The sequence below is a fragment of the Uloborus diversus genome, chromosome 3 (genome assembly GCF_026930045.1).
Source record: "Uloborus diversus isolate 005 chromosome 3, Udiv.v.3.1, whole genome shotgun sequence".
In the NCBI taxonomy this organism is placed as follows: Eukaryota; Metazoa; Arthropoda; class Arachnida; order Araneae; family Uloboridae; genus Uloborus; species Uloborus diversus.
In genome coordinates this window covers 207,615,535-207,759,713 of record NC_072733.1, presented here as the reverse complement: position 1 = coordinate 207,759,713, position 144,179 = coordinate 207,615,535, and the positions used below count along the sequence as shown (strand labels likewise).

The window sequence follows — 144,179 nt, the reverse complement described above, 5'->3', positions numbered from 1 at the left end:
ACGGGCGGTTTTTGAAATGTAATGACAACTGCAAATACCCATACGTAAGGAACGCCAGACAAGCTTTTAGTTCAATATTTTCTACCTCAGCGTAGAATCGGAGTCAAGATTTAACCAAAGCAAAACTATATGCCGTGCATTTTCATACACAGTGGCGTACCGGGGGGTTGGCGGGGATGAATTTTGCCGGGAGCGCAGCAGCAATTTGCCAAGATCATTATTATAAAATGGTGATTTCAAGGCAAAATGTTTTCATGTTTATCTTAGTAAAAAAGATTTATCTCAGAAAAATTGTTAAGATTAGAGCTATAGGGCAAAAAGAATCGATGCTTAATTCTTCCAAAAAGCAGAATTTTGCAAGTGTGGCGTATTCACTGGGTTAACTTAAGACTTCCACGTACTAGGATGATACCTTTCTTTTCTGGGAAGGGGACGGAATTTTAACTTTCGATGGCGAAGGAAATATTTAAAAGCAATTTTCAAATAAGAGAATTATGTACATTATTTTCTTTTTTATTTAAAAGAGGAGAAAACCTATAGTCTAAATGTGAGGGCTTGGCTGATGATAAATCTAACCAACCCGATACATTTTCCCCCTTATGGGGGAAAATCCCCCCAACCCCCCGGGAAAATTTTTGCTTTTAGCTCACATTGCATTACAAACTGAAAAACGAGAAAGTGACAGAGCACCTTGGACTACTAGAATCACCTCCCGCCACCCTATCTACAAACCAAGTTTAATGGGGAATTAGTTCTGTTGGATATTAGTTCGATCTACTGGTGTGAGCTAAGACAGCGCCAGCTAAGACCAGTAATTTAGGCAGAATCTATGATAATAAATATGCGTCGTTACATTTTAAAAAAAGTTCACTGATATTTTGTTTTCAAGAACAGAAATATTTTTCTCAAAAAGTGAAATCTCAACTCTACCTTACTGAAATTTTCACATTTGCTCAGGTAGTCAAAATGTAAAATATAGTACTATTTCGATTGCGATTATTAGTGCTGAAACACAAAGTCGAATCAACAAACAACTATCAATGTATAGGTGGATTTATGCTGTTGATCAGTTTCGGTATATTGATTACGGTACTAACTACACTGTTAAAAAATTTCCGGAAAATTTACAGTAATTCTTACTGGCATCCATGTTGCCAGTAACTATTACCGTAAAAATCAAATGTTACTGTAAAATTTTACGGTTTCCTTGGTAGGCCGCAGCAACCAATTGGCGCTGGGATCGCTTATTTCTCCGGTGAAAATTACCATAAAAATCAGCGATGCGTTAGCCCGCCATTTTACAGTAACAATTATCAGAAAATCTTCCTGAATTTTTAACAGTGTACGTTAAAAATATATACAAAGTGAAAAAAACGGCAAATTTTCAAAAATAAATAAATAAATAAATAAATAATGTTCGATGTTGCTATGCATTTTTACTTTTAAACGCAACGGTCTTAAGGTCTTAAGTTATTTCTTCGGGGGAGGGGGAGGGGGGAGAAGTGTATATTAGCTGCGTTGGGTGTATACCCCTCAAGCTCTTGTTTTTAATTCATATTGCTGGTCTCAGTATGGGACTTTCTATATGCATTTAAAGACTTACGAAAAAACCCTGACATTAGGAACAGGCTGGATTTCTGGAAACGTTTTTATTTGAGAAACAGCAAACTACATCTCTTATATTTCTCAAAGCTAGAAGGGGAAAATGCCTAGCCTGTTTCCCAAATTGATAACATTACCAATATATAGCAATAAAACTTTTCCGTTCAAAAGATCTTCCCTGCAATCCTCCGCCCCCCCCCCCCCCCGTCCGAACTCATGTTGGAACTTATGTCTTGAACTGTCAAAAAAAATCGCTACAATATTTAAAACGATTCTCAAACATTTGATATATTTTTTTATCACTTGTATGTTCACATTTACATGTAATTCATAAATCTCTTGTGTTGCCAGCGCGCATAAGTTTGGAAAAAGGTTTCGCTTTTAGTTTTGACTTCATAGGTAGCATGTTTCAATTTAAATATACAGCTGAAAATAAGTTGACAAACATTTAAAGAGGTCATTAATAACATATTAAGGAAACACTTGGATATTAAATTGTTCAGATGTTAATTTCAGAAATTTTACACCATATGAAACATTAAGTATTGTTTTAAAACAAACTAATTAGGTTAATCATTGTAATAAAAGCCCAGTAATGGTAAATTATGGTGCAGGAACATTGTTCAGCATTTATGCATAACATGTTTCCATTTTTATTAGATTTCAAAGAAAAGGGGAAGGAATTAATAAATCTATGTTTACCGAATTGCAGATAAACATAAAGAAAATTAATCATGTACTATATTACTTTGATTGTGGAATTATTCATTTTATTTTAGATTATTGTTAAATTAATACCGTATTACACCGCACTAGCTGGCATGTCGCAAAATTCGGGGGTCGCCAGATTTTCAATTACACTTGCCTGGTCCTTTCCGACATGCCGGATAATCGAGGTTTGGAAAAAAATACTGTAAAAAATATATGTTCAACTTACAAATTAATAGAAGTTGAACACATATCTTATTAGTATTAATAAACAGTTTAATTTTGTAAAAAATATTAACTAACAATGTCATTTGTCATTTCAACAAGAAAAATGTTATAAAATAACGAATAATTTTATAAAAATTAACTTAAAACTAAGCAAACATTTAAGCAGTAAGTTAACGCTTCTAAGTCATTGTTAAAGAATTTACCATAGCTATTCAATAAATAAAAATTAATCTCACCTCTCTAAAAGCAACCTAAAATAATTTATTTAAAAAAATTATGACCGAATGATTGCTTCTGAATTGATTACTTTATGGGTATGTAATTGAATCCGTTAATAATGATCTACCATAAATAACAAGCACATATAATATGCAATACACAATTGGAACTGAATGGGGAAATTTGCTTTTGCTTTGTTGCAAAAATAAACCTCGAATTATTCGGCATGCCGAAAAATTCGAATTTCCCGGCATGCTGATCAACCTCGCATTTTTCCGGCATGCCAGCTAATGCGGGGTAATAGGGTAATTTATACTGAGTGAAGATAAATTTAGGATATTAAATGAAAATTCATTAGCATTTGAGAATAGACGACACAAAACATTTTTTATTTTGTATAGGCATCCGAATATTTGGTATTCAGTATTCGGTTCATCCCTATATATATTCATATATATGCATAAATATATGTATTTACTCAGTGAATCAAAACCAAATCATTGTAATATATATAACTGCATGGTGAATATTATCGTTGTGATACTACGTTCAAGTTTTCACAACACTATATAAATTTGCAATAATATATTCTTAGAAACTTTAAAATTACAACAAAATTGTCCGATAGTTCATTTCTTCTTCCTGGACTCTTTTGAGCTTACATTCCGGCATTTAATCTGGAGGCATTTTTTAACTAAATGTATCCTTAAATATTTTCGATTTTTCAATGAGAGCATCTCTGCGTGAAATCAAATTATATTAACCTTAATTTACTTATCTGTATTTTAAGATTGAATGAAATTTCATTGATATCCATAGAAGACAAAAATAAATTATTTGTTGCACGCGACGAAGGAATTCTACAATTTCGTAAAGCTTCTAATAACAAATTCAAAACTTACCACTGTTTCAAAACCTTGACGTATCCAGAAGAAAATTCAATGAAATTAATCCTGTTTTCTTGTCATATATCCTTCGTAGGAAGACATTGAAGAACATGCTATAGAAGAAATTGTTGGTTACAGTTTGAGTTTACCATTATGAGTTTCAGACCACTCCACGCATTGTAAAGCAGCTAGACATTAAAAATTCCATTAAAATACAAATCAATGTTTCTTTTAAATACACAATCGAATCTAATTCACGTTTTAGAAAAAGCTAGCCGCTAGGTGATAAGTTCAAATGTTTACACGAAATGTAATCGTTATTTCGCTTCAGTTCTTACTGAAGTTTCTGACACTATTAAATATCAATAGAATGCAAAAATACTTCAATGCTTTATTTCCGCTGTTTCTGATCTGAAGTTGATTTTGTAAGTAAAGAAATCGTTTTTTCTACTTCCGGGCTCGGGGTTTCTGTAGTTAAGCGGTAGAAAGCAATCGTTCTGACTGCTGCCTGCGCGCAGTTAAAGAGATCGTGGACTCGATTCCGTTGTTATTTCCTTCTCAATGTGATGTAAATTTCATTCTGACTTGTGCTATCTGTGACGCCTAATAATGATTGCGGAGCCTGTATGTTGCCTGTATTAATGAGGAAAAAAAATCCAATTTTTGACCAGCATGTAGTTTTTGGAGTCTAATTATGTATCATTTTGTAATGAAACAGTGTATAAATATCTCTACAAAATTTTTTGATTGTATTTCTAAAGGGTGTCCCAAAATTAACGCAAGATTTGAATTTGCCGCCATTTTTGCAATAAATGGTTGGCAGCCCTGAAAAAAGAACAATTTGACAGGTGAGAGTTTAGGGTAATCAAAAATGGAGCGTTATACGATACAATAACGCGCTTTCATTATTGAACAATTGTTTCAAAAATAATGAAAGTTGAGGCTGGTCAAGCAGTTACTGTTATTGTCGCTCGGTATCGCAACACGGTAATGCACGGGTGGTTGTGAGCTTGTTGACATAGACCTTTGAATTCAAATAACCCCATAAGAAGAAATTTAAAAATGTTAAATCACACGATCTAGGGTGCCAATTCTGATGACCGAAATGAGAGAGTACGCGACTAGGAAATGCCTTATGCAATAATTGAAATGTTTCACTCTCTCTAGCTGTATGGTACAATAACACCCCCATTTTTACTAACCCTAAACTCTCGTCAAATTGTTCTTTTTTCATGGCTGCCAACAATTTATGGAAAAAATGGTGGCAAATTCAAATCTTGCGTTAATTTTGGGACACCCTTTAGATAAAAGTGATATCAGTTTTGTTTTTAAGTGCTATTTCTGCATTTTGTGTCTTTTAAACTGAGATATCCTCATAACAGTGTTTACTTACAATATGTTCCTGAAGGTTTGAACTTACTCCGAAAGGAGGTTTTAAGATTGTGCTGTTATTCCTAACTCCATTGCAATAACTTTGCTGATAAGTAACATACAATTAATAAAATAAAATTTTGCAATAGATTTGTATTTTTTGAAGTTAAAAAAAAAGTTTAATCAGTTTTACAACCTATTGCACATAGCGGGCCGTATAAGATCTGTAAATGAGCTGCAACTGTATCTAAGACCTTAGTTTGCTCATCACATTGAACATCGGATTCAGATCACAAAAACTGATCTAGAACAGTCACAAGAACTAATACTAAATCAAAAATTTAGATATATTAAAAAACCGACCTTGCTTGCAGATCTCGAATTTATATGAGGGTGCGTCAGAGAATTATAAGTTTTTTTATGAATTTTAACTTTTTCTTTAAAAAATGGGAATCCCGAAAAAGAAGGATAATCACAACTATTAAACTTTACTAGAGTAAAAATCAAAACTAAGAGAGAGATTTAACACCCCAGGTAAAAAATTTAAATCATTGACATCTCTTTCCTTGTCCGCCAATAATGCAATCATTGCTAATTGTGTGAATATAATCATAGATATGTATTTAAAATCTACTTAAAAAAAAGGTTATAATTCGAGCTCTTGGAAGTTTCAAGCTAATTCTTTCAGACACAGAAAATTTATTTCTTTAGAATGGTACTGCATATATTTTCAATGTTCGAGTAAGTTTTATTTTCCGAATTGCGAAAGATGCTAACTTTTATGGTTTAAAAATAATATCTCTGATAGTTAAAGTACTACATAAATAAGACCGAGCTCTCGATGAAGTCGCCCTTCGAACAAAAAAAAAAAAATCATCAAAATTAATTTATTTGTTTAGAAACTACGGTGTCACAGACAAAGGCACAAATACAAACACACACACAGACACGTAAAACTGATAACCCCTTTCTTTTTTTGCGTCGGGGATTGCAAATTCAGGGTCTTTTATGGTCAATATTTCGGGTAAGTAAAACATATCAAAGTAAGAAAATTCACTTAAAAAATCATACCCATTTGGCATTGCGAATTTCGCTCGATTTCGCAAACGTTTAAAACTGAGCTCCTAGTTAAATTCAAAACTACGTATTGCATAAATGAACTTCTAGTTAAATTCTAAACTACGTTTTGCATAACTGAGCTTCTAGTTAATTTCTAAACTACGTTTTGCATAACTGAGCTTCTAATAGTTAATTTCTAAACTACGTTTTGCATATCCAAACACTGGTACAACGTTTTAAACTACCCTTTTTTCCACTAAAGGCAATCTTCCGGCATTGAAACATAATTGTGTTTTTTTATTTCGACGTCACGAAATTTGCTCCCTAAAATATTCCTACCTGCAGTGACACAGGTCGCCTATCCGATTGACTGTGGTGTAAAGTATTACAAGCCACTTGTAAAACTTTCCACTTTCAGCTTTCAATTTATGGCCATGCATGCCAACAAATATGTATTGAAAAAAATTAAACGATTTTAGTTCAAGAGATTAAATAAGCGTTTCCAAAACAATCTTTTTCGGATTTTCTGCTTGGATTTCCATAAACAGTTTTTGATCAAAGCACTAGCTTTTATTCATTGCATCGCGTAAGTGTTGTACCTATAGGATTGAACATTATGTGAAAGGATATGGGGCATTCCACGGTATTTTTGACATTATGTAGAGTCCGTAACGTGATCTTTTTTTGCCATAACTTTTTAATTTACCGTTTGATTTGCAAATTATTTTAATATTAACTGGTGTGTTGGTAGGAAAAGATCAAAATAAAATAATATGATAATCAAACAGTAAGTTAACAAATTATGGCAAAAAAGGTCACGTTACGGACTCTACATAAATGTCAAAAATACCGTGGAATGCCCCATATCTATAATTTTATACTGTATCTCTAAGAAGATTATTATTGTTCAGACAGTAAAAGAACATTTCTGACCGGGGAACCACGCGAATAGTGTAATGATAGTAAACGTTGAAATAGGTAGCAATAGAAAGAGCATATCGAGATATTTTTTAACTCAAAAATTATACTTGCCCTCGTGCCCCTGCTATCGCAATATAAGATCTTAAAATCTGCCGAAAGTTTAAAGAGAAGCGTCGAATTTAAAGACTTGGCGAGAATTTGAATATACAAATTTCCCGCCGACGATTTCACCGTCTGTATGTGGTGTTAAATCCATTTGCAAAACGTGTGAAAGATATCTCCCATTATTCACCGAAAAATGCTAAGTCTGGCGACTTTTCTTAGAACTTCGGCAAACTTTAAGATTGCATATTTCGATAACGGTGACACGGGGGCAAATAATTTATGCATCCAGAAACACATTTTACTATGCTCCTTCAAATGCTATTAATTTAGTTTTTTTTTCTTACTTTTCCATTATTACATTATCGTATGTTTTCCTGGTATGATTACATTTCGATGATTTCCTGGAAGGTATTAAACCCTGCAATGGACTAATTTTTGATAATGAATTATTTGTTATTTTTTAATTAACGCAATCGATTCACTTAAATTTAATTAAGATTAAATAAAAGTTTACGAGTAAATTTTCCAAAAAATATTAAAGAATGGATAAATGAATTGATTGCATGACTAACAGTTTGATGTTCCATCAGAAGCAAATTGAAACTATTTCGATCATTGAAATGTTTTGACATTTTAATTAACTATATGTTTTTACTTTATTTTATTTATTAATTTATTTTTCTGTTTGTTATGATGAATATTTATAATCTTTTTATTTCTATTCCTATTTCAAGCCTAATGTTTCAGATTTTTCAATCCCTAATTTATATTTATAATTGTTTTCACTTAAAAAAAATCATTAATTGAAGGTTTTAAACTTAATAAAAGTCTCATTGTTTCTGCATCTAATTTGTTTTAATTTTCCAATTACCAAAAAAGTATTGTTAATTCAATTTTTTATTCAAAATTTGAAAATATAGAAAAAAAATATATAAAATTTTTGTTCTAAAATTAATTTAAAATGGTTACATTTCAAGAATATTAAGTTCAATTTTTCATATAAAACGTAATAGTTTGTATTGTATAATCAAAGGTTAGAAAATTGCAACTGAAGTTTATAGTATTGAACATTCTTCCCCTCCCCCAATTCCTTCAATTTTTTAAAAACTGTTCTTGACTTCGGGAAAAGTTGAAACCTTTAATAAATTACTAGTGTAACATCAATTCATACTTGAATACACTCAATTAAATGGAGTAATTAATTAAAAATATGATTACGTAATTGGTGGTAATTATTAAAATTGATTAAAAAAATCAAAGTCTTCGACATGATGAGCACTATTTTCACGAGAATAACTCATTATCATTTCTGTGTTTTCAATTTTCAAAAAATCTGAAGCAAAAAATTTCGTTTGCATTCTTTGACATATGAAATTTATTTGAACGTTCGTTACAGAATTGCTTCACATCCTAAATCATCAACAATGCTTCTTTTTAATATTCCGCACAGTTGTACTTGCTATTAAATTTGGTTTCAGTTGTTAATATCGAGTGCATTACACACACTCTTAATGTTTTCACATTATTACAATTTAAAAAGCTTGGTTTTTCCTCCAGAAAAATGGAGTTCTTCACTCAAAACATCTATATCTGGCGAGAATAACTTTAATAGTCTTACACTGTTAAAAAATTTCCGGAAAATTTATGGTAATTGTTACTGGCATCCATGTTGCCAGTAACTATTACCGTAAAAATCAAATGTTACTGTAAAATTTCACGGTTTCCTCGGTAGGCCACAGCAACCAATTGGCGCTGGGATCGCTTATTTTTCCGGTATAAATTACCGTAAAAATCAGCGATGCGTTAGGTCCGCCATTTTACAGTAACAATTACCAGAAAATCTTCCTGAATTTTTAACAGTGTAGCGTTCCATTAATTTAATGATTCAAGCAAGTTTATTACTTTTAATAATTCGCTGTGAAAGACATCAATCCTATTCAAAAGTAAGAAAAATGTCCTCAATTTTTATTCCAGGTATGGTTCCAAAACAGAAGAGCCAAATTTCGGAAACAAGAAAGATTAAATCAACAGAAACAAGCACAACAGTCGAATCAGAAGTCCAGTAACAACAATAATACATCCAGTAATAACCAATCCACGACCAACAGCAACAACAATCTCCTCATCAACAGTAACGGATCGTCCAAAGATTCAAATGCTGACAGTTCGAAAGTGGTATCATCTATGATGCCTCCACCTCCTCCTCCAAGTTCAAAGTCCATCAATGGTAAGTACAGTCAAAAAAAAAAGAAAATTAATTTGAATTCTGAAATTTTGAATCCAAATTATGTTTTTCGCAATCACGAACTGAGACAGTACCCTACTCATTGGAGTTATTGTTTCTAGAAATGGCTCCTGTCCCCCCCCCCCAAGCCTGCCTCTCCTCCTACGTGTGCATAGTTGTGTGTGCTCGGCGTAGACCTGTGTGTATGCACGTAGGCATGTGTGAGTGTATGTGTGTGAAGTCGTGTGTGTGTATGTGTGTGAACGTGCGTGTGTGTAGGACATGGAAGCCTCCGACCAAGAGATCGGATAGCTCAAAACCGGAGCAGCCGCGCCGCTAGCAGAGGACGGTGGGCGGTGGCGCTGGTGTCCCTGGTCCAAGTTGAAAAAGGCACGGACACCAAAAACGGTCAAATGAGAACAATAAGCAATCGTGATTGCTCAAAAAAAAAGTTTAAAAAGATAACAAAAACTAAAAATATAGGCAATTTTAAAACTTCAAAGGAACGTTATTTCATACAAACGAATAACGCTGTAAAAATTGCTTTGCAGACGACGTACTGGGATAGAGGGGGGGGAAAAAAACTACACGTGCGAGTCAAGTGCAAACGGTTTATTTTCTATTAATTTTATTAACACGACATGAATGGATGTTTAAAAAAAATAAACGAATAAATAAACAACTTGAATTCTTTTGACAATGTCAAATTTCATTTTCCATATAGGAACCTATCAAAGTAGCAAAAACATTTTAAAAAATACATTTCGAGAAGGAATAAAAATGCACCCAACCGATTTCAACTTCACCCCCCCCCCCCCTGCAGCTGTACTTAAATAAACATCACAAAGTAGCGTAACCAGTGGCGCACACAGAAATTTTGCAAGGAGAGGGTCCATAGTTAAAAGTCCCATTTTCATATCATACTCTAATATGCCGTCAAACACATTGACTTGATTTTATTGATTCTTGAGAACAAAAACAGTAAAAAATAAATTATATTGAATAAATAATTAGCACTAATTAATAAAAAAAATTTAATAACAGATACTTAAATTACCAGAAAGCAAATGAATTTATGCAATGTGTTTACTTTTATCATTGTTCATAAATGGAAACAGATGCCCAAATTCAAGTATAAGAAGCATCAAGTCTAAAGAACAAGAAAAATCTCATTTTAACCTGTAATTACAAAACTAAAAACATTATTATTACTCTGTTTTCATTTACAGTCACCCTTAGTCTGCCTCTATAGGTTTATAAAACATCGTAGAATAAAATTTAGTTTTCTAGTTCATTTTTCGATTTTATTTATAACTTCCTCAGTGTGTGATGGTGACATTGCTTGAATTCAGCAGTACAAGAACACATTAAACGTTCATTATACATAGTACTATTTAAGTATGTTTTTAGCCTTCTCAAGGTCGAGAAAGATTTCTCGCTTGTGCAATTCTTTACAAGAAATGTACACATTTTCTAAAAAATCTTTTAACAAGAGGATTTTTTTCCCTATTATTAGAACTGAAATTCTTGTTTTCTTTGTTTGGAAATATTTTGTGTATCAAGTACATAAAATCATAATCAGTTGAAATAAGAAAAATGCAAGAGCTATGGGAGGGGTCCGGACCCCCTGGACCCCTCCCTTGTGTGCGCCACTGAGCGTAACTAACGCTTTCAAAAGAAATAAAAAAAAACAACAATCTTAAAAGATTTCATTGAAAATTGTTTTTCAGACCAAAAAAAAAAAAAAAAAAAATCACAGCTTTTTATTTACTTGTTTGTAGTATCCGTACATTTTCAGCGATGGAAAATTGAAAAAACAGTTAGTTCTCTTCGATATATATGCAGATAACATTTTGTTGTATGAACAGTAATATTACTTTTTAAATATTTACATAACCTTCGCATAATAGGAAAATTTTCACCAACGACAGCCAGCCCATATCGGGTCAATTGGGGGTTAAAAAAAATAAATAAAAAAAAAACATGAGGTAAACGTATATTGTGAATATTCGTTTTACAATATAGTAATTGTATAAACTATCATCTTTTACGTTTTGCACAATTATTCCTTATAATAAAACATAGTAAAAAATTATAGATAGTTTAAAATTTAATGCAAATTGAACCCTTGAGACCAGAAACTATCCTATAATAGTATATTCTATTCAACTTGAAAATTACGAAGAAAGAAATCACATTACATTACATGTAGTTTATTAGTCATATTAAAACACGTGGAGTGTTGCATAATATTACATGCATTTTATTGGTGGGAAAAGACACAATATGTACAGCTGCCGAAGCTTCGGCCATTAGTTGACCAAAGCTTCGGTCAAATTGCGCTTCGTTCGCCTATACTGTTAACACACTTGTGGTATTTTTTTCAATTAAACTGTTAGTGAGTGAAGACTAGATAATATGTAGAACATAGTCTAAGAGTTCCGCCTGTTACTAAGTATATGTGTAGGCTTCATCATTTTTTAAAGTTAACACTGTGGAAAAAGTTTTTTTTTTTTTTTGAGCAATCACATTGCTTATTGTTCTCACTTGACTGTCTTTGGCGTTACGCTGATTTTATTTTCCTCCCGCCTCCCTCTGCAGCACCACTCTCGACCGACTCCTCCCGATGCTGCTCCTCTAGCGAAAACGGTCTCCAGGTCGCGTTCATATCCTACACACACCCCTACATATACACACATACACACACCCACAAACTCATGAAGTACAGACACAAACACACGCCTACACATACATACACACACATACCCACACAAACACAACACACACATACCCACACAAACACACACGCCTACATATATACACTCGTGATTGCGAAAAACATAATTTGAATTCAAAATGTCAAAATTCAATTTTTTTTTCTTAAGTTTAGTGATCTTACATTTTCCTCTCCACTCTCCAGCAAGTTTTACAAATGCGAAGTAACATTTTTCAGCTAGTTTTAGGTTGTTATGTGGAAGGAAAACATTTATTTATGAATGTCACCTTTCCAGCTTTTTTAAGTGCAATTTAGGGTGTTTTCCATTTACCCCCTAAGTCCTATACTCTGGGATAAATGGAAACAGCAAAGCTTTTCATTCTCCCAATTTTTCTGAAAGAAAGACACCTTTGCGTGTATTTTACATCAGTTCAGCGCGTTATCAAATTTTTATACCATTTTTATTTTTAAATGATGTCATATTGCATTTGGACGGTTCCGCTGGTCACTTGCGACCGATTGATCACAGATTGAGAACTGTTTGGTATAGAAATTAAGCTTCTAACCTGATTGTGTATAGCACGACTACAGTAGCTACCTGCATCAACCTCATGGGGGAAATAAATGTGCTGTTTCTATTTAACAGTCCTCTGGGGTAAACGGAAATAGGCTTTCATTCGCTGACAAGCAATCATAAAGTCAAATTTTTTCGTACCTAGTGTTACAATGCACAAAGTTTTATATCTCAGTTCATCAAGAGGAAAGGGAAGGACCTAAAAATGAAACATTGCAATTCTAGTCCCTTTTATCCCAACTGATGAGCCCTAATTCATTTAAAACTAAATCAAATGCCTAAATCCTATTTACATCATTTCTTTTCAATAGCATGTTATGCTTCAGAAAAAAAAAACGTAATTATTTCAAACGAGAAGTTATTTCATACCAGTTCTTGAACAGTTTAAAACCCATCGTCGCATTGCATTGCAAACTTTAAGATGAAATCTACTGCTATTTGTGCAGTAGCTTTGGCTCCCTCGTGCTCATAAAAAAAACCTTGTTTATTATTTTGAAGCACATGCTGGAAAATTCTGCGTGAAAAATGTCAAGATAAACGCAAAACTAAAAATTTGTCGACCGCTGAAGTCATTCATTTAGAAATAACTAATTACACTAACGCTCTGAAGAGGTAAAAACAGCAGTTCTACGTGTGACGTCAGGCATAGGACTGGTGAGGTAATGAATCATTCCAAGAACAGTCATTAAGTTTCCCCAATGTGGTTCTGCAGAGGTATCACAGCTTTAAATGCTTGCATTCATCTACTTTCAGCCTATTTTCAGACTTATTGCATTTTTCAATTTTTTTTTTCTCCCTCAATGTATCTTAACCTCTCTTTATACTTTCTTTCGGATAAAAACTCACAACCATTATTTGCACACGTAATGAGCTTGGTAGTTTTTAATTCGCTTGTTTTGTTCTTCCACTGAATTAAAAGACTCTACGTATCTCTTCATTGCAACTTATATAATCTCTTTTTGAAATAATTTACTTTTATGTTCGAATAGCTATGACATTTTTTTCCTCCTTGTTTGGTGAATGTCGACTAATCACAAGGAAATGTCATGAATTACTAAATTAAGGTTTCACACGAGACAGTGAGACGCAAACGAATGAAAGTGAACATTTTCAAGTATTGAGTAAAGCGTATTTAAAGTTGTAGTCATAGCTAGGCTTTCAGTGATTAGTTTTTCTGAATCACGCTGTATAGCAGCACCTACTAGGACTACTACTACTATTTCTTGCACCAAAGCAGAGCAGAAGTTCACCTCCCATTTGTACTGGGCTGTCATTCCAAGCTCGTCAGCTTGCGAGATCGAGATTCTCGCTCACGTGATCGGTTGTGGCGTAGAAATGTCGCAAAGTAATATTCTAATCTACTCGAACCTATTCGCAAGCTAAGTTCCAGTAGATTAAAATGCTACTTTGTGACATTCCTACGTCACAACCGATCACGTGAGCGAAAATCTCGATCTCGCAAGCTGACGAGCTTGGAATGACCGCCCTGGTTATGTCCAAATTTTATATTTTGGCGCTTACATCCCTTTGCTTCTCACTACCTCAAATGATCTCCAGCTTCGATAGTTTTAATATAATCGTAGTTTATTACTAAAAGAAAAAAAAACGTACGAAAAGTTGTGGAGTGAAATTTCAATATACCTGTATGCATATTCGTTCTCAATAAATAAATAAAAGAAAAAGTTGAAAATGAAATCAAACTTGTCAATAATGAATTTAAAAAATAAAATACTTAGCGCTGATCACAAGGAGCTACACAAAATAAATAAATAAATAAATAAGAGTTCGATAATATAGTTGTGTCGTTAATACAATAAACTAACTGCTCATTTTATCTGTATATGATTTGTTTTTGTCTTGAAGCAGTGTTTTGACAGACATTTATTATGAAATCTTCAAAGTTAAACATAATTAAACATGATAGTGCTGTATTTATTCGCTATAGTTTTGTACTAGATTATGTAATTATGTAGGGGAATGTCGAGCAAACTACAATAGTTAACTTACCTTTTTCAAAAGGAACAAATTAGAAATTTGTTTTGAAAATTACAGTACATAAAGAAAGAACAATGTATGTTATAAAAAGAAACTTGCATTGAAACATTATTTTTCGTTTTCGACAGTAAATTGGACGTTCAGAAAAAAGTGAAAAATTCAAACTTCTTTTTTTCTATGGGACAAAGTGAAATATTAAATATTTTTCTAAGAAATATTTTCTATCAGATTATTAAAATTATTTTTAATCAATGCAGAGGGAAGCATTAAACGAATTAAAAAGTAAATTGGTTGATAAAGATATAGGAATTAATAAATTGGTGAATAAAGTAGTTAATAAATAAGAAAATAGGGGCATTAATGAACAAATAAGTAAATTTTTAAGTGAAGGAATGCAAATGAATTAATTTGTAAATGAATGCAGAAGTAAATTATTTAATTAATGATTAAATAGGTAAATGAAATGAACTTTTTCACTTTGCCCCGTGTGCGCTTGAACAATTGACAAAATATTTAAAATAAAAATAAGCGTAATATTAATTAAATAAATACCGCACTGAATATTAGTAGGTCTCAATTAATATTAAAAATGATAATATTTAAAACTTAATCATTTTATAATAACGAAAATAATTTTGGACTGAGAACAAAATATTACAATATGTGTATCACTTTTTGGAAATGGTTTGTATTATCATATGCTTTGATCTTCGGAGATAACTTTTTCCTGACTGGAGTAGCCTGCATGTGTTAGAAAATATTATCAAATAGGTGGTGCTAAAAACAGGTTAACTATTTCACTATTTCACTTTATCCCGCTATTTTACTTTGTCCGCTATTTCACTTTGCCTCATATTCCCTTACTGGAGAAGTTTAAAACATAATACCGCTTTATGATTTTCCGTAAGTTGAACAGAAATCGCGCACCTAATACAACACCGTCATAAGTCAAAAATTGTCGATTTTGAATTACATACACGTCCTGGTGCATTTTTATTAGTTCGATTACAATGCAAGACAGCCCCAACAGAAAAAAAATTTATTATTTTTGAGATGTGTCAGTGTGTTACTACAAGAATTTAAGCTAAGGTGTATTACATTTAAATTGGTTTTTCTCGAAAAATAGTTTTTGGAGATGAGGCAGTGTTGTGCTAGGTGTGTGAAATGTTGAAATTAATTCTGTCTTTTTTTCGAAAATCGTATGTCTTTAATAATAACGCGTAAAATACTCAATGACAAAGTTTTCTTTGTTTACCTACATTTAAGAAGATATGTTTTAATGTATTACATAAGACATAACTATTACAATCTCGGATTACACTGTATAATGCAAAAAAATCGAAGCATAGATTTAGATATATAGCAAGATTTTTTTTATCTTGCCATATATCGAACTGAGATATGGGAAGATTTACTGATTTTAGCGACTTTAACTGATCGAAAAGATTAATTTCTCCCCAATGTGTACTAGCAGCTTGTGATCAATAATTTACTTGGGTAAAAACTACATTGTAAGGACAAAAAAATTAAAATACCATTACATCTTTGGGCAAAAAAACATAAAAATAAAAGTAATAAAAATTCAATCCTGCCACCTCTTTTTAAATTTCATCTCTTCGATAGAGTATATAGTAAGTAAAAATACTTGATACGCAGGAAAAAAAACCTACGAATTGTTTTTCATTTTAAAAAAATTAATTTAAAACATATCGATATCACTTCATTGAATACCAGTGGTCCGTCTTCTCCACAGAATAGTTTTCGTTTTTTTCCCTTTTACGGCGATATTGAAGAAGAAGTAAGATAGTTAAAGCAAAATAAAAATCCTCCCCCCACCCTCGAAAACCTAAGAAATTAATTTAAAATAAGCGTTGCAAAATTAATTTAATTAAATAACGCATTTTCTCAAATTCAAAAAAAAAAAAAAAAAAAAAACTTAAAATTCTTCTCCTTCTGAACAAAAATAATCTACGAGTAGTTAAAATACACATTATTAAGTAGAGTGGAAATAAAATGCTCCTCCTCCGGAAAAGAGATTACATATGCACATAAAAAATATACGCAACAGAATTCAGTCCTTTTTGAAGTCTTTCAATCACATAAAATTTGGACATCTTTCTTACATTTGGGATACACAACCATAGGTCCGGCGGACCGCGGTCGATTCAGTTCGTGAAAAATCTGACCGGTCCTACAGTTAAAAAAAAAAAAAAAAAAAACTTACTCAATAAATAAATAAGTAAAATAAATTATTATACTTTTTTTCAATGGGGGTGGAGCTCTTTCCTCAGAAGCTTGAGTATGTTGACACTATTCTATCCCTGATTTTTACTTTTTTTTTAATGCAATGACATCGTTTCGATTGCGTCAAAATGCTCCACAATGTGTTCAGTCTTGATCTCTTTGGCCTATTTCATCAAATTTCTGAAGTTTAAATGAATGAAAGAGGCGTCTTTTTCTTTTTGGGAGGGGTTGGGAAAAGTTTCTTAAGAGTTAAGTAATTTGAACCAAAGTACAATTTAGATATAACGTGGAGAGTTGGGCACAATAATTTCCCACAAGGTACCAAATATTCTGGAGCAGGCCTTGTCTTATTGCCCTTCACCTCTTCCGCAAAGAGCAATGAAACTCCCCTTTGTAACATCTTTACGTGAAAATTGTCATCATGAATGGTAGTAAGAAATAAGAATTTCAGAAATGGAGGGTTTTGTTCGATTCATTGCTTCGACTCAATTTGACTAATTTAGCACAAACAGTGAGAAATTTATTTGACAAAGTGTAGTTGCACTCTTTTTATTAGCATTATGTGCCGCATGAACAAAAAGACCAAATTATGTAGCAAAGCGTGGACTGATTTTTTCATGCAAAAAAAAAAAAAGTTATCATCGATCGATCTACTTTTTTTTTGCTTTTTATAAATTGTACCAGTTAGTAGACCAAAAAAGGTTGAGAAAGGTTGTCTTACACAAATGTTTCATTTAATTTGCTCCTCAATCACACAAAGTTGGTCGTCCTTGCCTGATACTATTTTCCCACTCAAGTTTTATTGCATTGTCTGAATTGAAGTGTTAAGTAACCCTGATGTTTTCACTATATTAACAACATTCTAGAGCCTCTTTTTTCATTGGTAAACTCAATGTAACATTCAACAACGACCAAAAGCGATAGACTCGACACTCGGAGAGATAAAAAAAATATGAGGGTGTTTTAGACTAAACCACGTGATTTGCAAGGATATCGGCAATTACTACATAGGACTACATACTTCAAAATCGACATAGTCCAAAATTGGGCAGTTTTGGGGTTTATTGCTATTATTATTATTATAAAGGTCGAAAACAGATTGAAGTCACTTGGTGCGAGATCAGTACTGTATGGCGGATGGTGTAGACGCTCCCAACCAAGAGTTGCAATATGACTTTGCGGTGCCGTCGCTGAATGTTGTCTCGCATTGTCATTCAACATCAGAATGCCAGATCTGAGAAAGTCTGACAGCGCTTTTCCCAATTCGCCTCTTTCGCCCTTAACCGTTCAACGCTTCTTCCGTATGCAAAGCCTTGATGGTTTCTTGGAGAGCTTTTTAAAGCTTACTAAGCGGTAGGGCAAATGTCTCAACGTTCTTGAAACTTATGTTGACAAATTAAGTTGTGTCGTATCTTTCATATCTCCTTATAATGTTTGACTTTCATACACACGTCTGTCCACAGTTGTCAGTGGAAACTTATTTTCCAACTCACCCTCGTACATACTTTCGGTTATAAAAACTGTTCAAAATAAGGTACAGAGTTAAAATAACAAAAGTTTGAAGCGAAAAAGAAAATTAGCAAAAATGTACAAAATCTAACTTTTTATACGATCCTTAGGACCTAATAACTATATTTAAGGAAATACAGTAGCACTTGATTATAACGATCCCTGATTTAACGAGAACCCGGATTTAACGAGGAAATCAGAATTACTTGGTTCGTACCATGTTAAGGTTATGAGAGCATAACTCCCTTTTAACAAGCAAACCTCGCTTAAAGCGAGCAATATTTGATTCATAAAATTTCAATTGACTTCCAGCTTAGTTTATCCTTTCTTGGAAAAATTACGTTAACTTTCCGAAGTTAACCGAAAGTTAGTGATGAGTCAGAAATCCCGAGAACACTTACTCTTTACAACTTACGAGTACTTTACTTAGTACTTGTAAGTTGTAGCAGTACTTTCAAGTAATACTGCACTTTGATTAAAGTGAAAAAACAACGTAAATAAAGCACAAATATTGTAGAAGATACAGCATATAGCTATTTCAAGGCTACAATGGAGCCTCTTCATCAGTGCAGAAAGCTCACCAACACAACCAAAAGTTGCGAGAGAACCAACTTTTGGTTGTGTTGGTGAGCTTTCTGCACTGATGAAGAGGCTCCATTGTAGCCTTGAAATAGCTATATGCTGTATCTTCTCCAATATTTGTGCTTTATTTACGTTGTTTTTTCACTTTAATCATATTGTAGCACAAAGTTTATATGATAATTTTTCATATAATACTGCACTTTAATTTGTGGAATAGAAGAGCTTTTTTTGAAAAATATTTGTTGTTTAGTACTGCCAAAATTTTCACTTCTGACATGCTTCCGAGGTTATTGTAGCTCTAATTCATCTAAAATGAATGCTTTTCATACAGTCAGATATACATGAGGGGAAAGTTAAGAGCTTGTAAGCGTTAGTTAGCGCAGAATATTTCCAAGAAAGAGGTTAATTTTGAGCTCATTAAATAAGGAAGCAAGGCAAAAGAATGCTAAAAATTTATACACCCTATTTTCAGCACCTAAAAGGTATGAAAATGAAATTATTTGTCGAAATTAAATGCGCTTCAAGGAATTAATCTTTTAAAAGGGATAAATGATGAGACATTAAGCGTCTGACAGACCCAGATGGCAGGAGAAATTTGGACATTAGCGGCAACAATTTTGCTCGTACATAATATTTTAAATGATCGGAGTGAAAATTAAATCAAATGAACGGAACAATTCTTCTTCTATAATATGAACTAAATGTTATCATGCTCTTGATTTTCTCAAGTGTATGACATAAATTTGTATTGGATAGAAAATAGATTATTTCATTTCTGGAGGCATCAGCATCAGGTAAGTTTCAAATTGTTTTCCACTTTAAGCAGTCGTTTTGATGCTCGAAGATGATAGGTAAGTCGATATCATTAACCAGATTCGAAAATAGAGTTGAAATCACAGCTTTAATGCACGACGAGATTGTAAAAGTCCTAAATCAGAATGAAAAATAGATGGACTGCATTCAATAGAAAGTACTTTCAGAAGGATTTTTGATCGTCTACATTCAACAAATACATCGGATTGCTGTTGAATATTTTGTATTGCTTTTAATGAAACACCAGCAGACTGCTATCAGATACTTTGCTGTTAGATGAATGAGTTGTCATCTATGTGGCATTGAAGCAACTGAAGAGTGATTATTTTCTATTCTTTTTCTATAATCTTTAAGCTTGACAGCTCCATTGTTTCAATTCCTGTGTTTAATTTTTAAATTCATTCTCAGTCAAGATGTTTTTTATTGCATTATCTGATCATTTGAAGAACTGGAATATAGCAATCTATAACAAATTAGGTAACGAAGTCAAAGAGGAAGAGACTTTCTTGAAAAAAAAAAAAAAAAAAAAACACCGATTTATCAAACCGATTGATGAATAGTTTGGCTTTTTTCATTGAAATTCCAATTCCAGTTCAAGCAAACGTTTTATGCGTGTGAGAAGATTATCAAATGCTGACGCGAAACCAATTGTGCCAAATACTACATAAAACTGGTACACTTGAAGAAAAAGAACACCGTTTTGACGACGAAAATGGACATTGACAGCTAAGATTCCCATCTAACATTTGAATTCTGTCACAAAATGCTTCACCTAGAACACAAGACTTTTCAAGAATACGGAACATATTTATTTAAACTGGCAAGAACTTGAGTATTTAAAGAACTTAGTCATGTCTTCTCAGTACTGATGAAACCGTACTGTTTCAGGAAATTCATAAGAAACGAATATAGTTATCACCAATCATAAAGATTCCTAAGGTAAGTTGAAATGGTGTGAAACAAGAAAGCAGTACAAATGATCTATTTAAAACAACTGAAATCTTCATTCAAGGTACTGTGCAACATTTTAGAATCATTTCCTAATTCGATACAGGATAAAATAAAGAACGGTATCCTTAAGAAATCGCCATTTCTTTGGACTCCCTGCAAAAGCTGTTCAAGTCAGTGCATTCCAGATATTTATAGAAAATAAAATAAAAGTTTATTGCATATAAATGTTGTTATTCACGTTACAAGTGAAGATGTATATAAATATTTCCTTTTTTAGAGATTCCTGCAATGATTTTCATCTAACTAATTATTTTGTGGTAATGAACGAAATTGCAGGTCACCTGAAATATGAATATGCTTGAGGAGACGACTGTAGAAGAATGACTGCATTCATTCACTCATCAATGCCATTCAAGCAAGTGACTTTTAAGACAAATGAACAATCATGAAAGAAGAATCCAATCTGCAGGAACTCACAATTACGTCATACGTTTTCAAGAATACTTTTTGAGATGTAGTCAAAAGTGGTACTGGATTCTATAACAGCAGTAAGTCCGTCGTATATAATAATAATGGCTCACCCATTAGTGGGAATTTTAGCGAAATCAGGTATTTATTCTGTTTCTAAAACATTTGAAACTTATTCATCCTACAGAAACCATAAAAGAAATTATAAGGAGTCAAGCGTTTCGGAACTATCAACAGATGGTACTGGTACGCAGCTTGTTCCGGTCGAGTGAAATTGAGCAAGTTTATAAAGAAACAGTTCGCTCATTTTCCGCATTTCTAAAAAACTGTTTTGCTAAGAATTTATCACTCATATAGCTTATATTGACTGTTTATCACAATGTCATTTAACGAAGCAATGTGATGATTGACTTTATTTTATTATAAGTCTAGCACGAGATTTTTCGTGAGTGAAGGTCAAATTTTAATGCTGAAACCATATTATCTTTATCGATAAAAAATCGAATTCAGCGTCAAATAGTTTTATACCCCTTTTTACAACCGTTATTCACAAAAAAGAATGAGCTTGCAATAATTACTAATCTCATTGTGTCACTTGAATTTCACCTCTTATTTATCCATTCCGAGATCCAATCGTTTCCCTTGATAAGACATCAATCCTTTTCACTTGATTAGATTTCAACAATTGTTACTTGACACTTCGCTTCTATCCGATTTAAGGCCTTCATAGGATCAAGCTAAACCAGAAATTTCACTTTAACAAATTATGCAAATAAGTATTTATAAATTAGGATGTATGTCATTCTCAGATATATATAATAGCGAATGATCGAGTAACGCTCCTGACGTCACCAACAATAAAACTCGCGTTACGGCCTGATATAAATTGATAATAGTTTTTGGTAATGATTTACGTGCAGGGAAATGCTTTATTTTGACGAGGATGGTGTGGGTCCGGTAACTTAACTGTTTTACTGGTGAAACTATCATTTTAGGAGAATGAAACGAGCTGATGTGTGCATCACATGACTTCCTTTTACACCAATTTAATGCTATTTCCCTATTATTGCAATTTTAATGGGATTCTCTCTCTAACTCTTTAAATATCACTAGCAATGGCCACATTGAAAGCAGATTTAAAAAAAAAAAAAAATCGCCAAATTTTTCGCCAAGTTGGCGACAAAACTTGGCAACCAAAAGACTGGCGATATATCGCCAAGTGACCGCCAAATTATAACACCACTTGAGTTTGCATCGAAATTAACAATGATTTCCCCCCAAAAAGGTGCAAAAGACCCCTTTAGAAACACCCGAATGCAACCAAAATAGGAGGTGCACAACTAGACCCCACTACGAGTCTATGTACCAAATTTCAACTTTCTAGGACATACCATTTTTGAGTTATGCGAGATACATACGCACATACGCACATACGCACATACGCACATACATACAGACGTCACGAGAAAAGTCGTTGTAATTACCTCGGTGATGGTCAAAATGGATATTTCGCGTGTCTATACATTCTTAGGCACTTTTCCGCATGTGGTCGAATCGGAAAAAAAAACTCAACATTCATTTGGGGGTGAGCAAAATGGAAATTAAGGGCGATTTTTGAGTGAAAATTTTTTCGCGAATACAATACTTCCTTTTTTGTAAAAGGAAGTAAAAACAAAAAGTGATCAACAATGAACGATATCTACTGGAGTTTAGGGTTGATCCACTGGAGTTAGGGTTAAAATTTCAACTATCATCAAACAGGCAATTGCTTCGTTCAAATGTAGAATCAATTTTCACCCTTCATACCTTGACGGGCAATTTTCTGGTTTAAGGGGGTCCAGGACACATTTTGAAATTTTTTTTTATTATACACTTTAGAGTTTTGAAATTTTTTGCACTGATTCACCATTTATTTAATAAGCAAAATCATGACATAAATATGAAAAAAAAATTTTTTTATTTAAATTTAATTAGTTTTTTTTTAAAAAATGGGGTTGCTTTAAATTGCTATAACTCAAAATATTCTTGATCAATTTTCATTTTTTTAAAAAATAAATTACGCACAAATATCTAAGCTTTAATTTTTATTCGGCGATTTTAAAAATAATAATTCAATAAAAAATAAAAAGTATTTGAAGAAAAATTTCGAAAAATTCGAAGATACTTTTTTTTTTAAAAGTCATAATTTTTGCAGTAAACGTTTTTTTTCAAATTCGCCGAATAAAATTTAAAGTAAACTGTTTGAAAAAGACATGCTCCAAGTTTCATTACTTTATCTTTATCGGCTCCTGACTTATAAGAGTTTGAATGCAAGAAATCGGGAAAAATTGCATCATGGAGAAAAACGCGTTTAAAGTTTTAAAGTTAAGTACACATTAGCTATGTGCATGAAACAAAAATAATTATATCTTTCGTTCTATTTAAGATAGAAACAAGATTCAAACGTCCTCTTAAGCAGAAAAACACGGAGTAATTTTTCACATAATAAAAAAAAATTGCAAAATTTGACGATTTTTCTGTCCCGGACCCCCTTAACTACAGTTTCCATTTAGAACAAGGTTTAAAAATAAAGAAAGAAAATATGTAAAAATGGCTGATTTAAAATAAATAATCTACACGTTAACTTTTTTAGCTCGTTATCTTTAAATTTTGAAAAAGGATCCATTTCCAATATGCGCGTTAAAATTTTTCATGTGATTTAAAAATATGAAACAGTAATAATACAATAAATAGGGCATATGGCGTGGAGTTTTAATCAAATAAAACAAGAAACATCGCAAATAATTTTCGGGTTTTATTGAGCGTGTCAACTTTCTTGAAAGAATGAAGTCTCTCTTCTGCAGTGAAATAAAAATATGATCGTCAGTAAAATTCTAATCTTTTACGATCTACAACGATAACACAGGGGAACAAAATATGTTTTTTCTTTAGTGCCCAGAATTTGAGAACTGATTTTAGATACGTTTGAGGATTTTAATCGAAATATGAAATTAATTATTTCTCTAGCAGCTCTACTTTTTCAGATAAGTGTTGCTGTTTTACCGAAAATGTGCAGTTTTAACTCCATTTTGTGCGTTTCTAAAGCAAACATAAGCTTCTGAAACAATGATTGCTTCCAGCATATTTGCTCTATTGTCAGTCTGCAGTTCAGTTACGTTCAGGAAAATTCACTACATGGAGTAAATATCTGTCAAGTTTAGTAACAACGCTTCAACGAATTGGGGGTCCGGGACACATTTTGAAAATTTTTTTATTATGTACTTTAGAGTTTTGAAATTTTTTGAACTGATATATCATTTATTTAATAAGCAAAATCATAACATAAATATGAAAAAAATTATTTTTTTATTTAAATTTAATTAGTTTTTTTTCAAAAAAATGGGGTTGCTTTAAATTACTATAACTCAAAATATTGTTGGTCAATTTTCAATTTTTTTTCAAAAAAGTATGCACAAATATCTAAGCTTTAATTTTTATTCGGCGATTTTAAAAATATTGATTCAATAAAAAATAAAAAATATTTGAAGAAAAATTTCGAAAAATTCGAAGATACTTTTTTTTAAAAAAATCATAATTTTTGCAGTAAACGTTTTTTTCAAATCCGCCGAATAAAAATTAAAGTAAATTGCTTGAAAAAGATATGCTCCAAGTCTCATTACTTTATCTCTATCGGTTCCTGACTTATAAGAGTTTGAATGCAAGAAATCGGGAAAAATTGCATCATGGAGAAAAACGCGTTTAAAGTTTTAAAGTTATGTACACATTCGTTAGATGGATGAAACAAAAATAACTATAGCTTTTGTTCTATTTGAGGTAGAAACAAGATTCAAACGTCCTCTTAAGCAGAAAAAAAGGAGCAATTTTTCAAATTATAAAAAAAAAATTGCAAAATTTGAGGATTTTTGTGTCCCGGACCCCCTTAAGGTCAATTTGCAAGTTCTGGTCTTGCATATATTCGCTTCGAGTGATCTGTGACGAATTGGACCTTCGTATATAATATTTTCAGGGTCCTATTTAATATAGGGGTGATCCTAAAGAAACGTTTTTTTTTTTTGAGGTCCTCTGCAGTCAAACCTTATAAACATAAAAGTTAATGGAGAACCAGGAGTGGTGATTTCATGGGTGTTGAGGTGTTGAACCAATCATTCGAAATATTTGTTGGGAAGCAGAGCATCCCACATTTACAAAAAATGTGTAAATAAATAAAGGAAAATGCCTGAATTGCCTTGCCTTTTTTTCAAAAAATATAGTTTTAATTATTTTGACGCCCTTTAAAATCGGGGACCCATGGCCAGCAGCCTAATTGGTCTGTTTGGTAATTGAGTTCTGATTGTTTGTATAATACAATAGGAATGAAATTTCTACGTTTTGTTTTTTATTTGATCTGTTTTTAGTTTATCTGTGGATGGAACTTGAACCCGTGTCAAGTATGATACTTTGGTATATCTTACAAATGTGAGCTCCTGGGCTAATATTGATGTCATGTTTGAACATAGGGCACCAAATACATACGAAATCAGTTCCAAATACCCGGGCACCAAATTGACTGTTCCCCTGTGTAATAAAAGCCTGAATAATGGTACAAACACATTACATTCATCTTTTTTCTCCCAGACAATTCAAATAGCCACTATAAAAAAAACTGCATCCCCAGAGATTTTTTTCTTTAAGACACATTACTAACATACTTTTACGCTGAGTCAAAAAGATGAAGTTTAAGTCCTTTTATCAACGAGAAAAATACTCAGCAAAAAGGAATTTCTCTTTTATACGAGAATATTAAATGATACGTTTGTGAAACGAAACAAGTCAGTGGTCAGTGGTGGATTATGATTTTGCGAGACTTCAAGCAAAACGTGATATGGATGTCCTTCTATTGACCTTAATAAATATGGAATCATTCATCACAATGCAGGAAGTCGTGCTTTTTTCTAGAATATAAGCACAAAAGTTGGGATATTAACGTCATGTAATATATAAATGTATATATAAAAAGAGAATTAGCAGTTTCAATCTAGACATAAATGTAATATTCGAGTAGAAATAGGGAAGTCCAGAAGTTCTTTCCCTACAATGTTTCGAAATTGCAGTCCTAAAAACCCTATTTTGGACGATCTATAGTGGTACAAGCTTATACCGACAGCCCGATCACGACATCCGGAGACTGAAGTTCCTCGCCTGTTTAGGACTCATCAGTCTGGAATAGCCACAACCGAGTTGGAGGCAGAAATCCTCTCATTGAAGCTCAGATTACCTTCACACCAGTAGCTAATATTAATTTAGCTCCCCAGGGTCTTTCCATTTCATATCAACAAGGCATTCAACCTGACCATATCTGATTTTCATGAAACTTAAAGGAAACTTACTCCTTGACATCATAAATTTAGATATAATTTCTTTAAGAAATCAATGATTCATAATTGATGAGCAATTAATTTTTGAAAATCGTTAAAAAGCACTTTTTTTACTGGCCGGCTATGCTTTAAATTCTAAAACTCAAGTTTTATGGGAAATACAGAGTTGTATAATAATTTATTTTAAAAATAATTATTTGCACTTTAATATGATGCAACTTAAAGAGCAACTTCGAGAAATTTTTGTTTCATAACATTTTAAATTCTTAAATTTTAAACATTGAGATAGTATCTTTTGAAAATTTTGAAAAACAATATATATATATATATATATATATATATATATATATATATATATATATATATATATATATATATATATATATATACAGGGTGTTCCGTTTTGTTTTGACCTTTATTTTCGCAACCGTTTGTCCTAGATGCATACTTCCAATTGCAAAAATATTCAAAATCAGATGTAGAGTTAAGATATTGAAAGTTTGAGCTGTAAATAAAAATGAGTCAAAAAATACAAAATTTAACTTTTTATACGGGCCCCCGGTCTCCTAACTTATATGTAGGGAAATAATCTCCATTGAAAGAAAAAAACGACACAAAAAATTTGACATTTGTGCTACCAAAATTCAAGGAGATATTGGAGTTTAAAGTTTTAAGGGACCATCTAGAAGATGAGATTAGAACTTATCGATCTTTCGGAAGAATGACAGGTTCTCGAAGCAAAAAAACAAAGTAATTTATATTTTTCATTGCTATTCAAAAATAAATGCAAATGGTATGCCACGACACGCAAAAACACACTACAAAACCTCGAATAATTTGAAAAACCACACTCTATGCACACATTTTATTTTAAACACTTGATAACCACTATATTTTCCCCCAAAAGGTGTTATTGACGGCGAGTGAATAGTGGTGTAAATATTTATTAAAATAGGATATATTCATTAAAAGATTAAAATTAATATATTTTTTGAAAAAATTCAAAAGGCACTATCTCAAAAATATTTGATTTTTTAAGTTTTAAAATTTTGTGTAAAAGAATTTTTCCGAAAAAATATTTAAGTTACATATTACATTAAAGTGCGTTCAATTCTCTTTAAAATGAGCTATGAATGTTACTACTCAGTATCACCTATAAAACTTGAGTTATAACATTTTTTAAAAACATTTAGCATAAATGGCAAAATTTTCCCTCCATTATTTGCTGTAACCATATTACTTGCCTACTTACTAACCTTGTAGTCCTAATTTCAATTTTTAGAAAACCAAACTAACTTTATTTGACAATTGTTCTTTTTACCACGTGTGTGAAACATACTTACAACGTGCGGCAAAAAGAAAAAAAAAAGAAAAAGAAATTAATTTGAATTTTGACATTTTGAATTCAAATTATGTTTTTCGCAATCACGAGTGTGTGTATGTAGGCGTGTGTGTTTGTGTGGGGGGATATGTGTGTTTGTGTGTAGGGGGTATGTGTATGTGTGTAGGCATGTGTGTTTGTGTCTGTGTGCTGGCATAAGTGTGTGGGTAGTTGTGTGTACGAATGTGTGTGTGGGGGGGTATGTGTATGTAGGCATATGTGTTTGTGTATGTATGTGTGTGTGTATATTTTTGTGTGTGTATGTGTAGGTGTTTGTATGTATGCGTGTGTGTATGTGTATGTGTTTGTGTATGTGTGTGTATGTGTATGTGTTTGTGTATGTGTGTGTATGTGTTTGTGTATGTGTGTAGGTGTATGTGTGTATGTTTGTGTGTGTGTGTGTTTAGTTGTGTATGTATGCGCGTGTGTGTAGGACATGAATGCAACCTGGAGACGGCTTTCAGCTATAGGAGCAGCATCGTGAGGAGCCGGTCGACGGTGATGGTGCGGACGGTGGCGGTGGGAAAATAAAATGATAGGACGCCAAAAACAGTCAAGTGAGAACAATAAGCAATCGTGTTTGCTCAAAAAAAAAACCTTAAAAATGCTTCTGACATAATTCGTGCTGATTCTTATGTAAAATGACCCCCTGAGTCAAAATATGACCATCGTTTTTCCCCTACACGCCCCACTTTTTGGGAATGGCAGCCCCCCCCCCCCTTTTTTTTCAGTTTTGACAGTTTTACAGCCATTATTTTTATTTGTAATGGAAGGGAGCGTTATATTACCCGTTAACACTCTTCTGAGCGGCTAGAGAGATGCAGAGTTCAAAAGCATGAACATTTGGAGCAAGTTGGGAGATTCATGGGATTTCCCCCCCCCCCCCCTAAAATATTTTTTAAATCATCAACACCGCTCTTTTTTTTTCTCTAGGGATTTATTTTACAATTTTTTTCTCTTATATTTCGGCATAAAACCAGAGTATGGGACTCAATCCTATGATTTCCATACCCGAAAAAAATTTCACGTTGTAAAAAAAATAAAAAAATTATTGAAAACAACGTATTTTGCATAATCAGAGTCGCATCGCATATCTTCAATAAAGAGCCTTCTCGTATTATTCAACTTGCTTTGCCACCATAATAATGATAAAAAATGAACTTAAATATGCTTATAAAGTAGCATTAATGTATTGTCCGTTTTTCACAAGAAGGCACTTGACTCCTCCCTCGTCACGTGGTATCCGATGATTCCATTTCGCTGTTTTCGGCAGAAGGTATATTCGGATCACAGCATTTTGTTGTAAAAGCAGCAGTTTTAAAATGTAAGACTAACTAAAATGACAACAGATAAGTGAAGCTAGTGATGTAAAGGACACTAATACTTTTTTGCACCTTAAAATGCATGCCCAAGTTAAGGCGGTCTGGTTGTCTCCTTTAGAAGCGTGTGGCTTGCGTACCGATCACCACCGCGTAAAATGGAACTTTGCGTTCGAAGAGGTGTGGCGAAGTGCCTTCTCGTGAAAAACAGACAATAAATATTGATATTTCTTGGGGATTCACCAGCTCCATCGTTTATTACTTCTTAACTGTTATCAGAGAAAACTAATGGGGGCAGTGCATCACCAGAAATATAAATATTCATTAATGCTATACTGTAAGCATAGTATCCTGGTTTACACCAGGATGAGAAAGTGTTGGCAGTTTCAATTCCGGTCCAAAGCGTTGGCACATGTAGTTTCTACTCTTGTATTGCAAATTCATTGTATACTATAGCTGATCTGAGAGTTGAAGCATGCAATTTTTATGCGGAATATGAAACCAAATAAAACAACTTATTATTAGGAGTACGGTACATTTTATTTTGTTGAGCGTTTCCTTAAATAGATAAACAATTAAAAACTACTTAATTTGGTTCCAACCGTGGATAAGAATCAAAGAAGTTTTGATCATTTACTACCATTTTGCGCACATATAGTAATTTATGGCTGACAGAAAGACTAATAGAATTTTGCTAGAATTCAATGTCAACAAGATTACTGGATATGACATTTACTATCTAAGGCTTTCACTGATAGTACACGCACATCACATAAGAAATTAAGCAACCTATTAACAAATAAAGAGCTTCCAATTTTCGAAATTTAAATGCTCAATCACGGTTAGATTTTACAATAAAAATCACCATTACTGTGTACCCCCACCCCCCATCTTTCTGCATATCACCGTGCATATATTATATTTAAGAGGATAATAAACATTGAAAATTTATTAATTAGATTATTTGTGGTTCTCCTAAAAATCTTGATAAGTATGTATTACTATACTCGGATCTAGGCCAAGGATTCTGGGGAAGGTGGGATGATCCTAACCACTCTTCTTAGCTTCCCTCCATCACAAAGCCTACTGAAATTTAGAATTTGTTTGAAACAGGTGTCTATGTTTATTATCAACTGAAAAACAAAACCCCTAACCGAAATTATTTTCCACAAATTTATTATTTTTTAAGTGCACAACAAAGTGTTTTCTTCGTTATAGCCAGCACATGCATTTAAGGAAAAAAAAATAGTTTGAAACCGTACTTAAAATCTACATAAGAAAAATCATTTGTTAAAAATCATGAAAAGGTCAGTTTTTTAACAAGTTGATTTTTGTCAATCCAACAGTTATCTTCTTTTTTAAAGTTTCTATAAATATATCCAATTATGTTGTCTTTCTTATGAGCATGATACTTCAACCATATACTTATTAACGTGATGAATTCGTTCGCTGTAATGATATTTGAATTTTTTGCTTTAGCTTTATTATTCGGTAAGCAAGAAATCTCAAGTAACCTACTGTAAATTTGATTGCGTCAATTAGTTCCATATTTTAGTCATTTTCTTTTACGTTGTACTGTATGACTAATTTTTTCTTTCATTCAAACACGGAGTGTATCAAGATCTGGCATATTTTGTTTGAAACGAATGGGTGCTGTACCGTGCGCGATCTTGTCGGAAAACGAAGAACGGTGTCTATAAATACTCATCGTTCACGGTTCAGTGAAGCAGCTGCCAGCAATAGTGTCTGATAAAATGCGAAGTTTCTCTGAAGCGTGCTGAATGACTCAATTATACCTTGATTTTGACGGAAAAGCTACGATAACGGGGTGCGTCTGAAGGGATAATACAAAACAACTTTTTACTTATAATCTTCCACCAGGGTCCTTTTAAACACAACCAGTTATAATTCGCCAATGGGGAAAGTTTTAATGACGCAGACACTTGTAGCAGAAACTGTTGATCAAATCAAGAACAAAGTTGTGAAACACCTTTCTTTTGATATGACACGGCTGACCCCTCCCCCTCAGAAATCAAAATTTAAAAATTTTGTTTTAACACCATCGCGATTGTTTATTCTTCATTGCCCTTTGTTTTGCAATGTTTGATATTGATCAACTTTCATATCGTTTTCTGTACCTATATCGTAGTCGTCAGGTCTTTAAACCGTCACGCAGTTTTTTTTTTTTTTTTTTTTTTTTCAGTTTGGTTAAACACTTGATGCATGAATTTGTGATAATTTTCTTAAGAATAAAAGTCTAGAAGTCTAGTTAAGAATAAGAATCTTCGTTTGCTCCATTAACTTCTGGAGACTTCATACAAAAGTAGATTTTTTATGATCATTTGATCAAAAATGTAATAAAATTACTTGATCAAAATCCTGGATTCGTCACTGGAAGGCATTTATTCCTTCTCGAGATGAATCGTTTCATCTACATGCAGTTTCATAACCTTTGTTTTTGCTATTTTGTTCTTTGTAACTTTTTCTTGCTGCCAGCCATTTGATCGGGGAAAAAAAAAAAAATCATATTCTGCAAATATGAAAAGACCATTGCTTAAAAAGACTACGATCTGTATTATGTGCTTTCACTTTTTCAATTTAGTGCATTAATTAATTTCTTTATGTTTCATTTTTAGGAAAATCGCTTCTGGACGCAAAGTGGAGTGGGTCTCCGAATCCTTCTCCGTGTGCGCAGAAAACATCTCAACTGAACTCTCCCGTCCTACCTCCGTCCTCTTTCCCCCTATCTTTTCCTCTCAGTCCTCCTATAGACAGCAAACCCAACATCTTCTGAGAACTCTCGTTTGTGTTTTTTTTTTTTCCCTTCTTTTTCGGTATCCTTTCAGCAAACGCGGCGGAGGCACTTCTTACTTTCTGTAATGTGACTATATATATATATACATACATACAAATATATATATGATTTAATAAAGATCGAAAGTGACTGTATGGATTCTGTCCACTTATTTGATGAAAATAAAATGTATATTGTTCTCTTCAGATGTTTCTTAAAATTCAGATCAACGATTCAAAATTATTTCATGCCACTTCGAGTAATAACTTGAAGTGCAGTGTTATTAGATCTAAGAAAAATTGTAAAATTTACAAACAATTTTTCAATATGGAAATCTTTTTTAATCTGTGCAAAAAACTCAATATTTTGAAGAAGAGTTTTTTCAGATGCCTGAAACCTACTTCGGTGATTTTACGAAGTCATCGGAATAAATCATTGAAAGTAAAATTGAGTGATGTTTTTCATGTGATGCAGGAAACAATTCGCCTCATTCAATTAGTTAGTGATGCATTATGATCTCCAGAACCCTGATAAGCTTGAAATGAATTTAAACTATTACGACCGAAGATGAATTAGGAAACATAATGTGGAGTGTTTGAAAGTGTTTGGGCATTGTTCTTTATTTCACTTCATAACTTTTCACAGGCTACTGAAACAGAGCTGTATAGTGAAATTTGTATGAAAAATACCGAATCTGTGAAGTCAGAATGCTGAAGAATGAAATGAATACGTTATTACGAAAAAAAAAGATATGGTTCAATATTTTACGTTTTTTGGTTTCCATTCATTAAAGACTTTTTGTAACATTAAAAAAATTATTTTGCTGCATGGAATTCTTTTTTATGTGTCATCTTGTTTTTTCTTTTTTTTTTTAATGTTTCCCTGTTTTATTTAATTAAAATAATTTGCATAAATTTCGAACAATCTGCATCAAATTGTAAGGAAACACAAGTAAACACTGAGTTTTGAGTGCATTAAAAGTTGTAGCAATTTCCGATACAAATCTAAAATTCATGTAGCAGCAGCATAACACAATAATTTTTGTCTCTGCAACTGTTAAAAATGCTTTTAATTAAGTCATCTTTTAGAACATTATCAGTAAAATTTGGTGTATATCTTACACTTTGTTATGAAATATTAAATAAGAAAAGTGAAAACCCTTCCGTCTGTGAAATGAGAACTTTGTAACATTATCGACCTTCCGAAATTTGTGTAATATTCTGTGGTTCAATTTCAATTAATGTCAAGTTTCGACTATCACCTTACTAAGTTTTAAAAGAAGTAAGCACAAGCTACAACATGTTAATCTTCATGCTGTATGTGACTATCTATCTATTTATGTATCGCTACCCATGGTGAACGACAGAAAACTGAGCATCAAATCAGGTATCGATATACTCGGCATTTTCTAGGTAGCATGTTTAGCTATGTGGCAAGCTGTGCGACTTTAATTAGCGGATATATGAATTAAGAACGAGATAAAAACGCTAACTCTTTCTCCTAGCGAATCTACTTCGGAACACTTTTCAATTCTTCCGGAATACCTTTCCCATAATATTTCTTATAATATTCCCCGTCATTCTGGCAAGCAGATAAGCGCAAGTGACACACAGAGCGAAGGTTTTCCTTTTTCTGAAGGCTACGTTCGTAATTTCTCTCTTTTTTCTGCTGAAGTTATTGAATAGTTCAGAATTGAATGATTATAGAGTTGCGCAGCGAAAAAAATGAATACACCGTTTATTAATTAATGCATACCGACGCAAGCGATGTGTTTTTCGACAAGATAATATTTTCATCTTTTTCTTTGAAGGAATGTAATTTACGTATCAAAAACGTCATTTAAATTTCTTTCGCTTAGCGAAGTCAAAAGAAGTACAGCGCCAAAGGCGCTGTACTTTAGTACTTCGGAAGAACAGAGTTGTACACAAACACACCAGAGGCGTTCTGTGCCAGTCGCCGTAGGCGGCAAGGCCGAGGCCGGCGCTGCAGGTGGCTAATCTAGCCGCCTTGACGGCTACTGAAATAATAAATATCGAACTCAAACAAAGACTTGGAATAAAAGGCTAACACACTATACTTTCGGAATCTGTAATGACTCTAAACTTCGCCGCGGAAAACTTCGCGGACTAAACATCGAGAGGTCAAAGCTTCGTCCTTCGTGTGGACAAAACTTTTCACGGACAAAACTTCGCGCTATCAAAACTTTGTGCGGACAAAACGTCGCGCGTACTTCACGCGAATAAAGTAAAAGTTCTTGAAATCAAATTATTTCAATTTAATCTTAAAAAAATAAAACCTTTAAATTATACTATATGAATCGATGAGTTCAAAAACCAGTCATCTCTCTCCATCCAAACTAATTTTACTCGATAGACAAAAAATCTAAATTATTCAATATTCATCTGACTTATAGAGCTTTTTTCATTTTTTCTAACAGTAGAATATGGCTGTTTACATTGGATTCCATCACTTCTATGGGATTACAACACAGCTTGTTTCATTTAAAAAAAAAAATATAATAAAAGATTGGAAATGACTTGTTTTCGTACAAAATCGTTTAAAAATATACTTATCAATACATTAACGAGTTGAAAATTTTATAATTCTATATTGAAAACTTGAAATAAAACTTTTTTTACGTGTTACAAATTACATGGATATAGATCTTTTTGTACTGTAATAGTATTAACGCTTAACAAAGTAAATTTAAAAGGTAAATTAAATGTATAATTTCAGGAATCTTTTCTTAAAATATTCCACCAATTCCTTTGTTTATCGCATAACTCGACAAGCGACTACGCTACAGTAACTCAGCTGATTAGCGAGCGAAGCGAACCCCGATGTATTAGCGATCCGATCTTTTAACGAAAGCGTTTAAGCGAAAATCCCACTCTCTCTCTCCTCCTCAACAGAAAAAAGAAGGAAGTTGAAAAGTAGGGCACATACTGTACAAACGGTGAATTCCGTTACCCCGTTCCGCGTAGAAAAAATTAATTTAACTCAAACACGCAATGCAATTAGAATAAAATAATACCTCACAACCGCGGGAAAAAAAAAGAGTTTTAGATTGAAATTCGCATTGCAAATACAACAAAATGGAAAAAAAATAATCAAGGTTTTTAAGGTGAGTTCGGGTAAGTGCGTCCACAGGGTAAGTGCGTGCCCTGAGAATTTTGGGAATGCTGACCTGAAGAGACTTCTGCCATACATTCATTACTCGAATGTTGGCCGAATATCTAGTGACAATTCCTGTAAGTAGAGAGAGCCACTAGTTCTCATAGCTAAAACACGATCAGTGATAACTTAAATGTCTTGTGTACAGAACTAATGTGAAGATTGAAAAGGTTAGAGTTTTGTTTATTTCGTTGTCAAATCAAACAACTGAAGTCAGCTAGTGTAAGTTGTATTTTTAGTAACAAGTTACTGCTAACATACACGTCGTGTTTTAATTAATTACGGTAACCAGACTTTGTTTATAAGAGGGGTGAAGATGGGGTAAGTGCGTTCCATATTGTAGGGCAAATGCGACTCATGTAATTTGCATTTAACTTTGTTCATAATTTCTATTTTCAGTTCCCATTTTATTTACCCTTTTCAATACCTTCTACTAAATTCCAATTGTGCATTCAATTTGGAAAATGACCAGACCATGCTCGAAAGAATGGATCAAGAGAAATCGTATTTGAAGGATAACCTCTAAGCAACGTCAGTCTTTGTAAAAACTGAAAAATGAGGTGTCAATTAGATAATTTCAACGCAGCAGTTAGGTTATTTGTCATTCCAAAATGAACGTTTGTAGAACATTTAAAAACTAATCGAGGTCGGATATCTTCTTTTGGCACAGTTACTGCGTTCTTCAGTTGGTAGAAAGAATACAGAGAGTTTAGATGAAAGCAGTGATTATGTGACAGAAATGAATTTAAAAGCAATCAACGACAAAGCTTTATTGGCGGAAGAAATCAAAAAATATGAAGAAATTAAATATTCAGATAATCAAGGAAGGAGACTTGGACCGTGTCTTCTGTAAAATGGGCAAATGAAAATATGTATAAAAGAGATCAAGTCAATCGTAAAAATCATAATTATATGCCAAAACTATACATATAGGTTTCTAACGGAAAATATACTTTAAAATTCATTAATACAGTGTAACATTCATGATCAATTCAATGTAAATATAAATGCGTGAGGAAAATAATCAAGGGTCGCACTTATCCCGCCATGTGGGGAAAGTGCGACCCTTTGAAGAAGTGCCTTAAGGGAGATATTAAAGCTTCTTGTTGTTTAATTGACATAATATATGCTTGAAACCCTTAAGAAAGGACCTTAAAATGAACTTTAAAAATTTGGTAAATGTACAAGATTCCTTAATAGAGCACCATCCTTCGGAAACTGATCTTTGAAAATTAGGATACTCACTTACACGAACTCACCTTATAGAAAAAAGTTAGCTTTCAATTATCATGTAAGAAAATATGTCATCATTGTTTGAACCCATCGATGTAAAATATCTCCACAGTTTGTGGCAGTTTCTAAACTGCTAGATAAACAGTACGGACTGATGTTATTAATCTCACATTTGCCTATTAACGAAAGTTCATTTTAGCAGTTGAGTGATGTTGTTAATTTTCTCTCTCTAAGTGTGGCAGCTATTAAGTTCATTTTGCAACGATGGGATAGTGAGACACCATTAATTCGTTGCTCACTGCTCCCCCCCCCCCATTGCCCTTTTATATTAAAAGTGGAAAAATTATGCATTGAATTAGATTTAATTACAACTAGCGTGTTGATGCAGATAAAATATGTTTGAAAGCTCTGCACCAACAAAATGAGGACGCTTGAATGTAACTTTTATCGTAAATATTTATATGACTTTTATCGTGAGCATACGATATCATATAAATATTTCTATTTCGTACTTATTCTATTTTAGTTAATTTTTATAGGTTTATTGCAGAGAGATAAATGAAATATAATAGTTTTCACATTTCAAAATTTCAACATACCTAGAGCCGCCAGCCTTGTCTAGTGGTCAGAGAAGTCTGACTGCGACAGGAAGGTCCGGGTTCGAATCCTGGCTCGGGCATGGACGTACTTTCTCTCTCCTGTCCTTGTCCTTTCTTTGTGTGAATGTGTTTTTATGATGTGAATGGTTGCCTACCCTATAAACGGGTCCTTATGGCATGTGTGTACTGTGGAAGTCGGACTTCACACCAAATTACGGTACAGTTGGAAAAGTGAAGCAGCGCACCCCAAATTGCCAGCCTAGATGGCACACGACAACAACAACATACCTAGAAAAAAGGAAGTCAGATAAGCTATTTCGGAGTTTTTCTGAAACAAAACTAAAACAAGCTGTATGATTAGTGATAGACAAAGGCTACAGTGAAAGCATTAAATCCTTATCAAATGCTATAGCACAAGATTACACTTTAAGTCAATTTAGTAATCCAGAATTATCTAAATTGTTCTGTCTCAGTCCCAAACAAATCCGCAGTAGATGTCACTACTGTCTGTCAAGACATTTACCTTGCCTTATTCAAAAAATATTCTCACTTACTGAGAGAACAGTGAGACAAAATTGCATTGCGTTTATATTTTTTCTTTCGTTTATGTGAATTCGTAGTTTTTTCTAGATCCACTTTTATAATACCTACTAGCTGTACCCGACGCGCGTTGCTACGCCAACAAAAAAATACATCATTATACTGATTTTCATGACAATCGGTTGAACGGGGCAGAAGTTGCTACTCTGCAGTGCCACCTGGTGGCGAGTGGCTTCAATGAGCATATTATGCACCTTCTCCGTGGAAAAATACATATATATAGCAATTTTCATAGTAATCGGTCCAGGTATCCAGTGAAGCCGTGACTATACTCAAATTTTGTACTCACGCAGTTTTCAAGATCAATCAATCGCTAAAAGTATCAAATAGAAAAAGTTTTAAATCCCCCTGTTGCATGAAAAGCCATAAAACAATAAAGAAAGAATTTATTTGTTCAAACTCAAGAAAAATGGCAACAGCTAACTTCTTATCAATGAGATCTTTCACGCGAATTAATTTCTGCAGGGGCCGTGGTAGCCTGATCGGTAGGGCATTGGACTCGGGGCCGGAGGGGCTCGGGTTCGATCCCCGCTGGTCGAAGACCCACCGTCGTCATTAAAGGGGACTGGGCGACGTTAAATATGCTCGTGGTCTCAATGTCCTCCAAGTGAAACGATACCTCTGGGGGTGCTAGTACCAGGTAGCTATTAGCTCTTGGACTAGTTCTAAATTCTCATTAACTGTTCGATCCGGTGATGGTGCTGCCATCTATCGGTATATAAAATAATGGAGCCAAGGCACTTTGTATGCAGTCCTCGACATAAATACAGTTGTAGTCAGTTGTGACTCTTGAATAGAATAGAATAGAATAATTTCTGCAGCCGATCATTTTATTCGTATTTATCCAATGGATTGTGACTTAAATTGGAATAAAAAAGGAACTATCGATCGGATTTTTTTCGAACTGATCTATAAACATTCCCAGTACCAAAAATAACAAACGGTGAAAGTTTCAGTCAAATCTGCCGGGTAGTTTTTGAGTTCATGGATGACATACAGACAAACATTCATTTATATATATATAGATTACAATGGCAAATATTGTACCATTTCAAAGAAATTATTTTTTTTGTGTTTTTTAATATTAAAAAATACAATTGAAAATTTTTGTGTCTCATTGTACCCATTCTTTCCCTATTCTCTCAAATGCCTATTTAGAATGAATTCCTAAATAACCTCAACACCTTAGAATTTTCGATTAAAGAATGGGCAAATGCACCTGAAAACCTTTAGCAGAATGAGGTGAACAATTCCAAAATAAATTCAACCCCCAAAAAATCTCTGTTATGGAATAGGATTTTTATACGGATCAGAGAGAGAGAGACCTGGACTGTAAACACCAATGAACAATTCAGAATTCAAACTTCAGAAATGAAATTTCTTTGGGCGGAAAAGAAGTGCCCAAGAATGAACCGACAAACCAATGATTACATACGCAAAGACTTGAAGATATATATATGGCATCAACCATAAAATAATAAAATATCAGGAAAAATGGAAGAGACACGTGGGACGAATGGACGACGATCGACTACCAAAAAGACTGATGTATTAAGGCTGCCGAGATCGAGGCTGACCAACGCTCCAGTGGATTGATCAGTGGTGCCGGATCAGGCTTTAAGCGGAATCCATGATGATGATGATGGAATAGGTTAACCGCCCCAAAAATCAAAATAAAATGATGCTTTTATCGATCGTCTGCAAGTGAACAAAACATTGCCAATAGATATAATAAATAAATAAAAAACAAAGCAAGAATAAAATAAATTTTGAAATGCGAGAAAAAACAAGTGATAATTTATAACTAGCGGGGGAGGGAGAGGTTTTTTTTTTCTTATTTTTCGCAATGATATAATTTTTATAAATTAAAATTGTCACTCTCTGTGTATCATCTGTTTAGCTAAAGAGGAGAGCTTTCATTCTAATAACTAAAAGTATTTTTCGGGTTTTTAGTTAATGTGTACACTGTACATTAATCAAAGCCCCACAAAGATAAGAACGAGCGAAATGCTTTAAAAGTAATTTCGGTAAAAACACAGCAAACGAAGCGAGAATTTTAAGTTATGTAAGTATTCATTCAAACGCTGCGAAGCAAGTGTCTTCTTAAGTTTTGCAGAAGACACTAGATTCACGCTTGTCCTTTTCCTGCGCTTTGTAAAAACACAGAAAAAGAAAAAAGCGTCTTTATTAAGTTTAGCAAGTACTCGTTTAAAAGTCATGTATCAAGTTTCTTGGCAACAGGATCACAGAAAAATGCTTTTTTTTACCCTTTCGCATTACAAATAATTGCTTTTTTGTTGAGTTGTACGAGTACTCGTTCAAAAATTCTGGATCAAACTTTCTGAATAACAGATTTACAGAAAAGTATGCCCATTTTTGTGCATCTGTGTAGGATGCATCAACTAATTAAATGCTTTGAAATACCAATGTGAAGGTAATATCAGCTTATGTGAGAGGATTATTGCTCCATCTCTGTACAGGCTATTATTCCAGACTGATGATTAAAACAAGGGTGAAACTCCAGTCTCTGATTACCGTCAACCAAGCTGCTCGGTACTTGTTCGTAATTCTGTCTAAGCACCCGCTATAGAGGATTCTTGTAACAGTATGGATTACGGAACCTTGGGTGTTTATGTTCGGTCGATTTACAGAACCTTGGGTATTTTATTTCTGTCATATGTCGAGTCTTAAGACGTTTCTTTCGGTCAATTTAGCGAGTCTGGGCTCTTTTATTTTAGTAAATTTTCAGTCTTGCATAGCTGTAATTATCTGTATTTTTATTTTAAAAAGAATCTAATATTTGTTTTTAGTTTTCAGAAATCTCCTTTTTAAAAGTCTCAGTTGATTTTCTTATCCATAAGTCTCTGCAATGTTATATCAGCCTCCTGATAAATAACTTTCAGGTGATTCTCAAGTGTCAAGTTGTTTCTGCAAAAAATACTTTCGGCCAGGATTCCCGAAATCAGGGCCGTCCGAACATGGGGGCGAGCGGGGCAATCGCCACGGGCGCCACGAAATGAGGGGGCGCCGCAAGGCGCCCCTTGTTTCGACGGAACGCGACGACATTCAGACGAAATGAGGGGCGCCTTGTGGCTCCCCCTCATCGTATAAAATGCCCCGATCGTATAAAATTAGGGGCGCCTTGCGGCGCCCCCTTCATTTTGTGTGTATCATAGATACACAGTGATAGAAACACAAAATAAAGAATTATTGAAATGATTCTCTACTTTTTCCTAGTACACGAACACTTTCCTCTTTCTAAGTCTCAAAAGCATTCGTTTCCTCTGTATGATTGAAGCAGATACAATTTCTCAGAATATAACTGTTTAGAATCAAACAAAATTTACTTCTCCTTTGTCTAGTTCCACCAAATTTGCTTGAATTCTATCCCTGCTTACAGTGACGTAACCAGAAAACAGTTTTAGGAAGGAACATTGAAAGAACAAAAAACAAAAAACTTTTTTTCATTGATCAGATAGAAAAAAGGTCCAAAGGTGTCCGGCCAAAATGTTGAAACTTTTAGGTTTAAAAACGCAATTTTAGCCTTAAAAACGCGATTATAGGCCATGTTTATTGACGTTAGGGTAAGGGAGGGAGCTCAGAGACAGTTTCCGATCGATTATTTTTTTAAACAGATTGAAACCAATCCCCCCCCCCCCCTGCCAGTTTTCGAAATTGAAGTTTCAAAAATGAAACTTTAGACAAACTTCGAAGATTTTATGGCTAGGAGGATCTGAAGCATTTCCCTGGAAAATTGTTCAAAATTATGCTCAAAAAAATTTAAGCAATGTTTTACATTCAGGGACTATTCCACTTAAATTTTTTGTAAGTCTCGTTTAAAAAACCCCTTTTTTGTGATATTAAAGAAAGGCGGTATGGGGACCCTTGCACGACTATTTTCTTAAACTCGAGTCTTAAAACGCAATTGTAAGACCACATTTTGTAATATTAGAACCAGTGATTTTTCGAAATCTAAAAACGAAAGCTCCAAACACGCAATTCTTAGCGATTTTCGATGTTGTTGAGTACTTTTGGACTTTTCCCTAAAACTTACAAATATTTCATGCAAAGGAATGACATCTTTGTTCTTAACATATATAGAAGCTGGTATTGAGTTGGTGTAAGTAAACCCAAAAAACTCTTGAAAGGAATTATTCGATGAGTCCAGATTGATATTTAATTTTGATGCATTTTACTTCGATGAATACATTTTCTATTTATAATCAGCAAATTATTTATTCGTGTTCTTAGTTTGATCAATATGAATAACTAATTCAGTTTTAATTGTTTGTTTTTTATCTAGTGGGAAAATCAAGTGGATAAATATTTAGATTTCTAACATTTCCATTTTTCAAAAAGTTTTTGCGGTATTAATGTTTCACAAATATTAGAAACAGATTCATTGCTTGCGATTTAATTTGTATTATGCATAGCCCTCTGATTGTTCTGTTCATTAATATGTAAAAAAATCAAGTATAACGTGTTCACGCGTATTATGCACTGATGTTATTACTAACTTGATTTTTCTGTGTGTATGGGGGGGGGGCGTCAGGAAACTTTCACCCCGGGCGCCATCAGCTCTTCGGACGTCCCTGCCCGAAATTCCCCAAATCCGTTGGTACTGGCTCTGCCCAACAATTTGTTCGAAAATAGCCAGATTTGTGAATAGATTAGCTAGATATAAATATTTACTCTCAAATTTAAATAATGTATATCCTATATGTAATGATAACTTATGAAATGATTATGCATTTTATTAAAGAATTTAACATAAAATTAACGTAAAACGCCATTAACTCATTCTCTAGGCCTCACCTTCCCCTGCTGTACATTTCGTGATTGAAGTTGCCTTGCTGAAGTTTTTACATAGACTTTCGAGGACTAGCTTATTGACCTCACTTGAAAAATTTTATTTCTTCTTTATAACTATTAATTGTGTGATTACATCTTATGTACTAATGCTAGTGTCGTCCCCCTCCCCCCATGAGTTTTTCGTTTGAACTATGGGTTCAGCAGAGACTGTTGTCTGAACATGGCTTAAAGATCACTGTTCTAGAAGTATTACACATTCTCTCTCTCTCTTATACTCAGGGCCCGACTAACTATAAGTGAGTCCCTAGGCCCATGTTATTTGGAGGCCCCCTGAAGACTATGCAGTGGTCAGGGACGGATACAAGGGAGGGATGGTGGGGGCGATCGCCCCTCCCTTGAAGGACTCTCCACCGGTAATTTTTCGAAATTGAAGTTCAAAAATGCAAATTTAGACGAGTTTCATTGATGTTGGGGGATGGGAAGTTTGGGTTTGGGACCCTATCCCGGAACTGTTTCAAAATTAAAGGTCCAAAACTTTTGTGATCACTATTTTAAAATCAGCATACATAGTAAAAAGTAAGTAATGAAAATCAATCGCCCTTCCCTTGAAAAATTTCTGGATCTGAACTTTGCCGTGGTTAATTTACAGATTTAGACCCTGTCGGAACGCACTTTTGAGGGTCAATTTGTTTATCACAGAACTATGTATAAATCATTTATCGTGCGCGTTTATTAATCCTCTTTGAGCCCCCTCACAATTGTGACAAAGTAAATTTGTTGCTATCAGAATGAATAAAAATTCCCTTTAAGGAAGTTTTATTTTTTCAAATTAATAAGTCATAATTTTTTATCATTATATTTAAAAGGCATTTATTTTTCGTATAGTTGCAATGTTATGCATAATTCCTTAAATAATTTGGGGCCCCTTAGGAAGATGGGGCCCCAGACCCGGGCCTAGTTGGCCTCAGGGCCCGATTAACCTCTGAAGTTAGAGGAAGCTTTGTCTCATTTCATGGCCCCTCACGTTTTGCTTTCAGGATATATTTTTTAAAAACTCTACGCACATTTAAGAAAAAACTCGCTTATGCTATATGTATTATTCCCAAAAACTGCGAAGCAGACTTTCAATTAAAGTTAATCCCCCCCCCCTAGAGACATTGAACTTTTGTACATTACATATTTTTGTACTCACATTCGCAGCAGATAAGACTGGTTAGTTGTTTCAAATTTATCATTTCATAAAATAATTTATCAAATGTGATAAAATTATATTGCGAAGTTTTTAAGTTATTTTTGGGTCCTCTGTAATTCTGGGGGCAAGCTAAAGCTTCCTCAGCCCTTTGGGGTCGGCCTGTGCAGTAATCGGGCCCTGCTTATACTTAGGTGCCCTTGAACAGTTGGAATTACATTATATGTTGTGAAAATTTTTAAACGCTTCTTGAGTGAGCTTAAAGAGCGCGGATGCACGCAAATAAGGGCAGGAAAAGATCACTTTCAGGCACAGAGTATTTACTCCAGCTATCAGTAAGAATGACGTCATGGCAAGCAATCGAACTGCCATATGAACGCAAAACAAAGCCTTCCAAAATCAACAAGAGGAAAAAAAACTCTAAGCCCTCTGTTTCTCTACAAAGCTAATCAGGGGAAAACCAGAGCATTCGTATTTTGGGATCTTTTCTACTTGGAAGTTGACGGGGTTCCCATGCGGCTTGGTGTACAAATGAGCAGCCTTCGACTTGGAGTCCCTGGGGCTTCCAGCCAATCTGATAGCGGAGTCCGCGTTGGATGACTGCAAAGACGAGCGCCGATTGGCCAGATGATTGGATAACGAGGCGGAGATCACTGGAGCATTGTTCTTCTAAGGCCATCTTCGGATCACTCCAATCTCTTTTGCAAGCGTTTCTTGTCGAAAAAGGAGAAACTTGGATTTTATACATGAGCGCAGTGGCTGCTAGAATCAAGATGATTCATATTTTCTGTTTTTTATGATAATTCATTTCATCAAATTGCATTCCTCCGCTTGCTTTTTCATTTTCCTTCTTTTTTTAAGTACTCACTGAGTAAACACGAGTGCTAAGGCGTGCTAAAACAAAAAAAAAAAAAAAAAAAAAAAAAAAAAAAAAAAGATCTACTTTTTCTCGAGAAATGAAGCTGTGGATTGCAATCGGTTCAAACTTGTTTGTAATCAGATTCTTTCTCACCTGTTACGCTTAAAATACCAATTCATCTCAATTAGGATTAATGGTTTTTGATCGATGTATGAAAACGATTTCATGATCATTTTCTGTGAAGTCCCTTCCGCCCTTGAGTTGCCCCAATGTGCTGCTTTATTGAAACAACTAGTGGTACCCGCACGGCTTTGCCCGTAGTAGAAAAATTGAAACGTTATTTGGTTCGCTTCTATATTTACAAAGATGATGATTTTCTCGCCAATTTGCTGTATTCATTTCCTTGCCCATGTTACGGTTAAACGTTATGATAATTTCGTAATTTAGATGTCCACGTTGTGATAATTTGCTCGGTAAAATTTTCTTAAAATTGGAATAGAAAAAAAAACAAAACAAAATCGAATTTTCGAAAAATCACTTCGAGGTGCACACCCCCATGCTACAAACTAACTTTGTGCCGAATTTCATGAAAATTGGACGCACGGTCTAGGCGCTATGCGCGTCACAGAGATCCAGATATCTAGACAGACTTTCAGCTTTATTATTAGTAAAGGTAAAGATGATTGCACGAAAGCAAGGAGGAAAAATGGTTCAAGGGTTCGGAATACCTCTTCCACATAACAGAAGACTTAAAACTAAAAGAGCAATCATAAAAGTGAATAGAAGTATTAGTATTTTATATAAAAATGTGGCTTCCAAGTTAGTCAATATATCTATCGTTCTACAGCAAAGTTTGGTACTTCTTGGTTATATTAACCAAGTGCAGGGCCGTCGGAAGAGCTGACAGCGTCCGGGGCGAAAGTTTCTTGCCGCCCCCTACCCCCTTTACGCACAAAAAAAAAAAAAAAGTTAGTTATAACATCAGTGCATAATATGCGTGAACGCGTTATATTTCAATTTTTTACGTATTAATGAACAGAAAAGTCAGAGGGCTATGCATAATACAAACTAACACATAAGCAATGAATCTGTTTCTAATATTTGTGAAACATTAATGCCCAAAAACTTTTCGAAAAATGGAAATATTAAAAATCCAAATATTTATCTAGTAAAATGTTATTCCACTAGGCAAAAAACAAACAATTAAAACTGAATTGGTTATTAATATTGATCGAACTAAGAACACGAATAAATAATTTGCTGTTTCTAAATAGAAAATGTATTTATCGAAGTAAATTACATGCAAAATTTAATTTCGATCTGGACTCATCCAATGATTCTTTTCAAGAGTTTTTTGGTTTTACTTGTTCCAACTTCATACCAGCTTTCATATATGGTAAAAACAAAGATGTTATAATTTTGCATCAAATATTTGTAAGTTTTAGGTAGAAGCCCACAAATACTCAACAACATCGTAAATCTCTCTCTAATTTTGGAGCTCTAATTTCGAAAAATCACTGGCCCTAATATTACAAAATATGGCCTTACAAATTACGTTTTAAGACTTGAGTATAAGAAAATATCCGTGCAAGGGTCCCCATGCCGCCTTTCTTTAATATCACAAGCAATGGGTTTTTTAAACGACACTTACAAAAAATTTAAGCTGAACAGCCCCTCCCCATGAATGCAAAAAATTGCTTAAATTGTTTGGACCATAATTTTGAACAATTTTCCTGGGAAGTGCTCCAGACCCTACTATCCTCAAAATCTTCAAAGTTTGTCTAAAGTTTCGTTTTTGAAAATTCAATTTCGGAAACTTGCAGGGAGAGAAGGAATTGATTTCAATTTATTTAAAAAATTAATCGATCGGAAACAGTCTCTGAGCTCCCTTAGCCTAACGTCAATAAGCGTGACCTATAACCGCGTTTTTAAGACTAAAATTGCGTTTTTAAAATTAAAAGTTTCAAAATGTTGACCGGACACCTTTTGACCTTTTTCCTATCCGATCAAAAAAAAAAAATCTTTTTTTCTGTTTTTGTTTTTTCAATGTGCCCCTTAAATCTTTTTTCTGGTTACGTCCCTGCACGCAGGGGTGGAATTCAAGCAAATTCAGTCAGAACTGGACAAATGAAAAGTGCCTTTTGTTTGATTTTAATATTTTCAGAAATTGTATCTGCCTCAGTGATTCAAGGGAAACGAATGTTTTGGAGACTTAAAGAGAGGAATATTTTCGTACCCTAGGAAAAAAGTAGAGAATCATTGCAATGATTCTCTATTTTGTGTGTCTATGACTGTGTATCTAAGATACACGAAATGAGGGGGCTGCGCAAGGGGCCCCTAATTTTATACAATTGGGGGCATTTTATACGATGAGGGTCTCCCCACCTCGCAGCGCACCTCATTTCGTGTGAATGTCTTCGTGTTCCGTGGAAACGAGGGGCGCTTTGCGGCGCCCCCTCATTTCATGGCGCCCAAGGCGATTGCTCCGCTCCCCCCCCCCCCCGTTCGGACGGCCCTGACCAAGAGTTGGCAACTATTTCTCAGTTTGTTGCCAACACAAATATTGGCGACAGTTTTCGATGTGATCATTCAGTTCACAACATGAGGATACAATTTAGAGTTCAATATTTAATGTCATATTAATAAAATAATAATAATAATAATCACAGTTACAATTATCGAAAATATCAGTAATTACTATTCGATAGAAATCGGTAACGTTGCCAAATTTGGCATCATTGGGCATATAACTGATAGGTACTTGAACTTTCGGCTCCAACCAGGCAACTAGTCATGTTTTCTATTCAAACAAACGACGTCATCTTAGTTATTAACAAGGGGAGGGTATGAATTTGGGGAAACCGATTCAGATGAAACTGAGTGCAGTGATAGTATTCTATGTGGGTATGCTACCTGTAAAATATTTCGGTCCAATACTCATTAACAGCGGAGAAATACGCACTCTAAGTTTATGCAAACTTCATGTACAAAATACAGCAGTGGACAAAATTGTGGAAACCTTTCGAAAAAAATTGATTTTAGTGGTTTGATATCAAATAACACCAGTTTTTTCAGTACCAATACTATAAAACTAGGTATCGTTGGAAAGGTAATTTAATCAAGATAGTAAAGCAATAACATTTGTTAAGTTATCTGTATATTTCAAAACTTATAACAAAATAACCAGGAAAAGAAGCACAGATAGCTTACGGTTATAGAAAGTGCTTTTCCTTCGTTTGAATGTAACCAACGAGTATGAGTGTTTACAGAGTCAATACAATGTCATCTTGTCCTGGCAATGTTTTGGCAATGACTCAAAATGTCCCAGGACATTTACCAGTGGGTTTTGTAATTTGGTTTTTCGTTTTGTTTTTTGATATACAACACTTTAAAAACGATTTTGAAACGTTCCTGGAAAATAATGGGCAGCTGATGTGCCCAATTTCTGCCAGTAACATATCTTGATAAAACCAGGAATGTTTTCCGCTAAAATTCCGTAACCCTCTTGAAATTATACCGGAAGCCAAATGAAAAATTCAGAAATCTTTCCATTTAAAGCCAGTCGTGTCAATGGAACTTTAGAGTAAATTGAGGTAGGTACACTGTAAAAACTTCGGGAAACTTTTGTGACAAATATTACTGTAAAATGAAGTGTTTACAGTACAGAAAAAATTACAGAAAATTGTACCGAAAAAAATAAACCAAGCGCCAATTGATACACTGCTTGAATTACAGTGCAAAACTCATAAACCGTATTTCTCCTCACACGATGTGTCCCAACTTGTACGGTGAGCAGCAAAGTCGTCTGCCAATCCGAAGGTCCTGAGGTTGAACCTGCTGCTCGCATTTTGCGTTTTTTAACTCTCATTTATTCTACAGCACAATTTTACAGTAAAATAGGAATTTACGGTAAAAGTTACTGGCAACATGGATGCCAGTAACTTTGACCTCAAAATTTCAGCATTTTTTTTTTTTTTTTACAGTGCATAATATAATAGCTTGGCACTTTCCTGATTTAACAAATTTTTTGAAAGTTCCAAAATCAGCATTAGAAACATGGCCAAAGCTAAGACAGAATTGGAAGAAAGTATTCTGAATTTTACTCTCCTGCAATTCTTGCAAAGCTACTAAGTCCTGGACTTATTCGCTTCCTTTGGGCGCTTAATCAGTCTGGACGAGTAAACTTGCCCCGCGTTCGGGGCAAGTTTATGCAAACGACTTGTATTTAAAAACACCCTTTTTTACGGTTAAAAACACAAGCTGCGCATCAACTGAATATATGAATTTTGACTCCAATAACTGCTTCATACAACCACAATGTTTAAAATTTCCTCTGTTAAAACATAAAAATTAGAAAATTCATTGAAAAAAATCCTCAACTACTATACAAGTCAACCCTATACTTGTAATTGCTGCTGTAAATGTGAGCAGTTCGTTTTCGTATTTGCTGTAACTTTATTTATCAGAAGCAAATTTATTTATTTTTTTTTTATATATATTTGTTTTTTCAATATTGTTGATTGATTCATTAAATAAATGCGAATGGTAGTAACTCAAAATTTATGATTCCAAAAAGTGTCTTATTCAATGTTCAACTTATTAAAAAACAAGAGAAATGAGTCTTTTTTTGAGAGGGGGGGGGTTGTGACGTTTAGCCTGGGGGGGTGAGGGGAAGGGCCACTCCGGAACTAGAACAACATGGATTTTAATCTCGTCAAAATCCTCCAATATTTTAATCGAAAACAAATATTTATTTATTCATATTATATAAACCGTTTTAAAACGGTTAAATTACTAAAATAACGAAGTATATTTCCTAACTTTCTTTTAGGGCCGTGCTTCGAGATCAGGGGGGGGGGGCAATTACCCAACTTCCCGCTTGGTTACAGCAACATAATTTAAATATACATTTGTCTATACCAGCGGTTCCCACCCGGTGGTTCGCGAACCCCTGGGGGTTCGTGAGAGGTTTTCAGGGGGTTAGCGAAAAAAATATTGTAATGGCGTAGTTTTATTAACATGCCTGTTTCTGATGATGTTTCATGCTCAAGCGGTTTCAAGCAAATTTTGCTCTTTTTTTATTCATTAGTCTCTCGCACATTCGATACTCTTAACTTGAAAATATTTGCATACTTCCTGACATATTTTACATTTAAATAATTTAGTCTGTCATTGCAAAGTGCCGGTTTTAGTGCGTCCATTGAGAATAATAACTCCGAAGCCATGCTGAAAAAGCTCTACTTATGAATGCAATGTCCTCAGATGAAAGAATTTGGAAGGGTTCGTTTCCTCAGAAGCTTTTGATCGGAAAGATTGATTCAACTTGATGAAAACATTACATGGAGCATGGAGCTTCTTTACCATTTGAGTCTGACGAAGAGCTATCGCTCTTCTCTTGTGTTGAGTCAAAAATGCATAGAAGTGTGATAACGCTGTTGTTTGTTGCTATAATTTTCATACTACATAGACAAACTACAATTTCCTTCGAGCTTTATTGTCGAAAAAGGGAAAGAATGGCTAGCAACCCAAAAATACCACAGGAAGTATAAAAAATTAATTACTATAGAAAATTTTCGCGGGTGAAAGTTTGGCAGCATGAGGTTTACGCAGTAAAAAAAAAATAAATAAATAAAAAAATAAATAAATAAAAAAAATAAACGGAATTTAACCGTGCAACTTAATCTGCGCTATATGTAAATAAGGAATTTATGAAATTTGTGTAGAAAATTTCTCTTGTAGTGAGTGAGCATAACAATATTTGTTTTTTTAAAAAATTATATTTTGTGTAAAAATTAGAGTAAATGCGTAGATTGAAAACAGACACTTCTAATCTTTTTCAATATACGCAGTTTACTCCGCACTTTTAGCATAATTACAAGACAATTCATCAGCAAACAAACGATTAATGTAAACAATAAATCTTTATCAAACAGCTAGGCTCGCAGTCCTTTTCAAGAAGACTTAAACCTAGATCTTTCTCATTTTACTGTAAGAAAAAAAGTTCATTTAGTTAATCTGAGAGTTCCCTGAAAGATATTTCAAAGATCATTCTTTAATTGATTTCTGATTTGGTGATAATAGAGATAAATGAACCTTAGGATCAGAAATATTTCAGCCAAACTTTTTTTTTGAGCCTCTTTGTTCCACAAATATCCCATTTTCATAAATTTTTCAAAGTTGATTGAAGCTCAACACAGAATAATCACTGTGTTTATTTTTTAGTGAATTTGTTTTGCATTCATTTTTTAGCGATTATTTTAGTCTGAAGCAATATTTTGCAATTATGTTTTCATTCTTGTTATGAACTATGCAGCAGCATCAAACTAAAAAAAAAAAAAATCTCACAAATTTAATTGTCTATCTGTAGCTGTATGCGCGCACGTTTTTTTTTTTTTTCTCTTTTTTTTTTGCTTGTTAATTATTACCTAGTACCTAAGGGGTTCGCCAACTTCTTTCAGAGTTTGGAAGGGGTTCGCAAGGAGGAAAAGGTTGGGTACCGCTGATCTGTACGTTTTGTTGTTTTTCCTGTTATATACGTACATGTCTATGGGGGCTCCCCGAACTCAAACTCCCTTTTTGGGAAGGCGGCAGAGGGATTTCTCAATTAGTCGAATGGAACTTCAAATTTCGTCGAATGATGAAAATTTTACCAAATCGTCAGACAAAATTTTCCGAACAAAGAAATTTTCGGGAGGTAATATCCCGTGACCTCCCACCGGAACGCCTCTGTATCTATCTGTCTTGACAGGCGCGGCTCCTACGGAAGGCGTTACGTGTCCTGTGCCACTGCCTAGGGCGATAGATATTATGGGTGGCAAATTTCAGAATGGCAAAACGTAAGAAGACAAAACAAGAAAAAAAAAATCAAAAACTTAAATTTGTTCCTTATTTTTTTTTTTTTGCAACAATACGTAAGAGTATGCTCGATGATTCACGAAAATACATATATATTATTCGACCACGGGGCGGCAATTGTCAACGCATTGCCTGGTGTGGTAAAAAAAACCACTGCTGTGTATGGAACGGCCATGGATCCTCGTAGGCTACGCCATAGAGTCTACGGCACTTAGATTGTGACAATTAGTGGTGCCATCTGTCGTCAGAAACATATACAAAACTATATTTTGACATAGCTATATTTGTTCTAAGAAATTCTGTGATCAAAAGTACTCAATAGTTTTTAGCATGTAAGGATATTTTTCACTTTACTTAAATGCAAGAGCAATGTTTTAGTTTGCCCGATATAAAATGCAGAGACTTCAGTCATATCAGGGCAGGGCCTGTCCTACCGTGAACCAGAACACCACAATTTTAGGGGAATCCAAATCCCAGAATGGTTATATATCTTTTTTTCTTCCCATTTTTGACAGCTGTTACATTGAAAATGAATAGATTTTCTTGTGAGAGGGGCACCTTATTTTACCAGGACCCAGGACCGGCCTTAGAAAATGCGAGAATTGGAGTATTCCGGTGGGGCTTTCTTGTACAGAATAATAAATTTTTTTTCGAGACTTAAATTTAAAAAAAAAAAAAAAAAAAAAAAAAAAATTTGAATTTTGACATCTTGAATTCAAATTATGTTTTTCGCAATCACAAGTGTGTGTATGTAGGCGTGTGTGTTTGTCTGTGGGGGTATGTGTGTTTGTGTGTAGGGGTATGTGTATGTGTGTGTAGGCATGTGTGTTTGTCTGTGTGCTGGCATAAGTGTGTGGGTAGTTGTGTATATGAATGTGTGTATGTGTGTGTGGGGGGGGGGTATGTGTATGTGTGTGTAGGCATATGTGTTTGTTTCAGTGTGCAGGCATGAATGTGTGGGTAGTTGTGTGTATGTGTGTGTGCGTGCGTGTGTGTGTGTAGCTGCGTATGTATGCGCGTGTGTGTAGGACATGGATGCAACCTGGAGACGGCTTTCGCTGTAGGAGCAGCATCGTGAGGAGCCGGTCGACGGTGACCGGGTGCGGAGGGTGGCGGTGAGAAAATAAAAAGATAGGACATCAAAACAGTCAAATGAGAACAATAAGCAATTGTGATTGCTCAAAAAAAAAATTCTTGCATATACGAGGTCCGTCGGCACCTTTATTAGCCTCATTCACCCATAACGGAACCAAAAGGCACATGGGCCACATTTCCTAATCCCCATTGCACCCTCAGGCACCATTTTTTCACCTGCACCCCTTAGGCACCTCTGGTTCTAACAGTGTATGAACATCCAGAAAATCCTTACCATTATTACTTAGGGTGTGGAGGAATGAGTTATTCACTCCCACAACCATACTTGTGGCAAACCTAACCTAGCAACATTGTGAAGGCTACGCAGATGCTAGTTATAGCATTAAGACGCTTCCAGGTTAGGTTTTCCACATAGTTAGGATGTAAATGTATCATTGTATTTCATAAATTCAAAGTAGGAAAGAATTTATATATATTCATTAACTTAAATAAGGGCAAAGTGATTCAAACGCAAATCAAAAATTTTCAATTTTGAATTTTTTTTTCCTATGTGTACTTTTCTCACTCTGTAATCGCTACAATTTAAAAAAAAATCGATCATGGATGAACATCTGATTGAAAGGGAATCGATCATGGATCGAGACAATGAATACAAAAACTAAAAGTTTTGCTTGTGCTGAATAATGTTTCGTAAACAGATATACAATGTAAAACAAATAATTATCTTCTGAAAATTTTGACATTTCTGCTTTTCTTTAAATTTCTACTTTTGGTTCCTAAATTGAAAAATAAAATAAATAAATAATGAACCATAAAAAGTAGGGCCGAGGGGGGGGGTGCTCTCCCCCCCCCCGAATCGCCACGACTGATAATATTAAAACTACCCATTTTCCTTTTACCAGTAAGTTTAGCAACATATGACTGACAATTTTTAGTTTGTTCATCTGTCATTTTATACAGTCAAGAATGAATATTAGCAAATTTTAGATCAAAATAAAAAGGTACAGTGCTATTGCATTTTCCGATCATAAAATTAAACGCTCATTCGAAATTTTATCTTCTGTAACATCTGTATATAGCAGTAAAGTGATCATGAAGAAAAATCAAGCATAGGAAACAGTTCTTACGCGTCTTGATCGTCATAAAATTTTCAAATATGGACAGTGACCTACTTATTTTATTTCAAACTGAGTGCTTTTATCGCAGAAGTAGTATAACAGAAATTAACCATCAAAAGTTGAAGTAATTAGTCAGAACAGAAACAACGAACTGCAAACAAAAGAACTACAATGGAAATAGAATAATGGATGTACAAATCGTGCACTATGTAAGTAAACTGTCGTGTGCAGGTAAACGGCAGTATCTGCAGAGCTCGAGTTTTCGAGATATTTGAAGAAATGTGTGGAATATTCAATACTAACAATTGAAAAATGTTGGAATTGACGTTCTTTTGGCCCCTTCTTTTCAGCGGAAACCAAGTAAACGATCTTGTACAGTAAAGATAACGTACAATAGATGATAAAAATGCAAAAAAATGAAAAATTTGCAGTTACTGCCCTTTACCTGCATACGGCAGTATAAACATGAGCACTTTTTACCACCCTTTCCGCAATAAAAAACTTTTGTGTAAAGTTTATTTTTTTTTTTAAACTTTTGGTGAGACGGCTCTTCAATGCACCTCGAATTGATATTTTTTTTTTAATTAAAAATCTGAATATTCTGAGGAGTGACGGAGTGACGTCACTGCTTAGCTTTTTTTTTTTTTTTTACAAAATAGTAAAGTTACATTCGCCGACCTCGACTGGTCTACCGGTGACTAGCCGGTACTAACCGCAGCGTTCTAGGAGATCTACCGGTTACCTAGTTGCTACCGATTCAGTTCTATGAGCCTCGCCGGTTGATCTACCAATCGACCGCAATTTTAGCTGGTTGATTGGTTGATAGAACCACGTGACATTTTGGATCAATTATAAGTATTTTTCACCTTCGCGTTATTCGTCTGCGGAAGTAACCGGTGATCAACCGAAAGCGTTCGATGTAGCAATGTTTTAGTGAACAGCCGGTTAGTAACCACTGTCGTAGCCTACGAGAATCTGTGCTTTGCATCTTCGTAGGCCAGTGGCGTAGCTAGACCCGACTTTCGGGGGGGGGGGTTACTTCGTTTATATATTATATATATATATATATATATATATATAAAATCGCTCGGAATTTTTTCCTTTTATTCTTTTTTTTTCTTTCTCATCTCTCTTCTTTTTCTCTTTTTTTTTTTGAGACTAACGTTTCGGGGGGGGGGGGGGTTTTGTCCCCAAAACCCCTCCCTTAGCTACGCCCCTGTCGTAGGCTACGCCACTGCCCACATTAGATATCACGTGATCAACCAAACGGTAGTTACCGAACAAGTTGTCGAGCAAAAGCCATGCCAACGTTCGCCGACCTCGATCGGTAGCTACCGGTCGATAAACGAACGCAAGCCAAGAAAACAAGCTTTTGATTTGACGCTGTTTTATTTTGTTAAGCAGTTTGGCATTAGTCTTTATCAAGAATGATGGAATAGCAAGGGGAGGGGGGGATTGCTCTTGTTGTTGTTGGAAGAAAATTACATAATGGCGGAGGTAGGTGTTTTTATTTTTTTTTTCAAAGTAAAATAAATAAATAAATAAAATCCAGAAAAATGCAACATGTATTCATCACTTTACTATTACTATAGTGCGCAAAAAGAATTCTTTGACGAAAATACTTTCCATCTTTTTATTTTTAGTCCGACGGATTTAGATTAGAAAATGAACCTTAGTAACACAACTCGTTTTTTATATTTAAATACAAATGCATGTAGATATGCGTTTCCAAACGTGCTGATTAAATGAGAGCAGTTTAATGAGATTTTGCTTCCGGTTAGCATTAATGAAACCCTTTTTTACTTGATGTATTTTTTTTTCTATCGTAGATCATACATAGCAATAGTTTAAGTCTTTCATTCTGGCAGTTATCGATATTTTAAAAATTCTTTCTACTTTTCTCAGCTAACATTGGATTCTTCTTGTAGTCTCTTAATTTTCGTTTATTATGTCAATTTGTGCAGGTGCTTTTGAGCGTAGCGCGGGAAAAAAGTCACCAAAACTGATTACAGAATATTTGATTAAATACTAAAATTGAACAAAAATGATTGACATTTGTATTAAAATAAACCACTTTAGTGTTTATGCTGCTGATCCAGCTGATTATTACCCTCAAAAGCGGACCCACAAGGGTTTAAACATTATTTACAGGGGAGGTAAGGCACGTTGGTCCGCTCTTTTACTAATCATTTTTTATCTCATAAAAAAAATTAATGAGCAGTTCGATTTTCTACAAAAAGTTTCACTAAAAACTTCTCAACACCATAGATTTTTTTTGGAAATGTTGAATTGATAAACATTTTTTACATTAATTTTTTGACGGAATTTTGTAAAGTGGACCAACGTGCCCCATGGGTGGGGTACGTTGGACCGCATAACTCAAGAAACGTTTATTATAATTTTAGTGATAAGTGCTATCAAACATTGTAACTACCTTATTATCTTTTGTGTGTACAGTGAAAAATATAAAGTTTAAAGATCAATATAAAATATTAAATTGATTTTAATTGATAAATCATCTTTAATTAAAAACAGCAATAAGCATTCACCATTAATACACAATTATTTTTTAAAAATCAAAAGAAAAATCGATTATTAAATATTCATGAGACAATTAATGCAGATGGAAGATAAGTAAAGATCTGTTAAATTATATCTGGGAATATAAAAGTGTTACTTCCAGAGCTTTGAAAATATCACTTTTATTGGACTGGGTTTTGGAAAGATAAGTCATAATACAAATACAAAAGTGATGACCAGCAACAGGCTCTGGACCCAAATAAATAGGCTGGTCCTAGTCAATTTACAATCCCCAGTGAAGATCAATGGCCCTCTTAAAACTATCTACTCCCTTGCTCATTACCACCTCTTCCGGTAAGCTGTTCCAAGGTTCCACTACCCTGCTAAAATAATAATTTTTCCTAATATCCATGTTAGCCTGAGATTTAAATCGTTTAAAAACAATGACCACTTGTCCTGTTTTCAGTGCTAAACTTCAGCCCCGTAACATCTTTCATTTTAATAAATTTAAACAACTGAATCATGTCCCCTCGGTCTCTTCTTTGCTCAAGACCGTACATTTTTAGCCTTCTAAGCCTGGAATCGTAGTCTAAATGAAAAAGTCCATTTATTAGCATATGTTACGTTTACTCTTACTTTATATGTTACTTTTATGCAAATTTACATCAATATTTGCTAGGGGGAAAAAGCATTTTTTTTCTCCTTATTGTATCGCATGAAACAACTCCAAAAAGAAAAGAATCCTGTTATACTAATACCATATATTTCAAAGAAAAAGTACAATAAAATTGACAGCTTTAAGTTAGCATATCTTTGTGTTCTAAAATAAAATATAAAAAATGAAATTGGATGATCTTAAGTAAAAGTATACTTTTTTATTCTTTTTATCTATTACACTGACAAAATTTTACTTTTGTTCCATAACATTGAGAAAAATAGCTGATTTTTGTCAAATTGGGCCATAAATATATAAACTAAATTCTTGCAAACACGTAAGGGGAGGTGGGGCACATTGGTCCGCTTTTTTACTTATAATTTTTTTGTATCAAAAAATTTAATGAGCAGTTCGATTTTCTACAATAAGTTTCACTTAAAACTCCCCAACACCACAGATTTTTTGGAAATGTTGAATTGATTAATTATATTACTTTTTTAACAGAACCTTGTAAAGTGGACCAACGTGCCCCTTGGGTGGGGTACGTTGGTCCACCTGGTGGGGGACGTTGGACTGCTTAACTCAAACAACATTTGTTATTTTAGTGATAAATATTATCAAACGTTGTAACTACCTTGTTCTCTTTTCAGCGGCGGATCCACAGGGTGGGGGAGGGATCGCCCCCCTCAAAAGTTTGTAAATTTGAAAAATTTCTGGGAGAACGCTACCAAACTCCCCCCCCCCGCCTACTCACCTACAACTGTATTTTTATGACTTTAAATCTAAAAAGTTTCCAGGGGAAAGCAATGAACCCTTCTCTCCAATGTCATGGAAGATCATCAAAAATTTTGAATTTTAGGAGCTTTAATTTCAAAAAAATCACCAGAATCAACATTTTTTATCGAAAATATTAAAGCGCTTTTAATTTCGCTTTTAGAACTTTTATACCGAAAATATTCAGTGGGAGAGCCCCTGATCCCGAGCCCTTCCCCTAACATTTTTGAAGATCCACTAACATAGCGTTTTTGAAGCTTCAGTATCGAAAAAATGAGGAATAGCTCCTGGATCCATGCCCTTAATGCTACCAAAAATTGCCAACCACACCGCATTTCAAGGCTCCAATTTTGAACAATTTCCAATATAAAAAGTTTCAATCTCTGTTCCTTCCCCCTACGTCATAAAAGATTTCTTATAACTGCGTTTTTAAGACTTCAATTTCGAAAAATTTTGGCCCCCACAATCCTTTCTTCCCTTGCCTTTCAACATCATTCAGAGATCATCTAAAAGATTTCTGGGGGAAAAATTCTGAACCCCATGTCTTTTGCTACGTCATCATAAGCGGCTTACAGTTGCTTATTTAGGACTTCAATTCCAAATTTTTTCTGGAGGAAAGCCTTCCCAAGCCCTCTGCTTTTTAGCATCACTGAAGATATCTAAAATAGCGTTTTTGAAACTCTAATATCAAAAAACGACTGGGGAGAATTCCTAAATCTCATCCTCTCCCTTCAAGTCACCAAAGATAGCAAACAGTTCTGTTTTCTAAAATATACACTTGAATTTCAAAAATTTTCCACGAAGAGACATCCAAGTCTCCTATTAACCACCAAAGAGTCTAAAAATGCATTCATAACAAAAATTTTCCAGGGAGAATCCGCAAACACTCTTATGCGTGAATTTTGAACACCTCAATCAACAAATTCATAACTATCTTCAAATTTGATTTTCAAATGCAATTTTTGTATTTCATTATGCTCGATACGAAAACTGGTAAAAAGAGATGCCATCTTGATGCTGCAACCTTTCTTTTGTAAGGAAAAAAGTACAACTGAGCACACCTAAATGGCTACTGAAAATACTTCACAAATCCTCAAATGAATCAAAAGTTGAAGGGTGATAATAAATCCAAAATATTTAGTAGCAATTCTTCCCTTTTTTTTTTTTCATTTTTTATTCTTGGTACTTGAAACACTTGCAACTTTCATTCAAACTCTTTGAATGATACATATTATTCAAAAGAAAAAAAAAAGAAAAGAAAAGAACGAAAAAACATATTTAGTTCTTAAAATTTTTAAAAATTTTATTTTCATTAGTTACCCCCCCCCCTTGTATAATGTATTACTCATTTGCTCCTCCCAACAGGATTGTCTGGATCCGCCACTGTCTCTGCATGTTGAGTGAAAGGTATAAAGTTTAGATAACATATTAAATAGATTTTAATTGACAAATCACCTTTATTTAAAAACAGCAATTAGCTTACACAATTAGTACACAATTTAAAAAAAAAAATCAATTATTGAATAATTATGTGAGAATTAATGCAGATTAAAGTTAGCTAAAGATATGTTAAATGATATCTCGGAATATAAAAGCGCTACTTCCAGAGCTTTGAAAGTAGCATTTTTATGGGACTTGGTTTAGGATAAATCATATGTTTCTTTGATGCAAAGTTACATCAGTATTTTGCTAGAGGTGAAAAGCTCTTTTTTTCTTTATTGCATTGCATTAAAAAACTCCAAAAAGAAAAGAATCCTGTTATACTAATACTATAGTGCCTAGAAAGAGTAGTGTGCCAACCAGCGGTTTTTCCTCCGCGATTTTTGAAGACAAATTTTAGGAAAAACGATAGAGGGCAGTGCTGTTAGGAAGCATGCTAAATTTTGCGGTGTTTACATCAGTAGACCCGGGATTTTGTTACAATTTAGTTCCGCATTTATCATTTTTACCATATTTCATGAATATTTCATAAAACATTCTTAAGGCTTTTAATGAAGGCATCAAAGTTGAACATTAGAAGAAGTAAACTTCATCATGTTTCGTACCAGGGTGCAAAAGTGGGTACAGAACATGCAAGAAAAAAGTTTTTGATAACTATAGCTCAGTTTGTGCTCTGCATTTTGAAAAACATTTTATTGAAATGCATTTTAGTTTTGGTGCCTCGGGAAAAACTTTTTTTTGAAAGATGAGGCAATCCTAACAATTTTCCCAAATCTGCCAACATACTTAACTAAAAAATTACCTAAGAAAAGGTCTATCAAGAAATCTGCAGTTAAGAAAAATGTTCCCTGTTTGAAAAAAAAATAAAACTTGATCTTTCCGCAGATGAAACTGAAATAACAACGTATAAATTTATTATAAATGAAATTGTTCATATTAATTTGGCTAACAAATATTGGGTTTGTATGAAATTTAAAAAATCTCCAAATATTGTAGTTTTTGTGTATAATGAAAATTATGCGGAAAATAATATCGACGATAAAAAGATCATTATTGAAGTAAGAAAATTTACAAATTAATGTTAAGGGTAGGGAGATTCAGAAGCTGCTCTTCCTTTTAAAAGAACATTGTATAGCTATCATAAGGAATGCTAGACAAAGGAGGGAACGAGGAGGTTCCCCATTTGTTTTAGTTTTTAGAGATACATTTCTTTCGTTATTTTACATATGAGATAATAAATAAAAATGCATAAATACTTTTTTTGACAGTGATAACATGAGATTCCAAAACTACTTCTATTTTAGTAATTATCGGCAACAAAACCGTTAGCTGACAGGTTCTATTATTTAAAGAAAGTTATAAAAATAAGCAGACTAGCAGTTTGATGTTCATAAGTATAACAGAAAATTCAACAAATAATTAAGCCTGCTGGTTGCCAATTGCAGTTATTTGCAAATTAGTATGCAGTTTTATATGGGATCGAAGCAAGTGGTCCTATTATTTTTTTAATGTAAGGAAAGTCCTTGAAAATTAAAGAAAAAATAGGTCGGAGTGGGTACGTTTTCAAGTGACTCCAACTCTTTGACTCAGACTGCGAAGCTATGAATTTTAATTAGCTTCAAGAATTTAGAAGCAGTTTCATTTCGAAAAATGATACACGCAGTTATTAAAAGCTTATAGTCTACTATTTTCATTGAAGATAAATTAGCATTAGGTAATTTTGTATGGCTTCAAAAAATAAATAAACATCCATGTAACAAATAGAACTTATATTTAGAGAATTTGTCTTTTGTGCTGAAATAAGTTCAATCCAAAAAACGGGGCTTTTAAACTGCGAAATTAGCATGCAATCCCTCATTTAAAACGAGTCTGATTGAGGAGCTTAGCTTACTCCCTGAGCGCAGCACCATCTGGATTTTCCTCATATTTCACTTCGCCTTTTATCCTTCTATCGGCACACTACTCTTTCGAGGCACTATACTAATACCATATACAGTTGGCTCTCCGTTTAATGACTTTCAAGGGACCACAAAAAATCATCCTTAAGTGGAAAGCGTCCTTACATAGAATGCTTTTAACACTATAGTGGACTATCTGGGACTGTGAAAAACCGTTGTTAAATAGAGGGTCATTAAACAGAGAACCAACTGTATTTCAAAGAAAAGGTATAAAATTGAGAGCTTTAAGTTAGCATATCTTTGTTTTGAAATCAAATGTTTAAAAATGAAATTAGATAATCTTAAGTAAAAGTATACTTTTTATCCCTTCAATCAACTATTTAATTTATTTTGTTTCTATCTATGTAGAATGTTTGTTTAGAAAAAAAAAATGTTTTAATTTAATTAAGGAACTTTATTATAGCATGTATTGCGTATTTTACTCTTAGGAAACAATTTTCTGCAAAAATTTAGAAGTATATGTAAATAGTCAAAAAGTGCAGATATGAAATAAATCTTTTTGGTAAAATTAATTTAGTGTAATTTTTGTTAAAAATTATAAAATATATCTTTGCTTTTTTTGCCCTAAGTTTTTATTATTATTTCGAAACATGTGTAACATCCCAGTAGCAGAAACTGCGAGACGCGAGAAGGTCGTCGCAGATTTTACAGCGGTCTGCAGATAATTTTACCAAAAAGAAAAAAAGAAAGAAAAAAAAGAAAAACAACTTGGCAAAGATCACTTGGAGATCCTCTTTTGACCAAATATGGCGACTCTATGCTTCCGTATTTAAGATAGAAACATAGTCGCCATATTTGGTCATTCACAAGATGGAAATAGATAAGATGCTTAAGTGCCTAAGTTTTGAAAAACAAAGCAGAATTGGATGTTTTATTTACTAAAAACTAATGAAAAGAACTAAAAATGTGCAGCAAATTGTTTTCTGTTTAATTTTTTAAAATAATTTTCTTGATAAATGAAGAATTTTATGTTAAAAGTTTCACCTTATCCTCATTGCTTCGGGTCCAAAAGCGCTGAAAACTTTTCAACTAAAGTGTAGTCTCATGAGGATTTTTATTTTTAATTATTTTTTTGCAACAAATTCTGAAATTTGTATCTTAATTTTTGGCGCAGTCGCCATATTTGGTCATTCCGAAGGTGTTGGTACGAAAGACTCTTTAATTGCGTACGTTTTCATAAACGGAATTGGATGTTTATTGCAATGCAAACTATTGAAAATTATGCAAAATGTGCCATTTTTTTCCAATAATTCTTAGTTATTATCTTGAAAATGCAAAATTTTATCTTTAGAATATTAGCTTAACTTCATTGCTTTAGAGGCTAACATGCTAAAAATTGAGTATTTCATCTAAATTGTAGATTTTTAAGGATTTTGATGTAACAAATTCAAAAATCTATAAGCATGAATTTTTCGCGTAGACGCCATGTTTGGTCATACGCAAAATGGCAATGGCCTATTACTTGCTTAAGTTTCCAAAAAACTGAATTAGGTCTTCACCTCAATACAAACTATTGAAGATGATATAAAATGTACAATAAATCATGTTTTTTTTTTTTCAATTTGTTTCATGAAACATGTGATTGTTATCTGAACAATTGTATTTGATCCTCATTGCTTTGGAAGCTTTGCTATAAATTAAAACATTCCTCTAAAATGCACTTTCCTGCCTACTGATTTACTAATTTATTTATTTATTCATTTAAAAAAAAATTAAAAACCTATATAATTTTTCCATATTTAAATAAATATGTATTGAATAATTGTTTTTCATAGTGTGCAGAGTTCTATTTATTTTTGTGAAAGTAGTAAAAATTGCTCTCCCCCCACCCCCTTTTTTTATACTATGAAACTCAGTGACAGTGGTGGCTACTAAGTTTTTCGGGTCTAGTGGCCACTGGCCAATTGTAAAATTTTTGAAACTTGACCTTTACCAGGGACTTGCGTATTTTATGAAAACTGAAAATAAAACTAATAATAACGCTGCAGATTATTTTCAACTGCCCAAAATAGTGTCGCAGACTGGCTAGAAAGTTTCTGCTACTGGGTGTAACATGAAGTGAAATGAATGTATAATATACAAACACTTAGAATATTGTTATAATTATTGAGATTTAAGAGAAAGAAAAATGTTTTTAAATTATGTGGGGTAGGATGTTGCGGTCCAACGGTGTTCCACAAAGAGTGGAACAACCTACCCCACCTTCTTGGTCTGAAAAAGTGATATCATAATTTTTTCTTTTTGATAAAAAATGAAAAATTACTTATTATTGTGAACTAAAAGAACTTGCTTTAAGAAAGGAGTTATATTTTTTTTCCTGCAATCTTGATGAAACCCATAAAAAAAAGTTAAGTTAGTTTTCTGAATTATTCAGGACTACTGAAATAAAACTTTCTGGAATAAAATTTGTTCAATATAACTGTACCATGTGATTTCATTATAGGATTTGTAGGACCATATGTGCTATTTATTATTCATAAAATAAAATAAAAAATATTAATAGTATTAAAATAATTAAGACCAGTTCAACGTACCCCATCTCCCCCTACCTTTTGTCCTTCAGATGTACCGTTCTGTTCTCAAGTAAACATTACCTGGCATAGGGCTGTGTGCCAATAAGCGGTTAATGTTTGTAAATTTATTTATGCTCAAATATAACTCAAACACTGGATCAACTACAGAAACTAATTTAGTTAATTTTAGTAAAAGTTTCAGTCATTTTAGCCTAGTGTTGATACTATTTAAGCTGATGCTTTGTAACCAACTATAAAATATCATATCGGCTGCTTCATGCAGTGGAACCTTGTTAATAAAAAAATGTGTAACATGAAATATCGCTTTGCATGAAATACTTGTTTGATAAGATAAACACTGCATGAAAAAAAAAAAAAAATCTAGCATAATAATAAAGGCAGGTTACTTTTTACATAACTGTTTAAAGATTGTAAAATTTAAGAAACTAAAGATTACATTTGCTTTGATTTGTATTTTCAATCTGCTTAAAAATGGGACTGGCGTCAATACTCTTGTACTAAACATGAAAGTAAGAATTTCTATCATCTTTTTCAATTGAAATAATCGGGGTTGCCAGGGTTTGAAAGGTGCCTAAATATGAGTAATTTATCCTCATCAAGTTTCCGAAAGTCATAATGATAAAAATGATGAGTCATAAATGAAGGGTAAAAGATGGAAATAAAATGCTAAACTAAGGTTGCCTACCTTTTTTGGCTCTCTAATCCGGGTTGTCGAGATAAAAGATTTTCAATGAGGGAGATAATTTATCCCTCATTGAGTCTCCGGAAATTGTTATCATAAATGAAAAGTAAAAGCTATAAATAAAATGCTAAAAGGTTGCCTACCTTTTTTGGCTCTCTAATCCGGGTTGTCGGGATAAAAGATTTTCAATGAGGGAGATAATTTATCCCCCATTGAGTCTCCGGAAATTGTTATCATAAATGAAAAGTAAAAGCTATAAATAAAATGCTAAAAGGTTGCCTACTTTTTTTGGCTCTCTAATCCGGGTTGTCGGGATAAAAGATTTTCAATGAGGGAGATAATTTATCCCTCATTGAGTCTCCGGAAATTGTTATCATAAATGAAAAGTAAAAGCTATAAATAAAATGCTAAAAGGTTGCCTACCTTTTTCCAGACCCTAAGCAGCGTTTCTAGAATCTGAAAAGTGCCTAAAGATGTGTAATTTACTCTCATCGAGTTTCCAAAAATTGTCATAAATGAAGAGTAAAAGCTGAATAAGGTTGCCTACCTGCTGCATGTGAACTAATCATAGTTGCCTGCGGCTAAAAGGTGCCTAAAATGAGTAATTTACCCTCATTAAGTTTCCCAAAAATGTTGTTATAAATGAAGAGTAAAATCTGTAAAGAAAACGTTAAAGTAAGGTTGCCAGCAGCATAACTTCAAAATTTCGGTCCCCCCCCAGCAAATCTGATTTTGGGCCCCCAGCTAAAAATCATATTAATATATATTTGTAGAACAATTTTTCAATTTTGTCGGCCCCACAATTTTTTTTCAAATGCACACACATATTCATACACATATACACTATATATTAATTCTAGAAAGAGGGGGGGGGGTTGAGGTTGAGCTTTTAGTTTAGAACGGGCTAAGCTGCAGAATTCTAGTTAGCAATATAAATTTAATTGTAAATATATCTGCTCAGAAATACGGGTTTGGGGGAGTTTCTAAAATTCTTTTGAAATTCTAGTTTAAAAAATGGAACTTCACACCATATTTTGAAGAAAGAAGGTTTAGGGCTCTTTGTCGTAATATTTTCGTAATTGAAGTTTTAAAAACGTGATTGCAAACCTATTTTTTTTTCAACGTAATCGAAAGGGTCCGTGACTCTCTTCCACAAATATTTTGGTATTGGAAGTTCGTAAAACGCAATTTCAGAAGACCTTCGAATGATGCTAAAATAACTGAGTTATCCCCGAAAATTTTTCAAAATTGAAGTTCTAAAAATACAGTAGGCCACCTTTGATGACATTAGGTGAAAGGATGAGGATCAGAACTTTGCAATTTCCAGAATAGGGATTTTAAACGTTCGTCAGTGATTGTAGGAGGGTGGCAGGTTAGGGGGCTTTTCCTGTAAATTTTTTGAAAGTTTTTACACTTGTGAGTGTGAGTCGCCTTTAAGGCTGCTCTTCAGTGAGGGAAAACTTTGAAGTTAGGGTGTAAATGACTTTCTTCCTTGAACGATGGGCGTGAACCTGAATCAAGTGATTGACACTTCAACAGCCAATGGAGTGGACGGTAATCGATGTAAGGCAGGAACACGTGACCTGTCACAGCTGTCATTGTTCTGGAGGGAAAGAAACCCCTAAATGACCCCCGTCGTGAAGAGCAATCAAGGAAATTAGCTGGCGGCCGAAACCCCACTTGAACAGTACCGATGCGAAGGTTGAACAGAACAGAAAATAAAGTCAGTACCAAAGGGTCTGCCGTAATTTTTGAAACAAAGTTTTTTTTTTTTTGGATATGCGTTCCCAGATTTTATATTCATGAAAAATTTATGAATGAAAAGAAAATTTATCATAAATTGAACAGGAAAAACGATTGTCTTATTTTTTTTTTTAAACGATGTTTTCAATTGCCACGTCCGAATCTTATTTCGTTCATAAAGCTAATTAGTTTCTTGTCTGATGTTTAATTAAAGAATGCAATTTTTTGCGTTAGGATATGATTATATATATATATATATATATATATATATATATATATATATATATATATATATATATATATATATATATAAAACAAGAGGTATAAGCTTAGTGTAAACCTGTGGTGTAGTCCCGGAAAAAAAGGGTGAGGGGTGAGGAGGGAAGATTACATATCGGTTATCGGATATTTACAGTCAAGAGGTGGAACGATGCTGATTTTATTTTTAATTATTGTGAGAACGGCAGAAATGTCGTAATCAGAAAACAATTTCATATTAGGATATGGTTACATTTCAAAGAGGGGGGGGATCCCGCTATTTTTAGTATATATGTATATATATATATGGTCGAAAAAGGAATACTTCTGCAATTCGATGGAGGATATGCAACGCTGAACTGACATTTTTGTTAATTAATCAATTACTGTTTTAGATATTTATTTATATTTTTCCGGTGATTCATCATGCGCAGGGCTGCATTTGTTTACTATCAGTAAACAAATCATCCCGCAAAAACATAGATAATCAGCATGGTGACTAGAGCAGCATACACAAGACTAAATGATTAATATACTTCTTAAAATTGAAATTCTTTTTCAAAAATAATAATAATAATAATAATAATAATAATAATAATAATAATAATAATAATAATAATAATAATATTTTACGCATTAGACGAAAAGTGCAACAGGCTATAATAATAAGTAGTTGGTAAGTCTTTTATTGAAGTGTATTTTCGAAGCAGCAGTTATATGATGTTTGAGAACATTTGAAAATACATTTCGTGGGTGGAATTACACGAGCAACAGGGAATTACTTGCAATAATGTACTTAAATTAAAAATACAAGCTGCAGTTTACTTGCAGTACACTTGGAACAATGTACTTCGACTTATTCAAATGCAAAATGTTAGGAGGAATAGAATAACTTTTTAAAACTTTTGATTTTTTTTTTCTTCTCAGGTCTTTTTTTTTTCTAATGGTTTTCAATTTTTGGTTACATTAGTTATGCATTGCTTTCTGCGATTCAAAATAGTAATAATAACAATAAACATAATCAGAAATGCTTTCCTTTCTGCGGATACTATGGTGAGAAAAGCAACGGCTAAAAGCATAATTTTCAGAAAATTCATTCATGCTCGCATTTCGAAATTAAATGAAACCTCTTTATTACCACACAATGTTGACAGCTTCGTGCAAACGAAGTCCTAAACTTGATAGCTGCACTCAATCAAGCTTTCATTGATGCAAACTATTGCAATCAATCAAACAATCGTAACAATTACGTGGAATATTCCCTATTTACGTCAATTGTTTGCTTGTAAGAATGTGAACAATGTCTTACATACGTAATTTATATTCAGAAAAAAATATCAGAATTGAAAATATAATTCCACATTTGCAAATCACACACATTAGTATACTATCCTTTAAATTTTAAAAATATTTCAATTTAATTTTTCTCTTTTTGTATAAAAGTATTCATGAAGCATAATTTATAAATTGTTGAGTGTACTAACATTTATTGCTCTAATTTTTCTAATTTTTCTTTCTTTTTTTTTTTTTTGATTTCTTCTCGACTTCCCGGAGAAATTTTAAACTGTTAGCAAAATTAGGGTAACTCAAATAACTCCAGAACGTGGAAGAGAAATCTGTCAGGCCCAATAAAAACTTTTTGAATGATGTAAAAGACAGAAACACATGTATCTATCTCTATTGATAAAGATGTTCTTAATAACCCCGAAACAAGTGTAATTTAATTTGCACGTTTTTACATTAAAATAGTGTAATTTCTATGTCAATAAATGTTAACATTTAAAATCAACAAAAGTTGAGAGATGTGCGCAAAGTTGCGTGAGGCTAATACCAATCATTCGCCCTCGAATACCTTATTGCTTGACCAAGACCAAAAATATTCTTTTTTTGAGCGACCACAGTTGGTTATTGTTTTCACTTGTCCGTAGTTGATGTTATTTCGACTTTAATTTTCTATTCTTTTAATGCAAACTCGTCTGTTCCACGTGTCTTCGCGAGCATGTCCCTCCTCCTGGGCGGTGAAGTTCATGTCCCCGCCATCGATTTTACTTATTCCCGACCCTCTCGATTTTACATAATACTTTTCAGACAAAAACAGCATTCAGTCAACAACGTCCAGCATCCAGCCCCTGGAATTCATTTGAATGTAGACGTCTTGTATTCAAATCATGACTTTTACAAATATAATTCTGATAGGAACCATTTGTAGAAATAAGAAACCCAACGAGTAGGGTTCTACCACAATTCGTGATTGTGAAAAACATAATTTAAATTCAAGACGTCAAAATTCAAATGAAAGCTATGGGCTGGATGCTAAATGTTTCTTTCTTTTCTGTTTGGTATTAATTTTTTTTTTTTTTTTTTTGAATTTTTTTCCCCCATTTATGAATAATATTAAATAATGATAATGTTTCAATGAAGCTTTAACACCATTTTAAATCGGGTGTTCCAAAATAGCTTCAATTTTTAAATGTGTAAATTGTAAATAAAATATGCACTTCAAAAAGCATGAGCTTTGTGCAAGAAATAGATAAAAGTCAAAAACAACGTCTTAAAAGCACAAGTAAAAGATGTAAATTATAAGTGTAGAAAATGCATTGCTTGATTGAAAACTTGTGGCTATGTATTTGTTTTTTTATCCAGGATATTAAAAAACTTTGACCTTTGACACTTTGAATTAAAATTCAACTAGAAATTTGGTTTTTCGTACTAATATTCAAGCCGTATATATCGTATTTATGGTTCAGTTCCCTTCTTGTTGTTTACCTTTTTATAGCGAAATTGAGGCTATATACGAAATTGTTATTCGGTTCCTTAGACTTCACTATGAACAGAGGCGACTGCACAGTGCATACACACAAATATATATTGATAAAGACCGGCTAAAATTGAAAAACCTTAGGTTTCGGGGAAATGTTTTAGACGTCAGACAAATTATTTGTCTGAGCTTATGAAAATTTCAGTGTAACACGACTACCGAAAGATTCTTAGAACATGGTGTATTCATCCAGTTAAAAACAAAATGGTCAGTGTTCTCCCCCTTCCCCCATCAGTTCTCTAATTATCTGTAAATTTAAACCAGTGGTTCCCAATCTTTTGCACGTTGCGACCCTTTTTTTGACTAAGTAAAGGACCTGTGATCACGTAGCCTACATGTCAGTAAAGTATCGCAAGGTGTGGACCTAACCTGGCAACATTGTGAAAGCTACGTTAGATCCTACATTACAAAACTGCTATGTTAGATTCGATCCACCCCCAACTATACTGTGGTAGGAATAATGTTTCGACCGAAGAAGAAACGCTACACGACCCCATTTGGGGTCACGACCCTGGGAACCCAACCCTGCTTTAAAACAATTTTTTTATACTCATTCATGCTTTAAAGAAATGCAGGTATGTATCATTTTTCTCCTTAGAAAGTCTTCAAAAGAAAAATTCAGTGAAATCCTGTTACAACGTATATCAGTATAACGAAGTACCCGTTTCAACCAAATAAGTTTTCAGTCCCGATTTTGAAGTTCATTGTTACTGGATTTCACTGTATTATGAATTACATGAACAATGTGTACATACCTTGTAAAGAATTTTTTACGAGTTTGGCTCGAGAAATTATTTTCAAAAATGTTTGTTGAGCTGTGGAAAGCATTTTATGCGTTTACATTTGTAGTAAAATAGTATAATATAGACAAAAATAGAATCCAAATATCTAGTAAGTATCTAGAATACGGTTTTGGACTCGGGTTTTTTTTTTTTTTTAGAAATGGTCGCTTTATTTCGAACAAAGTCTCAAAAGAGTGCTGGAAATATTTTGCCACATTTTTTATGGAGCAAAATATCAAACAGTACCTACCACCTCTTTCAACGAAATTCATTTTTTCTCGAATTTTAAACAATCAAAGAATGGATATTTCAAAAAAGGAAAAAGTACACGACACAGATAGAGGCTTGAAAAATACTCGGAAAAAAAATTTACATGAAAACTTCAAAGGAATTTGTAAAATCTTCATCCAACTTTCCCCGCAGGTTAACATTGGATCCGTAGGCTTTCAGACTCTCAGTGAAAAGCATCCTTAAATTTGCTTATAAAGTAGCATTAATATACATATTTATCTTTCTTTGGATGCACCAGCTCCATTGTTTATGCCTTCTCGATGTTGTGAAAAGTAATGGGGGTAGTGCATCCCCAGAAATAGAAATATTCATTAATGCTATATTATAAGCATACTTAAGATAATTTTAATCTTAATTATATCCGTGAATGAATTTGAATAACACGAAAAGGTTCTTCACTGAAGGTCTGCGATGCAACTTTACGCAAAATGCGATACTTCCTTTTTTTTAAATTTACAACGTGAAATTTTTTTTTTCGGATATAGGGTTTATAGGTGTGAGTCCTATACTCTGGTTTCATGCCAAAAAATAAGGGAAAAAATTGTAAAACAAACCCCTAGAAAAAAGGATGGATTTTGATGATTTTAAAAATATAATAAGTGGTAATACCCCCCATGAGTTAACCAATTTCCTTCATATGTTCTTGCGTACAAACGTAGCACCTCTCTAGCCCCACAGAAAAGTATTAATGTATAATATAACGATAACTTCCCCTCCAAATAAAAATAATGGCTATGAAACTCAAAAACTTAAAAAAATTGCGGCGACATTTCCAAAAAAGCGGGACGTGTGAATGGGAAAAGGTGGTCATATTTGGATTCAGGAGGTCATTTAGCACAAGAATTCACAAGAATTATCTCCCAGAAGCACTCTTTAAAAACTATATCCTTTCTAAACACAAATCAAATCGTGAAGATGTTTCCAAGCATGTGGATTCACTTTCAAAAGCACTCATTCATTCCTTCATTGAAAAATGCCTCCGGAAAAGAGGGGAGTAGTAAATGGAAACGGTCGTTTGCGCTAATGATCGTAAATCTTATACACCTCACCCGGTTTTTCCCCTCAAGAAAGGAGGGATTAGTGAAAGGCGTGGCTTAGTAGAGAAATTGAGCTTTTTCGAAAATATTTCAGATGGTTGGAACTCCGATATTTTTTTAGAAATGGTCGCATCATTTCAAACTTAGTCTCAAAAGAGAGCTGGAAATATTTTGCGTGTTGGGGCGTTCTTAAAATTTCGATAGCACGATTTGCAGCTTTTTTACAGAGCGAAAGGTCCAACAGTACCTCGTTTTCGAAGAAATTCATTTTTTCTCGAATTTTAAAAAATCGAAGAATGGACGTATCAAAAAAGTAAAAACTAATATACACAGACATAGGCTTGAAAAATACTCGGAAAAAAAATTGACCCGAAAACTTCAAAGGAATATTGTAAAATAACCTTTAACTTTCCCCGTAGGTTAGCATTGGATCCGAAGCTTTCAGACTCTCAGTGAAGAGCACCCTTAAGAGAAGGAGGAAGGAGTTCGGGACTCTTCCAAAAATCTTTCAATATTAAATTTCTAAAAAGGTAACTTAGTTACCTTCTTTAATGTGAATGAAATGGGGCTCTCCCCCAGAATTTTTTTGAATTAACTCCTAAAGGCACAGTTGATGAGGTTAAAATAAGGGATTGAATTGGCGCTCCATGGCTCCGCCTCATAATTTTTGAAATTGAAATTACAAAAACGCAATTTTAGGCGACATTAAGAGGGTAAGTTTTCAGGACCTTCTTTGTAAATTTTGCGAAATTGAAGTTTTTAAAATGCAGTTGTAATCCATTCTTAAATTCCCTTTTTGGAACTTTGATTTCGAAAAATTACTGGACAAAGTTCCAAACCCCTTCATCCCTTTCTCTAACTTCATCGAAAGTGGTCCGCAAATGCGTTTTTAGGATGTTATGTAAGGGGCAGTTTTTTAAAGATGAGACTTCTGTAAATTTTTTTTGATATTGAAGTTCACAAAGAACGCTATTTCATACGATCTTCGGTAATTTTAAAAGGAACGAGCATTTGGAAATTCTCCCTCGAAATTTTTCAAAGTTAAATTTCTGAAACGCAATCGTAGGCCTCCTTTGATGACTTGACGAGAAAAGATGGAGTTCCGCGGCTCTCCCGGCTGTTTTTGAAAATCAAAGTTTTTGAATCACAAATTTGGGAAAAGATGGAGTTCGCAACTTTGCCCCGGAAATTTTTCGAAATCGAATGTCCAAAAAAACGATTCTGAGCAATTTTTGGATGACTAGGGAAAAGGAGATTTTTTGGACATTCTCTCAGAATGTTTCCGAAATTGACATTTAAACACAATAGGCTCTCTTTGGTGAAGTAAAAGGAAAATTATTTGGTTTTAGGATCCCTTCTTTCCCACCTTGGCTGTCCGTATCTGTTATATATTTTGAAAAAAAAAAGTAAGAAAACTTAGTACGTAATATATTAACAATTGCCCCCAAAAAAGTTCAATCTTAAAACAAAGTAGCTATTTCATTTTTTTTCTTTAAATTGGGAGGTGAGGAGTTGGAGGCTATTCCCTCAAATATTGCCAGGGCCTGTTTACTGAGTAGGCAAACTAGGCCGTGGACTACAGCCAATGCTATTTGGGAGCCCCCAAATGGTGAAAACTGTTTTTGCAAATGGCAAAAATTGTAATGTTTGGCTAAAAGAGAGCCTGAAAAAGTGTTGGGCCTACGACCTCTGATATTTTAATCGGGGGCCCTAGGTCAATAGTATCTGAACCCAAGAACCAATATAAGCATAGTAGAGTCTCGAAAATCCAAGGTAATTGGGGCTCATGCCACCTCGAACTACTGAAAACTCGGATTATCCGGAAAATTCTTCCAGATTGTTTTTTTTACACTTTTCCGATACATAAGGAGTAGCCCCTTTTACTTCCTTGTACAAAGAAAAGCAGTATTGTGTTCATGTAAAATTATCACTGAAATTTCAACATAAATTTCGTTTTTAACTACCTCTAAATGATTTTGGACTTTTTCCCCACGAAGTCTGTTTGTACGTATTTACCCGAGCAAATTTGTAGGCAACCAAGCATATTTTGACTGAATCGTTGCCCGAATCTATTTCAATGAGTTTTTTCATAACGTTTGTATCAGTGTGCTTGCGAGCATATGTATCTCGCATACAACAAACAAGGTTATTTATAGAAGGTTCCTGTTTCTTATTTAGTATACATTACTCGTGAAGCATCAAGTTTTGAACCTTCCTTTTTGACTATCATCAGGTATTCTAATATTCCAAAAGGCATGCTTACATGTTCTTTGCGGCAAATCAATGTTACTTTCACGCATCAAGTTATTATCTTCAAGGCATTTCGTAATTCATATTGTGCCGTCAATGCTACACGTATATCGTGACACTTAAGGAGTGTTGACAACCTCTCAATGCTTTTTTTATTAATTACTGAATCTAGTTAATTAAGTGTAACGACAGGAAAAAAATATTTTCAGATTTTTATGAAAATCATTTTTTTGGAACTAAAAAATATAAACGAAAATATAAAATAAGCACCTCGAACTAAGCGGAACTTCAAACTTTCGAGACTCGGATTATTGAGACTCTACTGCACTGCATTTAAAACTAAGTTTGATTTATGGAAAAATTTAATAAAATTTACATGACATAAATGAAAACAAAGATCAAAAGTTTCGGGCCCCTTCGGATTCCCCACCCCTTCAATCTAGATCCTACTCAAAAACTTCTCTTGGCTGTCTTTTCCGGACTCCAGTACGGTATGGACTTTTTTCTCCTTTTCCTTTTCTTTCAGGTATTTTCCCTTCTTTCCATGGCAGGTGGCCTAGGGAAGGCGATATGATACTTTTTGCACCAAGCCAAAGTTTGATTTTCACGCAGGGAAGTTGTGTCAGTGGGCCCCCTTCTCACTACTCAGGGCCTGTTTACTGAATAGGCCAACTAGGCTATGTATAGCTCCTGTTATTTGGGGGCCCCAAATGCCAAAATCTTTTAGTAAATGGCAAAAATTGTAATGTTTGGCTTCATGAGGGCCCCAAAAAAGTGTTTTGCCTAGTTCTTCCGATGTCTGAATCGGGGCCCTAAGCCAAAGGTTCTGGGGTTCTAGGGGACTCCAGAACCAATATAAGATTTTGAAACTAAGTTTGATTGACAATTGACGGAAATATTTAATAAAATTGAATAAAATCAAAGCTCAAAAGTTTTTATGCCCCTTCCGATTCTCGGGCACCCCTGCGTTGCAGGGTCTTGCGGTACCTAGTTACACCACTGAAGGTTGCCTACCTTTTTCCGGTCCTTAATCAGGGTTGCCAAGGGCTAAAAGGTGCCCAAAAATGAGTAATTCATCCTCATCAAGTTTTCACATTGAGACTAATAATATAAAGCTGTAGAGTTTGTTTGAATGCGCTAATCTCAGTTTTAGTGTTGAATAGTCCATTTATTGAGAAAGGCTATAGGCTCATTTAAAAAAAAAAAATTCAGATGAACTGAAATTTAAATTAATTTAAATTGCAAATTAAATGTTGAATTAATTGTTTAGTTCTATGAATTCCTAATTGATGGTGGTGTAAGCTTTGTTCTATGAATTTCTAATAGATGGTGGGGTGAGTTAACTGATACAGAGGGCGCTGGCCGACTGTCTGGATAGCAGTGAGGAACCATGCCGCGTGGCTAGTGAACTAATGGGGGGGGGGGTTCCAAAATCAACTATCTATAAAGTGCAATTGTGGGCAATTCTTGATATAGTTATGAGGACCGGAAATTTTTCGGAATTGGAGCTCCAGTAACATTTTTATTCGACTTTTAATGATGTTAGGGATGAGTTTTAGAGAGCTTTATGATTTGTATTGTATCCTATCTTGTAAACAATAAGTAATGTTCTAACCCGAAAACTGATGCTAAAAGATAGCCGAAAAATTACAGATAAACTGTACGTGGACGACACTTGACAATCAAAGGAACACATAAAAAATATGCCAAATGTTACAAGGCATTCAACTTATAAATGCCAAAAAGGCAAGTATTTTTTGCGTTTAACCCCCTTATGGTTGGCCAGTCCCAGAATTACATGTTAAATGGACGAGATATATCGTCAAGAACTGCAAGGTGGTTAAGTTGGAAACATAGGACTTGAGTACTGAGATATTAAAAAAATGTCATGTGTTTTTGCAGATGTAAATACTTCATGCCAAATATTTTTTTGCAGATAGAAATTCTTCAGGCCAAATACTTTTCAAGGTTTAAGTCGATACTTTCAATTTTTTTCAATTAAGCCCAAAATATTTTTTTATTTTTATAATGTATTTTAAAAGGTAAAGGTAAAGGTTCAGGAATGTACTTAAAATACATTCTGGGTTTTAGACAAAAATCAGTTAATTATTCAGCAGTTGAATATTCAGCTTTGGTTGTGGTTGAAAAGTCTGTCTGATGTAGTTGTTGCATTACTACATTAGACAGGGGTGATTGTGTTCCTGTATTTTACCGAATTTCCGGTATTTTCGGACATATTTCCGGTATTTTTGTCTGAAAATACCGGAATTATGTTTTTTTTTGTTATGCTTTTATCTCCCTACCTCCGCAATTTTTTAAAATTATATAATACTCATCAAATATACCTGCAAGAGCCTTAAGATGGACACCTATCTCTTAAGATGGACAAAGAAATGTCAAGATAATTTGTATAACACCAGCTCAAAAGTAACTTTGTAACCCATTAAAAATTTAATCACATGTACACACAATATTTTGACTCAGAGCTATTTAATACTATGGCAAAGGTGCACTTAAGTAATAAGGGTCAAAGATCCCCCCCCCCCCCCCGTCTCGCTTTGAAACTTTCAGGTATTTCTTGATGAACTCACAATCACCCCTGATTAGACTACCATTTGTTTTGTATTTTGCAACCTGCATTGATTGATAGAACCTTTGCTGTTGATGAGGATATCTAACTTTATGTTTTTTTGCCGAAAAAGATAAATGTGCCTTTGACTTCGCTTGAAAGGTGACAGAAAGTAATCTAATTGGTCAGTGTATTGTAAAAGTTTTGTTTCTCATATAGAAAAATTGCCTTTCATTTACGCATTTCTTTTTGGCCAAACTGATAGTGCCATTATTGTTGCTTTTTAGTACCTTTTTAAAGCTTGATACGAAATAACTATTTTTTCTTTTTCCAGCCTTTTTCTTTCTCCTTAAGTGTAAGCGAGGCCAGTACTGGTAAGTTATTTTTCTTCTATGTAAAAATTTTATAAAATGACAAAGATTTTGATTTTCTTTCTGCCTGTTTTCTTAATACATTCCTTTTTTTTTGTAAATTGTAAGCATCAAGTCTTTAGGTTTTGATTGGAGCGTAAAAAAATTATAAAATTCAATTATTCTTTTGTATTATAAAAATAGAAGGCACTGAAAAATAGTTCTGTTTTAAAACTTCATGCTGCATGACATCTGAATTGATTATATGTGATAGTTTGAAGGGGGGGGGGGGCAAGGGCGGACTGGGTCCTGCAAGAGAGCGCCAACCTTGGCGTCTAAAGGGCCAAAAAAAAAGTGAAAAAAAAAAAGCAAAAAACGATGTTACACATGCTTACGGGTTGAAGAACAGAAAAAAAAGCTAAGTGAAGTTACACAGGTTTGTTACCGCAAAAAAAAAAAAAAAAAAAAAAAAATGCACGATAAGATAAATAAAGTAAATTAAAAAAAAAATTTTTTTTATAAAAAAAAATTGTTCAGACTTGAGGGCCCAGGGCGCATCGGCCTGTGAGCCAATGGGCAAGACCTGGAGATAGTTTTCAATATTTTAAACGATACCACAGGCTGCCAGGGGTGACTAAAAAAGCGACTAATGCTACTATTTTGAAGCAAAAGTGATTGTGATCACTATTTTTGGTAAAATATAGCCGAAAAGGACTATTTTTCTATCAATTGGGAAAAGCAGTGATTATTTTAGAAAAAAAGTGATTACATATAAACCATCTTCTGTTTTTCCTTGTGTGAAAAAACTTTAAATTCACATTACCTCTTACTTTCTGAAGGGAGGGGGGGGGGGGGGATAGAGTGTTTTACTGCATTTAATTAAAAAGGCATCTTAAAAAGTTGAAAAATAAATTGTAAGCAACATGTTCACAATCCGAGATGGGTGATGTACATATTTTTGTGCGAAAAGTTTCGTTTTTGCTATCACGTTTTTGTAAAGAGTAGGTTTTTGCAATCGTAATTTTTGCAAAATATTTGTTTCTACTACTACTATTGTTATTAACTGTGTTTTGCATTCTGAATAAATGTCGATAAAATTTTGCTTTTTAATGTCTTGTTGCCTTATTACTTTCATTTTTTGAAAATTAACACTAATTTTTATGCTATCTGAAATATTGCGAGTGCGTCTTTTCTATTTCTTTCTATACAGTCCATCTTTTACTGCCCTTTTTAAGTAGCAGTAAGATAATGAAAAATTTTACCAGAAAGTGTCTGTACTTGCTTCTTTAGTGTTCTTTAAAAGTGTTGAACTAAAGTCTAGGAAAAAAATTTTAAGCTTCCCCCAAGATCTTTTAGAGAATATTTTTAAAAATTTTTCCCTGCATATAGATTTAGCTCCCTGCTTGTGAGTGGTTCTGCTTACATACTAATGAGCCAAGATAAATTTATTTATTGAAGCATCATTTCATAAATGGGTTATTCTTGAAAAAGTAATTTTTCTGCCACACGCCTTTTACTGTAAAAACTTTAAAGAACAATTCATTTAACAATGCTTTTTAATTTCATCAAAAATATATCTATTTAAACCTGCCAACTATTTTTTAATAATAATTTTTTTTAAAAATATATTTTTAGTTCACAACATGTGAATTCGCACCTCCGTGACATGTTCACCTGGTGTGAATGTTTATGTTCCTCAATAATTTGTTTAATTAAAAGTATATACTTATTTACTTATTATTCCTTTCACAAGTGTCTCAAATACTAATTGTTTAAGTATATTTAATTTTTTTATATTGTGTTTTAGTTCGTTTTAGAAGGACAAGGAGCCATGTTACACAATAAATTCTCACCTCCATTACCTAAAAATAAAATGCCATTCCTCATTAACACATGGCAGTAATGATACCAAATTTTATTTTCCATGATACAAAGGAGCTAGCTCCCTTGTTTGCTTTCAGCCATAAAGAAATTGTGAAATTTTTTGTTGAAAAACAAGAAGATAGATTTTGTTTGAAAAACTAAGTGTTGTTATTGTGAACTCTAACCCCCGTGAACTTGAATTTCAGGGATGTAAATTAATGTATAAAAAGAAGTGAATATGTTTTCATATGTTTAAGATGTGCAGATTGTAGCAACAAGAAAAAAAAAATATTTCCCTCGAAAATGTATTCATTAGGTCTATATTAATGGAAAATTCCTCACCTCTGTGACAGACCTTATCAGTGTCATTATTTCTGAGGTGAAAATAAATGATGGAGGGGAAATACATCAATTTTAAGTATTTCTACCAAAATTATAAATTGCCAGTATATCCTCAAATTTACTAAATACTATTTTTAACATACATTTGAAACTACTAATTAAGCTGTACTTTAATTGAGAGAGCTTAATACTATATTCCCACTAATCATTGAAATAGCTGATTGTTTGCACAATTAATAAAATTCCTTTTTTGATATTAAATTGGCCTTGATTTTTAAACATGAAAAGTTTTTTTTTCTTTTTTTTTTTTTTTAAATTTTTATTTTCGTGAGCAAGGCATTTTTTATTTCTTTTTATTAATGAGTAAAATAATTGGAACTTAGCAGGGCCATTATTTATGGTTACTTTTAGTAGGTAACACTTTCATATAAGAATGAAAATAAAAAAGAAAACAAAAGGTTTTAAAATTGAAAAATATTTTGCATTTAAAAATTATGTTTTCTGGAGAATGACCCTGATGTGAAATGATCATTTTTTTTCATCTAAAATGCGTACACACCTTTTCAGAAAACTTATTAATGTCTCTTTGGAATTTAAAACTAATCAGATGGATCAAGTGGCCATGACATCATTGCCATGGCGTAATAACCATTGTAAATTGAAGATTACTAAAATTTCGGCTATGCTTAGAAATCTCGTGCCGTGCTCCACATTAAAAAAATTGTAAAAAAAAGAACTATTTGTGTTCAAAAGTTACATTTTCTGGAGAATGATCCTAATGTGACAAAAATGCTATAAGAAAAGGGGAGTCTTCAGAAACTATTTTCTGCATTTGGGGACTTTTTTATATTACAAGCTACCTAAGTAACTATTTTTTGTAGCAAACTCGGTCCTGATATTGCCAAGCCAACAATGGATTCAATATTTCATTTTAGATGCAATTTCAAAGTGCCCATTTTTTTTAAAGATAGAATTTCATGTTATCCATGGTAGTAACTCTTGGGAAATGGGAGGCTGTAGGGTAGAAATTTGTCGAAATGGATGCCCTAAAAACTCATTTGGAGCTGTCAAGGCTCATGAATTACGGTTGCTATTAGATACCAATATATTAACTTATTAACAGAATTCCATGTCTTTTCATGGTTCCTTCGATTAAAAAACCCCCTTAAACTCCTTGAAGGAAAAAGTTTCATTTTCAAGTGCTTCAAAAACATCAAAATGTGTCGTTTATCTCTGAAGCTACATTAAAAAATCCCTATATTTTTTTTCTGAAATATTTCATTACTTTTGGGAAACCTTTTTGTTTTGAAAAACTGGTGTTAAATTTAGTGTCCTGAAACAGGGCTGCCAGGCAGAGGGAAAAAAAGGAAAAACCTTAAAATATGAAGGAAAATGAAAATGATGGGAATGATCCGGGTAAATCTCAATCATTGAAATTTCTGGAAAATTCAGGGAATTTATTTCAAATTTTTTCATAGCTCCAGGAGTTTAAGAAAAAACAAAAGTGACTTCCAGCAGAAATTGCTGATAACCAATAAAAAATTTTGTAACTCACCTCTCCCCTCCTTAATTACCCATTTTCTTTTATACATGCTACCATATAGAAATTAAAATTCCACACACAAAATTTTACATAAAAATTTAAGTAACTCATTGATTGCTACCAACTTTTAAAAGAATTTTTGAACAGTAAATGTGGAGTAGAGTGGCGTGGTAACCACGGATAAAAGGGAATTAGCGCATAATCCGTAAATTAGGGGTATGCAATAGCTTAAAAGATCCATAACACTTGCATACATTTAAACTCTAGTTAAGACAATAACAGTTAGTGCATGTAAAAAATGTATGTAAAAGTTAAAAAGGGATCTCTTATTATTGAAAATGGATTACATACATAATCCAGCAAATTGTGCAAGCAGATTAAATGAAACAGATCAAGTTATACAAGAAATACACCGCTACCTCAGTCATTCCAGCCGCGGACTGCAGTTTCATACTTATTAGCAGTCTTCAGCCCGGGTTAGGAAGTGACTGAGCTGGAGGTGGAAAACCTCTTAAGGAAGCCAAGAGTGCCAAACAAACTGGTAGTTAATATAGAGTTAGCACTAACCAGACGAGTGACCGAAGCAACGGTTCGGTTCAACTTCTTCGAGTTACCATTCTACTCAGGGTTAGTACTCTCTTGAAAACCCTTGAAAAGTGCTTGGAAAAAAGTTCATTTTCAAGTGCTTGAAAACCTTGAAAAAGTTTTTAAACATTGAAGAAGTTTCTTAGTGCTTAAATTATCTCAAAAATCATTGGATTGTGCTTTAAAGTTTAAAAAAAGTATTTCACCAATGTAATTTTCTAAACGTGTGTTCAATATGCAACATCACGAAAAATTGCTTCCGTGTTTGGGATTTCAATCCTTTTGCATATTGTAAATATTTTCATGTTTTTTACAACCGAAAGATATTTTGACATATGGTACCATAGATTAGTTAATTTTTTTGTTTAGTTTCATTAATTAACAAAGGAGTTAATTTGGAAACCATGACAACACTGAACTTACTCCGATTTTGTGGAAAATCGCTCTTGTGTTTGAAACTTCAATCCTTTTGCATCTTGCAAATATTTAAATATTTTGATCAAATGTTATTTTCGAATATGCTACCTTAAATTAGTATATTTTTTGTTCAATTTTAATAAAAAACAAATAAATTTATTTTATGGAAAACATGCCAACATTGAACGAACTCAGACTTCGCGAAAAATTGCTTCTCGTGTTTGAAATTTCAATCTTTTTGCATCTTGCAAATATTTAAATATATTGATTAATTGGATGTTATTTTCACATAAGCTACCTTAAATTAGCTTAGTTTGTTTTATTTTAGTAAAGTATAAATTTATTTTAATGGAAACATGACAACATTGAACTTAATTTGCGAAAATTTGCTTCCCTTGTTTGAGATTTCAATTCTTTTGCATCTTGTAAATATTTTTATACATTTGGCAACTAGAAGTTATTTTGACACATGCTACATCAGATTAGCTTGATTTATTTTTTATTTTAATAACTAAAGAATTAATTACTTTGGCATTGTTTAATTATATGCTGATTTATTTTTGCAATTTTGAATTTAATTATCTTTAGATAATTTTCAGTCATAACAGATTTTTAAAAAAATTTTAATTCAAGCAATTGAGCACCTAACAAATTAACTTAAAGTTTGTATTTTAAATATAAAGTTGAATTATGATTTTATAAAGTTGAATTTATAAGTATATCATTTTCTTTATGTCTGCTAAAATAATTAAGATGTGTAACAGGAGTGGTTGTGTTATGATTATTCACTTGAAATCCAGTAGTGTTCTTTTTTATGCTTTTACCTCCCTTTATCTTCAATTTTCCCCTTTACCTCAAATGTTCAAAATTACTACTTTAGTAAATTTGTGGGTTCTTGGAGCAGATTACCAAAAGAGGCTGTAATGGCAAAGGGGTAGATAGCTTAAGGAGGGTCATTGATCTTTATTTGGATCTAATAAATTGACTAGGACCAGCCTAGCTAGGTCCAGGGCCTATTGCTGGTTATCAACAAGCACTGGACCTGGTATTTTTATGCAGAATGTTTTGACTTAATAAACTATTTTAACATAAGAAATTGTATGCATGTCAAAAGTTATTATAGTACAGGATGATTCATAATGAATGGGCCAAACAGGGACGTGTCAAACCTCTTACCCTTGTGGGGGCGGGGGGGGGGGGGGGGGGGGGGGGGGTTGCAGAATTCTCTAATTGCCGACTCGAATGATAAAACTTGCCGAATTCACACACACACACATATATATGTATATAATATATATATATTATATATAAATATATATATACATATACAGTGGCGGATTTAGACAGCAGGCCCCAAAGCTATTTTAAGCACGGGCAGGGCCCTTTTTGTAGTCCAGACAACTTGTTATGTTGGTGGCAAAACCGGCCATATTTTAAGTTTCATCTCTCACTATGTGTGTCTCTTCCCTGTGAGACATCAAGCCATGTGGTTTTATTATTTTCCTTCTTTTTAATTCTCTCACTGTCTTTTTTTCGATTGATCTTGAAAGAGGAAGGGCAATAGGAAAGTGATGCAGGGATCTTCATTAAGGGGGTACAGAATATCTGTAATTTTAGGGGATCCGTCGGTTTCTCCCCCAGAGAAATTTTTGAAAATATATATATGTATAATTCTACATTTTGAGGATATATGAGGGGTGTTTGTAACTACAAAAATAACAGGGAAGAAAAGGGACATTTTTTTTTCAAAGTCATATACTATTTAACAACTTAAGATGGTTCAAATTAAAAATTATTTTTGGTTTGACAAATCGTTGACTTTAACTTACGAGAGGAAGACCGAGTGAAAAGGAAAGATCACTCATTGTCACTCGCTCATGTCTGCTTTTGGTATAGTTAAGTTTTTAATCATCTCTCCAAACCACCAACAAACACAACACTGAATTAAATATAAAATGATTAATAGTGAAATATGCTTTAAAAGGAATGGTGTACACATTTAGAAAACATGTAGTTATAAAGTAGCTTCTTGCCAATTCGGACAATTCATATTTTATGCACTTGATACGAAATGAAATTGAAACACTTTTCAAGAAATTTCAAAGACTCATTTAATTATTTCGAAGGAGTCGAGAACAATTAAAATTATTCAAAACACTTCATTTGCCCTTTTCCGTCTCTGACATTTTAATACTTGATTGTACAGTTTTACAGAATTGTTTGAACTTTGTAAGAAAACCTATATTTTAAGTTAAATATGTACCATAGATTTTTCTTTACAACATTTTTTTTTTCAAGTACAAGTAGGGCAGCGAGCGAAAAAGAATAGAGCTAAAGTAAATTTTTTTACTCATGCAAAACAGATCGACAGCATGCATCAGAAGTAAGATAAAAGCAAGCAACAGAAGAATTTCCTATACACTGAATTCAGGATTAAATCAATAGCGAGAAATGGAAACATGTGAGCCACAAAAAATTATCTCAATCAATATGAGACAGAAAAATGAGAACCATGATTTTTACATTTTTGCTGGATGCAGCAAAGAGCTAAATAGCATATTTTGGCATCCCCACTCCCATTTGTTAGAAATTTTAAAATAAAGGGTTCTTTCAATTAGGGCGGGTAGATGTTGGCGGCTACGTTGTTTTTGTGACGTCTGTCTTATCTGCTGTTTATTATCCAGTCACTGATGCCAAATCACGACATCTGTTCTTAGCCCGGATGTGTCCCGTGGACCATAGGTTGGAGATCTCGTTTGTTTTAGAAGGTGATTGAACAACCCCCCCCCCTCAAAAAAAATCACTTTTTCTTTTCTCAGTAAGAGTAGACGAGACAGTAGTTGGTCCAGTGCTGCCCCATGTGTACTGTCTCTTTAAATTCTGTTGCTCTGCCTAATTTACACAAATACTGACTTGATCAAAATCGTACTTTATGCCTAGTGATATATTTCAGGGCTGCAGAGTCAGGCTGATTTTGGAATAAAGGAGTCAGAGTCGAAGGCTTCGCAGCCCTGGTATATCTTACGTTCATTTTATAACTCTGCATTTAAAAAAATTTTTTGTTCCAAAAGTTGATTACAGAATATAATGTACAATTCATACACTTTTGCCGACTTATCTGTTGAAAATGCCGACTGCAGAAAAAATCTGGGGTGGGGGAGGGGTCACACCCTATGCGCCCCCCCTCGCCACTTCCCTGGGGCCAAAAAGAATAGCGCAGGTGTGACTGCCGTAATGGGTTTATTCAGCCAAAACAAATTTATTCTGCAAGTACAATTATACAAGTTTTATTTGACAACAAGGAAAAATCATCGAATGACGAACTTGCCGCTAGAGGCGCTGTTAAACAAAATGTCGTCCATACAGGAGAAAGCGTACTGCGGTTTCGAATATGCCAAACCTCCTCGGTAATTGTTGTGCAAAGACATTTTCGCACGAAATTTTGTAAAGAATCACTATAAGAACCCCATCACTGGATTGGCCGTGCTGGACCACATGATTTGACATGTCTTCATTAGCATCCGAGATCACCAGATCAAACACCCTGCGATTTTTTTTTTCTCTGGAGTTTCATTAAAGACAAGGTGTTTGCTTCCACTTCCTCAAGACTTAAAGAAATTTAAGAACTTCAACACTGCGGATATAACTGCAGTGTTGAACTCCATCACAAGGGATATGCTATCACGAGTCTGCCTGGAGCTTGATTAACGTGTAGACATTCGTCGTGAGGGGTTAATTAGTTAGGTATTTAAAATAAATCATCGTATAGTAATTTAAATCAGTGTTTATTTTATAATTTGGTGTTTAGTTTAGTTGGCTTTTGTACTGGAATTGTAAAATAAATTTCATTTCTATGTTTGGGTAGGAAATAGAATGCAAGTGTAATCAGTTATTTTTTGCTTTTTAGTTCCTGGGTATTTTTTGAAGGCGTTTTTTTTTTATTTAAAAGTAATTTATTTTTTGCTTTTTAGTGGTGTAAATAACACGGCGAAGTCTTGGAGACTTCTGACGACTGTGAAGAAAGGCTCTTTCAAATGCGTAACTATGTACAAAAAAAATTGTCTTCCTCATTTGTTCAACTTTATCAAAGTTTGTCTTCCGAAAGCAAATGCACGAGTCACTAAAAAAGAAAAAAAATGAAATTGCTTTAAGTTTTAATTTGTAAAATTTTGAATTTTAAAATTGTAATATTGTAAATTTAAGTTTCGCAATTAGTGTCATATAATTCGTGATAAAAGTTGCATGTTTTTCAACATGGCCCCACTATAGATGAAGATTAAAAAATCCACTAGAATGAATTTTATGTTTGCTTCAGAGAATACTTAATTCAAAATTTTCATGATGAGGGTACGTCAAGCCTAGTGGGATCTAGTGCTATTACCACCGTTGGCGTAATTGCTGTTACATAGAGATACCATACACTTATACTGCATATTAAGTTACAGAATTTGTTCATTCTGTTAGAGTGAATAAGGAAAATGAAGACATGTTACAGTGAAAAGTTCAGTAGAAGTACTAAAACAGCAATTCTAATGAAGAAAGCACCAACGGTCGCCAGTAGATTCAAAATGTCCGCATATCAACTGTCAACACTTCCCACCCCTGAGCTCAAAGGAGGTGATCGTTGGACTGGTTGGACGACCTGTGATGACTAACGTCACCTTCGTGAAACCCCCCATTCTGGCCTTTTCTCTAGTGTGGCAATGCCTGAGGCAAGGAGTAAGGAAGTGATTCTGGGTATTTTTTCAGCAGTGGCTGATCAAAACAAAACCAGTTGTTCGTTCATTGTTTGGTGAGCATTGTTTAGTCTCTACAATGCCTAGGCCACTTTTTATCCCTTGTAGTGACTGATAATGGAAGCTATGCATTTCTCATAGTCACCTCAATGGTAATCCAAGTTGGGAGGGGGGAACGCATGTTAGCTATTTTCACGTAAAAGAAAGACATCTTATCAAAACAAGGGGAAGGGATACTGGTTCCCTTCCTTTTCCTAGTAAGAATCTTAAATTAAAAGGATGCCAGTTCATAAACAGAAGGCCATCAGGGCGCCGTTTCACCGATAAAAGGGCAAGTTGGGCGGGTTCTAAGAATCAAAGGGCAAGTTAAGTGCAGTGCCCACCCGCCCAAGCCTGGGGGAAGGTGTGCACTATTTGTCATCTCTGCATTTTATGTAATTAATTTTATTTTTTCTCTTCTTTGTAGATAGTGATCAAGATTTTGACCCCACAGCTGAAATGTTGGTAGATGATTTTGATGATGAACATACTTTAGAAGAAGAAGAAGCAATAGAGAGTGCTGAAAGTGTAACAAATGAACTAGATGATTTACAGCGGGTATGTTTTTGTTTAAGAATTAGCTATTTTTTATTTTTTAGCATTTTACCTGATAAAAAAATTCTGATCATTGCTAGGGAATAAAATATAATCTTTGAAATAATATTTGAATACTGAAATTTTAATTTTTTCTTTAAGTAATTCTACTTAAAAAAAAAAGGTTTTTTTGACTCGATAAAACATTTTTTATGTACTCATTTTGAGTAGGGTAGTACAGTAGGATTTCTATTTAATGAAAAACTTGGGAGTAGAGTTGTTTTATGAAGTTTAATAAAAGGGGAAGGGGGCTCAACAGAACCAAATACTGTTACCAGAGGCAGGCCCATCATTTAGGGGGGCCAGAGGGTGAAGAACCGTTCTTACGTTTCTCGTTTAAACATTTTTATCATTTATGCTTTTTAAAAATTGGTTACTGCGGAATCCAATACACATTAACGTATATCTATTATAGGTTTTTTTCATTTATATGCTTTTTTCTCGTAGTCCTTTCAAAAACAAACTGTGCTTCACTGTAGTGTAATATGGCTGCAGCACAAAACATTATTGATATTAATTCAAAATAAAAGCCAACAAGTAACAAAAAATGTAACAGCAAAATCAAATCCTCTACAAAAACTGACTTCACAGAAATTCACCCTTTTTGTCCAAAGTATTTAAAATTGGATGTTTTTTAACATAAGGATGTTCATGCTTTTCATTTTTCTTCTTTTTACAATGGTTATATTCAAAAATCACAGCAAAACATTCCTGACTTTTCTAAAACATAGGAGGTCGACTCAGGGTTTCGATTTTTTCTCTACCTTCCTCCTAAAAGTAAAAGGATTGACTTATATGCTAGATCAATTTATATATGAGTATGTACAGTATTTTTTTTTTCTTTTGTGCTAATCATTTTGTGAACTATGTTTTTATAATATGATTTTCTAGAAGGGTGCTTTTGGATATCTTGCTTTATTGAAGGGTTTGTTTACGTGATTTCATACCTCTGAAAAAAGTGTCATTAAATTTATCTGTTGTTGCAATTTCATTTATAAAATGCAATGAGTCATTCAGGTCAAATCGACAAGCTTTTAAACCTGACCATCATTGATTTCTACAGAACTTACATGTTTGAGTTTATCCATATATTTACAGAAAGAAATAATCCTTTTAGATTCTTTTGTTTGACCTTTAGTTTTTGTGTGAGACTTCACGAAGAGTAATGAAAAAACTGAAAAGTTAAGTTTCGGTACTTATGAAAATTCATTTTTCTCCGCTCTGATAAGAGCTTGAGTGTTTTACTAAGTGTCTTTTTGCTCTTTAAATTGACTTTCATATGATATATCACTAGCAAGGTAAAGTGACATTAATATTTCAAGGTCATGAAAAGCATAATTTAATCTTGAATATTTATATTTTACATTTAAAGAAAATTTTCAAACAACTAAATTAAAATATTTTTTTTTGCTAACTAATGTGATGTTACAATTTTAGAATGGGACTACAATGAGATCATACTGAAGAGTAATTATGAAGCGTTTAGATACTGTATAATATTGCAATTTTTTCAACTATTTGATTGCTAATTGCTAAACAGTAATTGAAAATCCATTCCTTTCACTATTATAGATTCCGTAAAAGAGGGTGATTGTCTTACAGTTTTAGTACATTTCTGACAGTAACTGTTGGGCTTAAAAGCCTTTATTCAGTATCTTGGAGCGCTTTTAATTTAATTACAAATGTTAAAGTATTTTTTTGAAACTTACCTCCGATATGTTTTTGCCACTCCGCGTCCTGTGTCCCAGCGGCGGATAACTGAAATTGATTCGGGCATGATCGTGCAACATCGGAATCATCCTATGACGTAACACCCGATGGTTGAGATGTTTTTGGCTACTTTGAGCCGAAAAAACGAATAGAAAGATTGTTAAATCACTCAATCAGGAATAGTTGAGATGTATATCTCCAATGCAAAGTAGGGTGTGTCATGGGATGACGTATCGCGGTCATAGAACGTATAAATAGATTGATCGAAATATTTTCAGTGCTCACTTGATTGTTTGTGTTTACTCCCCATTGGCATCTTGCCATTTTTTGTTGACCAATCAGGGATTGGTCTTTGAAGGTTTGGCAACCGTGCTAGGTTGTTGATGGAAGTTGCGGCGTGCTCGAGCCGTTGTTGATGCAACGTTTTTGAATTCAAGCAGGGCTTGAGATAAGTTTTATTCAGTGTTAATTGTTGTTTAAAAATGTTCTAAATTACTCCTTTTGTGGAGGGAAAATGTCACCATTGCTGAAGATGTTCGCGGGAGATTATCAAAAGATGTAGCTCATTGCAACTAGGCCTAATACTTAAACTTGGCCTATACCTGGATTGACTTACCGGTGCTCCTATGGTGGTATGGAACTGTCATCAGTTTGAAATCATCGATGTCCTTCAGAGTGACCTTCATGATTGGATTTCCTAGATGTTCCAACTATAGTTCCAGAAGGTTCCGGTGAGATTCCAGTGTGTGCACAAGTTGGTGTTCCGGTATATGAAAAGGTTCTTCTAGAACTAAGCAAGCCTATCGGCCGGTGAATGATGGAACAGTTTGATGAATCTACAAATTCGATTACGCTTTGTCAAGAATTCTTCAGCAATGTAAACATGCGCATTTAGCGCAGGAAGGTGACATTTTACAATTTTTCTAAAATGTTTCGCGTTTTTCTAAAAGTGTTTATTTAACAATTTAACTTTGAAATTTCTGTGATAATTGGGGGGTTTTACAATCTAAATTAATTTTGGTATTTAACAAATTTTTCTTGTTGTATACTGTGATATTTTAATAAATGTTATTTATTTAAAATTACTTTGAGTATGTTTTATTTCTTACTGGCAGACTGCACGGCTTTTTGATGTTGGTGTTCTGTAAACCTTTTATTTAGTTCTATGAACTTAAGGTAAAGACACATTACCCAACAGTAACTACTCAACATTCATTCGAAAAAAATTGAAGTTGCATTAATATTATAGTTTAAGACCTTGACTTTCGATTCCAACCCTGAAATAATTTGAAACTTTACCCACATCCCCTCCAAAGGATTTTTTTTCTTTGTACTATTCTCACCCTCTTATTGCGGGTGAGAATGGTACAGCACATGTTTTAACCTTTTGCATATAGGGTTTGGTGGTTTGTACCTTTCTTATACTTTTACGGGAGAGTTGTAGATGTAAGTTATGCTGAAAATTGAACTTTAGAGAGTCAGGTGCATCATAAAATCGAGATAAAACAAAGGCTTTGTTTTTTTTCATAATTTTCAAAAATGGATACCTAATTTTATCATCTTTTTCATGCCACTGCCAAAACTTACCTCACTAAATTTTGACTAATTACTGTACCACACTCAACCTCCAAATTGTAAACTTTACACATTTAACTGTAGCAACATCAAAATATTTTATTTTTGAATGAAAATTAGAGGTAACTTTCTTTATGTAATATGAAAGCTAAAGGTACTTACAAAATTGTGATTCCCTCTGCACTAAAAGTCCACCAACATTAATTTCCGAGCTACCTAAAAACACATAGCACCAGTTGCTCACAACAAATTAATTCACAATCACCAGGTTATTTATCTGGCGGGCCATTTTGACAGCGATAAAAACTCTCATCACCAGAGAAGGTTGCACAATAGCTCCTATTGAAACTGAGCTAGCCCGGAATGCACTACGAATGTTTATTACGTCAAAACTGAGGTTTATCATTCTCACCCTCCAAACCATTCTCCTCCACTTTTACGGTGTTGGAAAGTATTCAATATGAGAAAGCGATTATGATGAAAAAAATGAGCCATTTTACTGTCTCTCTATTTATTATTGAAGTTTGATGTTAAAAAATCATATTGATCGCTTCTGAAGATATTTATAGAAAAGGTGCAAAAAGGAAAATACTCTTCATAGCTTTTCTATTTTAATTCTCCATATAAACTTTTTAGCTTAATCTTGATTAACGTAAAATTCCGAAAGTAACTCCCCCTATTTTCAAAACAAAACTTGTTAATTTCAGAAAAGGAGGTTATAATCGAGATTTTTGGAAAAATTAGCCAAAATAATTGTTTTTAGTAGCATTAATTTTAGAGTACAGAAATAAATAAATAAATAAGAGTAAATATTATTGAAGAGTGAGAAATTAATTAATAAAAACCTGTCATAATTTTCTAGTAGTAATAATTTGCATGTGGGAGTCATTTTTTTTCGAAAGAAAGGATTTTGCACCTTAAGTTGGCAAAACTCCCATAATTTATCGCTTGAAAATTCATCATGTACTGAATGTAATAAGATTGCTGTAAAAGAAGCACAATCTTAATGTTCTTGTTTCAGAATAGAAGCAAAAATCGCAATCACGGCTGCAAATGAAGATCGTAATTTTGAAAACTGAGCTTTACAAAGTTTGCAAACATAACCACAAACAAATCTCATATTTGATTTTGTACAATATACATTTCTGCTGATCGTAAACTCGTTCAATTACTTTATTTCTCCTTTAAAAAAGGTTATTTTTAAGTTTTGCGTAACTTTTTAAGCAACGCATTTCCAAAATGGTGTTGTGTTGAAGATAGTTCACTTTCACAAGTCAGAACAAAAATGCTCCTTCCAAAATGAATAAAAAGCAGTACAATCATATAAATTTTATTTTGTAATACATATGAACAAAAAAAAAAAAACCTTGCATCAAGAGGAGTCTAGACATTTTGGAAGGAATAAACCGTGAAGACCATTTTTTCTTTCTTTTTTGTTCAAATCATTGTTTTCTTTTTTTTAGAAAAGAAAACCTGTGCCTGGAGGGGGAAACTAAACCTCTTTAAATGCTTTTCAAGTAAAGCAGAAAATGTTACCCCCTTTTTCCTGGAGGGAGTGTGGCAAATGAAGATGATCGGAAAATTTTTCAGGTGAAAGGGGGGGGGGACTGTAATCAATAAGGGTTTACTTTCGGGATTTTACGGTTTTACGGTAGATAAAGAGTGGTTTCAATAATTTCTTAGAATTCTTATGCTAACAGGTTACTGGAAGTAAAGTATTTGTTTTAGATTTTGAATGATATTTCCTTGTAAATAATTTTTAATATACTATTTTTATTAGAAATAGGATCATCTTTTCAAAAAATATTTTTAATTAACAGCTTAAAAAATTTTTAACACTGCATTTTATTTTATATACAATGGTTTTGAAGTTGGGCAGAGAAAAGAAACCATTGTCATTGGTAATGTAAATCAGTAAAGTTTGGTGAACTTAATCAGGGTCATTGAAAAGTCAGAAATTTTTTATCACAGTTCCTGTTGCCACCCTGTACTCATTTTTGGTGTAAAATGGTACACTACTAAAAATATATTGACCTTTTTCTTTTTTTTCCTCATTTGTATGAAACTGGTGTCATGGAATCACGACCATGTTACCATAGGTTCTTTGAAGATCGGCTCTAACTGCAAGTAAGTATTTTACAGTTCCTATCACACAAACTTTTGCCATGTGATGCTGCAAAGGTATGCCATTCCACTTTGATTGCCAAATCTTGATCCATATTTAATAAGATAAAGAAAATTAATCATATTTTTAATGCTGAGATGCAGCCCCATCACTGTAGTAATCTTATAAAGGATTTGAATTCTAAACAATATCCTACATTTACAATATATACATTAGGGTGTCTCAAAAAAAAAAAAAAAAAAAAAATCCAAATTCGAAATTTCAAGTTGCACACCCTCTTATATTTTTCCTTTTAGGTCAAAAATATTGTAAAAAAAAAGTTTCATATAATTTGAACAACAGCAACTCGTGCCGACTTGTGCCTGAAGTGTAAACCAAACCTATGACTTGGCCAAATAAAAAAAAAAAAAAAATTGAAAGTTCCAAATTTATGTTGATAAAACCTTGTCCCTGTATCCCCACATGTACCACAAAAATACTTATCCAAATTAAAATTTATTTAGGTGTCCAGCAGGAGGCCTAAAATTTATGATTTTCTTCAAAAAAATTGTTTATCATTTTAAAAATTACATATAGGGGAGGGTTAGCCACAATGAGACAAAAAACACATATTTTTCATTTTTTGTATATTGGTGAGTTCTAAAGCACAGAAATATGCTTGATTATATTAAAGGTATCAAATTATAGTATATTGCACCAAATTTAGCTCATTTAATGTTAGAAAAAAAGTTAGGAGACTTTATAAATTCAATGAAAAGTGTCTCATTGTTGCCCAGTTATGAACCACTATGAGACAATAAGTAGGGCCACAATGGGACAACTGAATAATCACTATATTTTTACCTAAAGTTTGCAAAATAAGTACCTTTAGCTGGTTTATTAAAGAAACCTCCTTTTCCTTCCTTTTGACGTTCTAAAAGAAAATTAAAATATTTTTTTATTTACAACCAGAGTAATAAGAGCCTATCCCCTGACTCAGGCCCAGGGTTGCCAAGAAACATATTATTTTTGTTTAACGCATATTTTAAATGTTTAAAACTTTTTTTCTTACATACAAAACAATTTTAATTACAGTAAGCAAAAAAAAAAAAAAATCATTAGGATTTTAAAAAAACAGGAAGAGAATAAAATAATAAATGCCAAATATTAATTGATAATTAACTTATATAATTATTAATTACAAATATTAATTATAAAGTGCTTTGAAATAAGTACCATGTTTGGTAACCTTATCAACACCAACTGGTTTCTAATTTTGTTTTGTACTAAGCTGTGTAGTAAAATAAAAAGTTCACTTGTAATAATTAGTTAAAACATAAATATTTTTAAATCTAGCCTTTTTTTTTACTTTTTAATTTATTTTTTGTAAACTAAAACAAGAAGTAGATAAGTATTCTACACTTACTTACTGCTGCTTAGGCCACAATGAGATGCCTCATTGTGGCCCAAACAACAAAATAAGGATTTTACTTCATATAATTAAAATAAACCATGAGTTAAAAATAATATAGCTAAATAATAGAAGATTAAAGTGCCATTAACAACATAAGCTACAACACTTACCTTAATTGTTCAAGTTTTTCAAGATTATGATAGATGCAAGAAATTATCCAAATAACTTTCAGTGTGTCCAAACAGTAACTATTTTTGTTTTCTACAAAACAAAACCATAGAACAGCATGGAACTAGGAACTCTGGGAAGCATTTTGGATATGTTTACTCCTCCTAAGTGGCTGTAGTTGTCAGAATTGTATTTATTTTTGAATTTACAATATCTCGTGGCCCACCCTCCCCTAAATTTAAATAAAATATCAAGTTAAAAAAGTATTAGAGAACATATTTTCAGTTCAACATTTGGAAATGCGTAATAAGAAAATAATGTATTTATGAAAATTTAATGTAAAATTGAAAAAAAATCCATATTTTGAGTACCATGTGGGAGACTTAAATATTGCAAGAGAGCAAAAATTTCTATTTAACGCTAATTATCCACTTTGCTGGTTATAATTTTCAGCTTGATAAAATTTACTTTACATTTTTAAAAATATGTAAAGGGAAAATATCAATTTTTTGAAGAAAATTACAAGTTTGAGGCCTCCTGCTGAACACCTATTTATTTTTCAGTTTGGATAAATAATTTTATTGAACATGTGAGGCTATAAGGGCAACGTTTTATCAACATAAAATTTTGAAGATCCAAAAATTTTTTTCTTCGATTCAGCCTATTACACAGTGCTGGTTCACACTAGAGGTGGGCAATGTCGTTCTTTTTAGTGATCCGTTCATCAGAGGATCATTCGTTCTTTTGATCCGTTCATTCAACTTCTTCATTCGAACAACTTTGTTCATTTAAAAAAGTTGCAGGTGATCTCTCTGCACGACATACTCACCCACATTTAAAATGTTTCATTCAATCTTTAATATTCTTTGAAGAGAAAATAAATAAAATGATCTAAAAGTAAGAAAATATGCCAATAAAAAATTAACCAAAAAATCTTGATTCAGGTTTAGATGTATAAAGCTCAATATATTTCATTTTGTAAAATATTTATCAGATACTGAATGCTAAGATATGTTTTCCATTCCAAGAGTCGCAGTTTCCATTTCAGCATGTCAAGAAAATAAGTTATTAAATATTTCCAGCTACAGAGCATTGTATATATAGGGGAATGTGGGGCAAAGTGAAATGTTAAAATATTTACTCTGCTTGTAGTTCCACCAATCTGGTAATATTTTAACAACGTAGTAGCACATATATTCTGTTCCAGTCAGGAAAAAAATGCGTCATAAAATTAAAGCATATGACAATTACGCTGTTTTCAAAAATTGATACTCTTATTGTAATATTTGTTGTAAGTTAAAAATTATTTTTGTTAACATAAAATGATCCAGTTATTATTATTAACAGTTTAAACATTGAGACCTTCTAATATTTGATGCTGTGTTTATTTAGTTAAGATTAAGCTAATTTGTATTTTTTAAATATTTTGTACATCTAATCAATTACATTCTGGGCAAAGTGAAATTGATTATTTTGTTTATTCACGCAATCATTTTCAAAATCATGTATGTATTAATTTACTTAGAAATTCATTTACATTTCCTCATTTAGTAATTCACCTATTTATTCATTCATTCACTTATTTTCTTATTCATTCACTCAATTTCTCAAGCATTTATTTTTCTTCATGTATTAATTGATTCATTTAATTATTTGTTTATTATTTCTTTATTGTTTCATTTATTATCCAGCCTTTTATTTACTGATTTATGTGATAAAAAATAGTTTTTATAACCAAATAGAAAATAGTTATTTTTTTATTTTGCCCCATGAAAAAATAGTGAAAAATACTTCTTTTTGAAGGCACAAATTTACTACCAAAAATATAAAATAATGTTTCAATGCAAAATTTTATTATAAAATACAATGTTCCTTCTTTATGTACTGTAATTAAAATAAATTTCTAATGTGTTCATGTTGAAAAATCTCAGTCATCTTAACTATTTCATTTTACCACACATTTCCCTACATATAGTATTGCCAATAGACCATGTACAATGAAAAAAGTAATAACAAATGTATCAGTACCTCAGCTGGAGTACCGGATAATTCCACAGTACCGATGAAAACAGGAAAAAAAGACCACACTTTTTAAAATAGGGAAACAATTAAACAGTAATAATCCTTATTAAAAATCTCTGAACATTGAATGTTTTGTCTGGGATGTTTTAGAAGACAAAAGCATCGCTAGAAAAGTGATAAAAGGTATTTTTAGAAATAATTTTGGTGAGAAATTGATTTTTTAGCAGGTGCGTGGGACAGGAAGTGAAATGTCCATACATTTTGTTAGTAGCGCAAACAAGTTACACAAAACATTACTAATGGATACATTGGAAAATTGCAAATTAATTGAAACGATTAAAAAAAATAATAAAGCAAAAAGCAAAAGGGTTCAAATGAATATATTGTGCTGCACTGAGAAAAAGGAAATTTGAGATTGATTGAGAGTTAAAAATTGGAAGATGAATGTAATTTTTAAAAAAAAGTGCGATTTTATCAGAAGTGTATCAATACAACCTTCCAAACTGCTCACCATTCAAAAGAACGGTCGACCATTTTTGAAGTGAATGAACGGATCCGTTCATTTTTAGGATTCATTCTTTTTGACCCGTTCATTCATGAACGACACATCCCTAGTTCACACTTTCAGGTGCAAGTCGCCACGGGTTGCCATTGTTCAACCTATATGAAACTTTTTTTACAACTGTTTTGGCCTAAAAGGAAAAACATAAGAGGGTGCACGACTTAAAAATCTACTACTTTTGTTTTTTTTGGGATACCCTAATATACATAGGTATATACATTTTTTTTACCGGCCGTTTTTTTTCATCTCATCCTGCATTGCATTTTTATATTGTATCCAACTTCTAAATGGAAGGTATAAGGATGGATTTTCAATTACTGCTTAACAATTAGCAATCACATCGGGCATGCTCGGGGGAAGGGGGAGGGTGAAAGAATATCTGTGTGTTAGCTCAGGGAAGAGCCTAAAGGGGGTGCGCGTTTTTTTAAATGAGGGGTGAAATATATGTTGGGATGTAACAGTAAACTATATGGAGTGGTGCCCATAAAATTCAATTGTGACAGGCTCCAAAATTTCTGTGCACGCCCTTGAATCCCCTAGTGAGGGAAACTACAATATTCTGTGGTATCTCAAATCCTTCATAATTACTTTTCAGTATGATTCCACTGTTGTCTCATTATGAAATTTTTGCCATATACACCTCATTGGTGAGCAAAAGAAGCAAAAATCATTTCTTTCAGATTTTGAGAAAAAATATTCACTGTCAAATAATGATGTTCATAACCTTGAAATATTAATGTTTCATAACCTTGCCAACTGATGTATCATATAAAAGCCTATTCAAAGAGCTTTAAAATAGCAGCTAGTAATAATTTTTGTAAGTATTAAAACTCCACTTTTTGCCAATTTTTGATTTCTTTGAGGGCTTTCCACAAAAACGAATGGTCAAAAAAATCTAAAAAGATTATTTTTTTTCTATAAATGTATGAATAGACTCACACCCTGCAAATTGTATTCGAATTACTTGACATGAATCGGAAAAGTATTATTTTTGTAGATTTGACGCGGAATGACCCCAATATTATCTATAAGATCATGTAAATTTCAGTAAATTGCTTTTAAGAAAGTATGCATTGTTCTTAATTTTAAAGCAATTTTGTATTTTAAACAACTAACATTCCAGTGTCAAGAAATTAAAAAAATGTTTTTTTCTGTATAGGAAGGAGAAATGCCTCTAAATGAAGTTCTTGCAATGTACGGCTATGAATCTAGTGGGGAATATGACGATAATAACCATGGATCTCATTATCATGATAGTGATTCTTCACTTTTAGACTCTGCACAAGAACTCTCAGAAAATCCCGAATCTCCACATTCTGTTGGGAACCAGATGATTCCATCTCAAACTTCTGACAGTTCTACAACTGATGAAAGAAAAGTAGATGATATTATGGGGTTTGTTTTTACTGATGCTCCAGATGTGCCGATGGGATCATCTAGACCACTTTTAAGATGTAACTTTGTTTTATATTCTTAGTTGTTTTAATTTAAAATTCATGATTGATTTTACTGGTCTCCGTAATATTGAGGGGGTGAGCCTTTGCCCTTAGGGAGAATTGGCGTGGGATTTGAATGCATTGTTTTATCAAAGTCAGGGGGGGGGGGGGGCATTGACCCAAATCAAAGTTCCTTAAATGACTGGCCTATCTATATCTTACTACCTATATCGAGCTCGATATTTATCTATCTACGATAGGCTAGATCTATGCATATCTTTCTCTGATGGTAATTAACAGTCTTTTTCTATGTATATAAGTATTAATTCAAAAAAAAAAAAAAAAATTGTATGCTCAATATCTCTCTACATATCAGGCATCTGTCTGTCTAGGATTTTTCACAGGGTCAGTTTTTTTGTGAAAAATGAAATAATTTTGTGAAAAGTGGAATAATTTTGTGAAAAATGAAATTTTAAAATTACGGCATAGAAATTTTTAGGGGAATTTTAAAGCATTCAGTAATTTCCAGGAGAAACCGCCACATCGACATTAGGGTTTGTAACGTTTCGGCGTGACAGTTTCGACTCCGCCGCTTTCGGCACTGGTCCATTTGGAGGCAGATTTTTGCATTCTGAACTTTTTGAGAATTTTATAAATTATTAATTTATAAATAAAAAGTTGGGGAGGAATGATGAGGATTTGGCACTCTAGAAGCTTGTTAAAAAATATTTTGAAATTTGCACTGTAGAGGAAGGGGATTGCACCATATAGCATATCATTTGTGAACAGGCTATTTTATACTGTATCATGATACACATTGCTGCGATAACTAAAAGCAAAAAATCTGGAAAAATCCTCGAGTAATAGAAGTTCTAGTCCTACCTCTTTGTCAAAATGTTAGAACAAGCTGACCATTTTTGTTTCTGAGGTAATACAGTGAAACCTGTGTAAGTTGACCACTTGCGGTGCAATACTTTGGTGGTCAACTTAGACAGGTGGTCAACTTATAAAGGGGGTAATGATTTTTTTTTTTTTGTCATTTTTTGCACTATGTATTCATTTTTTGACTAATTGACACTTACCTTTCCGTTCAACTCACTTTCATTGTGTAACATTACTTTGAAACAATAATTTAAAATGTTATTTAAATATTTTTAGAGGTTATTTTCTCAGAATGACGTATAATGTGTCATGTAAATTTAAAATTTCAGCAAATTGATCCAAAAAAATCATTGTTTATAAAAAGTTATTTGATATTAATAGTTCCTAAAAATTCATAGCTAATCAAAAATAACAAATTTTTTGCTTATTTTTTTTTCTCATATACATTTAATACTTTGATTAAGTATTAAATGTATATGAGAAATACGTGCAATACTTTGGTGGTCAACTTAGACAGGTGGTCAACTTATAAAGGGGGTAATGATTTTTTTTTTTTTTTTGTCATTTTTTGCACTATGTATTCATTTTTTGACTAATTGACACTTACCTTTCCGTTCAACTCACTTTCATTGTGTAACATTACTTTGAAACAATAATTTAAAATGTTATTTAAATATTTTTAGAGGTTATTTTCTCAGAATGACGTATAATGTGTCATGTAAATTTGAAATTTCAGCAAATTGATCCAAAAAAATCATTGTTTATAAAAAGTTATTTGATATTAATAGTTCCTAAAAATTCATAGCTAATCAAAAATAACAAATTTTTTGCTTATTTTTTTTTCTCATATACATTTAATACATTTATAACCATGATGATCTACTTTTCAACAAAATAACTCCTTATTGAAGTTTGGTGCACTTATTAGACACTAGTTTTGGAAATTCCATATGTGTCAGTTAATTTTCTCTGGATTTCTCTCTTTTAAATTAATTTTAATATTTTATACTTTTTATCAATCTCAAGTTCAACTAACTTTCTTTTTGAAGCCATTTTATGTAAAACTATAACACAAAGAGGAACAAGCTGGGCTCTCATAGTTCTAAAAGGCAGTTGGAAATGAAAATGTCCTATTTCTTAATCCCTTGCACCAGAAATACTTGCAACGCAAGTAACTTTTACACAGCACAATTCCAGTTTTGCCACAAAATATTGCAACTGGAAAAACATACTTTGTATTTTTCTACTTGAGCAGAGAGTACAAAAGGTAATCTCAAATAGAACAACAAAACAAGTTTTGAGAATAAAAGTGGCATCAAAAATATTCTTGGAAAGCTATAAAAAAATAATAATTAAATAAAATAACTTGCTAAATTAAGTTTTAAAAAATAAACCAAGTGGTCAACTTACAAAGGGTTTTTTACAATACTCCAAACCAAATTTGGGGTACATTAGTGGTCAAGATAGACAGGTGGTCAAGATAGAAAGGTGGTCAAGTTACAGAGGTTTTCCTTCATTATACAAGATAGGACTAATTCCGTTCCTGACAAAAGCGATCAACATAGACAGGTGGTCAACTTACAAAGGTGGTCAACTTTACAGGTTTTACTGTAACTTCTTTTTTCTAGTAGTCATTGTGTATAATTTCCTCACTCCCTTCTTCGCTTGAAAACACTCTTTATACATACTAAAAAGCTTAACTTTTTATTGCAAACCACTGTATCAAATGAATGTTCAGATAAATTTAGAACAAACATTGATGTTTTTTTATTGAGTAAAGAATTTTTTTTGGAAGTTATTTCCAAATATATATGAGTCATTCTCCAGAAAACGTAACTTTTGAATGCAAATATTGTTCAATTTTGAAACCTTTTGTTTTCTTTTTTTTTTAATTCATACATGCAAGACGTGTGACAGAAAAGTTACACTTTTTGGAGAATGACCTATATATATATATGTACAGTGAAGCACAATTTTTACATTACTCTTTTCTACATTTTTATCAATTATACGTTTTTTTAAATTGGTCCCTGCATAGTCTAATACACAGTATTATATGTGTTTTCATTTGTACGCTTTTTTCATGCAGTCCCTTTAAAAATGTATATACGGTGTTTCACTGTGTGTATATATATATATATATATGTATTGTGTGTATGTATGTTACTAAATAATCTGTCAAGCGTTTAGTTTTATAAAACAGTTAAAGAAAACAAAAAGACACAAAATATACTATTTTAATCAGTTTAAAAATCCTACTTTGATGCATTATCTTCCTCTATGATGCTTAAAAGCAAAATATAATATGAACAATCCTTACATAATAAAACATTATTTGTACTATATAGTCTTATGCGTTTTTTCTTGTCTGTCCATCCAGTAGTCCAGCCTGCTATGAAACTTTAAAACTTGATAGTGAGCAAGGTTATATATTTGAGAAAAAATATTTTCTTATTGGCACATTACTGTGCTGACCCATTGTAGGTTACTGACACTTACAAATCCTTCATTGTAATTGTTATCTACATGAAAGTGTAATATTATCAATAAGTTTTTCTTGGAAATATGATTTTCCTGCTTTTTTATTTTTGTTCATAACACTGCCCAGGCTTATTTACATGTGCCTTCCACAGGGGCGCATGTGAACAATTGAAGACATTTTTAGAAAGTAACATTAGGTAAAGAAATAAATATATATTTTTTAAATCTCAAAAAAGTCCATGACACAATGAAAAGACTAATCAATCTTTAAATCATTTTTGCTCTGAGAAATTTATAGTATTTTGTCAAATTAATTAAATGAAAGAAATAATGTTCACATGTGCCTCCCTTTACCCTACATATGTAGAAAATTAAATTCATAAACCAAAAGCAGATTTTCAAACGTGTGAAGAAAAATAGATTTTGTGCCAAAACTGCAGCGCCAAAACGGGTTTTGTGCCAAAAAGGCCATCCTTAACCTTAAAAAAAGGCGCACCGAAAAAAAGTGGGTCAAAAAATTTTTAATGCTCAGAAACGCTGCACTTTAAAACGATGATGAACTCATTCATTGTATGTCAGAGTAGAAAATGCCCATTAAAAAGATAGGATTATCGGTATATACTTGTGTATATGGTGGCTCTATTGCCCAACTAATTAATTTTTTTTTTAAAGTAGGGCCGTAACCAGAAAATAATTTCGTGGAGGGTTTAAAAACTTTCATGCGGAGCTTTTCGTTATTTGTGCTAATGTTCAAGTCGTCGGGTTATCTATTATGAAAGCTTTTTATGCAATTAATATGCATATGAAGGATATTTGAGTTTTGGAACAATATTTTTTCTAAATTTTTAAGTATACACGATCATTTAAATGTCAGACCGAACTTTTGGGGGAAGTAAGGGGGTTAAACCCTAAGACCCCCCCCCCCCACTTGTATACGACCTTAAAAAAAAAGGAATCCAGCGGTTAAATCGATTTTTTTGCAAATTGATTTTATACAAAAAGGAAAATTAAGATTTATCATGTTTATAGTCTAGAATTTAACAATAAATCATGTTTCTGTATGAAACCAGTTTGTTTTAGCAATTTTTAAAATATGGTTCGTTTTTGAAAATTTATGCTTTTCTACTTTTACATCTAAGTCACTTGTGACGATTTTCTAACAACATTTGTCTTTGTGGTTCTTTTTAGGAATTTATTTGCGAGAATGTCTGCTTCAGACTGGTTGTACTTTACGGATACATTTTCATAACTTTTTTTTTTTTGATGGCGTTATAAATTATGATAACCTGAGGAAAAAGTTCAGTTTCCTATTTGAATCTCATCCCACTGTTTAATTGGTTTAGTGTCTGGCATGCTGCAAAAAGTGAAGCAACCCTCCAAAATCCTTTGCTTTAACTATCTGGTCAATCCTAGTACACTGCCATGGGCAAGTAAATGGCAGTATCTGCAGAAATGAATTTTTGAGATAATTGAAGAAATTCATTTTGAATTCAGTACTAACAATAGGGAAATGTTAGAATTAGACTTTTTTTCCACCAGAAACCAAATGAGCGGATCTTGTGCAATGAAGCTGATGCACAATAAATGACAAAAAAAAAAAAAAAAAAAAGAAAAATTGACTGTTTCTGCCTTTTACCTGCTTGCAGCAGTATAGTACTTTCTGTGCATGAAGCATACCCCTCTCCAAAGGTTAATTCATGCTGTACTAGTGCTTAGTAAGATACATAATATTCAATTTTTTGAACTGGAGCTATAATTAACACAAAGATTTAGATATGCAACATACTAACAAATCTGGGACTAGCAATAAATATTCAGATAGGTCACATCTGTATTGAAGTTGACATTGATAAAAGTGTCACTCTGTTTGTGTGTGTTATTCTGTGTATACATTCGTATCATTTTTATTATTTTGCCATGTTGCATTTGTTGTCAATGTCTCCAGACTTACATATCGCTTACACTTAGGTATATTTGATGTATTTACTATTATACATTTTTTTAGCTGTACATCAAGCTAGTGAATCTTCAGATACAGGTACTGACTATGACTATTCTCCTGATGATGATTGGAGGAAGGTAAAATAGTTTTCATTTCTAAATTTAGTAATAAGAGCAGTGGCTTTTTAATGTATGATATTTCTTTAATCTTAAGATACAACTTTAGTGAGCCTGACCTGGGAACCATATGTATAGGTTGCAATCCCAAGAGCATATTGAGGCTTTTTTTTTTGGCAGGAAAGTATTTGCCCTCATGCCCTTATTATCGAGATATAAGGTCTTAGTCTGCCGGAGTTTTAAGAAAAGCACCAAATTTAAAGCCATTGCCATCCAAGCTCCATCTCCAAATTCAACTCCATCTGTGCAATATAGCTCAATTTCTTTCTGGTTAGATCCAGTTTAGAGAACCCTGGCTGTTATACTCCATCTATTTCTTTGTTAGTTGCTGCAAAACTCTAGTTCAACTTGAGAAAAATTTCTGTAGCATCTCCTCCGAGCTGTCCTCAGTGCATGCCAGCTGCAAACTAAATACTATTACAGTTTATGTGACCTTTTACTCAGTTTCGTATAACACATTCTTAGTGCCGTCTTAGTGACTTATTTAGCTGGATACAGACATAATATACTCAAAAATAAATAAATAAATAAAAATAAATAAATAAATAAAAATAAATAAATAAATAAAATAAAATATAAAATAAAAAAATGAAGTTTAATCTAACCCCATTGGAAATTCTTGCTGTAATTCATTTCTTTTTTTCCTGTGATTCTCAAATGTCTTTCTGTAAAGTTTTTCATTTATGAATATGTTTGTTATGTTGAAGTTAATTTCTTTTTTGTAGGTTTGTTTTTATTTAAACTGTTATAAAATTCATATCCAGCTTTTTTCTTCATTTTGTTTCCTACTCTGAAATATATATATATATATATATATATATATATATATATATATATATATATATATATTTTTTTTTTTCCATGCAGACAATTCAAGTGGGTTCAGATTTTCAAGCTGTAATTCCCGAAGGTCTTTCAAAATATGATGATGCACCAGGTGTGTATATTAATTTTTATTCATAAAATGTGATGTGTACACACTGATGCACAAAACTTAGGAATGGTTCTGTTTGCACCACTTTATTGGAAATCCTATATTGGATGTAAAAGGTACACTACTTGATTGTTGTAATGAGATATTTCAAAGCAGGACACTCTTAAGAAATTTGAGCCCTGAAAGAACTTAAGTTTATATGTCTACCATTATGCACTATGGCTTGTACTTGTTTTGATCATTCTTCAGTGCTATCAATCATTTATGTTATCAAGAACATGCAGTTCAAATCTCAATGCATTTCCATACTGAAATGATTATTTTTTGCAGTCATTGTTTTTGGTACTTTCATCAATTTTAGAACCAATTGTTAGATTCTGAGATGACAATGTTTTGTTTAGAATTTTGTAGTGGATTCTGTAAGGGAAAAAAAAGAAAGAAAAAATCATGAATTAATTCCTTACAAGTAGGAACAATTTGATTAGAGAAAATGACATTTTGTGAATGACATTTTTTAAGGAAACTTGCAATTTCATAGTTAGTTTTCAAGACATTTATTCAATAAGATAACATGCTTTTTTTATAGTAAGAGATAAAAATCAGTGTTATTAAATCGCAAAAATTACTAACTGCTGCTTAAGGTTGCAGTGTTGCGACGCCAGAGGGGAACCTGAATAAACAGGAAAAATACAGGAAATTAAAAAATCAACAGAAAAACAGAGAAAATCCTGGGGAATTATTTCTTTAGTTTAAATTGCAAAAATCCTTGTCCAAATATATAAACTACCAATGAAAAAAAGTTTTTTTTGAATCATAACTAAAATAAATTTGCAAAATGGTAATTTTACTTTTTTTTTTTAAATGTAAATGTGGAAATGCCTTTCATAATAGCAAAAAATATTCATTGTTCCAATTGACATGCATCTTGAATTTTATTCTAATTTGACTTAAAAAACATGAAATTAGTAATTAATATTCATTTATTCATTGTCCTGCATATTTTTTGCATTTTTTATCTCTTATGGTCCAAGTAATGAATGGTAAAGAGCAGTCTTATTTTTCTCTTTTTTTAAATAAATAGTTAAATAAATTCAATCACCATGTTATTATTTCAGTGATAATCAGGCATGAAAGCTATCTGCATTGTAGATGAAATCTACTTTCTTAAAGCTTTTCTGGTTGTTTTTTAGATCGATCTAAATCTGTTGAGAAATCGTGACCAAAGATGTAGAGGGGTGGGGAATAACTTTTAACAGATTTATTGCAGTTTAAAAGAAGTTTTATCCTTTCAAACTCATATAAGTGAAAAATGAATTTGGAAACAAGCCAACATGGAACACCCGTGTGCCCGAAAATGGCTCGCTAACTTTAAGATTCCAATCCTTTTACATCCTGAAAGTATTTCTATTGTTCTGAAAGTTAAAAGCTATTTTTGCTGTTGGTACCTTTAATCTGTTCAATTTATTTTTCATTCCAAGAATTTTTCTTTTATTTTTGTTAACATTACATCATTGGTAGTTTTTAATTTGTCTCAATTTATTTATTATTTGTTATTTTGCCCGTAAAAGTATTTTTAATGTACTCGTATCTAACTCTACTTGTTCTTATTGCAACAATTTTCAATCCACGTGGAGTTAAGTTTTTTTTTCTTTTTTTTTTTCAAACTGGCACTTTCATTCCTGTATAATGAATTCTTTATCTCTCATTATTTTTATTTATTTGTTTTTTCAAACTGTGATGAAACTATTAGGATATTAATGTTTTTCTTTTCAAATATCAGGGTTTACTTGTTTGTAATGTTACATATTCATGCCAGGAAAACACTGGAAACTTTTTCCCCACAATTAGTGAAAACCCTGGATTAAAAGGTCAAAACTTATTCTGTATTTAAAAAGAAGTTTCTTTTATGTCCAAGACTCATACATAATAATTTATGTATTTTAATGATGTTGATTTTTTTTTTCATTTTTTTTCTGCATATAGGTAAACATTCTTCTTATTTATGCTTCCTACTGCTGGTTACCCTTAAAAATCTTAGAAATAATATTGTTTATCCTGCAATCTCGGGCTACATTTAAAGAAAAATTATGAAGAACTTATGGAATTAAAACAGCAAAAAACAAAAGAAATAACGTACTGGTATGTTTAGCTCATAGGTACCCTAGCCTCTGAATAAAGTCCATACACAGTGGTGGAAAGGTTTTATGTCCTGTTCAAGATTGCAGAGCATTCAATTTGGGCATTGTTTCATATTCTCTAATTTGGAAAAGGTGGTTGGCCAAAACTTGTATTGACATCTTTGAGTAGAGGCAGTGGTTAAGGGGATGAAACACACATTATAAGCTATAATCCTAAGAGAAGAGAGAACATGACAGTCCGTTTACTGCCCTTGCTAGTATGGAAAGACAAGTGCCCGTTTCAAATTTAAGTGCATGTTTCATTCTGCTGAGTTTTTTACCAGGCATTTTTGGATTTTTTATCTGTTCTAAGTTGGGATGGCAAAAGAAGCAACCTTCTCCCATTAAACAGCATGTTTCATTATGAAACTATTTAGCCATACACATACGAAATACAGACTGTGAGCTTCAATGCTGAAGATGAGAAGTTCTCTCTCCTCTTTGCATTATAGCTCACTGAATGCACCCTCTCAGAAGTCAATTTGCAAAGCTAAAATGTTGAGAAAAGGAAAAATGAGGGGGAGGGAGAGGTACTCAAGTACACACATTAGAGGTTATACTTTTTAACACATTATGGACCAATTTAAATAATCCTTACTTATACCTGTTCCGGGACTTTTAAATATCATTCCTTGCTGATGCTTCATTGTGGTGTCTTATGATTTTTTGAGAAAAAAAAATTCATAATAGGGAAATTGTTTTGATTATAAATTATTGTTCTGTATATTTTTATATAGCATATGAAAATGAAGATCGCTTACTTTGGGATCCTACAGTATTGCCAGACCAAGAAGGTATGCATTTATTTCTCATCTTTTTCTCATTATCTCAGGCTAGTTTGGAAATTAGGAAAAAATATTACTTCAGTGAGGTTGTGGGCACTTGGAATAGCTTACCAGAAAAGGCTGTAATAAGTAAGGGGGTAGCTTTAAGAAAGCCATGTATCTTCATTGAGGATTATTAAACTGATTAGGGCCAGCCTAGTTGGGTCCAGAGCCTGTTGCTGGTTGTCACATTTGTATTTTATTTTTTTATTTTTTGGTGCAAAAAAAAATTTAAATGTTTGATTAAAATATTGATTAGTTTTTATTTTCAGTTGAAGATTACCTCAGACAGTGTAGGTTGCCTAAACCGGGAAGTGGAGTTAATACTTTACCAACTGGAAAGCATGTTAAAGATGATGAGCAGGTATTTTTGCAAAATTATTTTTATAATTTTATGTGGGATAAAGGTTGGCTTTGTTGTGCATGAATTAAAATGATTTTATGTCTCTTGAGCAATTCTCTTCCCTCTTGAAAGAAACCAGAGTGAAAAATAATTTTGTGATCCATTCAAAAAAGTATCTTTTTTTTTTCATTTTGTTTCCTGACTTTTTTCCTCTGTGATATCATGTCATTTTTGACCATCTTGAATGTCGACCTCTCATCCAAACAGTGACGCAACCACAGGGGGGCTCACTTCCACCCCAGAATGCTGAGTTGAATGTTTTTCAGATATATTCCTCATTAAATTAAAAACCAAAAATTTGTAAATAAGGAAATAATAAATAATGTTGGGAAAGAAATCTTAATTTTTTTTAAAAATGAGACTTTAAATTGAAAATGTTCTATAGTTAAAGATTTTTTGTCTGCTGATTACGCCCCATCTTTCTTATTACTTGCATTTTCCCCCAACTTTTTCTCTTTTTCCTTGTCCATCTGAAAATAAGATACTTTTTAAAATGCCTTGCCTCTAAAGCAAAACCCTTGCAAAACTCCCCAGCAAAAATCATAACAGAGCTTATCAAATCTCGTTTCCAGGGAAAATAATTTAAGGTTGTTTTTCGAGCTCCAATTTTAAAAATTGCCAATCTCCTTACTTTACCAAATATGGTCAACAATCGCATCTTTAAGACTTCAATTTCAGAACTTTTCAGGCATGTTCTCCCCTTTATAACGGTTGCGTGCCCGAAGCAGCCAGTGCCTGTAGCGGACCAAGAAGAAACATAGCTCAAGCAGCCAAGGATATGTCAATGGTAGTTGAGGCAGCTAGGGATTGCAATACTGGACCAAAAATGCAATACTGGTATTCAGTATTTTTTAAACGTGACACCATAATACCTGTATTAGGAATTTCTCAAAAAATTATCAAAAGCATATTGTTTTGTCGCGATGTTACATAATTTTGTGCAAAAAGTGAATGAATGCATACTTTTGAACAAATGTAAAATAAAGGTTTGCCCTGCAGCCAAGTAGACACTAGCGGCTGGCCTCTTCATTTCCTTAGTAAGAATAGGGTCTGATATGTCTATCCCAAACGAAAAAAAAATCTATGTTTCTGTAAAACACAGAAAAATGTGGCTCCTATAATGTGTGATCTTAAATAGCTGCTGCACCCTGTATAATTGCTAAATTTAATCTCTTCAAGAATACAGTTAAACAGCAAGATAAGACAACACACCAATACCAGTCACAACATATTATCTATTTTGTTACACTAATAAAAAAGGTTTTTCTCAAAATTCAATACAGTTCAGGCAGATATTTAAAAATACATACAGATATCATAAAGTATTGCTGCAATTGATGGCTGGAGCAAATTATTCATATCGCAATTCCAATCATAATTACACTTTAGGAGGGTATTCTAGTCTAGAAGCTCAATTTTGAGGCGAATTTGTGGGCGTAGTAATAATAATAATAATAAAAAAAAGAACTGCAACTATTTTTTCCTACAATTTTTAATCAGTTTTTCATTGATACTTAAGGAAGTATAAACAAGTATAATAGTGGGGGAAATTCAAAATTGAAATCAGTAGAGGCCAGCAAAGTGCCAACTCAGAAAAAAAAAAGGTGTCTACTGGTTGACAAGATTCCAATCCTCCTGGTGATCTGAAAGATGAAATTAAGGTTGATTCTTATTAAACGAGGATGTAGAATTATCTGGACATAGCCGATTTGGAAAACAAAATTGCATAAATGGCGTCTTTTTGAGAAAAAAAGGTCATTTTTGGCTCTTTTTTTTTTCAACTTTGGTAATTTTTTAGAAGTAGTTTAAACACAAATACAGAAACCTCTACGTGTAGACAATTTTGGTAGTATTAAGAAAGTCTATGCCAAATTTCAAATAAATTGGTGCATTAGAATTTGAGATATCTTGTCAACCATATTGAAAATAGTAGTTTCGAGAAAAATGCGTTTAAAGTTTGCAGGCGCATTTTAGGCAGTCTGAGTGGTTTACTGGTATGCTATGCTTATATTTTTTTCAACAGCTATCCCTGCCTTTTGTTGTTTCTTCCTATCCCCCGAAAGATATATTTTTGGCAGATCTTTCAGCCATAAGAGCAGTTCTACCTTCTTTTGAAGCTTTGGGAAGCTCGTACCTCAGAGCATTTGTCACACTGTTGATCTCGTTTGCTGACTTTTTCTTTATCTTAAGAAAATTAACTATAACTCTGAAAATAATTCGAATTTCTGTAAATCCTCTTAGAGGCTTATTCTTAAAGGTCTAAATTTTGAAAATGTGAAAAGAAAAAAACATTTTTTTGAATTTCTAGACCAGAATACCCCCATAAATTAACTTTACCAAAGGGCAAGTGAATTATCAAGAAAAAAAAACATAGTGCATATAAACACATGAAAATGATTCATCTTACAATCGAGCGTGATGAAAATCTCATTTTGTAATCTTTCCTCTACTTTTATTCATTGATATTTTATTAATTCGTCCTCGACGTCAATCTAATTTCTTCCTCCAAACTGTACTTCTAAGTTACAACCAATGGACCAGGGGGTAATTAAAAATTTGAAAGTGTACTACCAAAAACGAATCTTGCAAAAAATGATTGCCTTTGTTGAAGAAAATCAACAATTTTCTAAGACATGTGTAGATTTAAGGTTATGCATTTCAGAACTGTTTAAAGCTTGGGAATCAGATGTCAAAGTCACAACAATTTCCAATTCATTTAGAAAAGTTGGATTTACGAATGAATTTTCATCAGGAGAATGAGAACAGGAGTCTAATGTGGATAGTGAGCCAGATATTGCAGAAATTTAGGAGTTTTTGTAAGAAGAATAGTTTTACAAATTATGTCAGTCTAGAAGATCTTTTAACAATTGATGATGGCTTGTCCACTACAGGTCACTTGACTGAAAAAGAAATTCTGGACTCGATTGTAATGAGTAAATGATGACAATGCTGAGGATCAAGAGCAAGATATGAAAAGAGACTACCCATTGAAGCCATCCACACATGAGATCAGAAAAGTTTTTGACACCATCCCCTCCCCCCTCCCCCTGTTGCGGATTGCAATACCAAGAAAATGTTCCAGAAGAGGTGTTTAAATCATTTCAGTCTGGTCAAGAATTTTACGAAAAATGTGTTTCAAAAATACGGCAAAAAATCAGACTATTTCCAATGTAAAACTTGTGTTGATCAAATTCAGGTTTGATTCTTTTATTCGATTTATGTAAAAATTTGCTACAATTCACAAATTTTACAACATGTGCAAGTAGCATTCCAGATTAAATTTAATTAGTTAATAAATTCACTTTTTTAGTTTTATTTCTTAATTCATTAATTATGTTAAATTTATAACTTCAAAAATACCCAATATTTTTCGTGGTAATATGCATTTAACTTAGGATTTAACTTAATGTACTACTTTCACACACACACACACACACACACACACACACATATATATATATATATATATATATATATATATATATATATATATATATATATATATATATATATATATATATATATATATATATATATATATATAGCATTTATTGGAAAATTACGCATAGAAATTTACTATCTTCTATGTAGGGAAATTTCTGTATAACAAACGTTTTCAAAGGTCCCTTGCAACTTCGTTATATGAAGACTCGACTAGTTGAACACTTACGTTGTTAAAATACACAATTCATTATAATCACCTTAATCACTGATTGCTACTTTTAGAATATCATGTAGCATTCAGGAAAATTGTCATCATCTTCAGTTTTTATTTTTTTAGGCTCTATTTTTATTACTACAGTGCGGGCATAACAAAGATGAAGCTTTAAGACGTCGCCGCATGCAATCTCTGCCACCGGCAGGTATTAGAAAATTTGTTGCTCAGACATGTTTTGTAATTCTTGTTCTGTATTATTCCTTACAATGAGCAATGCCATTAACCTTTATCTCTTTTCAATAAAGGTTGAACTCGATCATCCCATATTAATCCTAAAATACTTAGTTCAGCTGCTTTCATTTATTTTAAATTTTGTAGATTAAAGATGGAATGAGAATGGTTAATCCTGATAAGTTTATTTCTTTTCTTTCAAATGTGCATTGTTTTGATGTTCCTTAAACTTTTAAAATTTCTTTATTTGCACCCAAGGTTCAAGAAAACTTTGATATGTTCACTGAAAATTTGGAGTTTTAATAATTATTTTATAACGATGTATTTTAGTATTTTCCAATTTCATTTTCAATTTAAGATTTTGGTTTAAACTACATTTGAATAAAGACGAAGTGTCATGTAACAATGTATTTATGAATTTGTATTTAAATATAGACTTGTTTTGTAAAAAAGTATGATAGTTTATGCCACAACAGTTACAATCGCTGTTTTCTTTTTTTTTTTTTTTTTGGCAATTTTTATTTTGTGGTAAAATAAGTGTATATGGGCAATTCCTTGAAAAGTGGTCCTGAAACACCAAAATTTTTTTTTCGCATAATATAGAAACAAATCTTATTTTTTGACAAAGAAATATCTGTTCTTTTCAATTTCAACATCATTTTTGTGTTTGAAATATTTTTATTCAGATTTTAGCCTCATTTGATAACATTTAGCCAGAATAAAAAAAAAAGCATTGTTAGTGAAATAAATGAACAAGCCATTTTTTTACTAATTCATCATTTTTTTTTTTTTTTTTGAAAAACTATCAAATATCATAAGCACGCTTTACTATAATTATGAGTCAGATTTTTTGTAATAAATACTTTTGATAAGTTTTTAATGCCCCAAAATATGCAGGTCACTTTTTGTTGGTCACACACGTAACGCAAAAAGAACAAAAGTATTCCTCCAAGGTCAAATTGGGGGGCTAGAAGAAAAATATCTCTTGCCATAAATTAACTTGTTTTTTGAGAAAAAGCAAGAAAATTCTACAAACTATTTAAAACATACCAAATCTTTTTAACTGACTTCAAAAAAGGAGGTTATGATTTCGTCATGTGGCTTTTTTATGCATGTTTTCGGATTATTCCAAGACTCCTGGACCGATTTGAAAAATTCTTTTTTTTTGTTTGGAAGGGTATACTTCCCAGATAGTCCCATGGTAATTTGGTCTTTATCTGATAAGGAATCCCAGAGAAATCCAAGAAACTTTGAATTTCACACATTATGAATACATAATCCAGCTTACGTCAGCAAGCGGAATACATCACAGGTCACATAATTTTTCTGTGACCTGTGTATTTTCACAGCAAAGGTTATGCCTTTGTCTTGAACGATAATCCTCGTGGCATATGGATGATTAATTTTTGCCGCCTGTTAAATTTAATTTATAGGTGTTACTAATGTTTGACTATGTAGCAAAGCAGTAAATTAAATATATTTTGCTACTTTAACAATTGAATCATTACCTTTATATTATTGTAAACTAAAATAACTTCATTTAGTCACTAAATTTTTTTTTTAAATAAATATTTCAGTTTTTAAAAATATTTAGTGTTCAAGCCAAGGGGAATTGAATACAAAACACTCCTCCTCCATGATTTAATTTATATTCTTTAATAAAATGTTGTAACTTGTGTCTGATTTCTCAAGTTTGACCTGTGTTCTAGATTTGCTATTTCACAATGCTGCCAGTTTAATTTGAATTTCGGGTTATACTAATTAGCAGGCTTCAAAAAAAGGAGTTTCTGAACTCGTCGGATTTCTTTTTTCTTTGTACAATGTTCCATAAATACTTGATGACACCCGTACCCAGGGGCCTGCACAGGAGGGAGGGGGAGAAAGAAAACCTGTTGGCTCGGGCCTGAGAATGAAGGGGGCAAAATATTTTTAAAACGAGGGGTGAACAATATTGAAAGTAACCTGGAAAAGTCATTTGTGACAGGCCCCGAAATTTCTGTGCACGCCCCTGCCTGCACCAATTAAGAAAATTCTTTTCTTTTTTTTGTTTGTTTGAAACGGTATAATGCCCTGGCGGTCTAATGGTAATTGATGAAATTGAGGGAACTCTTTTGAACATCTTACTCAGATTTAAATCAATTTGTGCTTTATTAACTTTGTATATCGTCTCACTAAGTCAACTGGTTTTTATGATTTTTTTTTTGTTGAGTGTATAGGGGATGGACTAACTTTACTCTAAGGTTCCAAATCTTTGATTTACCCTATTTGTTCTTTAGACAAAAGTTATGGGTAAAAAACTATAAATTTCATGCAATTTCCCTCACAAACAATTAAATATAAAACCCATTGTTAAAAAAGATGCCATAAAACGAAGGTTTTTTTTTCTTTACCCATAGTGAAAGAAAGTACTAAAAAACATTATTATTAAGAGTAATCATAATAAAAATTTTGAATCAAGGATTCTCTGAAGCAAAAATAAAACTAATTCTATTGGAATTTTTTATCTTCATTTATAATGGGGACATTTGAAGAACCATGCGACTTTAATCATAAGTTAAATGACACGTATTATTGTGAAACATAAATTAAATTTACAATTTACAATTTTACAACTTGCAACTTAGCTTATTTGTAGTTTTGGAAACCGTAAACATTTAAATGGTTCTAACTAAATACTGAATGCAGTCTACTTTTCATCAAAAATGAGATGTATCGATTGTTGCATTTCTGCTAATGCTCGTTCATCGTTAGGTTTAGTTAAAACTTTAAAGGGTTCTAAATCAGATTGAGTTATTACATCAAGTTTGACTCTGCTGAGAGCTACGTATACTCGTCCTTTTGCAAAATTCTTTTTTTTAAATCTATGACAGCTTCATCGCGGGTTGTTTAATATGTATTGTTGTGAAATATAATTTACAATTTACAATGTTACAATTTTAAAATTTACAATTAAAATTTTACAATTTTCTAGTGAAAGAGATTTTTGTTGTTTTTTAGTGCATTTGCTTTCGGAAAGCAACCTTTGATAAAGTCAAACTAATGACTAAGACAAAATTTTTTTGTACATAGTTGCACATTTGGAAAAGCCTTTTTTCAGTCGTCGGAAGTCTCCGAGACGCTGTGGTCTATTTCTTTTTCTATTGTGCTCATCTTAGTTGTTTTCGCACTCATGTGCTTGACGTTTGCTTACTCAACATGGGCATAAGAAAGGCCTCAATGTCATGTACCACATACTCTATCCTATGAACTTATTTTATATTTACACCACTAAAAAGCAATAAATTTCTTTTAAATTAAAAAAAAACCCCTTCAAAAAAAAACACCAAGGAACTAAAAAGCAAAAAATAACCACTTACACACTATTTCCTACCCAAAACTAGAAATGAATTTCAGTACACAAAGCAACTAAACTAAACAAAAAATTATAAAATAAACACTGATTTTAATTTCCAATACGATGAATTATTTTAAATACCTGACTAATTATGTACGATCTCTTAATTTTTAATAAACTTTTGAAGTCAGGGCCTTCTATTAACTACTACCTAATGTAACTGAGTAAGTTTAGTTTTAAAGTCTAATATCGTGTTTAGTTAAATTAGTGTTTAATTCAGGATTCCATGGGTTGTCGGTTATGTTAGGTAGTAATTATAGGAGGCCCCATCTTCAAAAGGTTATTAAAAATTAAGAGATTGTATATAATTAGTTAGGTATTTGAAATAATTCATGGTATAGTAATTAAAATCAGTGTTTATTTTATAATTTGGTGTTTAGTTTAGTTGAGTTTTGTACAAAAAATTGTAAAATAAATTTCATTTCTAGTTTTAGGTAGGAAAAAGTATGTAAGTATAATCGATTATTTTTTGCTTTTTAGTTCCTTGGTGTTTTTTTTTTGAAGCCTTTTTTTTTAATTTAAAAGTATTTTACAAACCACGAAAGTATAGGTTAGAATTTCGTGATAGTTTATAAGTTTGACATTTACTGTTGGATTCATATGCAAATAAAAATTAATTTCATCTTCATTCTTTATTATGTGAAATTATCATATAAATTTAAGTATTTACTAGCTGCATTGCTCGGCGTTGCACGGTCTACCTCAAAAATAATAGTTGCTTCAAGTGGTTCATTTTCAACGATCAGACTTAAACAAAACAAAAAATAGCTTTAGGTTTCCCGTGAATGTGTAGAAAATAGCAATTTTATGCCTCAAAATTTAACTTTAGATGTCTTTGGCTTTTTTTAAAATTAAAAACAAAATGTTTATCATTGTTACTGATAGGCTTCACTATCTCGTTTTACGAATTTTTTGGAAACCCCCCTAAGGGGGTCAACCCCCAAAGGGGGCGAAAGTACCTCTGTGTGTATTCTCGAGCATCAAAGGACGAACCTCTTTGCCAAATTTGGCAAAGATCCCACCTAAACTGAACTTGAACACTGAAAACCCCCATGTGTTGAAGGGGGGGGGGGAGTCAAAGCACAGGGGGAAAGAATCCCCATGTGAGTTCCTGAGCACCAAAGATGCTTTGTGTGCAATTTGACAAAGATCCAACATAAACCGTGGATTTTTATTAGAAAATCCCCTTCAAATGTTGCATGCGGTCATACACATAACGCTAATAAATAATTTTTGTTACTATTGTATGAGCTTTAGAAAAAAAATTATTTGTGGAATATTGTGAGGCTCTGAGAAGTTGAGCTCAGACTCTGACAATTTTTACCTCTGTTTCGGTAAATAGGGAGTGGTAATTGGCGCTATGTTGAGTTGAGAAACTTTCTTGGTAGTTTTTCAAAATTATTTCTACTAAAATCCGAGCCAATAACAATTAAATATTGGGTAAAATGAGATGATTCCAAAAGTTTTCTTAATAAAGCTTCCATTCCATGTTCACATGACGTCTGTTTTGGATATTAACTATCACAGAGGGTACTGTAGCAGACAAAAATCTGATTTTCCTGACATCCATTAACTTATATTTTTTTCAAATCCAAGAGGGCAATAGAACCTGAAAATCAGGGAAAAGTTTTGGAATTTGATCAATCAAATGAAATTCGGAGAATTTTGAAAGAGTAACAAAAATTCAGGGGAAATTAATGAAAGAAAATATATCATTTTGCTTTTCAAAATTAAGTAACCTGTAGTTACCCTATACTGGGTTCTTGGTTATTGTGACATTGTGGGTAATAAATTGGCCAATCAATTAGCTAAGCAGGGTTCCAATATACCATTTGTGGGACCCGAGCCTGCCCTACAATGCAGTAAGGATTACTGCAAAGAACCTACTTATGGTTGAATCGTATGGTAGATGGCTTTAGTTTGACTCTCAAAGACAGGCCAAAGTTCTCAACCAGCAGCCTCCTTGGTTTAGATCCAGGGAACTACTTAATTCGAGTAGGAAAGAGATCAAAAAATCTGTTGGGTTACAAACTGAACACTGCTCTCTTAATAGGCATCTTAATCTGACGAGTTTAACTGACAATCCATCGTGTATAAAGGATGCCATATGGCAGATCAAAGCTCAATTCATGTACTGTGTAAATGTGACTACTACTCTGGACAAAGATTTGAACACTTAGGATACTGCTGATATTTGTTTCTGTTATTGGGCTCTACTAGTGGTCAAAGTGAGGTAGTACAATAGACCAGTGCTCTTGGTGCTCGTTTCAAGTGCCCCCCTTTTCACTTCATACTTCAACCTATAGTTGTGGCAAACCTAACATGGCAGTGTTGTAATGCTGTGATTAGGATCTGCATAGCCTTCACAGTGCTGCCGTGTTAGGTTTACCCCAACTAATTTCCTGTGGGTTAGCTGTTAAAGAAAAAAGTAAACTTATGGAGGTGTGGCTGCAAATTAGCTGCCTTTTCCCACTCAACATCAAAGTATTGAACCTTTATTTAATGCAGAATTCACTTACAAGGACTGCTTTTTTGCCTGTAGGGTTTCTTTTATTTAGCTTGAATTTTCCTTTCACGTTGTTCATGCTACATAAAATAAACAACTCTACATTCAAAGAAGGAGCAGTTTCTATTTGCACTCATTGTTTCAGCTAATTACTAACTTAGCACCTTTGCCTACTCTTCTCTCGCTAGCAATAGACATGTCTAAATTTCATTATTGTTTATACATCTTAAAATTAGAATTTTGAATTGGAAATTGTATATTTTGTCATATTGTGAGTAAATAATGTTCTTAAATAGATACTATGAGTTTATGGTCTGAAGATGAATGCAGGAGCTTTGAAACTGGTTTGAAATCTTATGGAAAAGATTTTCATTTAATTCAGATTAATAAAGTAAGTTAGTTTTTACTCAATTTTTTTGCATTCAAAATAGAAATTGAATGTAAGCTATGTACCAGGATATTACAAATTATATTTTTTATAAACTTCTATTAAAATACTTTTGGTTTGTCCTGAAGAAATGTATGTTTTCTTCAGTGTTTGCTTATTTTCTCTTTTTCAATAAAAAACAATCATGAACATTAAGGCTTGCTTTGTATTCTTATGTCTTATGACTCATTAAGTGCAATAAAAGAAATGTGAACTTAATATTCTGTCAAATTAATACTAAAACTTTTTTGTGGTCATTTTCAAGTTCTAAGACTTAGGCTGTATTTTGCATATTATTGTTTTCAATCTATATTTTTCATGTTTATTCTGATTTCTCAATTAGTAATTTATTTATTGGTTTTTTTTATCACCAATATGTTAGCAGCTGTCAGTTAGTACTCTTTCCCAGTCTTCTGATGTTCATTAATGCCACTTCAACAAAATCTGCTAAATTTAATGTATGTTACAAGAGAAACAGTATTACACGAAGCATTGTTTTGCACAACAACTACATATACTCTCACACATGTATATGTGTGTGATCAAGGCTTTATTTCTAATGTGCAGGAGCCCTATAGTCTTTGGAACTTATTTTATTGTGTAAATGGTCTGTAACTTATCTCATATGTAAAAACATTCACAAAAAACTGAATTGAAGAATGTGCAAACTAAGCCCTTTGTATTACAATAAACTGCAGTATTTCTTAATTTGTAGGAGAATTTCTAGTTTGTTAGCAGTCTTAACAAATAAAGTAGATGTTGTTGCGTCAGAAACTTGTTCCATTGAATTCTGGTGGCAAACAGTAGTGTTTGTTCTACAATGTTCCTGTGAACACATACTGAATAGTTTATATTATGAAAAATATTAAAAAACTTTTTCTGTAGTAAAAGTCCTTCATTTTTTAGAAAAATAAAAAATCTTAAGATATAAAGCTGTAATTTAAAGGTATTTATTTTAAACCTGTCTTACTCTTATTTTTAATTGTATATTCAGATATTTTTCTAAAGGCTTTTATTGCTACAGATTTTAAGCCACTTCAAATAGCATCTTTCTTAAATCATGTACTTAAGTAGTGAAAAAATTATTGAATTGGATTATAAATGTGCCTTAATTTGACAATGAAGTGCTGTACATATAAATAACATGTATGTAAATCTGCGTACCGAATAGTTTTTTTTAATTGTGTGTTACCATTGAAAGTTTTGATGTTGATAGTCATTTTGAAATACACAGTTGCACATTATAAGAGATTTGCATTTATTATGACTTTTTTTTTAAGTAAAACTCTTGACCACCAGAGTTTTTCTTTTTAGTTGCTATATTATGTAATTTATGTTTAAAAACTGGAGAGGAAAATAGTATTAGTGGGTATTTTTTCCTACTGCTTGTTTATAAAATTAATTTCTACTTCCTATAGTATGTGTATTTAAATTATTTCATTAAAATTCTGTAAATATATTTTTTTTTTTTTTTTGATTTCCAATGGCAATTCTGTAAATATTGGGTCAGTTATTTTATGTTCACTGTTTGCTTAAGATAGTTTGTAATAAAAAAAAAGTTAAGTCCTCCAGTTAAGTTGGCATAGTTATATGAATTATTTTAAAGTTGTATGGAATGTTTTTCCTTTCTTTTTCCCCATTGATTTTTCATTTTATGTTCAATGTATAGCAGGGTTTGAAATAGGGCTCAAATTTTAGGGGTAATGTACCTCTTTAACCCAGACTTTAGGGGAGATTTTCTAAATTTGAAGTGGGAATTTCACAAGTCTCATAATTATTTAGCACTAGTTAAACATTAGTTTTGCTATTGTATTTACATGTTTTTATTTTTATAATTTGATTGAATTAAGTATTTTAAATTATTATACATGATTTTTAACACAAAGTAACAATATAGTGTCCTAAGTGGGCCAAGTAAATGAAAGAAACAATTTAGTGAAAAAGTTAATAATAGGTCACATTATCAAAAAGACCCCTTAACCAAAGTACTGGGTATTTATAAAATAAGTATCTCTAATGAGAGCTGTCTGTAGCTTGAAGGGATAACCTGAATGAAACAAAAATGGGTTACTTACTAATCAAGAAAGGGGGAAAAGAGTGGAGTAATAATTAAAAAATATAGTTGCCAAAATCTCCGCCAGGTGGCACTTTTGAATGCCATAACATATAATGAATAATACACGAAGAAAGAATCAAAGCTTAAACCAAATGTCATACCTAATTTATGGAAAAATGTTACTCATAGATTACACTTTTTCATGGCAATGCTGATCAAGTTTAGGTTCCTTAGGTCTGTTGAGCTGGAGAACACAATCCAAACACTACGCAACATGCTCTACTACAGAATGTAATGCATCATGAGGGATATTTTGCACATGTTGTGTTATTTAGATTTAAGTATTCCTGAAGCCAAAAACCACTTAGTGCCAAATCAGGGGATCAAGAAGGGCACATCATATGAAAATAACGGCTTATTACCCTTGTTGTTGTTATTGTCTTGTGCCAGCTAGGCTGGCAATTTAGGGTGTGCTGCTTCACTTTTCCAACTGTACCATTATTTGGTGTGAACTTCGACTTCCACAGTACACACATGCCATAAGGACCTGTTTATAGAGTAGGCATCCATTCACAGCATGACAACGCATTGACAGAAAGAAAGGACAAGGACAGGAGAGAGAAAGTACATCTTTGCCGGAGCTGGGATTCGAAGTTGGGGCCTCCTCATCCCAGTCTGACTCCTCTGACCACTAAACAAGGCAGGCGGTGGCTTGTTACCCCATCACTAGTAAAATGTTGTCGCAACATCTTGTTCTGCTCTCTCGGTATAGGATTGGGCTGCATCTTCAGTAGAAACTCACAGACGGACGCTGTCTTCACTGCAGTTGAAGAACTACAAATGTTTTCAACATGTGTAGGTTTTATTGTCCAATGTCATCCATAACTCCTCAAAAGAGTAAGGACCAAGCAAAAATGACTTCTCTTTGATTTTGCTTAAGATCAAAAGTGTTTGAACTCACAGCACCATAGTTTGTAGACTACAGAGCCACCTGTTGGCGGTTGTAAGAACTGTTTTTTATTGCTCCATTCTTCTTCCTCCTTCTTGATTAGGAAATATGTCGTTTTTGTTTAAGCTTCAAGCAGCTTCAAATAGATACTTATTTCATAACCATCCAGTATACCCAGAGGCGAACTAATCAGTCAAGTCGAAAAGTATAGGAAAGACTACAGTAAAAGCTCTATATTTCAGAATGGAGTGAAACTGCGAATTCTGTTAACGCAAATTTTACGGCTAGTTGAGTAATTGAAAATGTGTCAAATATTGAATATAAGAAGGTTACAAGAAATGAAAAGTCGAAGTTTTAGTTCCTGTGTTCCAGAATCAAAGCAATTATCACAAATGCAAAAAATAACCTTTTACAAAAATCTCGATTTTTAAAACTACGCTTTTCGAGGCTCAAAATTGCAAAAACAAATATGTCTTAGCATGATTTTAAATGTTTATGGCTATAAAATCATTTATTAATTTATTTATACTTCTTTAAAATTACTATTTCCAAGTTAAGCGTTATTTTTAAAACGGCGCATTTAACGCGGCCTTTTTGTAGGAAGCTAGTGGAAATGTTGTTCCAGAATTGAAGCAACAATTGTCCAAAATCGTATTCCCAAATTCGAACTGTTTGCAAAAGGGGTTAAATCAAATTTGAATCTCAAATGATGCTTTACAAAGCTTGATATCACAAAATTGAAGAAATCCTATGCAAGAGAAGGAAAGCTGTACATTTCGGAGCTTTAAAGTTGTGCATTTAGTTTATTCATCTTTCTTTCAAAGTTTTGAATTCTAGCATTCAAGCTATTTTTAAACCGACTCGTTTTCACAGTGTGCAACTTTTCAAAATAATCAATTTCACTAGTTCAAACAAAAATATCCACTCCAGAAGAAGTAAATTGTAAAGAAATACTTTTTAAAAGTTTTTTCATAAAAAGATATGAGCCACATGAGATAAAAAAAGCACCATAGCATTAAAAAGCGTCAGGACTTGTTGCAAGAATAAATCACTGTAACTGGTATCTTTTATGCACATCTTGCAAGTTCTTTCTGATAATTGTGTCTTACTTTATGAGAAAAAACATGTACCTAAAGGACCTGACTCTGACTTAACAATGTAAATGGTCTGCCTTTACTGCACTATGTTGTCATAAATATCTAACCTTAACTCAACATTGCCAAATTCAAGTGTGATCAATTTCTTAGCAGTCTCGACAGCGATTGCTTAAGAATTTTTTTTTTTTTTTGGGGGGGGGGGGTGAGAAATTCTGCACCTCACTTTAAACTGCAGGAATTCTTTGTTTTGTGCATGTTTCCCGCAATCCCACGCCTTATTTCAAGCCCTGTATAGCAGTAGTACCCAACTTACAGCTTGCAGGCCACATGTGACCTGAGAAGCTGACCCATGTGGCCCGTTGTTTTGTTCAATGTGCAAATCTAAAACCATGAGCAGTCACAATGTCCTAAATTTGGAGTTGAATATTTAGAAACTGATTCAGGTAAAACAGATACAATAATAAAATAAGCATAAAGTAATGAAAGTAACAATTCTTGGTTTGTAATTTTCTTTCATTTCCCATGTTTTTCCACATTATTTCAAAACATGTTAAATATTTTGAAATTTTATGAGTGTTCTGGCCGGTGAGAGTAATTTCAATATATGGTGTGGTCATTGGGTGAAAAAATGTTTGACACTACTGCGTGTGTATAGCATAGTTGAATGCAGGGATCAAAGTGCTCTTTCAGTTTGCAAAAAAATATAATTAGTGTAGTCCTTTGATCCATGTGCAAGAAATCATTCAAAATACTTCAATTTTAAATCCAGTTTTTCCTTATTTATCAGCTGTTTCTTTCTTTTGTTCATTTATTTTACTTATTTATTTTTTAAAAAATAATATGTATTTTTCAAACAGTATCACCTTTTTGATGTCATGATCAACGTTTGGTTTCTGAAAAGACTAGTTTATTAAAGTTTTTCATCTTGTGTAAATTGCATAATAATGAATTAGAATCAAGTATGACAAATATAGACTAATTGCAAATTTTTTTTTTTGGCTCTTTTATTGGCAAACTATCATTTTGCAATAAGCTAGAAAGCTTTCGTATCTTTACAACCCTCACATGCAGAACCTGTAACCCTCACACGCAGAACCTGTTTGCTTTTAAATCCAAGGAATTAACTTTTGTACTGACTGTAATAAGACGACCACACTAGAGATAGTAAACAGCCTAAGGCTTCATGCTAAAAGGTAGAGTGAGGTGGAGAAAAGTAGAGATACTATAGTCTGTTCCTATTTAAGTTGGCACTGAATTGAAAGCTAGGCAAACTGAAATTCAGCTGTTGTCACGGAAACGAGGTTACTGTACATGGGCACGTGCCAGTCAGCAGTGCGACTTGCCAAATTCGGCGAGGGAAAAAAAATAATTTAAATTTCAAGATCCAAAATGTGTTTCGTTTGTCTTAAATATATTTCATCATTTTTATCACAAATGCAGGGCTGTGAATAGGATGTCATGTGGCAACAGCAGAGAGCTACTGGTCACCAAAGTGTACAAATAAATTTGAATAACTAAAAAATATCAGGGAAAGTAATTAATGGTAATAATTAATACAAGTACATATGTTATTAACTGAAATATTTTTAAAACAGTGTATTTGTGATAACAAATCTTACAAATAAGCCCCATAGGCGGCTGATGAATGAATTTTTTAAGTAAGAATCTGAGTTTTTTATGTAAAATTGGGCTGTATTTTTTTATTTCAACATTACTGATTAAAAAACCTTTAAAAATATGGAACATGGCAACAAAAATTGGGAATAATGGCCGCCGTAAACTTCCCTTTTCCAATTCAAAGCTCCCTTCGAATGAAATAACACTTTTTAATAACTTTTAAATAACTTTTTTAATTTTGTTTTAGTGAAATAAATGCAATCTACTCTGTAAAAAATAAATTTTCAATTGTTCATTAATTTTAAACTCTTAAAAGTGAGGGGCAAGACCCCTTTAGCCTTTTTGAGTATGTATGTATAAATTATTACTTCATTTTTTTCAGTAACATTTTATAAACGTAATGATAAATTTTTTATAGGATGCCTTAATTTTCATCATCTTTTCTTATTTTTATTTTAAGTTTACATAGCTTAGTTAAAAAGTATACATCTGATCCTCCGCAAAGTGCATCAGTATTTTCATGGGATTTTTTTTATTTAGAGAAGAAAAAAAAAGTTTTATGTACAATGAAATAATTTATTTCCCTTTGCCCCTTCTATTTTACGCTACAAGTGCATGACAAATATTTATAGAAATTCAAATCAAAGCATAAAAACACAAATTCTACAATCAATGGCACAGCCGAAATGTCCTTCTAGTAGAGCTTTTTGATCAAAAGTCTTTTTTTAAATGTGCATAAAGAATTGACAATACTGTTAAAAACAAGGCCTCTGGTAGGCGGTTTTCTCCGCTCCCCCCCCCCCCCCCCCCCCCCCCCCCCGCACTGCAGTGAACTACAATGTGGCACTTAGTTAAAATTTACAATATAAACAAGAACTTGATAAATATGTAACAGCAAAAAGTATTTGGTCCTGACTTACCTCAAAAATTACAATATGAGCTTGCAATGTAGTATCCATTTGTTAAATAGGTAGTTTTTACGTGAAATCGCTCAACAGCTCTGAAGTACTGTCACTATCCAAATCACTGTTTAAAGAGATTATGTGGTTTTGATTCTCACACACGTCATCTACTCTATCCCACCAATGTCCCACATTTCCTTCACTTTAGTTGCTACATGGTCAATGCAGTTCCTCCAACATTCAGTTATTATTTTTTCTATGCCTTGAATAACTAGGTCCTTCACTTTGTTTATTTTAAAAGTTTTATTTTCTTGAGCAACATATCCTTTAATTTGGCTCCAGACCATTTCAATTGGATTGAGCTCACAGTGATATGGAGGCAATCTCAAAACGGAATGACCGTATTTCTCTGCAATTTCTTCAACGTGATATTTATCATACAAATGCTTTACATCGGATACTTTTTCAAAAGTTCTATTTTAATCATCTCGTTGCTCCAGCTAATGTTCTTTTGGGACAACCAATCTTGAATTTTTTTTTTCCAAGAATTTGTTGGAATTTTTTCCAATTTAACTGAGTGGTAGGAGGATTGTCCATAACAATTACACTATTTGTTTTTAGTTTTGGTAGGACACTTTCAAACCATTTTTCAAAATGGTTGCCATCCATTTCTTTGTGATAGTCTCCACTTTTTTCCCAATAAAAATGTCAGCTGTATCATTAACAAAACCGTCTTCACTGCCTATATGAGTGATGATGAGCCTCCTTCCCTTTCCTGATGGAGCAGACAATCCCACAGTTAAATTTGATGAGGAAGCCTCATAAACACTTTTAATTTTCATATCTTGTTATACTCGACTCTGAGTGTGCTCGTCATTCACCCATGTCTCATCAAGATAATAAATTGGAGTATTTTTATATTCTTAGTATTTTCTTAAATAATTTCGCCGCCATAAAATGATGTCTTGCCTCTCAAGAAGCATAGCTTGCCGTTTTCGTTTTGCATAGGAAAATCCCATATCTTTTAATAATCTGTATAAGGTTGTCCAACCAATATTTTTCGGAAAGACGTCTTTATCGTTGTTTACTAATTTTAAGACTTTGTCCAATGTTGGTATTTCGTTTCTTCGAAAATAGCTGTGGATTTTTCGTCACAAACAGGACAAATTCTCTACTTTTCAACATCATTTGTCAATTTATACCCGTTTAAACTTTTAAATAAAAAGGAACTACTTCACGGCGCGGAGTAGCACATCTTGTACCTTTCCCTTCAGTGCCAAGTTAGATTGGAACAGACTATGAGTAAAATGCTAATTAACATTCTTATAAGTAACGGGTTTTGGGCGACACAGAGGGTACAAAGCCTTTAAACTACACTGCCAAAGTTTTTAAGCTGGGGGTTGGCTAGTGAAGTTAGCAGGGGCAAATACCCCTATTTCTACTATATTTTGCAGTGAAAAAAATTCAAATTTGAAGGGTTTTGTTTTTATTTAAATGAAAGATTCATTTTATGTTATCTATACATTTACTATTATTTTTATATGGTTACAAAAAAATATTACCGAGTTTGTAAAGCAGTAAAACCAACTAACTCCCTTTGTATTGCATAAAAATTGTTTGTGTGTGTTTTAAATTTATTCACATAAATATCTTTACTGTTTACATTCAGAATCCTATACTTTAAAAAAAATGTTGTAGTTTAGTTTTACAATTTGTTCCTTCCACATTTATATTAGGGTGTCCCAAAAAAAAAAAATAAAGTCGATTTTTCAAGTTGCACACGATCTTATATTTTCCTTTTTAGGTCAAAACAATTGGTAAAAAAGTTTCTTATAATTTGAGCAACGGCCACCGATGCCATTATGCCTGAAAGTGTAAACCAGCCCTGTGTACTTAACACCTGTGTTAATAACACCTTTTGGAAAAATATAGCCCCTAACAAGGGTTTAAAATTATATGGGTGCAAAGAGTGGTTTTTGAAATTGTTCGCATTTTTGTAGTCTGTTTTTGTGTATCATGGTATAACATTTGCATTTATTTTGGAATAGCAAAGAAAAATATAAATGCTTAGTTTTTTTACTTCGACAACCTGTCTTTCCTCTGAAAATGCAATAGGTTCCAATTTCATCTTCTGTATGGTCCTTTAAAACTTTGAATTCGTATATCTCCTTGAGTTTTGGTCGCACAAATATCAAGTTTTTTGTGTTAATAATATTTTTCAATGGAGATTATTTCCCTAAATATAAGTTTGGGGACCTAGGGCCTGTACAAAAATTTAAATTTTGTATTTCTCGAATCATTTTTATTTTTGCTTCAAACTTTCAATATCTTAACTCTGCATCTGATTTTGAACACTTTTGCAATTGGAAGTATGCATCTAGAACTAATGGTTGCGAAAATAGAGGTCTTGCAGGTTAAAACGGAACACCCTGTATGTAATTAAGGATCGGAAAACATTCTGCAGATTTAAAATGCTCAATGTGAAAATTGAATTTTAACTAGTTAAAATTCACTGATCTCATAATCGCTATTATTTTGATATATTTTTCTTTGAGTTTTTTTTTTCGAAGCATGTAATAAAACTTAACCCATTACAAAAATATTTCTATACTTAAAAAAAAAGAAATTCATTTAAGTACAATAGAACTTTGATTAATCGAAACTCATCTAACTGGAACCTTGTTTAAACAACCTTGGTAAACTGAAATTTTATTCATTATCACGAGAGACAGTCAAGAGGCAAAAACTTAATCCATTATAAAAATATACGAAAATTTTTAAAAAGCAAAATAAAAATTTAGTAAAATGCTAGAGAACTTTAATGAACTGAAACTAACTGGAACCTTGTTTAAGCAACATTGGTTTACTGAAATTATACTTTTTTGGTAAATAAAAAATAGCCTTTCAAGAACACAACAGTCAGCCATAGCAAATACAAACAAATTATCTTTGCATTTCAGCAAATGCAAACAAATTTATTATCTTTGCATTTCTCTAACTTCTGCTCTTTTTTTTTTTCCTTCTACAAACCTGCTAAGTAAAATTTTGAAACTCTAAATAATTCTATTTTTATTAATGCCATTAATACCAATACCTATCTAATGGTCTAGGAAATATTTCTGCTTAAAAAAATATAAGGCTGCTAAAACAAAATAATTTAGGAAGCTAATAAATTTATTATTTTGCTTTAATATAAGAACTTCTTTTTGATTTAATCTTCATTCATTAATTATTAATATACATTTATCAGCTTTACCACAAGAATAATAATAATAAATGATTTATAAGCAAAAGAAATGTATATTTATGTGTAGTGTCCCACATTTGGAACTTCAAAATCTCGTGATCTTAATTTAAGCACCTGGTATTTTCTCAAATTTCAACAAAATAAGTCTTAAGGAAGTGTTAATTCATACAATGCATTAGAATCAGATACAGATTGTATCAATGTGTTGCCAAGCAAAAATTTCAGAGGTAAATTTTATTGAATTACGGGCGGAGATATGGTTAAGTTTAGTCCATATCTATGGTCAAAAAACTTCTGAGTTAAAGGGGAAAGAGGAAAGACGGTTTGTAACATACTTACAGTGAACTGTAATGAATACTTAGTTTAATTGTCACGATTGAACAATTATTACAGTATCATAAGCTTTTAGCCTCTTCATAGGGAGGGGGGAGTGCGGTGATGCCCCATGTTTTATATTTCTTTCTCTTGTTCTTTTAAAACCACTATTACTAAACCAAATCTTTGCATTTCTCTTTATTTTATTTTATTTATTTATTTATTTATTTTGTTCATGGCATCATTTGGGTTTTTGATTTTTTTTTTTCTGTCCTGAAGTTACATAGTAATCACGTCCCTTTTAAGTAAATTTGCATAATTGCTATAGCATGTGAACAAAATATCTCTTGCTTCTCTCATGCACATACATGTGTCCTGCCGTAGTTTTGAATGATTATGTGTCAAGGCATTTTTGATATCCAAGAACCATTCTACTTTTGAATGTACTCACAAGTAACAATTTTTAACACCCTTCATGACTACAAGCTTACCTAAAATAGATTGTGTGATTTATTTTCTCCTACATGTTTAAGTTTTCATGTAAATTTTTGAGTCTACAAACTTTTGTGCCTATATATATTAAGGAAAAGTAAGTTTTTTTTTTTTTTTTTTTTTGTATCTATCCGTACATTTGAGTATGACTGAGATCCCTTCAAATCTTGATACATTTGGTATGATAAAAACTTGTGAATTATTTGTTTTTGTTTTCATTTCTCATTTTCATTTTTTGCCCTGAAGTACAAATTTGTCAGCAATATTAGTTTTATTTAGCTGTTTTTCCCAAAATTATGTGAAATTAATGTAATTATTTTTTGTATTAAAAACAAGTAATAAAAAAATTAAAAACAACTGAAAACCTATTTTATTTATTTATTTAAGCCCTTGTGCTAAAATTATGGTACATCAATATGCTATTTTTACATTCATTTTTGGTGTTCTGTCTCACATTTTGGTATGGGTAAAAGCCACGATAAATGTAACAATTCAGTGCTCAATAAAATCTTGATGATGCAAGCTGTGAGCAAGTTGTCAACAAATTACAAAATTCCCTAAAATGTACAATAATTACTATTAAGTGCTAAAAGTCTTCCATCAAATTCTTTGCGTTATTTTTTGAATAAGAAAAATGAATTTTTTCAACATTTCTCCACAAAATATTACCTTCCTTTCCTCTGAAGTAATATCTTTTTCCTTTTGAGTCAGTTGTAATTGTAACTCATTCCAATCCTGTAGGAAGTTCAAGTTTACTCAGTAATATACTACATTATTGTTTAAATTTCATTTTATTTGTTAACTAATTACTATTCGTCCAAATCTGTTACCTCGAAGCCACTTGATGGAGACAGGGCTGTGGAGTTAAAGGGGAAATGGTCGACTCTAAATCAGACTCTTAGAATTTTAGAGCCTTCGACTCTGACTCTTTGTTCCAAAATCAATCCAATTAAATCCACCCATGCCTGGATGTCCAGCCCCTTAAAATTTTGCTGGTGGGGATTGGGCTGAATGGCTTTCCCTGTATCCAACAGTACCAGCATATTGACCTGGTAGACATTAACAGTCGCAAAGAGATAGGGTTACAGACAACCACACAAACACACACTGGTTTTAATGGTATAGACTAGAGTGCTGTGCCACCTGCTCATTTATCTTACCAGCTCCCCAACACTAGCTGTGGCTCAATGTTACTAATCTTTGATAACATAAGATTAGAAAAGGGGTGAGTGGGGTTTTGGAAAGGGGGGGGGAGGACATGGCTTCATTGGAGTTTAGGATCTTCGTGTCCTTACTTCCTTATGTGACTGTCTGCATTAAAGTTGTTCTTTCCAATTCCCAGTGATAGGGGAGAACAGGGTTAGTTGTTACAATTTTTTTTTACTCTAAACTACTTGAAGTATTCACATGTGTGAAACTTTAAAATCCGTCTAGATTATTTAACATTCATAGCATTTTTTTTTAAAAATGATTAGAAGCCACTACTCCAAGGTATTTGAAGTCATTTGAATATATGTACATTGTAACAACTTACCCCACCATGGCAGATGTTGTTACACTATTTGGGGCTAGTTGTTACATGATATATATATATATAAGTAATAAAATGAATCTTGCACTTTAGTGGTTTATTCTGTTACAGTTTTACAAATTCTTAACCTCATTAAAGATCAAAAACTTTTTGGCTTTACAGATTTACTTCATTGATGACTTATTCTGATAAACTATCATAATCATTGTCCACACACACAAATTACAATTTTTACAAGCATATAATTTATCAAACTTAGCACATGGATCATGTGCCCATTTGTCACAGTTACGACATTGAAGCCATTTATTTGTTTTTTTTTTTTTTTTTTTTTTTTGATTCTGAGTACGGTTTAGCGCACTATGCAGAACCTGTCTTCATTATCTTCACATGAAAGACTCACTGTTTGGACGCTCCTTTTTGCCCTTTTTTTGTCTTTGTGTCAGTTGATTTCTTCTCTGCTAGAGACAATTTCCTTTTCACAGATTTTTGTTTCCCAGCTTCGGCTTGCAAAACATTGTTTACTGGTGTTTCTGTTAAAGTGGCACTGTCCTATGGTTTCCACTTGTGGACTGTCTTCACTTCTGCACTGTCTGAAGCGTTGGAGAAAGACCTACATTCGAATAATACATTATTTATTATTATTAACGTTGTTGTTATTATTATTTATTCAACCATGCATATTAACAAGAAATTAAATCGTAGAATGAAAGGAATCAGAAATATTATTATTATTATTATCGTCATCCAACTACAGTATTCAACTTCAATTGAATCATGCAATGAAACAGATCAATAATACTACTTACCACCATTTTTCATCTTACTGCAGAATCTCTGTATTTTCGTGAAATTTATTTTGTATTGATCGACTACCTTTCGTAATGAACTTACCTGCCATTACTTCTTTAACCATCTGCAGGTATGTTTCTTTATGTGTTTTGCCCCTGTCTGTCTTCTTTTTATAGTTCTCCGCCATATCACCTTTAAAAAGAAAACATAATATTCAATTAAAACTTGCATGGGGCAAGTTGTTACTTGTAACAACTAAACTCAACAAAACTGTAATAACTTGCCATATATGACGCTACTTCAATCTTGGCACATATTACTGGTATTATATCTTTGTACAAAACTTTTAAATATGTTAGCACTTACCTGAAAATGTAGGCTTTCACTTGGTATAGAAATCAATCTGTTACCTGCAACAGCTTTGTCATAAATAGAAAAATAACAGCGGAAAGAAAGAATACTTCCAGACTCAAAAAACCATTTTCCTTGAGCACTCTCCCTGCTACTGACTGCAAGCACTTCAGTGACCGTCAGGGAATGCAGATGGGCAAGTGCTATCATCCATTGCAAGGAAAGTCGGTGCCTACTGGAGGTTAATTTTAAATTGGAATGTAACAACTTACCCCATGTAACAACTTACCCCATGTTAACAACTTACCCCATGTTAACAACTTACCCCATGTAACAACTAACCCCGGTCTCCCCTACTATTCTTCACTTATTTCACCTGATGTTATAACTCATCGGAGCATTTGAAATGTTCAAAGGAATAAAAAAATGACATGAACGTAGATTTAAAATTTTGAAATTGCATTTTCGCATCCCATTATGGCCTACGCCATTTTATAAAAGCGCAGTGCTTCAAGCTATAAATTATTATGGCAAGAACTGGACAACGCACGGACACACATGCATGGCTACAAGTAAGTGAGGAGAGTGATCTCTCAAACCAGCAATATTTTATACCGGCCTTCACGTGCGGTGGAACATGCAAAAGCAAACTTCGATCGTTTATGCAAAATGATCAAAACCATTCCCATTCATGAAAATACAGTAAAACCTGTAAAGTTGACCACCTGTCTATATTGACCGCTTTTGTCAGGAACGGAATTAGTCCTATCTTATATAATGAAGGAAAACCTCTGTAACTTGACCACCTCTCTATCTTGACCACCTGTCTATCTTGACCACTAATGAACACCAAGTTTGGTTTGGAGTATTGTAAAAAACCCTTTGTAGGTTGACCACTTGGTTTATTTTTTTAAATTTTATTTTGCAAATTATTTTTTTATAGCTTTCCAAGAATATTTTTGATGTCAGACCAGCATTTTACCAACTAAATGAAACAGCAGCATAACTAAATCTCCTTTTGAGTTTAACCATCTGGGAAAACTACAAAGAACCCTTTTATTCTCCAAACTTGTTTTTCTTTTGTTGTTAAGTGAAAAATTTTTAATTTTTGATTAGCTATAAATTTTTAGGAACTATTAATATAAAATGAGTAACTTTTCATACACAATAAGACTTTTTCTTTTTTGATCAATTTACTGAAATTTTAAATTTGCATGACACATTATACGTCATTCTGGGAAAATAATTTAAGATATTATTCAAATATTTTTAGATATTGTTTCAAAGTAATGCTAAACAATGAAAGTGAGTTGAACAGAAAGAGTAGGTGTCAATTAGTCAAGAAATGAATACATGGTGCAAGAAATACAAAAAAAAAAAAAAAAAATCATTACCCCCTTTATAAGTTGACCACCTGTCTAAGTTGACCACCAAAGTACTGCACCGCAAGTGGTCAACTTACACAGGTTTCACTGTATTAGAAAAACAACTATGGCAGTTATCAAAAAAAGGAATTTAGAACTTAAACTCAATCCAGTGCAATCAAGTGAATTGTCCAAATGACACATTGTCATGTGATGAGATGTTTTTTGTTTATATCGAATGCTGCTTCCAATCTGCATAGGGCAAAAACGGATTTTAGTGTAAAAATAGTGTAAGTAAATATTATTTCCATCTTTTATGTTTTTAGAAAAACTTAACTAAAATGTTAACAATTGTCTTTACTGTTGTTTTTCTGCTGAGTTTTTATTTGCTCAGCATGAGGAAAGCAATTTGGGAACCAATCCTGAAAAGGGCCTAATTGGAACCGGGCTTTAATTAGGGTTTAATTTTAGTAAACAAATAATGAGTAGGAGTCTTGCACTAGGGTTGCCACATTGAAATGTTATCATTTTCTTGGCGGTCTTCAGCTATGATTAATTTCCAAAATTTTAAGGATTGGGGATTCCTGCTTAACAGTTTTAATTCTGCAGGATTTTCTTGTTTTGCATTTTTCCACCCTATTTCAAACCCTGTGTGTGTATATATAAATATGAACGTGGGATATATTTTCTGTTCTTCAAAATGAGTAAAACCTGCTAGAAGCTCGATCGACATCCCCGTGCACATTTCTCCCATCTTGCAAACAGCATACTATGAGAATTCAATGAGCCTAATCTAAGCAAAAATTTATTGGAAGGGTTGTTGTAATGACAATCCACTTCACACTCGCTTGTATCCTGTGAGAGGAAGGCTAGCAAAGAAGCCCCTTTTACAGCGGCAATCCAGACAGGCTTGGTTTGCTTAGGCGGACCGCACTTGACTGATATGTATACATTTATACAGTGAAACCTGTGTATAACGATACTGTCTATAACAATAACCTGTCTATAACAATTTTTTTTGGCCCCAGCAAAATTTAAGCATGAATAATCAAACTGTCTGTAACGATAACCTGTCAATCCGATACCTTTCTTAGGTCTCAACAGTATCGTTGTAGACAGGTTTTACTGTATATATATTTATATAAATTCTCTACTCTATGTGACACAATGATTTTTGATGAAAAATAATATAAGTGGTTACAGTAAAATTATTATCCTTAAAATTGGCATTCTTTCTTTGAATTTTGTCATTAACAATCTACATTGAAAAACAAAACGGAAAAGTGGTTTTTGTTGTTTTATTTTTTTTTTAAATTTATTTTTTGCTTTGTGATGGTCATAGTGATTAGTCAAGCAAGCCTTTGGACTTCTTAGTTCTAAAGGAATGTCATGAATTTTCTTAGTCCTTTTATTGCAATAAAAGGGACCATATTTTAAATGAAATGAAAAACTAATTGTTGCATTTGGCTCATATAAAGTTACTGAAACAAGTATAATGAGTGAAATAGTTTATTAAATCATTCCAGTAGCATTAGTAAAAAAAGAAAAAAAACTTCCATAGAACTTTGTGGAATTCAGTGGTCAAAAGTAGCGCACTATATAAGTAACGATGCTATTGTAGTAGCTATGTTTTTTAGTAATTTAGTGTAGCGCACTACTTTTTAAAAAGTAGGGTAGTGAGTAGTGTGATACAAAACAGTAGTTTTTAGCAATTTCTGAAAACTGTTGTGGCCTGCCGCTTTTCACTGAATTTAGTGTTGTTTCCTCTGTACAGTTCTCACTTTCATCCATTCAAAGGATGAATGTAAATGAATATTAAGTGAATAAAGAACAAATAAACAACATTATTATTTTGAAAAATATACACAAATTGTACTTACATGTAAACAGAAACTCCATATCTTTTTTTTAACAGTGTCATAAATTTTAAAACAAGGGGTAATACATAGTTCTACATCACATTCTTTACAATAATATCACATTTCTTTGAGCACTTTTTTCCCCTAATACTGTTTTTCTACAACAAATATAGCATGTTCTTCTTGGTTCTTTCTGATTTGCAGTAGGAGGAATATGGTTGATAAAACGTTTCTCGATGAAACTTGACACATCACAGCTGCTCAAACGACTGTCTCTGTGCATTCATAGTAGTCTTGTAATATTTGTCTATAAGGTCAAGCCTGAAAGATAAGTGGTCTAATTTGCCACCATTTTTCCTGTACAAAACATATGCGTCAAACACTGACATATCTAATAAATATCAAAATATTTTCAAATATATGTTATTCCTCACGGTAGGATAGTTTGATAGCATCTGGTCCAGGGGATCCACTCCTCCCATTTTATTATTGTAATCTTTTACAATTGTTTTTTTTTTTTAGTTTCTTTTCGAGTTTCGATATCAATCAGAGTTATTGTGAACTGTACTTATCAAACAAATATCCTTTTTATCTTTCCCCTTCATAACAAGAACTTTCCTCCTTTGGAAAGCAATAGTCTCATTTTTCTTCAGTTTCACTGACTGTAAGCGAGGCATGTCTTTTCTGTTCGGTTTTATGGTGCCAAATACATCAGTTTTGTTTTTAAGAAGTACATCTGACAGTTCTGGACTGTTATAAAAATTATCTGAAGTTAAGCAGTATCCTTGGCCTAATAGAGGGTTTGCTAAAGGTACTACCTTTGTCCCCACAGATGTATTTTCTGGGGTAACACATAGCTCTGTAATTTTGCCAGTATAAATGATAAAGTCCCAAACATTACCACTGTCTGATTCACACAGTTCAAAAAATTTGATTCCAAATGTGGCACATTTTAGAGGTAGATACTGTATCCAGCTTAGGCGGCCTTCGCACAAAAGTAAACCTTCATCTCAATTCATTTATCTCTCACAGGAATATAAACACTTGAGAACTTTTTCCTCAGGTATTCTGAAACATTTCAGAATTTTTTTAACTAAGGATTTTGAACATTGTTTAAAATGGCTTCATTGTCTGAAAAATGTTAAAATTTCATTAGAAGAGAATATCTTTTTTCAGTCATAACTTTGGAGAAAAATGGTGTCTCAACAAATTGTTTTTTTGACCAGTACCATTTAACTGCTGGTGTTTTTACTATGCCTTGTAATAAAATCAAACTCAAAAATATCCTTACTTCGTCCTCATCTATTTCCTACCACTTGTGCACACGAGAATTTTCTTTTAGAGTGCTACTACTAATGAACTGTTGGTAGCAATGATTCGTTTCTTTGAAGATAATATTTATCAGGTCCTTATCGAAATATAATTTTAGAAAATCAAGCGTTGAAGGATCATTTTGTAAAACATTTTGAGCAATTCCTGGTTTTCCAAAGAAAGATAATCTATGCGTAGCACACGACATATTCGAAATCCGGATCCATGTTCTTTCATCTGCCAGATTAGACTAATCATCTTCACTTTCCGATGATGTAAATGAAGAATCATGTGATGTATGAATGATTCACTCTCATTATCCGAATTGTATAAATCACTTTCGTTAAAATCAAGCAGACATAATTGCTCCTTTTTTCTCTTTCTCAGCCAAGTAGACGAAGAAGCCATCTTCCAGTGTCATGAATCTTACACAGTATGGCACGAATAGTTGTAAAAATTTCAGCGAAACATCAATTAGTAATGGAAAGCCTGACTGCTGCTGCCATCTATGAGGTGTTAGAACAAACAAAAATGATTATTTTAGCAAGTTAAGAATTTCAAAGCGTTTTAACTGTTTAAAATTTAAAAAATGTAGAAAAGCACTTGTTGCATGTTGCGGCCGCTTAGCAGAAATTTCACTTGGATGCACTAGACGCGGTACGGACGGCGAAGCAGTTGAGAAATAAGGTTCAAACATCTGACTAGAGCATATTTTATACGAGTACATCAGCAAGTGCAATGAGAAATAAGACTCGTAAAAATACAAATTGACCTCAGGCATATCATTTTGACACCATTCGTTGCATTTGTTTGATGCTATTAGTTTGTTTGCAGGAATGAGATTTTTCCGGAATTCCGGCTTTTTCTGTTGGCTTTTTAAACCTTTCCTCCTTTTAATCTTATTTTTGCCTCTTTCAGGCCTTATTTTTCTCAAAAATCGGAAAAAAAAAATGATTTTTTAAAATTTCTGGTCCCCGATTTCTTATTTGTTCTATTTTTCCCCCTTGAATCTTCATCCTCCGCGATATTTGGCAAAAACGTACGTTTTGGAATCATGCCAACGACGACAAACACGTGCTGCGCCGAAAGTTGCATCCCTCGTTTGAGATTTCAATCTTTTTGCATCCTGCAAGTATTTCAATTATTTTTTATGTTGGGTGGTTTTTTTACTGTGTGCTACTTTATATCTGCTTGTTTTATTCATTATTTCAATAATACTTTTATTTCTTTAATTTATTTTAGAAAAAATGCAAAACTCAATCAAAAAATGTGACTTAGCACCCACAATCTCGAATTTTTTTGTAACTTGGCATGGTTTCTTTTTTTTGTGTATTTAAGAAAGTGTAAAAAATATTTATGGTGAATCTCAAATGGTTTAGGCTTTACAACCTGTTAAAAGTTTTGAGATTTCATGATTAAATGAGGCAGCTTGCAAGTTGTTCTTTTGATTCCGAAATGGTATTAGGAAATTTTCAAAAACAAATTTTGGGTTCCAATGCAAGGAAAAGGATAACCAATCATTTATATACATATATATTTATTTTCATTTCTTACTATAAAAAGCATGTTCTACCACATAAAGAAATTTTAGATTTTTCTCTCTGTTGCAAATTTTTACTTTGCAAACAGACCTAATTTTAAAATTTATGTTCTCACTCATTTAAACTATAAACTCAAATGTTTTTAATGAAAAAAATGTATTTTTCTCTAACAAATATGAAAAGTTGACACTATTGTGTGATGCAGTCAAGATTGACCTCTGGCTCCCCCAACCCTTTGTTCAAGGACTCAGGGGTTAGAAATTGTTGCCTCTTTTTCAAAATTTAGATTTATTTAGGGATAAACATCCTTGCAAGAAATGGTACAATGCAGCAAATTATACAAAATTATTACTCATACTTAATTAAATACTTATTACCTTTAAAACTGGTAAATTAGCCTTTTTTGTTGAATTTTTGAATATCATGGCTTCCAGGTTCTATTTTGATACGGTTTTGGATATCATCCCTTTCAAGAAATTTTTTTGGATATCATCCCTTTCCTGCTTTTTGCTCTCTGACCACTCTCATCCCTGCTGTTTGGCATCGTAATTTTCATATTTCGCTAATATTTGTTGAATAGGGCAAGTCTTAGGGGGGAAAAAAGCATTAACTGCCAATTTAGTAGGACATTTGTGTTTTTCTGGCAGCCAAGAATGTCCCGTGGATGAGCGATAGACTTTGACGCGATTATTGTTCCAATATTTACCAAATGTAGAACAAAAGTATAAAAATGGAATTTTTTTTGTTTTATACAAACTTTGCCCATGAAGCAAAAAGCTTTCAGTATCAATGTCATCCACATACAATTTAAAATTGCACATTGAAGTAAGTTAAGCATTCTTAGTTATATTTTATATTTTGGGTAACTTACTTATCAATATTTAACAATGAATACTAGTACCATTTTTAGAATTTTTTTCCTATTTTTCTTTCATTTTTTTTTCTTTTTTTATGATCGAGTGTTGATATATTAACAAAGTAAACGCCAATTTATAAATAATTGTAAAGTTTTAATATTATATCGCAGAATTGAAAAAAACATTTTTATTTCCTTTTATGCTTGGTGTAAGACAGGATGATTTCTAGGTATGGACCCCTAGCTTGCTCTAAATTAATTAGTTGCTACAAAATATAAATTCCTACAAAATTAATTCCTGTAATGAAAATTAAAAGTTTTTCTCTTGGGTTTAAAATATGATTTTTTTTATTAAATCAATTTTTTTTATACGTATGTCTAAATAAAATTTAAATCAAATCATGACTGCAGCTATTTACGTTTTCAAGTAGCTAAGTTGCACTTGAATTGAATATTCGCTGTCAAGAAAGGATTAAAAATATTCGTAAAAATCGTTTCATAACTTGGTTTAAAATGAGAAATTGGTTGAAAAAAAAAAAAAGAAAAACAGAATAAACAATTCTCAGTAATATTCCATGTTTAAATGAGCTAATTTATTTATCTAAACCACTTTTTTAATATTTTTTGTTCAATGCTCTGTGTGTGTGTATGCTTTTCATTTATTTTTTTAAAAGTAGTAAAGTTGCGACTACATTTCAAATGTAGTTTGCAATTGATACATTAAAAAAAAAGTAGTTTTAGTTGTTGCTACAAAAAAGAAAAAGAAAAAAAATGTAGATTTTCCGACCACTGGTTCACACACACACACGTATTTGAGCAACTTAAGAACCAATGCAAATAAATGCTATAAACATATAGAGAAACATTTAATAGTGCTTTGATAAACTGATTTTTAAAATTTTAAGCCTATTAATTTTATACTAAAGTATGGGATAGTCAAGGGTGTTTGTAATCCGAAATTTCTGAAAATTTTGGGCTGACAATACTTTCTAAAACTGAAAAATTATTTTTTAAAATTTAAAACACTTTTAAAGTAAGTTTTAGCAATGATTTCAATGATTTTTGTATGCATGTTCAAAGAGAGTTTTTATGGGGAGAGGAGAGGGGTAGAACTTTATCATAGTTCCAGAAACTTGCACACTGTCTTCAGAAAAGTTTACTTGAGTCCCCTATCACCCCTTGTGATAATCAAATGAGTCCTTTTTTTTACCATGCTTTAATAACTAATTGGAACTTATTTACTCCATTAAAGTTTTCAAAAATACCAAAACTGCAATGGTCTTTAGTGATTTGTGCTACGTAACCTATGTTCTCGACCAGAAAATTTGTGCTATTGTTCACAAACACACAGAATATTTTTACACAAAATCATACCTGCTTTATAAGAAATCTAAATTGAGAGTCTTGATCCTTGTGTCACATCCATTGACCCACTACATAGAATTCAATTTCTTGACCTTACTTTCCCTGGATCCTACCACCTGAAATGGCTTACTCCCCCTGCCTTTCCCTTCCCCAAACTGAATTCACCAGTAATTTTTAGATTTTTATAAGAGTAGTTAGAAAAATAGTGTTTAAGATATAAGTTTCACTGCTGGCAATCATTATTTGAGATGCATGCAAAAGGCTTGGCATTTGCAAGTCAGCATTCTATTATGTTGCATTTGTTTGCCTCTGATCTCTAATAGATGCCACTTTGAAAGAGTCTTGTGTTAGTCTTCATTTCCAGAATTTTTGTTATATTTTTGTGGACACATTATCTGTGAAGAATAATGGTGGGTTGCCTCTTGTTCCTAGCCAGTCTCATAATCTAATTGTTTATACATCATTAAAATTACATGCATTAGAATTTTTAGGCCTTTTCAATATGTGTGTGGTCAATTTTTGATCACCCTAAAGTGGTATGTTGTTCTCATATTTAAATAAACGAACAATTCATTTTGTAGATAGCATTTGCATAACTTCGATAAAATTTCTGTAAAAAGGGATTGCAGACACTGGTTATATAAATCTTAAATAAAGAGCTACAATTTTGAAGCTGTTGATTGCATAAAGTTTTTTTTCTTCATGATTAAAAAAAAGAATCTTTTCAGGTTCGAACGAGAGCTGTTGGTGAGCTTGTGCAGTTTTATTATTTATGGAAAAAGACTGAACGTCATGATGTGTTTGCAAGTAAAAATAGAATAGAAAAGAAAAAATATGCTTTGCACCCTGGAACAACGTAAGTTACATGTCTATAAATTTAGAGGGAGGTTTTAAGTGTGGTGTCTGTAGAATCATTTTTTCCCCGTAATATATGGGCTTTTCTTCCTTGCATGTTTAAAATAGGGATAAAATTATTTGCTTGACTGTGTGCAATGCCCAATCAAATCAATAACACCTATATTCATGACATAGGGTTCAAAATTGGTTTGGATGATGTGGGAGTGAAATTATGGGGGAGAATCTTTTTTTTTTCAAAATATAGCTTTGCTCTCTTTTTATTTCAATTTTAACCAAATATGTCATTTAAATTGCCTAATATAGTGCAATAAATTCCTTATGTATCTGAAACTGCTCTTGTATTTATGTGGAAATTTGCTTGATTGCATGCAGTGAGGGGGAGAGGGGGCAACTGCTCCCGCACTTTTTTCATTGTCAAAGGTTTCCTCAACGTTGAGAATTAAAATGAGATTTCCCGAAAGTCACCAAATATTTTTAAAATTTCAGTTTTCAAAACTTTAATTTTGAAAATTTTCCGGGAGAAAATCTTGGAGCACAATCCCCTTCTTTAAATTCATTGATGACCTAAATTTTCACTATAAGGACCCCAATTTGTGGGGAAAAAATCAGGAAAAGAATCCCCTTAGATTGCGTAAAACTGTGTTTTTAAGACTCCAATTTAGGAAAAAAAAAATATCGGGAGATTTTTTTCTGAAGTCCCCAAAGGAAGTTCAAAACTGAGTTTCCAGGATTTCATCCTTCATCAGTTCAAAAAAAAAAAAAAAGAAACTGGGAGAACATCTGAACCGTTTTATTCCTCGTTAAATCAACAAAACTTCCCAAATCTTCAACTTCCTAAACAAATTTGCCCCAGCACTTATAAGCTCCACTTGCTGCCTCTGATTGCATGAATCAAGTTTTCTCAACTTGCTTTGACTTGTAAACTGCCTTAACAATATTAACCAAATCAGGTACGAACATATACAGTGGCTCCCAAAAGTGTTCGTACACTTTGAAATTTTTCAGTAAAACCAAAATAATGTGAAACTGAATTCGAATATGAAGTACAATCCTTTTTCACATCATTCCTATTTCATTCTAAATAAAACTGTAGTTTTTCCAAAATATTGATGGATCTTCTTTTTGAAATGGGTCAAAAAACGAAGAGTCAGAGAAATAATACGCCACAAAAGTCATCGTACACTCAAATATTTTCGAATAAATTCATGATTAAAATTATCATAAGTCGTTTTTTTATTATTTTTGCATTGTGTTGACCCTTAAAAGTCATTTGGCTTTAATGTTTTGTTTATATATTCCTTAATATTGTGCTTATCACTTTAAAATGGCTGGTATTCGTAAAAAACCATAAACACCATTCGAAATTTGAATTTTTCCCTCACAAAATTGGTTTTAAATTCTCTAAATTAGTTAAATCATTCCATCGTATAGTAAAGTGCTTGATAAAATGCTATAAAGAAAGTAATTGGACTGAAAACAAGGTAAAAAAAAGGTCAACCGGCAAGTTTGACAAAGCATAATCAGAGATTTATAGTTAAAAAATTTATGAAAAATACACATTTGAGTGCTGTGAAAGTTTCTGCAGAGTTGAATGAAAATTTTGAAATTTAATTTTCACCTAAAATTGTTCGCCAAGTTCTCTGATTAGCTGATTAAATGGGAGCTCTTCCTGCAGAAATTTTCTTGCCCATGCAAAAAACAGAAAGCTTATGCTTTTCGTTGCAAAATTGATAATAAATAAGCTCAAAATGTTTTGGAATTACATCTTATTTACAGATAAAAATTAATTCAACGTCTTTGGTTTAATTGTTGCATAATTGTAAATAGAAGAAAAAAATTAGGAATTTAATCTTAAGAACATAGTTGGACCATTTAATTGGGACGGTGAAGGTGTTCTTTTGTGAGGGTACATATCAGCATCAGGACTTGGTAGTTTGGAATTTTTTGATGAAATAATGAATCATGCTGTTCATTTTAATATTTTAAAAAACAATTTTAAACTCTTTGTCGAAAATTTGGTTGTCGGAAACAACTTTGTTTTTTATCAAGATAACAATAAGAAGCACACGGTTTTCAACGTTTGCGCCTATATTGTCTCTTGACCAGCTACTTCCTTTTTTAAAGGTTCCAGTGTCCATCAATTGGAAACCAATGCTGTAGGAGAAAGGCTATTGAAGGAAATCTTGACAATTAAAAATATTTTAGAGATGTGATGCATGAGGTGGCTTAACTATTTGTTTAGAATAATGAACTATTGTAGAATATGAAGAACTAACTTTATTTACATGGAACGATAAGATTAATGTAGAGAGTTAACTTTGCATTACATGGTATTCCTATTTGCATTCTCAGTGCAGTTAAAAGTAACAGTTACGCTTTGACACCAAGTTTCAGCTATACCTTTGTTATAAATATGTGTCAATTTTTTTTAAATTTTTGTATTAATGAAAAATTAGCAATTGCTAGAACAAAAACTGAAATTAAAAAAAAATCTATAGTTTACATTTGTTTGCTAGTAATTGTAGATATTTTACGCATTAAAAAAATATTTATTTAATTCTAATGCTATTTGGTTTATATTGCTTAGTTTCTTATGTGTCTTATCCCAGTTAAATATCAATATTTTCCTTCTTTCATTAATTTACCTTGTTTTGTATTTCATTCTTTTGCTTGACTAAATCATGTTTCCCAAATTCAAATCAAATCAATAACCTTTCTATAGCACTTAAATTACAAATAACTAATATGAATTCACATATTTGTTTTGTTTGCCCTTCTCATAATTTGCTCTTTGATACCCTAATTTTGAAATCACATTTTCTCATTTACTGTATTGCATATAATTACAACCCTCCTATGAGTTTTGTGCCTTTAATTACAAGGTTTTAGTGTTGATTTTTGCGATCCTATGCTCACAAAAGGACACATAATGAATGGAGAAAAGCTTTTTTGAAGTAAGGTTCTCCTTTTTTCAGAAAGCTAGTGTTTTGAATTAACAGTGATCTTAATCAAAACACAATACTTTTGATCACAATATTCATCTTCAACCTATAACCTAATATTAACAGGTATGTAATAATTGAAGAAACATGTCTATACACATAGTACATACATTCAGTTACTTAATACTTATTACTATATATTTTGCAATTTTACTTCTGTATTCCAGCTCTTAGGATATCTTCCTTTGTCTTAGAAAGCAGCTTCAGTGTTTGCAATATATAAGCTTTTAATGGATTTTTTTATAGTTTCTAAGAGATTTTTATTAAATGTATTTGTTTGTTTATAAGTAGTAACTTATTTTTTTAATTATATATTCTAAACTTTTATGGGTCTGTAATATTTTCTCTTTGTATAGCGATTATATGGACAGATTTCTGGAGGAACAAGAAAATCCTACCTGCATGAGGGATCGATCATCAAGTCCAAATTCCAGTTTGCCTATATTTGAAGAACACAAAAAGAGAACTCCTCTTAATAGCCCTGATACTAATGCTGACAGTTCAACCCCAGAGTTTAGTATCCAAAGTTTTGACATTATGGATGGTCCATCTAGCACTAGCACATTTAGCACTGGTACTGTAAGCACCAGTTTTGAAAGGGAACATATATCAAATAGAAATCAAACTAATAACTGTAATGAATATTGTGGGGAATATATGAATGGTGAAGATCGTGTTACTAGCACAACCCCTACATCTCCAAATGAAAACCTTATTTGCTTAAACATGGATGCACTAACAGATGTTAGTGAGAACATGGCAACTCAGTCTGACTCTAGTAAAAATATGCCGATAAATCCGCCCAATGATGTGGTTAGCTGTTCTCACATATTAAGTGATGTACCTAGATTTCATGAAGGGTGCAACTTTAGGTTCGACTATAATAAAGATAGTGTACCTATTGAATAGTTACAATGGAAAAGATGACTATTTATATTAAGAACTCTGAATATTGTCGGAAGTAGAACTTCTGCATTTCTGATTTATGAAGTGCATTTTAACTTTATTTTCATTCATGTTCAGGAAGATGTCTTGAATGGTGATGAAAGAACATTCACATCAGTCAAAAATCATTATTTTCTTTGTGAAATATGAACTTTCCTTTACTTTAGCAATAATGAGTACAAAATTGTATTAGATCCATATTTTCAAGCATTGAATATTCAAATATACATGTATGTCAAGTGAAAAATTATCATTTTAGCTTTGTGCTACTATATGATTAAAGTGAAAAACCAACATAAATAAAGCACAAATTTTGAAAAAAATACAGCATATAGCTATTTCAAAATAGCTATATGCTGTATGTT

At 32.7% G+C, this 144,179-nt stretch overlaps 2 protein-coding genes across 2 annotated transcripts in view; both read left to right on the top strand.

Annotated features, from left to right (window-relative positions):
• The window catches only part of LOC129218538 (paired mesoderm homeobox protein 2A-like), a 104,099-nt gene extending 72,075 nt beyond the window's left edge, over window positions 1–32,024 (top strand). The window contains exons 3-4 of the mRNA XM_054852832.1: window positions 9,075–9,327; window positions 31,867–32,024. Coding sequence (XP_054708807.1) covers window positions 9,075–9,327; window positions 31,867–32,024 — 411 coding nt within the window. The remainder of the gene's footprint in view (window positions 1–9,074; window positions 9,328–31,866) is intronic.
• Window positions 32,025–55,022: 22,998 nt separating this feature from the next.
• LOC129219403 (mesoderm induction early response protein 1-like) lies at window positions 55,023–143,778 on the top strand. The gene is made up of 12 exons (XM_054853792.1): window positions 55,023–55,055; window positions 76,204–76,243; window positions 86,172–86,302; window positions 97,053–97,347; window positions 102,698–102,771; window positions 103,678–103,747; window positions 106,659–106,715; window positions 107,018–107,109; window positions 110,930–111,011; window positions 117,234–117,328; window positions 139,738–139,865; window positions 143,226–143,778. The coding sequence occupies exons 1-12, from the start codon at window positions 55,047–55,049 to the stop codon at window positions 143,776–143,778; spliced, it is 1,626 nt and encodes a 541-aa protein (XP_054709767.1). The 5' UTR covers window positions 55,023–55,046.
• Window positions 143,779–144,179: the final 401 nt, after the last annotated feature.

Coding starts and splice junctions, on each gene's coding strand:
- LOC129219403 (XM_054853792.1), top strand. Junction 76,244..86,171: donor TGTAAGCGAGGCCAGTACTG/GTAAGTTATTTT, acceptor TCTTCTTTGTAG/ATAGTGATCAAGATTTTGAC. Junction 103,748..106,658: donor AAAATATGATGATGCACCAG/GTGTGTATATTA, acceptor ATTTTTATATAG/CATATGAAAATGAAGATCGC.